Source organism: Xenopus tropicalis, chromosome 5 (genome assembly GCF_000004195.4).
Source record: "Xenopus tropicalis strain Nigerian chromosome 5, UCB_Xtro_10.0, whole genome shotgun sequence".
Taxonomy (NCBI): domain Eukaryota; kingdom Metazoa; phylum Chordata; class Amphibia; order Anura; family Pipidae; genus Xenopus; species Xenopus tropicalis.
Window position 1 is genome coordinate 152072752 of NC_030681.2, and position 124324 is coordinate 152197075.

At 45.1% G+C, this 124324-nt stretch overlaps 2 protein-coding genes across 4 annotated transcripts; one reads left to right on the forward strand and one right to left on the reverse strand.

Moving 5' to 3' along the window:
• Window positions 1–39134: 39134 nt before the first annotated feature.
• fzd3 (frizzled class receptor 3) lies at window positions 39135–91260 on the reverse strand (the record flags this gene model as incomplete). The annotated part of the gene is given in 8 exon segments (NM_001129910.1): window positions 39135–40149; window positions 40150–40780; window positions 40862–41095; window positions 43702–43850; window positions 58972–59989; window positions 62269–62465; window positions 82199–82658; window positions 91134–91260. Coding segments are annotated over 6 exon segments (1995 nt in total).
• A 206-nt stretch (window positions 91261–91466) lies between these two features.
• Window positions 91467–121011, forward strand: fbxo16 (F-box protein 16). Of its 3 annotated transcripts, none has more exons than XM_031903094.1 (10): window positions 91467–91702; window positions 97589–97719; window positions 102659–102694; window positions 109833–110039; window positions 110277–110441; window positions 110651–110871; window positions 115637–115724; window positions 116537–116572; window positions 119775–119991; window positions 120407–121011. In XM_031903094.1, the coding sequence occupies exons 2-10, from the start codon at window positions 97624–97626 to the stop codon at window positions 120469–120471; spliced, it is 1131 nt and encodes a 376-aa protein (XP_031758954.1). In that variant the 5' UTR covers window positions 91467–91702; window positions 97589–97623; the 3' UTR covers window positions 120472–121011. The 3 variants fall into 3 exon arrangements, with proteins under 3 accessions (XP_031758954.1, XP_031758953.1, XP_031758955.1); XM_031903093.1 differs by having other exon boundaries at window positions 91471–91702; window positions 120404–121011; XM_031903095.1 differs by lacking the exon at window positions 116537–116572 and having other exon boundaries at window positions 91480–91702; window positions 120404–121011.
• The last annotated feature ends 3313 nt before the right edge of the window (window positions 121012–124324 follow it).

Here is a 124324-nt window from a genome sequence, read left to right on the forward strand (position 1 = left end):
AACCTGCCAACATCAGGGGACTGGCAATGGGGCTTGGAAATAACTCTGTTCTTTAAACAAAACGCCTTTATGACTTTCAGTTCTGTGATATTTCTTTTTCATGACATTAATTGGTTCTTTATTGATCGTTTAACTCATTGTTCTACGCGAGGGGCATCGGCTGGGTTAGTAGGAAACCATCTGCCCCAAGCAATAACCTGCACTTGTGTCGTCGGCTTATAAAGGGGCCCGAAGGGGATATTAGCGCTCAGGCTCCAGATGGGGCTGCAGGATCGGTTCATTGCGGAGGTTAATATAAATTGCTGAAGGGTGAAATTATGCAGAGGAACAATGGGCCTCAGCCTACAAACATGTAATATATTGCAATTAAACAGATTGTATGGCTTGTTAGGGAAGCCCAGGGCCATTATTTATAGTGCTGATTGCATATCAGGCACCTCAGATATGGAGTTCCCCCCAGAATTCCTAGTGGGTGCTGGGTAGTGGGCTAGTCATTGGGTGCAAGTGTGTGTGTATGGGCAAAGGGAACCCTACAAGTTCCATCTCATCAAACCCACTGTTACCAGGGTTCCTTTACATTAGTGGCATCAGAGCAGATTGGACACAGAAATGGGATTATACAGTATGTAAGGGGTCATTGTGTGTGCGTAATTAATAAATTCCCCCTCCCAATGTCCCCTGCGTAACCAATAGAGTGAGGATGGGGGAACTGTTTTGCTTTCTGTGCATAAATAATAATATTTCTCTTGGGTCGGGCCCAGCTGGTGTTCTAATACAGAGACAGAACAATGGGTGTCTGCTCAGTAACACACTGCAAGGGGCGGTGGGCGCCATTTAACATGGTTTGTTATTGCTTAACTAGATTTCCCTGGGGTGGCACGGGCTCACCACTCCTTGTAATCGCCCAGTTGCTAAATACTTATAGGAAAATTACTACCAATATGGCAAATGTCATTTGTAGATTGTTTTGCAATTTGTCCTATAATAGAATAGAATATACTGTATGACTTAAGGTTATCCCCCCCTTATAGGTATACGGTATAGTCACCCACTCGTTCATGTAGCGTGCTGTTAATGTGCATACGTGACCAGCCTCGGGTCCAACAGCACCCAGCGGGGGTTTATTGCCTCTGTTGCAAACAATGTAATGGGAAGGAGCCCAAGGAGCCAATGTCTGACAGACTGTCCTATTAACAACTGGGCAATGAGAGAGGAGGGATTGTTGCTGATGATAATATAGTGATTTTACACGCTAATGTGTGTTTGGACACAAGCTTTCTGGAGTGGCAGTTTCAATCAGGCCCAATGCACGTCCGATAAATACCCCATTACCAGCAGCTCACCAAGTGGCAATCAGATGGCCGTGTTGCTGTAACTAATACATGTACTGATCTATGCTGCTAAATTAGGTTTCCTTCCTCACCCATTATCCAGCTTTTCCATATCGACCCAAGAGCGTCTGATCTCAGCGGCGAAAAATGTATTTATGTCACCTTTAATATAGAATTTTCCCGGGGGTCTGTGGACAGCGAGAAATGTAAAGATACAATAATTGGACACTGTAGCAGAGTGAGTGCAATGGGCTGACCGGCTGGGTCTGACTGGCCTGAGGTAGCTGATCAGTAGTCCTTAAACCCTGGCTGGTCAGTCTCACAGGTGTGATATAGCCTGGGAACTCGACGCATAGAAGTCTATGTGCCTGACCACACACACCTATCTGGGCCAAGGTCTGTAACACTGCTGTTACTGTGTTATTTCTGATTTCCTATTCCTGCTGGAAGCTATTTTGTTGTTCTGTGTATTGCTACTGGCTGAATAAAAGCTATCTTTCTTTAACAGACTTTTTTTTGCTGTCCTGGCATTTACTTGACCCTGCCACAGCCCCCACAGACTCCATCTGGCGCTGTACAGGGGATAGGGTTGCCACCTGTCCGGTTTTCAGTAGGGCTGTACGGGTCAAAACTACCTTCCCGGCTTTCCCAATTTGGAAGGATTCTCTAAGATTGACATGGCGATTGGCCAATCGCCGATCACTGTATCATAGCCCCACCCCTGTGATAGTGCAGCCTGCCCCCGTGATGTCACACCCTGCCACGTGACGTCCCGTCTCCATGCCCGGAGGTGGGGCAGCATCATTAAAGCCACCTAGGCAGCGTTTAAGCTAGAATCACCTATGCTCTCTGAGGCTACGAAATGTTTTATTATTTATTTTTCTATTCAGGTCCTTGCCTATAAATTTATCAGTCTTTCATTCACACCACTTCCTGGTTGCTAAGGCCATTTGGACCCTAGCAACCAGATAGCTGCCGAAATTCCAAACTGGAGAGTTGCTGAACAAAAAGGGACAAAATTAAAAATAACACACAATAATAAAAAATGAATACCAATTGCAAACTGTTTCAATATTAGACTCTACATCACGGATCCACAACCTTTTATACCCGTGAGCCACATTCAAATGGAAAAAGGTTTTGGGGAGCAACACAAGCATGAAAAAAGTTCCTGGGGGTGCCAATGAGTCCTATAATTGGCTATTTGGTAGCCCCTATGTCAGGGGTCCCCAACCTTTTATACCCGTGAGCCACATTCAAATGGAAAAAGGGTTGGAGAGCAACACAAGCATGAAAAAGGTTCCTGGTGGTGCCAATAAGAGCAATAATTGGCAATTTAATAGGCCCCATGTGGACTGGCAGCCTACAGGAGGTTCTGTTTGGCATTATATTGGGTTTTTATGCAACCAAAACTTGCCTCCAAGCCAAGAATTCAACAATGAGCACCTGCTTTGAGGCCACTCGGAGCAACATCCAAGGGCTTGGGGAGCAACATGTTGCTCACGAGCCACTGGTTGGGGATCACTGCCCTATGTGGTCTGGCAGCCTACAGAAGGCTCTGTTTGGCTTTACACGGATTTTTATGCAACCAAAACTTGCCTTGCTTTGAGGCCACTGGGAGCAACATCCAAGGGGTTGGGGATCACTGCCCAAAGTATTGCAGTAAAATACACCAAAGTTTAGGAATAAAATAGCTTTGAGCAGTAGCATGGGCAGAGATTTGGGCGAGTAACCCATAATAACATACAACAGTCCAGTCTTAATTGGCCAAACATAGAGTCAATAACCTCATCATTTTATGACCCCCAGGAAAATAAAAATAAAATATAAAATCATACTGCATTGTAGTACATTGTACTCGGAGAAGAAGGAAAAACCCTGAAAATAGTTGGGGCTATTTGTGGGGGGTCACTGTGAGAACATAGGGAAACTGACCAATGGTAGAGCTGTTAACCACCAGATTTCGGTGGCTCTCCCCCCGGGACCCCCATACCCCCAGCAGCATTCTCATGATTTTACTGAAACCCCCCTGAAGTCTTGCGGGGACTACGCTTTGTAGGTTGGCAGCTCTGCAATAGTAAGCAGCTCCATTGTCATGTTGTTGAGCCTGGCTTAGCGAACTGCCCCTGGGAAGCAAATTCATTAAAAAATAGAAAAATTGTAAAAAAATAAAAATAAATGCATTGAAAGTAACTATAATAAATTGAAAGTAAGCCGTGATTTTATTGTACTGCTGGTGAGTATGTTAAATTAAAAAAATGTTTGGCAGGAGAAGAAACAGGTTTGCAACTTCCAGGGCAACGCAAATTACAGCAGGACAACAAAATACTGCATTGGCATGAAAATAATAAATAAAAAAAGAAATGTTTGAAGTCATTCTACCGGCTCCGAATCTACTGTTAACAGCTGTGAAATCATCCAGAAAAGCTAAATGAGAAAGGAAAGCAGCTGGAGCCTTTGTAACTGCTGAGATAAAAACAAGAAGTAATAAAAACCCAGAATCAAAAGAAGCAGATAAGCACCATATATTCATTTGTGCATCCAACCCTCCTGTATAATATGTGAATGCAGCCTGCAGCCTTTATATGGTCCCAGAACCCCTCAGTGACTTGTAATATCCTTATCATTTACAGTAGAGGGTACATTATCCCTTATAATACATGAGTGATACTCAGAGTTCCCTGTATAACTCAGCCTGCAGCCTTGTGCCTTTATATGGGCACAGAACCCCTAAGTGACTGCTAATATCCTTATCATTTACAGTAGGGGGTACATTATCCCTTATAATACATGAGTGATACTCAGAGTTCCCTGTATAACTCAGCCTGCAGACTTGTGCCTTTATATGGGCACAGAACCCCTCAGTGACTGCTAATATCCTTATCATTTACAGTAGGGGGTACATTATCCCTTATAATACATGAGTGATACTCAGAGTTCCCTGTATAACTCAGCCTGCAGCCTTGTGCCTTTATATGGGCACAGAACCCCTCAGTGACTGGTAATATCCTTATAATAATAAGGTTTTTTGGGGGGGGTTGTCGCTTGGCCTGGCACCCTGTTGTTACACTGCTGCTTGATACCAATGTTGTTAATAGGGAAGAAAGATAAAAGTATTGGAAGGTCGGTATTTTTTCTAGAAGAGTAAGGCAACTCCAAGCGGTGCCAAGTTTCCATTCGGGGACTGGAAAGGGACTGGCACAATGTAAAAAGCTTTAAAAACAAACTCTGCTCTATGCAGCCATTTTTCTTGCCTTTCCCAGGCATCCCTAGCAAGGAATAACCCTCACACATGTGCAGTAGAGTCAAATTGGAAAAAGGGAAAATTATAGTGGAGGAAAAGCTTAGTTGTAAGAAGTAATGAAGGGAAAAGCTGCACCTTAGTAGCATGAGTGAAACCCGGCAAATTAAAGGGGAGAGACATTACTGATCCAGCATGAAAGTGAGCTCAGCGGTACCGCCAGTAAGTGGCATTGTGGGTCAGAGAAGCCGCCGGCTGGGAGATGAGTGATGTGTGGATAATTGGATTCAGATACAGAGGGATCATGGCATTCATGAACTAAAGAGACTGATAATATTCTTTGTTGCTTATAGCAGTCGTTCTTTTAGGGGAGGTCGATTCCATGGAAGCCTTGAGTTTGATGGAATCATTGGAAAGCATGTTTAGTTTGATTCATTCCTACAATTACTGCATAGCTGTGAGTACTGCCGGGTCACCCATTAATGTAAGTGAGAGTATGTGTGTTGGGTACACGTATGTTTCTAGCACGCCATCCTCCGGGAATGAGGTGAAATATTATTCAATTATCATTCACCACCAACATTAAATTCACCAAATACAATATCTTCATTTTGTTTTGCTCTATGACTGACGCCTTGAATATGTGTTACCTGAACATGCGTTATCTTCCAGTGAGGACCATGGAGTCAGGGGATTGAGCAGCTTAAAAGATAACTGTTTGGTTCTCTTCTTCTCATTCCCTGTCAGTAACAGCACCACACGTGTTGCACCCAGGAAGGCTGGCTTGAAGGCAAAACAAACTTTGCAGACTCCACTCTTATCTTTAGCACCCATAGCTATATAGAGAACAGATTTTTGTTATGTACCTGGGGATGCATTTGCATCTCTATGGTAACCTGTTTATAATTGAGTACTTCCTGTGCTTTGGTTCCTCACTTTTTGTCTATTTATGGGGAGGGGGGGGTTGAACTTGATGGATTCTGGTCTTTTTTCAACCCAATGTATATAACTATACTACACTTCCTATGTATGCTACACTTCCTGTTTATGTATGCTATATGCTACACTTCCTGTCTATGTATGCTCTATGCTACACTTCCTGTTTATGTATGTTATATGCTACACTTCCTGTTTATGTATGCTACACTTCCTGTTTATGTATGCTATATGCTACACTTCCTGTTTATGTATGCTATATGCTACACTTCCTGTTTATGTATGCTATATGCTACACTTCCTGTCTATGTATGCTATATGCTACACTTCCTGTTTATGTATGCATACCTCCCAACATTTGAAAAATGAAAAGAGGGACAAAAAGGTCAATTTTTTGACCACGCCCACTTTTGTGGTCACGCCCCAATTACCACACCCCATTTTTTAAAAAAATACTCCTTTTATACAGTTGAAATGGCGGGATCAGACGCAAATGTGCTATACCCTCATACTGTACTACCTAAGGAAAACAATATAGCAACCCCTACATTAAAATACAAATATAGAGAGATGGCAGTCAGTTATAAGTGAGTTATAACTATGTACCAGATTTGCCCAGCATACACAGGAGCCCCCCCATACACAGGAGCCCCGCCACACACAGTGTCCCCCATACACAGTACCCCCATACACAGTACCCCCATACATAGTAGCCCCCCATACACAGTAGCCCCCCCATACACAGTACCCCCTATACACAGTATCCCCCCATACACAGTAGCCCCCCCATACACAGTACCCCCTATACACAGTAGCCCCCCCATACACAGTAGCCCCCCCATACACAGTACCCCCTATACACAGTAGCCCCCCCATACACAGTACCCCCTATACACAGTAGCCCCCCCATACACAGTACCCCCTATACACAGTAGCACCCCCATACACAGTACCCCCTATACACAGTAGCCCACAATACACAGTACCCCCTATACACAGTAGCCCCCCATACACAGTACCCCCCATACACAGTACCCCCTATACACAGTAGCCCCCCCATACACAGTACCCCCTATACACAGTAGCCCCCCCATACACAGTACCCCCTATACACAGTAGCCCCCCCATACACAGTGCCCCTATACACAGTAGCCCCCCATACACAGTATCCCCCCATACACAGTAGCCCCCCATACACAGTGCCCCCATACACAGTGCCCCCCATACACAGAGCCCCCCATACACATTACCCCCCATACACAGAGCCCCCCATACACATTACCCCCCCATATACATTACCCCCCCATACACATTACCCCCACAGGAGCTCCTCCTTCGTCTGCGGCTCCTCTCCTTTTATAAGGTTGCGCCCGTGCGTAATGACGTCACACCCACAGGCGCAACCTTATAAAAGGACCTGTCGCGCTGCATAAGGAGTAAAGCCGCCGGGGAAGTCTGAACGTCCGGCTCCAGCCAGCGTATCCCGCTGTGCTGGATAGTTCAATGAATGTCCTGCAATGCGGGACATTCATGGAACTATCCGGGACAGCGGGATGCGCCATGAAAAGCGGGACTGTCCCGCGAAAAGCGGGACAGTTGGGGGTAATATGTATGTTATATGCTACACTTCCTGTCTATGTATGCTACACTTCCTGTCTTTCTCCTTTGCACTGTTTTTCTATAGTGGGATCATACAATAAACTCTGTGATGATTTATTCCCCCTGGCAGACATGAGGGGTCCATTCAGATTAGAGGAAAGGAGTTTCCATGTTTATAAGGGAAAGGCTTTATTACAGTGAGAGCTGTGAGGTTGTGGGACCCCCCCCCCCCCCCTGAATCAGTGGTACTGGCAGATACATTAGATAGGTACAAGGAAGGGGAGTTACAGGGGAAGCTGGGAAGTTGTGGGATCCCCCCCCCCTGAATCAGTGGTACTGGCAGATACATTAGATAGGTACAAGGAAGGGGAGTTACAGGGGAAGCTGGGAAGTTGTGGGATCCCCCCCCCTGAATCAGTGGTACTGGCAGATACATTAGATAGGTACAAGGAAGGGGAGTTACAGGGGAAGCTGGGAAGTTGTGGGATCCCCCCCCCCTGAATCAGTGGTACTGGCAGATACCATTAGATAGGTACAAGGAAGGGGAGTTACAGGGGGGGCTGGGAAGTTGTGGGACCCCCCCCCCCCTGAATCAGTGGTACTGGCAGATACATTAGATAGGTACAAGGAAGGGGAGTTACAGGGGAAGCTGGGAAGTTGTGGGACCCCCCCCCCCCCCTGAATCAGTGGTACTGGCAGATACATTAGATAGGTACAAGGAAGGGGAGTTACAGGGGAAGCTGGGAAGTTGTGGGATCCCCCCCCCCCTGAATCAGTGGTACTGGCAGATACATTAGATAGGTACAAGGAAGGGGAGTTACAGGGGAAGCTGGGAAGTTGTGGGATCCCCCCCCCCCTGAATCAGTGGTACTGGCAGATACATTAGATAGGTACAAGGAAGGGGAGTTACAGGGGAAGCTGGGAAGTTGTGGGATCCCCCCCCCCTGAATCAGTGGTACTGGCAGATACATTAGATAGGTACAAGGAAGGGAAGTTACAGGGGAAGCTGGGAAGTTGTGGGACCCCCCCCCCCCTGAATCAGTGGTACTGGCAGATACATTAGATAGGTACAAGGAAGGGAAGTTACAGGGGAAGCTGGGAAGTTGTGGGACCCCCCCCCCCCTGAATCAGTGGTACTGGCAGATACATTAGATAGGTACAAGGAAGGGGAGTTACAGGGGAAGCTGGGAAGTTGTGGGACCCCCCCCCCCTGAATCAGTGGTACTGGCAGATACATTAGATAGGTACAAGGAAGGGGAGTTGCAGGGGAAGCTGGGAAGTTGTGGGACCCCCCCCCCCTGAATCAGTGGTACTGGCAGATACATTAGATAGGTACAAGGAAGGGGAGTTACAGGGGAAGCTGGGAAGTTGTGGGACCCCCCCCCCCCTGAATCAGTGGTACTGGCAGATACATTAGATAGGTACAAGGAAGGGGAGTTACAGGGGAAGCTGGGAAGTTGTGGGACCCCCCCCCCCCTGAATCAGTGGTACTGGCAGATACATTAGATAGGTACAAGGAAGGGGAGTTACAGGGGAAGCTGGGAAGTTGTGGGACCCCCCCCCCCGAATCAGGCAGATACATTAGATAGGTACAAGGAAGGGGAGTTACAGGGGAAGATGGGAAGTTGTGGGACCCCCCCCCCGAATCAGTGGTACTGGCAGATACATTAGATAGGTACAAGGAAGGGAAGTTACAGGGGAAGCTGGGAAGTTGTGGGATGCCCCCCCCCCCCTCCCTCGGAGGCAAGCTGGAGAGGCTTGGGAACTTGATGGACGAGTCTGTTTTAACCTCAACTGTGATACTTTGTTGAGCTAGGAGGGCCCAGGAAGGGGTTAAGCCGGGGAGGCAGCTGGAGTTTGTGCCTGATACGGGACATAGAAGTTCCTTTCATGTGACGCCTCCATCTGTCTGTGCAAAGGAACAGAATAGGCGCTCACCTTGCTGTGCACATGTGGGTCAGGGCTGCAGCTCAGCGGGAGATTGTCAGGCCCAGTCTAATTGCCTATTGTGCATTCACTGGCTCCGCCCTCCGCCTTTTATCCACAGCCGCATTCCCCTCCATCACTTTGGTGCCCGTCATTCCCTGCCGGCCGCGGCTAATCCCACTGTTCCTATGGCTTACTGTTGTACGTACAGTATCACTTTGGTGCCTGCCATTCGATGCCGGCCACGGCTAATCCCACTGTTCCTATGGCTTACTGTTGTACATACAGTATCACTTTGGTGCCTGCCATTCCCTGCCGGCCGTGGCTAATCCCACTGTTCCTATGGCTTACTGTTGTACATACAGTATCACTTTGGTGCCCATCATTCCCTGCCGGCCGCGGCTAATCCCACTGTTCCTATGGCTTACTGTTGTACATACAGTATCACTTTGGTGCCTGTCATTCCCTGCCGGCCGCGGCTAATCCCACTGTTCCTATGGCTTACTGTTGTACATACAGTATCACTTTGGTGCCTGCCATTCCCTGCCGGCCGTGGCTAATCCCACTGTTCCTATGGTTTACTGTTGTACATACAGTATCACTTTGGTGCCCGTCATTCCCTGCCGGCCGTGGCTAATCCCACTGTTCCTATGGCTTACTGTTGTACATACAGTATCACTTTGGTGCCCGTCATTCCCTGCCGGCCGTGGCTAATCCCACTGTTCCTATGGCTTACTGTTGTACATACAGTATCACTTTGGTGCCTGCCATTCCCTGCCGGCCGTGGCTAATCCCACTGTTCCTATGGTTTACTGTTGTACATACAGTATCACTTTGGTGCCCGTCATTCCCTGCCGGCCGTGGCTAATCCCACTGTTCCTATGGCTTACTGTTGTACATACAGTATCACTTTGGTGCCCGTCATTCCCTGCCGGCCGTGGCTAATCCCACTGTTCCTATGGCTTACTGTTGTACATACAGTATCACTTTGGTGCCCGTCATTCCCTGCCGGCCGTGGCTAATCCCACTGTTCCTATGGCTTACTGTTGTACATACAGTATCACTTTGGTGCCTGTCATTCGATGCCGGCCGCGGCTAATCCCACTGTTCCTATGGCTTACTGTTGTACATACAGTATCACTTTGGTGCCCATCATTCCCTGCCGGCCGCGGCTAATCCCACTGTTCCTATGGCTTACTGTTGTACATACAGTATCACTTTGGTGCCCATCATTCCCTGCCGGCCGCGGCTAATCCCACTGTTCCTATGGCTTACTGTTGTACATACAGTATCACTTTGGTGCCTGTCATTCGATGCCGGCCGCGGCTAATCCCACTGTTCCTATGGCTTACTGTTGTACATACAGTATCACTTTGGTGCCTGTCATTCGATGCCGGCCGCGGCTAATCCCACTGTTCCTATGGCTTACTGTTGTACATACAGTATCACTTTGGTGCCTGTCATTCGATGCCGGCCGCGGCTAATCCCACTGTTCCTATGGCTTACTGTTGTACATACAGTATCACTTTGGTGCCTGTCATTCCCTGCCGGCCGCGGCTAATCCCACTGTTCCTATGGCTTACTGTTGTACATACAGTATCACTTTGGTGCCTGTCATTCCCTGCCGGCCGTGGCTAATCCCACTGTTCCTATGGCTTACTGTTGTACATACAGTATCACTTTGGTGCCCGTCATTCCCTGCCGGCCGCGGCTAATCCCACTGTTCCTATGGCTTACTGTTGTACATACAGTATCACTTTGGTGCCTGTCATTCCCTGCCGGCCGCGGCTAATCCCACTGTTCCTATGGCTTACTGTTGTACGTACAGTATCACTTTGGTGCCCATCATTCCCTGCCGGCCGCGGCTAATCCCACTGTTCCTATGGCTTACTGTTGTACATACAGTATCACTTTGGTGCCTGTCATTCCCTGCCGGCCGTGGCTAATCCCACTGTTCCTATGGCTTACTGTTGTACGTACAGTATCACTTTGGTGCCTGTCATTCCCTGCCGGCCGTGGCTAATCCCACTGTTCCTATGGCTTACTGTTGTACATATCGCTTTGCTCCCATTATTGTACCTACAGAGCCCACAGCGTGACCAACATATATATCCCATATATTGAATATGTATAGATTAGCAATTACTTTGTCCCATTGGCTGATCTCACATAGATTCCTGCCCTTAGCAAAATTCTTATTTTCTGATCCTGCTGTGATTAATGCTAGGGTTACCTCCTTTTTAACATAAATTTACCACCCAGTGGGGGGTGGAGATAAAAGGGGCAGATTGTGACATAGGAGGGGGCAGGGCTATGACATCACAGACATCCCAAGGAGGATAGGAATAGAAGAAGAAGGGCAAGTTTGGGGCGGGTTCTTGCAGACTGGGGGCCTAAGGGAGTGGCCCGGGGTCTGAACTTCAGGATATTACATATTTACCAGCAGTTACATTGCCAGTAAATTTGTAATACCAGCCCTGGAAATGGAAAGTGTTTTGTCGGCCAGGCCAGGTAAAATACACCTAATTAAAGGAAAACTGCACTTAAAGGGGAACTTTACACAAACATTCTAAGCATATTTCCAATATGCATTCAATAAAAACTTTCAGTGGTTTATAAGTTAACAAAAGCAGTTTCTGTCTTTCTCTTGGAATTCTTTCCTCTGCTTTCCCTGACTACTCACACCATTGCTACACCGTATCAGTACTCAGGCAAAACTACATCTCCCATAATGCCTTGCATGTTCCGTGAGAGGAATGAGAACCACAAAAGTGTGCAAGGAATTGTGGGAACTGGAGTCTTGGCTGAGGGAGAGCTGTTTTCTGGTACATTGTTCCTGTAGCCAGTAAAATGCTTTGGTTTTCTAACTGTTGAGATCTAATTGCTGATTGGTTGCCCTGGGCAACATCACCGGTAACGCTTCACTCCGCGTTTTACACAGCATGATAAATATACCCCAAAGTGTTTTCATTTGCAATTTTATTTAAATAACTGTTTTCATATTCTCCTCTCCCCATTCTATCATTTATAATGTCGCTGTGTGGGGGCCCCTTGGGGGGAGAGTGTAGGATAAATGGCTCAGTTTAATATTCGGGACTCGGGGCTGAAGGCAGAGAGAATGGGATTTGGGCACATGATTGACGCACACAGTTTCATTCCCAGAAAGCCCTGAATTCCCCTGCTTGTTCGTCGGGGAGACACACTGTGTTTATGAAGGCAGGAGATATTGCTTTATTCCCGCACTGGCGCTGTGCCTCATTCCTTATGCAGTCAGTCTGGCAGGGGAATGAAATCCTTCATGCACAACCCAGGGAGAAGGCAGCCACCTTATCAGCCCCTGATCTGCAAGTCATTCCACGTAGCCCCCGTCTATTCTGGGTTCTGTGCTGCGTCACTGGTGGCCTGCGTGGCTTCTGTGTGTCTCTTACAGAGCTGTAAACCCCAGATGCTCGTGTGTAGGGGGGAACCTACAGTGCGCCATACCTGGCAATACCTGGAAGTGACATCACACACATGCACATGTTTCAGGAAGTGGCTTTACACCCAGGGTCAAAATCCCGGTGGCCGCAGCCATAGTGGGCCCCGGTGGCCCTGACCCAACCCTGCCTGACTGTTCCCCCCCTGATGCGTTAAACTTACGTGCATTCAGGCGAGGACGTCGGTGGGGGACCCTGCAGGGGGTTATGGGGGCCCCTATGAGGGGGGGTTAGGGGAGGCGGCTGGCAGGGCACCTGTAGGGCCCCTGGGGCAGGAGCACCGGTGGGCCCTGCACCTCCCAGTCCGACCCTGTTTACACGCATGTGAAAATGCCACCGAATGCTTCCCGCGTATGGACAAATGCTTTCTATGGCGCCACCAAATGCTTACTGTGCATTCACACCCGCAATTTAACACGAAAATGCACAAATATTGGAAGAATGCCATTGGGTGACAGGAAACCAGGAGAAAGAAGCCAAATTCGGGTAACTCTCCCAAAAATAAAGGTGGGGGGAAAGCTCTGGTGTTGTACTGGTAGTTGCAGGGTCAAAGCTAAGGGGTCCAGGCAGGAATAAACTCACAGTGCAATAGTTGTGGGCAGGGCCACTATAAGAAATCAAGGGGCCCCATACTAATTAGTTAGCAGAGCTTTCCATCCCAGGAGTCTCCAGTTATTAGCCCTACACCCACCTAGGCCACCTGAGTGATGGGCCCTGCCAATTAGAACGGGGCCCTAATTAAAAAAATTAAAGAGCTGAATTACAACCCCAGGCATGCCCCAGATATTCTCTGGTTACACCACAAACACAGGGGTAGAACTACTGGGGGTGCGGGGGGTTATTGCACCTAGGCCTGCAACCCCTCAGGGCCAGCTGAAGGATGCTATTAGTGGTCAAACTATGGCTAAAGCAATTTTCTATCAAGTCCACAGTTCTCAGCATTCTCCATTCACCTATGCCGCACTGGGGATTCTGGGATATACAGACCAAGTTAAGAAGAGCTTGAGAGCTACAGGTTGCATGCAACAAAATAGTCTTCTATGTAGATACCAGAGCTATCTCTACCTACATTTTGTTAAATAATGGTCAAAGTCTTCTATATGGAGGAAAGACAAGGGGAAAAAACATGGCCCATACCACATCAGTCTTGCCAATGTGGATACAGAGTCCTTGTAGCTAAATTATCTCTGTTCTTTGAAAAAGTCACACTCTCGCTTTGCATGTTTTTACCATTTATACTTGAAAAATGTTTGGATATTAGACTTTGCACATAAAGCAATTAGTTCCCCATTTACTGTTGATTGGTGCTTTACACTACACTTGTAGTAGTATAGATCTTAAAAAAACTGTCTGTCCCTTCTGTAATTTTGAGTAATCTCAAAATTAAGATAGCTTAATGGGGTCCCTTTAGGGGGGTCTTTTATTAAAAAAAAAAACAATTGGTAAATGTGCCAAATTCCAAATTAACTAAAATGAAACCTATAAAAATATATATATCAAGCTGACTGTATGAACATGTCCCCATTGGCTACAAGTTAGTCTAGGCCTGTGAGTGCTCTGACGCTCTAATTGGCTACAGGTTAGTCTAGGCCTGTGAGTGCTCTGACGCTCTAATTGGCTACAGGTTAGTCTAGGCCTGTGAGTGCTCTGACGCTCTAATTGGCTACAGGTTAGTCTAGGCCTGTGAGTGCTCTGACGCTCTAATTGGCCACAGGTTAGTCTAGGCCTGTGAGTGCTCTGACGCTCTAATTGGCCACAGGTTAGTCTAGGCCTGTGAGTGCTCTGACGCTCTAATTGGCTACAGGTTAGTCTAGGCCTGTGAGTGCTCTGACGCTCTAATTGGCTACAGGTTAGTCTAGGCCTGTGAGTGCTCTGACGCTCTAATTGGCCACAGGTTAGTCTAGGCCTGTGAGTGCTCTGACGCTCTAATTGGCCACAGGTTAGTCTAGGCCTGTGAGTGCTCTGACGCTCTAATTGGCTACAGGTTAGTCTAGGCCTGTGAGTGCTCTGACGCTCTAATTGGCCACAGGTTAGTCTAGGCCTGTGAGTGCTCTGACGCTCTAATTGGCCACAGGTTAGTCTAGGCCTGTGAGTGCTCTGACGCTCTAATTGGCCACAGGTTAGTCTAGGCCTGTGAGTGCTCTGACGCTCTAATTGGCTACAGGTTAGTCTAGGCCTGTGAGTGCTCTGACGCTCTAATTGGCCACAGGTTAGTCTAGGCCTGTGAGTGCTCTGACGCTCTAATTGGCCACAGGTTAGTCTAGGCCTGTGAGTGCTCTGACGCTCTAATTGGCTACAGGTTAGTCTAGGCCTGTGAGTGCTCTGACGCTCTAATTGGCCACAGGTTAGTCTAGGCCTGTGAGTGTTCTAACGCTCTAATTGGCCACAGGTTAGTCTAGGCCTGTGAGTGTTCTAACGCTCTAATTGGCTACAGGTTAGTCTAGGCCTGTGAGTGCTCTAAAGCTCTAATTGGCTACAGGTTAGTCTAGGCCTGTGAGTGTTCTAACGCTCTAATTGGCTACAGGTTAGTCTAGGCCTGTGAGTGTTCTGACGCTCTAATTGGCTACAGGTTAGTCTAGGCCTGTGAGTGTTCTAACGCTCTAATTGGCTACAGGTTAGTCTAGGCCTGTGAGTGTTCTGACGCTCTAATTGGCTACAGGTTAGTCTAGGCCTGTGAGTGTTCTAACGCTCTAATTGGCTACAGGTTAGTCTAGGCCTGTGAGTGTTCTGACGCTCTAATTGGCTACAGGTTAGTCTAGGCCTGTGAGTGTTCTGACGCTCTAATTGGCTACAGGTTAGTCTAGGCCTGTGAGTGTTCTGACGCTCTAATTGGCTACAGGTTAGTCTAGGCCTGTGAGTGTTCTAATGCACTGATAGGAAGTAACAGGAAGTCTGGAGGCAAGCAGTATAGTAAGTCTTTAATCTATAATTTACATTTGTGCAGCTGCATTAGCCATGCACTGGAATTGTTAATTAGTGAGCGAATCGTTAATGGAGCTATTTCCTAATGCATTAGTAATTAAATAGAAGGCAGCTTCAGCCAATGGAAGCTCGCTGTCTGTGAGACGGGGAAACTTGTACGAGGCAATTTCTAAAAGGGCTGGATTGGCACATTTTTGGTTTTATATACAGTGGCTTGCAAAAGTATTCGGCCCCCTTGAACTTTTCCACATTTTGTCACATTACAGCCACAAACATGAATCAATTTTATTGGAATTCCACGTGAAAGACCAATACAAAGTGGGGTACACCTGAGAAGTGGAAGGAAAATCAGACATGATTCCAAACATATTTTACAAACAAATAACTTCAAAGTGGGGTGTGCGTAATTATTCAGCCCCCTTTGGTCTGAGTGCAGTCAGTTGCCCATAGACATTGCCTGATGAGTGCTAATGACTAAATAGAGTGCCCCTGTGTGTAATCTAATGTCAGTACAAATACAGCTGCTCTGTGACGGCCTCAGAGGTTGCTAAGAGAATATTGGGAGCAACAACACCATGAAGTCCAAAGAACACACCAGACAGGTCAGGGATAAAGTTATTGAGAAATTTAAAGCAGGCTTAGGCTACAAACAGATTTCCAAAGCCTTGAACATCCCACGGAGCCCTGTTCCAGCGATCATTCAGAAATGGCAGGAGTATGGCACAACTGTAACCCTACCAAGGCACGGCCGTCCCCCTAAACTCACAGGCCAAACAAGGAGAGCGCTGATCAGAAATGCAGCCAAGAGGCCCATGGTGACTCTGGGGGAGCTGCAGAGATCTACAGCTCAGGGGGGGAATCTGTCCATAGGGCAACTATTAGTCGTTCGATGCACAAAGTTGGCCTTTATGGAAGTGTGGCAAGAAGAAAGCCATTGTTAACAGAAAACCATAAGAAGTCCCGTTTGCAGTTTGCCACAAGCCATGTGGGGGGGGGGCAGCAAACATGTGGGAGAAGGGGCTCTGGTCAGATGAGACCAAAATGGAACTTTTTGGCCAAAATGCAAAACGCTATGTGTGGCGGAAAACTAACACTGCACATCACTCTGAACCCACCATCCCCACTGTCAAATATGGGGGGGCAGCATCATGCTCTGGGGGGGCTTCTCTTCAGCAGGGACAGGGAAGCTGGTCAGAGTTGATGGGAAGATGGATGGAGCCAAATACAGGGCAATCTTGGAAGAAAACCTCTTGGAGTCGGCAAAAGGCTTGAGACTGGGGCGGAGGTTCACCTTCCAGCAGGACAACGACCCTAAAGATAAAGCCAGGGCAACAATGGGTTAAACCCAAACATATCCATGTGTTAGAATGGCCCAGTCACAGCCCAGATCTAAATCCAATGGGGAATCTGTGGCAAGATCTGAAAACTGCTGTTCCCAAAGGCTGTCCATCTAATCTGACTGAGCTGGAGCTGTTTTGCAAAGAAGAATGGGCAAGGATTTCAGTCTGTAGATGGGCAAAGCGGGTAGGGACATACCCTAAAAGCCTGGCAGCTGGAATTGCAGCAAAAGGGGGTTCTACAAAGTATTGACTCAGGGGGCTGAATAATTACGCACACCCCACTTTGCACTTATTTATTTGTAAAAAATGTTTGGAATCATGTATGATTTTCCTTCCACTTCTCACGTGTACCCCACTTTGTATTGGTCTTTCACGTGGAATTCCAATAAAATTGATTCATGTTTGTGGCTGTAATGTGACAAAATGTGGAAATGTTCAAGGGGGCCGAATACTTTTGCAAGCCACTGTATACTGTGTATACATATATCCATGATGGCGACAGTAACACTTTATATTATTGGTGCCTAACCTGCAGTTTTTCATTTGAAATGTGGCTTGCTGGGAACTGAGGCTCAAGAACAGCTGAAGGGCCAGTTGGGCAGTCAAACCCACAGCAACCAATCAGTGATTAGCTACAGGGAGACGTTATATGTATATGGAACTGCTAGTTTGGCTGGATGTTTACATTCTCACTGCTGGTTCTGACTTATGAACCAATGTTGCTAGCCAGATCTAAAGAAAATCCGACTCCGTGGTGTCCATAGCAAATACAGAATAAAGACATGTCTGTCTCCCTTTATTCTTTTATCTTCTTGCTGCCCGGTTACCTCTGTTATCTCCTGTACCGATTAAACATGCAGCTTGGCAGTCGTGCCCACAGGCAGGGCCGCATCTCACAGGTGAACACAAAAAGGACTTTATTTCCCCGGAACTGACAGTTCTCAGCTGAAGCCGGCAGTGAGGGAGAGGCGGGGGGCACCGCAGGCCAGTTGCTTCATGTCAAACGGCTGCTTCAGGCCTCAGACTTTGTATGAGAAGTAAAAGGTTTGGGAGTTTGATGGGTTTCGTAGAATAGCAGCGAAGCAGTGACTCTGAGACTGGCACTGTGAAACCGGCACTGGGGGACTGGCACTGGGAAACCGGCACTGGGGGACTGGCACTGGGGGACTGGCACTGGGAAACCGGCACTGGGGGACTGGCACTGGGGGACTGGCACTGGGAGACTGGCACTGGGAAACCGGCACTGGGGGACTGGCACTGGGAGACTGGCACTGGGAAACCGGCACTGGGGGACTGGCACTGGGAAACCGGCACTGGGGGACTGGCACTGGGGGACTGGCACTGGGAAACCGGCACTGGGGGACTGGCACTGGGGGACTGGTACTGGGGGACTGGCACTGGGAGACTGGCACTGGGAAACTGGCACTCGGAAACCGGCACTGGGAAACCGGCACTGGGAGACTGGCACTGGGAAACGGGCACTGGGAAACCGGCACTGGGAGACTGGCCCTGGGGGACTGGCACTGGAAAACCAGCACTGGGGGACTGGCAGTGGGAGACTGGAACTGGTAAACTGGCACTGGGGGACTGGCACTGGAAGACTCGGTACTGGCTATAAAAAAGTATTTTAAGAACTGGTATCAGGAGTCAGAACCAGAAGTGCAGCCCAGCCAGGGTTCAGACTGGGCCACCAGGGCTCCAGAGAAAAATCCAATTGGTTCCCGGTCCTGGCACAGGATGTTCAAGGGGATTGGACAGGTGGTGGGGGCCCCTGGGGGGGGTGAAAGTCACTACAGGGGCCCATTGGGGGGTGCAGGGCAGTAGCCTTGGTGAGCCCTGCACCCCCCAGTCCGACCCTGAGCCCGGCAGATACTGGTGTCAACAACAATTAAAAATAACTTCAAAACCATTACAAAGATTTAATTAATGTATATTGAGTAGTGATTGGGACTATGTTTCATTAGGCATTAGGTATAGTTCCCCTTTAACTTCCCAACAGTTTGGAACAGAAGTAGCAGTGCTGTAACCGCAGCTTTATCTTAATGATCATGAATGGCAGAGACATAAATAAGTTTGATGGCCGTATTGGCAAGCCCCATCCTTCCAGCCAGCCCTGCGTGGGGGTCAGTGTACTAGAGCCGTAATTTAATAGCCCATCTTGCAGAATTGTCATTGCGATGGCGAGGGCCATGGGAGTAGCAGGCAGAGCGGAACAGATGCTTAGGAAGCAGAATCTGATTAAATGTTCATTCAGCTAATCACTTAATTGATGGCAGGGGAAATAAATTCTGCCATTCTGGTGCCACCTCTGATCCATCCGATGTGTCCGAGAACAGAAGCAGATCCATAAATCCATAAATGCTAATAGAACAGTGCCCTCTGCTGGTCAAAAGGTAATGCAACTAGTGGAATGCATGCTTGTATTTGTATGTATGTGTGTATGTATGTGTAACCCTTTCTTGGCTGTAACAAGCCAACAGCACGGCTAGATAGGCCTTGAGCATGGGGTACACGTGACTCAATCCTTCAGGATGGGCCTTCGCTATGTGGAAGTAACCAAACGGAGCTATGGTGTAGTGCAACTACAACCCACTGTAGCTGTGTGCAGTGCAGAATAACAAATGGGCGCCAGAAGGTTCTTGCAGTTGAACAGTAGAACTGGTTTATTGTCAGAGACAAGTAACTTGCAGGGTTATACAATATACTCACACATCAGTTAGCATAGCTCTCTCTGAGGACAGCACAGAGAGGGTGCACACCCGCTCCCCCCAACTCCCCTTGAGCCTGGGCAGGATCAGTGCCACCGGTTCAGTTGCTCACTCTGTGGAACAGGCAGCTGGGTACCCCACTCCTCAGGCCCCACGGCAACTTTGGATCAGGGTTCAATCTACCTGCCTCCTAGGTCTAAACCGTGGCCCTACACTAAGGCAACAGTGCCTGTCTGGAAGGTACTCCCACAGCTACTTTCCTCTGAGCCAAACTGCTCGTGCTCTCTTCCCTCACTATCTCACTTTCCTAGAAAGTGCTCCACAAAACTTGCTATCTAACTGCTCCTCATTCACGGGGTCCCTGTCCCCGACTTCCCCAGAGTGACTGACACACTCTGGGGCACATGGCTTTACTGGGGCCTAGTTCCTGTGCCTCCAGCACAGTGCTCCTTCCCCTGTGAGCACAGGCAGCCAAAGAGGCAGACCCACCCCCCTGCTAAACACTATATCAGAGTGCCAAGGGAGGGGTCTCCCTGTGAACCAATAATCACACATCTGAACTCAAAACTGATACAGGGGTCTTTGCCCAGTAACAGCACAAAACCAGGAAGCTGCAGGGTTTAAAGCCATAGGGACTAGTTAACCCTATGGATCCCTACATATGTATGTATGTATGTATATCTTAATTTATAAAGTGCTACTTATGTACGCAGCGCTGTACAGTAGAATACATTAATACAAACAGGGGGTTATTAAGATAACATAGCATAGCATAGTTATTAAGATATATAGCATATAACACTCACTTTATACTGTATATATAGAATATAACACTCACTATATACTGTATATATAGAATATAACACTCACTATATACTGTATATATAGCATATAACACTCACTTTATACTGTATATATAGAATATAACACTCACTATATACTGTATATATAGAATATAACACTCACTATATACTGTATATATAGAATATAACACTCACTATATACTGTATATACAGAATATAACACTCACTATATACTGTATATATAGAATATAACACTCGCTATATACTGTATATACAGAATATAACACTCGCTATATACTGTATATATAGAATATAACAGTCACTATATACTGTATATATAGCATATAACACTCACTATATACTGTATATATAGAATATAACACTCACTATATACTGTATATATAGAATATAACACTCACTATATACTGTATATACAGAATATAACACTCGCTATATACTGTATATATAGAATATAACAGTCACTATATACTGTATATATAGCATATAACACTCACTATATACTGTATATATAGAATATAACACTCGCTATATACTGTATATATAGAATATAACACTCACTATATACTGTATATACAGAATATAACACTCGCTATATACTGTATATATAGAATATAACAGTCACTATATACTGTATATATAGCATATAACACTCACTATATACTGTATATATAGAATATAACACTCACTATATTCTGTATATATATAGAATATAACACTCACTGTATACTGTATATATAGAATATAACAGTCACTATATACTGTATATATAGCATATAACACTCACTATATACTGTATATATAGAATATAACACTCACTATATACTGTATATATAGAATATAACACTCACTATATACTGTATATATAGAATATAACACTCACTATATACTGTATATATAGAATATAACACTCACTATATACTGTATATATAGCATATAACACTCACTATATGTATGTATGTATGTATATCTTTATTTATAAAGTGCTACTTATGTACGCAGCGCTGTACAGTAGAATACAAACAGGGGGTTATTATGATAATAATAGATAATTACAAAGTATAACAATAAATACAAATAAATACAAGGTACAGCTGCAATAAATTAAGAGTCAAAGACACAAGAGGATGGAGGTCCCTGCCCTATAGAGCTTACAATCTATATACACAAACTCTTGCAGGGGTGGAACTATTGGGGTGCTGTGACTGCCAGGGGGCCCTGGGGGCATAGGGAGGCCCAGTAGGATACAGAATGATAAGTCATTTCATACATTTATGATAAATGTCTTATTTATAATGATTAGGGGGGGCCCTAAAATGAATTTACACAGTGGGGCCCATTAACTTCTAGTTTACCCGCTGGCTAATTAAATGAATCAGTGATTGAAATGGAGCCCTGGATACTGCGAGCTGTAAGGAATGTGCATTGGGTGCTCCGGTTTCCATGTGTCACTCATCAGTAGGGAAATTAGATTGGAAGCTCCACGGGCTCCACTTCCTGACAGCTGCTCCTAAAATTGCCATTTAACTGGCGTTTCCTAATGCCCTTAATCTTATGCCAAGATAACGGCTGGCAGACGGGACATTATTAATAGGCAGCTTGGGGCATGGTAACACTGCGGGCAGGGTGGGCAGAATCTGGGCCACTAGCAACCCCCTAAAGATGTGCTGAGCGGTGGGTTCTGTGCTGCTTGGGCTCTCACACCTGCAATTGGGGCCCCAGGATTTATGGGCCAATAGCTGGGAACCACATGGAGTGGTAAGAGATGAACCTTCGCTAAAAACTCCCAAGCAGAGACCAACTGCTCACTACATAACTCTCTAGGCAGAGGGGCATTTTTACCACTGCTGATGTTAGCTTATGAAACAAAATTATAATCAAAATACATAAATATTATATATATTTCTGATATATACTTTCTTTCAGGCTTTGCTTAGGGTGCCCTATTTATCAGCACAGGAGCTGCCATATGGATTCCCACTGCAGAAACCAGTTAAACCCCATTCTAGAGTGACCCCTGGTGGCCAAACTATCACAATGCATTGCAGAATACATATGCTAAGTAGTTTCTTTTGAAAACAACTCCCCTAGGAGTAACAATAGGGGCAGCAGATAGCATGCCTGGTGGGGGTGGGGGTCCCGGAATATTGGGGGGCACTTTGTAGTACTGCATATGTTTGTGAAACAGACCCCCTTTTCATGGCAATTCAATTAATGGTAGACTCATCAAATGTTTGCTATACCATTAGAAGCTTATGTGTCATTCTTTATTGTAGCCATACTGCCACCTAGTGGATCTGAGCAGACGGAAAAAATCCGAGTAGAATATTAGTGTCACTGTATAATGGTAACTACCTGCTCTGCTCTCATTTCCCTACAGAAATAGGGGTTGGTAGCACTAGGTAGGTACCTAATATATAGGGGCAGAGACAGGGGAAAGTGTTGGAGGGGTTACTGCCTGCCCTGCTCTCATTTCCCTACAGAAATAGGGGTTGGTAGCACTAGGTAGGTACCTAATATATAGGGGCAGAGACAGGGGAAAGTGTTGGAGGGGTTACTGCCTGCCCTGCTCTCATTTCCCTACAGAAATAGGGGTTGGTAGCACTAGGTAGGTACCTAATATATAGGGGCAGAGACAGGGGAAAGTGTTGGAGGGGTTACTGCCTGCCTGGCTCCAAATTGCCCCCCCAGCAATGATTGTATCTGTTCTGCTTTAATGATCTTGCCATGTAACAATCTTAATAATTTTTGGAAGACATTCCCTGATTTTGCCTGGGTGAGTAGGGCAGAGGGTGGATCAGCAGGTGGCGCTATAGGGCAACAGGTGCTTTGGTTAAGTCATAGCCGGCACCGCAAGTTCAGACTCCAGATCAAATGACTGTTTTTATATTCATTATCTATTATTTATATAGCACGGATAAGCTATGCAGCCCTGGCAGTGGGTGGGTTATTGTGCACATCTATCCCTGACCCTGGTTTTCCCACCATTTTCAAGCCCCCTTTTTATATCCAAATAATATCAGGCCCCCCGTTAGCATATATTAAGTTTACAGTTATATAAAAACATTACTATTATACCCTAAATGGCCCCAAATATCACCTGAAATCTCCTTCAATAGAATTTCCAGGAGTATCTGGGACAGCCAATAGGCATTCTTCCCAAAGCTTAGCCACAAACTGGGCCCCCCGGCCATTACTCTGAGCCCCACTAGTGGGGGCACCCATACAGTTTGGGGCCCCCCTCTGTAAAGCTTACAGTCTAACTTTTCTATATAGGTATGGGACCCGTTATCCAGAATGCTCGGGACCAAGGGTATTCCAGATAAGGGGTCTTTCCATAATATGGATCTCCATACCTTAAGTCTACTAAAAAATAAAAAAAACATTAAATAAACCCAATAGGGCTGTTCTGCCCCCAATAAGGGGTAATTATATCTTAGTTGGGATCAAGTACAGGTACTGTTTTATTATTACAGAGAAAAGGGAATCATTTAACCATGAAATAAACCCAATAGGGCTGTTCTGCCCCCAATAAGGGGTAATTATATCTTAGTTGGGATCAAGTACAGGTACTGTTTTATTATTACAGAGAAAAGGGAATCATTTAACCATTAAATAAACCCAATAGGGCTGTTCTGCCCCAATAAGGGGTAATTATATCTTAGTTGGGATCAAGTACAGGTACTGTTTTATTATTACAGAGAAAAGGGAATCATTTAACCATTAAATAAACCCAATAGGGCTGTTCTGCCCCCAATAAGGGGTAATTATATCTTAGTTGGGATCAAGTACAGGTATTGTTTTATTATTACAGAGAAAAGGGAATCATTTAACCATTAAATAAACCCAATAGGGCTGTTCTGCCCCAATAAGGGGTAATTATATCTTAGTTGGGATCAAGTACAGGTACTGTTTTATTATTACAGAGAAAAGGGAATCATTTAACCATGAAATAAACCCAATAGGGCTGTTCTGCCCCAATAAGGGGTAATTATATCTTAGTTGGGATCAAGTACAGGTATTGTTTTATTATTACAGAGAAAAGGGAATCATTTAACCATTAAATAAACCCAATAGGGCTGTTCTGCCCCCAATAAGGGGTAATTATATCTTAGTTGGGATCAAGTACAGGTACTGTTTTATTATTACAGAGAAAAGGGAATCATTTAACCATGAAATAAACCCAATAGGGCTGTTCTGCCCCAATAAGGGGTAATTATATCTTAGTTGGAATCAAGTACAGGTACTGTTTTATTATTACAGAGAAAAGGGAATCATTTAACCATTAAATAAACCCAATAGGGCTGTTCTGCCCCCAATAAGGGGTAATTATATCTTAGTTGGAATCAAGTACAGGTACTGTTTTATTATTACAGAGAAAAGGGAATCATTTAACCATTAAATAAACCCAATAGGACTGTTCTGCCCCCAATAAGGGGTAATTATATCTTAGTTGGGATCAAGTACAGGTACTGTTTTATTATTACAGGGGTGTCAGTGCGCGGGGGTGTGAGTGGCCTAGGGGGGCACCACATATAAATCCCTGCCTACAGTATGGGCCTGACACAGGGCAATACTAAACCCAATTCATGTTAATAACTTTAGCCTCATCTTCTGCCCTTTAAATGCCAGTCCTGATCAAAAAAGAACCCACTTTGGGGTCCCCCTCCCCTGAAAAGATTGTGCTTTGAATTTCAGAATCAGACACCGGCCTCTTATCTCCCCTCTCCCTGTAGCCGCGAGCAGGGCTGAGCCTGGGAAAGGGGCTCCAATTAAAGGGGAAGCTGTCATCACTTTCCAATCCTTCCGTCAGGAATGTCAGATTCCTCTCTGGCTGGGAAGCAGCTGTGTGAGTGATGGGGGGGATACGGGTGTCACTAAGTGTTGGGTAGAGCAGCGCAGCGACCACACTGTCAGATATAGATTGTAAGCTCTACAGGGCAGGGACCTCCATCCTCTTGTGTCTTTGACTCTTTACTTATTGCAACTGTATCTTGTATTTATTGTTATACTTTGTATTTATCTATTATTATCTTAATAACCCCCTGTTTGTATTAATGTATTCTACTGTACAGCGCTGCGTACATAAGTAGCACTTTATAAATAAACATATACATACATACACAGATACACACATACACATACTGTATATACATACATACATACATACACATACATACATACATATATACATACACATACATACATACATACACATACATACATACATACATACACACACACACACATTCTAACCCTGTAATGGGCTGTTTGCACCAAATACACTGATCAGTTCATAATTCGGCCGTTGCAGATAATCTCCTTTCCCAGCAGGGGGCAGTATGACTCTAAACAGGTGTATTTCATTGTGTGCACAAAACATTCCTTTGCCCAAGGAGGGCGGTACTTTACTGTGAGAAAACTCAATGAAAAATAAAATGAAGGTTATGTTTTTTCAGTAATTGACTTGATTGAATCAATTCATGGAAATCTACAGCATAAAATCCATTACAAAATACCAGGTGGTTCCACCCCACCTATAAATAGTAATGAGACTTTTTCAGATGGGTCCATCCAAACTGCTCTCCGTAGGAACCCCCTAACTGGAGTGTGGTACATCCTGAATGCAGATTGGTCAGGCCACTGCGACTAACCTGGAGTCATATTTATACCCCCAGATGGGGCAGATAAAGGGGTGTGGCTGGGATCCTAGGAGCCAGATACTCACTGCTACAGGGTTTAATACATCGTGTAACAACACACAACATCAATAAACACATCTCTAAATATCTACTCCAAACTGACAATTAATTTCATGTAAAATAGCCCTTTTCCTTTTCCTAGTCACATACAAATAACCCTCTTTTTTTTCCCTATACTTTCTAATATTGTTGCTATTAGTCTTTGCATGTAAAGCAATCAGCCCCTCATTAGTTATCCTTTATGGCTTTACTGCTGCCTTTCATCATATTTTTAGGTTTCTCCTTCTTTCCTTCTGTTTCCTTCTTTAAGGTTGGACCTAGGTGCCACTATATTTCCTACATTTGCTTTCTTAGACAGGTTGGGTATCTATGGGGGCACGGATCTTCATTACCAAAGGGCAGTGATTGTCTTTGGCTGGTACAGTATTCTTCAAGTACAAAAAGAGGCCACAATCATCCATTTTTTTCACTTTGCCCACTGAGTGGGGTATTGTGCAATTTTTTTCAGATTGCATAAAAAACTAGGAAAATGCCAAACAGAGCTTTCTGTAGGCTGCCAGTCCACATAGGGGCTATTAAGTAGCCAATTATGGCTCTTATTGCCACCCCCAAGAACCTTTTTCATGTTTGTGTTGCTCCCCAACACTTATTCTATTTAAATGTGGCTTGTGGGTATAAAAGGTTGGGGATCCCTGCCCTAAGGGGTTTCATTTCTAGACTAGTAAAAGTAAAAGGCAGAACTCTGCCCATTCATTGGCTGATGGGGCCTAGCATGTATGTGTTCCTTGGCTTGTTTGTGTGCACTGTGACTCCTATGATCCCAGGGGGCGGCCCTTAGTACTTAAAATGGCAGTTTCCTATTTAGGATTACCCAATGGCACATACTGCTAAAAAAGATGAAGTAGGATTTTTTATGCAATATATTTTTGTGACACAGGAATTATAATGCTGAATTATGTATTTTTTCACATCAAAATGTCAGTCTCCCTGATCCACCAAAGTGAGTTTGGCTGGGTTTGAACATAATACCTACCCATCTGGGCATTTATAGCGCCATAGGGGCAGTTCTGAAAGACTATTCTGCAATCCTATCAATCATATTTTTGCCCCATCTTGGTTGTGCATGGGATATCAGTGGTTTCCTCTTCGCCTCTGGTTTAGAGATATCCTTATATCTTACAATAGGGGGTAAGTTATTCCCTATATATTTCCAGTATAGGGTTCCTATAAATGTAAAATAAGCAAGGAGTCTGCTTTATGGACTGTCTAATGCTGCCATAGGGAATATCATCATTTAATCACCAGTTAAAGGGGAAGTAAATCCATGTGAATATTATTAGATCAGTACATTTCATTACCTACTGTAGGTGTAAGGTTTGGATTAAAGGGGCTAGAGGGACTCCACATTACTATGGGAAGGGATATTTAGGAAAAGGCTGCTTTGGCTCACTGTTCCCTTCAGGGGAGACTTGAGAGCAACTGTAAAGGTTAATGACTGTTATTATAAGGTCACAGCTTAGCATATAGGGGCATTTGTTAACCCCCTCCCCCCGGAAAGCCAATTAACAAATGATCAAATGTGTCGGGAAGGCAAATCCTTAATCCGTATGCGGGTGTCTTTTTCATGGAGCAGCCAATTAAATGTCTAATGTTACCCTGGGACACGGTGCCCCCCAGGCTGAGCAGGGTAGCCTGGCACATACAGTAAGGATATCTACAGCAGCTGCTCATTCAGCTTGGTAAGATAAATACCTGCCAACTGTCAGGATTTCCGGGCTCGGAGAGGAGGGAGTGGGTTCCTAATGCATCATGTGCATGGCCATTGCTAACACTAATCCTATGGCACTTTGCATGAATATTCCAGAGGGGCTGTAAGGTGCCATAGACAGAAATTTGTATTTGTTATTTATTTATCCTGAGAAGATGTGGGGGATAGGGGAGTGTAAAGTGCAAGCTTTGGTGCAAATTTCCATTTGGTAGTTTGGAGTAGAACAATATATTTACCCATTTTGAATACATCAGAATGTGTACTTGCCAGTAATATATAGTTTTCTGGGGTCAACTTACTTTTAAGGTTATTCTCACCACATACATGCAATGTGTTGATTTTGCAGAAGACAAAAGTGTCAGCCATGAAAATTCATATGCACTATTTTGATTATGGGGGTCTCTATATGCTGCATACTTTAGTCACCATAGGCATATTGGGTGTCAAACTGTTCACAAGACACCTGGCTTTCATATTTATGATGTTTTATTATTGTATCAAATTACATGTGGGATATAACTTGCTTTAAATTTCAAACTCAGGATATTTTCTAAAAACCACTACCTTCAGCATATATATTTGGATTGTTTGAGCAGAGAGACCTAGTTACCCATTTTGAATTTATCCTAATGTGTTCTTTCAAAAAATATCTAGTTTTCTGTTTTCAATTAACTTTTAGGCTCTCTTGTGGCAAGCTTTGTAAACAAAGAGGGAGATTTATCAACGTTCAACTTTGATTCTTTTTTCTGAATTGAGTTTTTTTTTTGCTAAAAAAAAACCTCAAATTTGAATTATCATTTCAAAAACTTGAATGTCTGTTATTTATTAAGTGCAAAAAACTTGAATGTAAAAATTTGCCAGCTAAAAGCTTGCAAGTTTCTATAGAAGTCAATGAGAGTTGTTCTAGGCTAAGTAAAGCCATATTTTTAAACTCTAATTTTTCAAATTTTTCAAGTTTGTAAACTCGAAAAATTTGAATTATTTGAGTTTTTTATTTGAACAGGTTTTCCTTATTAATAAATAAGTGAGCATTCACTATGCAAGTTTATTTGATTTAGAAAAAAGCTCAAATTCACAAACTTGAAAATTTATAAATAAGCCCAAAAGTGTCAGCCATGAAAATTCATATGCATTATTTCAAGTTTTGGGTCCTCACACACCACATACTTTGGTCACCCTATGCATATTGGGCATCAAACTGTTCAGAAGACCCCCGGCATTCATATTTATGATGTTTTATATTTGTATCATAGGACTCGAGGTAGGCAAGATGCTGTAAACTGCAAGCTTTAAAGTGGTTTTCAGTAAACCCTTACAAAGTGCTAGCTAAGCCTTGCCGTTTGGTAGTTTGAAGAAGAAAGATTTAGTTACCCTTTCTGAAAAGTAAAAAAAACAAAACAAAAAAAACACTGGCACTGAATGCAAATAAAGTGCAACATTTTTTTTAAATTTAGTTTCCTGGAAAATGATCCAGCCAAGGCAAATCAATGTGGCAACATGTGTAAGTGCAAATACATAGTGAAGGAATGTTCTAGGCGTATAACAGGCTGTGCCCTATTCTGTAATCATAGGGAGAAATGCCCTCCATCCCCTTCAGTTCTGGCTTCCAATAAATAAACTCGTTTCACTGCTCTGTGATACGATATACGTTTCCAGTGAGACGGAAGCAATCGGAGCCAACAAGGCTCTAATCTCCGTAACATGTGCGTGCAGCGGTTACAATGCATTGTTGATGTTGGCACCATAATGGGGTTGATGGAGAAGCATGTCAGCCAGTGTTTTTGCTGGGGATTCTGGTTCTCTGGTCCCAGTAATGTAACAACAGCACATTCCTTAGTCGCTTAAATTGCAACCATTTCCGGCATTTAATCCTTACCTGGATCAAAAGCTCTAGAGCAAGTGAAGCGCCACTAATATTTCTTGACACTTCCAATGTGCTTAATATATCAGGTCTGCAGCCCTTCGATTTATTGCCCTCGCCAGCACCACTGCCGCCATGTTGCACAACTACGCACTGGGCACTTACTTACTGATCCCCTGCTGGTTCTCTCTCTCTCTGAATTGCACCCCCTTCCCACTTGTGTTCTAGGTAGGTGCCTATCCTGACCAGACACGGAACTAGGGGCAGGCAGAAGAGACACCTGCCTTGGGCGCAATGATGAGGGGCAACTTTGTGAAGGAGGCTGGCCTAGGTCGGCTGGGCCTGCCCCTGACCCTGGATATACCTAGTTCTGGCCCTGGTACACTCTGATTGGCCAACTGTAATTTAATAAATAGCATAATGCTTGCTGAGCTGCAGATGTAGTAAAGGTCCCCATACACAGGCCGATTGTAGCTGCTGATATGGGTCCCTTGGACTGATTCAGCAGCTTATCAGCCCATGTAGGGGCAGAAACGAGGGGCCTGGCCGACCGATATCTGGCCTGAAATTGGCCAGATATCGATCGGGCAGGTTAGAAAATTCAGTCGGATCGGGGACCGCATCGGCTCATTCATGCTGTCCCTGAACCGACTGCCCCATTGCCATCAATATAATTCGATCTTTTGGCCCCCAGGCCAAACGATCGAATTAGCCTACACGCTCCCAGATATCACCCACCTGTAGGTGTATGGGGACCTTTAGTCTGCCACTGACAGCTCAAAAGTTTCATCCAATCACATGTCCAAGTGCTACTTTTAGATGGGCCACCACAAAAATATCCTTAGGTGTGTGCAGCTATATGTTGTGGTAAGTTGGCCCCAAAAGGGTCTGGTATGAACGAGTCAACAGCTTATTGGTCTGTGTATGGGGCCCACCAATGGGCCAGCCTCACCCATATCTGGAGGAAAATCAACCAGATATCTATGGGGCAGGTTTGACATTTCTACTGGATGAGGACTGTATAGACCCATTGATGTGGCTCTTGGGCAATGGGTCTCCATAGCCCATGTTGTATGATCAGATTGATGGCCCATTGTGTGTATGGCCAAATCAGGCTGAGATCTTCTCATCTGGTGAATATGCCGAATAAGTGGATCTTCCTGTATGCGGCTTTACAGTTTTTCTTCAAGTTATTAACTGTTTAGTAAACGTCAGTGCAGAAGTGTATATAAGGGGTCTGGGCCCCCCACCCCACGAAAAAGTTCCCTCCATGGAATTATGAGTGCATGACCTGCAACATTGCAGTTAACCCACTATGTACCCCCCACTCCGTCTCATTCCCCCAAGGTTGCTGTTCTAGGGTCTGTGGGTTATGCCGCTGCTTTAGCGACTTCTACTTGATTCAGGAGTCAGAACCAGGAATGGCAGGGAGGCATTTTGACCTGCAGGGAGGGGACCTAGCACTTTGAAGAGCTCATTGTTGTCAGTGGAAGAAAGGAGGTTTCATTATGAGTGAGGGGGAGTCATTCATCGAGTTCCCAGACAAATAGGGCCGCCATGTTTACAAGAACAAAATACCCAGAGGTAAATAGGTAATTTGGCACATTTGCCCCCAGTCTGCCAACCTGGAATTTGCAATTGTCCCATATGTCATTGCCCTCAGTCTAATGAACACTGTGTGGAGAGGTGATTGTCAGGGGGCAGTTCCAAGCATGTTATGGGGGGAGTGAGCCGGGAGCGGTTTGTTTGCCGTGGCCTTTAGGGGGCAGCACAATGCGAGCCGTGTCACCTATCAGTCAGCAGGGGGTTAAGCACGGAATTCTGCTCATGTGAGTGCCTTGATGGCTGACAGAAAGGGATAAAAGCCTTGGCCTTGGATATTTTTACAGTCATAATGAGAACTTTTTTGGGGTGGAAAGTTGTTATTTTAGGGATTTATTACTCCTCTTTAGCTGTCCGACCTCTGAACTATTTGTCATTCAGCAGCTCAAGCTGCTCTGCTCCCGGGGGCCCCGATGTTGCCTGGAGCCCTCAGCCTGTGAATGATCCGTGTTCATACAATACACACACACACTGTACATTACAGGTCTATCCAGATCTCTCCCTACAATAGGCTGCTTACATACTGGGTCACCTCTTTGTCACCCCCTGGTTTGTTTATGCAGGAGATTCCTCTATATAGAATGATGCAAAATAGACTCTCCCACTGCACCATGATGGTTTGTTCATATAGTCCCATATGTATTCATATAGTCCTGTATGTATTGATATAGTCCCGTATGTATTCATATAGTCCCGTATGTATTCATATAGTCCCGTATGTATTCATATAGTCCCGTATGTATTCATATAGTCCCGTATGTATTGATATAGTCCCGTATGTATTCATATAGTCCCGTATGTATTCATATAGTCCCGTATGTATTCATATAGTCCCGTATGTATTCATAAAGTCCCGTATGTATTCATAAAGTCCCGTATGTATTCATATAGTCCCGTATGTATTCATATAGTCCCGTATGTATTCATATAGTCCCGTATATATTCATATAGTCCTGTATATATTCATATAGCCCTGTATATATTCATTTATTCCCATATATATTCATATAGCCCAGTATATATTAATATAGTGCTGTGTATATTTATATAGCGCTCTATATATTCCTATAGTCAAGTATTAGTCTAGTAGACATTCATATAGTCTTGTATATATTCATATAGTCCAATATATATTCATGCATATAGTCATATTTTCCATTATATATTATATAGCACTGTATATATTCATTTATTCCCATATATATCTTTATATAGCCCAGTTTTATAGCCCAGTATACATTCATATAGCCCAATATATAATCCTATAGTCCTATATACAGAGTATAAAGAGCTTTAATACAGTTCTGCAGGCAGGCCGCTGGAATGAATACCCCATACAGGGCCCAGCACTGACTCCCATTACACAATATTTCCATGTACCAACAAGGCCCCTTGTGCTGTAATGATGACAAACAACTGACAGAGGAATTCTCCCTGGCTGTGCGGCTGGGGGGGTTATCTCCCAAACTTCTCTTTCATCTGCTCCCAGTGTGGAAGATTTATGGCAGTTTCCAACTGATTTTCATTGCAGCCCAACTCAGGTGAGCTCCTAACTGCCTGGGTCAGCTCCTTCTAATAAGGGGTATCACTCATGTATTATAAGGGATAATGTACCCCCTACTGTAAATGATAAGGATATTAGCAGTCACTGAGGGGTTCTGTGCCCATATAAAGGCACAAGGCTGCAGGCTGAGTTATACAGGGAACTCTGAGTATCACTCATGTATTATAATGGATAATGTACCCCCTACTGTAAATGATAAGGATATTAGCAGTCACTGAGGGGTTCTGTGCCCATATAAAGGCACAAGGCTGCAGGCTGAGTTATACAGGGAACTCTGAGTATCACTCATGTATTATAAGGGATAATGTACCCCCTACTGTAAATGATAAGGATATTAGCAGTCACTGAGGGGTTCTGTGCCCATATAAAGGCACAAGGCTGCAGGCTGAGTTATACAGGGAACTCTGAGTATCACTCATGTATTATAAGGGATAATGTACCCCCTACTGTAAATGATAAGGATATTAGCAGTCACTGAGGGGTTCTGTGCCCATATAAAGGCACAAGGCTGCAGGCTGAGTTATACAGGGAACTCTGAGTATCACTCATGTATTATAAGGGATAATGTACCCCCTACTGTAAATGATAAGGATATTAGCAGTCACTGAGGGGTTCTGATGATGAGACGTTGCTCTCACTTGGGTACCAGGGCCCTTACTGTGTCGCTGTGGAACGTTCCATAAGGAGAATGGAATAACTGAGCAATGGAGGCTGAGTACTGACTCCCAGAGGGCAATTTGTCCAACTTTTATTGCAGATTTCCTCGTACTGTAATTGCCACTGTAAAGTAACCCTTCGAGTTGCACCTTGACACACACGGAGTATCCAGGAGGAGATCCTTCTAATTTGGGGCAAAAACCTCTAAGTGCTTTCACTCTCACCTGCCCCCGGTTTATCACATGACCTGTAACCCTTGAAGGTGCCTGGGGGGAAACTTCATGGAGATAATTACAAGTTCTTGCTAATACTTGCCGAGCCTCACAAGCCTCTGAGAGACCTTATTGGGGGAAATATCTCTGAGTGCAATGCATGGTGGGTACTGCCATTCCTCTCTGGGGATTTATCTGTAGGACTCTATGGTCTATGGACCAGGGGGTCAGTGCATAGCCACTATCCTGCATCAATTCCTCAGGGGGTCTTCTCCCATAGGAGATACATTCTGTGAAGCTGACACTTTGGTCCAACCCAAGCCAACAGAATGTCAACTGGGTCCCCAGTCAATTTCTGACTGCGGTCATAGGATTTCCACTAGAAATATCCTTAGGGCTCCATTAATGGACCATGGCGTGGTGGCAAAGCTTCTATAAAACTGCCCATACACGGAATGGACCTGGTTTGGGGGTAGATACTAATTACCTGGATCACAGGGGGTCAGTGCATAGCCACTATCCTGCATCAATTCCTCAGGGGGTCTTCTCCCATAGGATTTTCACCAGATACATAGTAAAACGGATGCTTTGGTCCAACCCAAGCCAACAGAATGCCAACTGGGTCCCCAGGCAGTGTCTGACTGCGGCCATAGAATTTCCACTAGAAATATCCTTAGGGCTCCATTAATGGACCATGGAGTGGTGGCAAAGCTTCTATAAAACTGCCCATACATGGAATGGACCTTGTTCGGTGGTAGATACTCCAATTACCTGGATCACAGGGGGTCAGTGCATAGCCACCAACCACAGACTATGTTAGTTGCCTGAGGGGGTCTTCTCCCATAGGAGATACATTCTGTGAAGCTGACACTTTGGTCCAACCCAAGCCAACAGAATGCCAACTGGGTCTCCAGTCAGTTTCTGACTGTGCCTCAACACCCTAAAGGCCAAAGATGAGGAATATTTTTCTGTAATGGGTTGGGTACCTGTGGGCATTTGATAGGTAGCAGGTTGGCGAATGGAGATGTAGGTAGGAGGGCCTTCTGCCGTTCCACCTTCTGCCTGCCCTTGGGCAATGTCACTTGTGGTTTTATGGTAATGCCACTTCTTTATGGTGGCGGGTAGGTAGCACGTAGGGTTGGGTCAGGCCACTAATTATTAGTTCTTTCTGGTCTGATTGGTTGGCTGCTATTGATTCAGCACTAAGGTTGAATGAATGTTCCTACACAACCCCCCCCCCACATTCCCTGTGGCCCCCTACCCCCACTCTGCTCTACAAGTGGAAATGTCCATCAGGAACATAAAACACAGTAGGTGATTGGGTGTTTGCCCAGTGCCGCGCCCCTAGGGATTCCTCCATACAGCGGGTTCCGCTTGTACTACAAATACTCACAACTCGGCCGATGGAAACAACCTGTCACATCCCACACGTTACACACCAGCGAGTGTTTGCTATGGGATTACTGGGGGGGTCCCAGCTGGCACAGAATGGAACAATACCAGGGAGGGGGAGGGGAACCGACAGTCATTCCATTCTGACATTTGGGGGAATTGAATATCAGTGGATTTCTCCCTATTTCATTTTATTCTGTCACTTGTGATCTGTCAGTGGATAACAGAACATTATTGGGATGAGTTTGTTATGGGATCAGTCCCGGCATTGTGCTTTATTCTATGTATTATGTTTATTCTATAGTAAAACCATTGCAGGTGTTATGTGTGGGGCTTCCTTGTATCTGAGTTCTAATCTGGCACCACTGGAGCCCAAAACTGCCCCCCCCAGACTCACTCTCACTGCCCCCCCCCCCAGACTCACTCTTACTGCCCCCCCCCAGACTCACTCTTACTGCCCCCCCCAGACTCACTCTTACTGCCCCCCCCAGACTCACTCTTACTGCCCCCCCCAGACTCACTCTTACTGCCCCCCCAGACTCACTCTTACTGGCCCCCCCATACTCACTCTCACTGCCCCCCCCATACTCACTCTCACTGCCCCCCCCCAGACTCACTCTCACTGCCCCCCCCCAGACTCACTCTCACTGCCCCCCCCCCAGACTCACTCTTACTGCCCCCCCCCAGACTCACTCTTACTGCCCCCCCCCCAGACTCACTCTTACTGCCCCCCCCAGACTCACTGTCACTGCCCCCCCCAGACTCACTGTCACTGCCCCCCCATACTCACTCTCACTGCCCCCCCCATACTCACTCTCACTGCCCCCCATACTCACTGTTACTGCCCCCCATACTCACTGTTACTGCCCCCATACTCACTGTTACTGCCCCCCATACTCACTGTTACTGCCCCCCATACTCACTGTTACTGCCCCCCCAGACTCACTGTTACTGCCCCCCCCAGACTCACTCTTACTGCCCCCCCCCAGACTCACTCTTACTGCCCCCCCCCAGACTCACTCTTACTGCCCCCCCCCCAGACTCACTCTTACTGCCCCCCCCCCCAGACTCACTCTTACTGCCCCCCCCCCCCAGACTCACTCTTACTGCCCCCCCAGACTCACTCTTACTGCCCCCCCCAGACTCACTCTTACTGCCCCCCCCAGACTCACTCTTACTGCCCCCCCCAGACTCACTGTCACTGCCCCCCCCAGACTCACTGTCACTGCCCCCCCCATACTCACTGTCACTGCCCCCCATACTCACTGTTACTGCCCCCCATACTCACTGTTACTGCCCCCCATACTCACTGTTACTGCCCCCCATACTCACTGTTACTGCCCCCCAGACTCACTGTTACTGCCCCCCATACTCAAGGTGAGGCCTTACCAGGGACCTATAAAGGGGCACAAATATGTTCTCATCCCTTGAGTCAATGCCCTGTTTATACAAGACAGCACTTTATTTGCTTTAGTAGCCACAGAATGACACTGCCTGGCATTAGACAACTTGTTATCTACAAAAACCCCCAGATCCTTCTCCATTAAGGATCCCCCCAACACACTACCATTCAGTAGATAGTTTGCGTTTATATTATTTCTACCAAAGAGCATAACTTTGCACTTATCAACATTGAACCTCATTTCCCAGTTTGCTGCCCAGTTTTCCAATAATCCCACTAACAACACTGGCCCAATTAGAAACTGTTCCTTCAGCCAGTTCTCTATGCAAGTACAGATATTATGTTCTAGGCCAATATTCCTCAATTTTATCATTAACTTTCTGTGCGGTACTGTATCAAATGTAACAGGCAACTACTGTTGTATTTTTTTTTTTGAATCTCAATTAAATAAATAACACGGAGCTGACAGTTAGAATAGAGGAGCCGTGTGGAAGTGGAGCTACAGGGGGCAGGTACGTGGGTGCTGCAGGGCGGCCCCTAGGGGATCAGTGGGGCAGTGCACCCTGCAGTAGTTCTGGGCTCAGCGTGGGAGGCAGCAGCTCAGTAAGGATTAGGGGATAAGCACCACTTACAGGATTTATGTATTAATGGGAAGTGGCTGCTCAGGGAATATTAACTGCACCGAGTTACTGATAAACCAACCCGTGTGTGAGAGAGAAGCCGCCCTGCCTGCCACTGGGCTGGGGACTCACTGATTGGATGTGTGTGTGTATGGGGCTGGGCTGCCCAATCAGGAGAGAATACTGAGCCCAATGTATTGCTGTGATAGGGTGAGAGAGAGGCGCCCCCACCGGGGCGGGAGTATATTTACACAATAAATTTAATAACAGTCCAAAACCAGCAGATAATTTCATATATTTTCCATTTTATTAAAAAAAACAAGCCAAGTTCAGCCTCTCTCTACAATGAAATGTCCTTCTACTGATCTACTCCTCTCTTTCCACTCATTGTTACAGTAAAGTGCTACCCAAGGCGTTATTATTGTACAGACAGAGAGGCTGCCTTACTGCGTTACAGTACAAATCCCTTTATGCACCGCCGGGCAAAATGGCCGCCGAGCCTCCGGGGCACAGTCACAAACTGCATGGAGCTGCCGTATGATTCCCAGTGTAAAGCAGCTCCATACAGAAGCCATGAATATACACGTGTATGTTCCGTACATGTATGTGCTGCTCTGTAACTGCCCCTTTCACTATGGGGGACAAAATACAAAGAAGACGCAGTAAAAAATAAAGCAAATACAAAATCAACGCAATGTAAACAAGTCAATATGTTCAATTGTTCCAGTGTTTCAAAATAAAGTACAGACCCCCCTCTAATGTAACAGCAACACGGGGGGGGGGGCTCAATGGGCTACAGAGCAGCACAGACATTCAGTAGTTAATAGTGGGTTAAAGGGACGGTGGGTTAAAGGGACGGTGCTCCTTAATAAGAAACTAGAATTGGAAAATGTAAAATACACATTTCCTAGGGGTAAGTTGACCTTTGAGTTAATTTTCAGAGTGTTCTAGAACAGCCAATTCTAAGCACATTATTAATTGGTCTTCATTTTTTATTTTGAATCGTTTTTGAGCTACTTGCTTTCATCTCCTGACACTTTAAATGGGGGTCGCTGACCCCGGCAGCCAAAAACATCTGCTCCCTGTGGCTACAATTATATTGTTACTTTATTACTTATCTTTCTATTCAGGCCCTCTCTTGTTCATGTTCCAGTGCCTCATTCAAACCACCGGTTGCTAAGGTAATTTAGAGCCTAGCAACCAGAAAATGTGCTGAATTTCCAAAAAGTGCTGCTGAACAGAAAGTAAATAGTTCACATTAACAAATAAAGAAATGAAGACCAATTGCAAATTGTCTCAGAATATCACTCTCCGCATCAGGCAAATTACAGTCCTTAGGATGTTGCAGAACTACAGTAGGAAGGGCAATAGCCAGTGTTGGACTGGGCCCACCGGGGCTGCCGCTTGGGGGCCTCCCACCTCAGTCATGAGTCCCTGTTCCCCCTTCCACCCCCGCTGTGTACCACCCCCCCCACAAACCGTTTCGGGCTGGGGGGGGTGCTGGCACATATAGTGGGGGTGGGAGGAACGGGCGGGGGCCCACTAGGGCTTGAGTCCTGCCGGCCCAGTCTGACCCTGACAATAACAAAAATACAGCAATCCAGTTGGACAGTTCCTCTATGAACAGTAACCTCTTCAAAGCTATATATTATATATATATATATATATATATATATATATATATATATATATATATATATATATATATATATATGAAACAAATCATTCAATGCTGCTTCCTGCTAGTGGACTGAACCCTGCCCACTGTCTGCTTAGGGGGAATTGTAGCCCAATGCTACAATATACAGTGCACTGGATGGGAGAATTAATCTGTTGGATTTCCCACGGGCCCTTAGGAGGCTGAATAAAATAAGCCCAAAGCCTCCAAGTAAGCGGAAGAGCCCATTATTAGGCCACGGAGCCTCATTCCCTTCTGCCTGTGCTCAGTGAGTGAATGAAACCCCCAGTACAATACAGTAAGTTGCCAGCAGTCGGGGTAGTACATATTTGTGGGTATAATATCCAGTGTATAATTCCTTATATACAAACCAGTGTGCTGTCAGACTATTTACTACACATTTACTCCTGTACAGAACCATCATCAGGTCATATTTACCAAGCAGGGCTATTCCATAGGAATTATCGGCCGCTGCTATTGAAAACGTTACATTCCAGTCCATATAATAATACAGTGTTGCTAGAGACCTGGTCCTCTGACCAATTCCCGGGCAAAGTCTTTGGGCTGCCAGTTCCTATGGCAACGGAATAGAATGGTTGGGGGGGTCTAAAGATGAAGAAAAGCTTCTATGAACAATATTGGTGCCCCTGTATTTGCTGCTGGTCCCCGGATCCATATTACAGGCCACACTGGGACATCCGTAGCCTCTAAACCGAGATTATTTGTTCTTCAGGAAGAAATTGGCCTTTTATCCCTCCTTGGCTCCAGGGAATGAGAGGGGAAAGTGCAGGATCAATGCTAGTTAAGAGCTTACAAGACTCACGCTAATTGAATGTGAGAGGCTTTTAGGCTTGCCCCGCCCCCTCCGGGGTGGAGAGTACAGTATATATGCACAGGGGGCATTTCTAAAATATGTTCCTTCTGCTGCTATTGAACTAAACCCCAGTCGAGGAATGCTGGGAGTTGTAGTTTGACGGCAGCTGGGAGGAAGCCGATTGGCCGTACCTGCTCTGGAGAGCGAATGAAAGTAGATTCTGTAGATCACAGAGTTGCTCTGTGTATTTAGAAATGGGAAATGGGGACCAAGCACTAAATAAATCCATTGTGGGAACCGGGGCTGAGGGCTTCAGTATGTTGGCCCTGCTCTTTCCCCCAGCCGTATTCCTGGGCCATGAGAATAGGGTGCTGGGTCGTTTCACCCAGCCGTATTCCTGGACCATGAGAATAGGGTGCTGGGTCGTTTCACCCAACCGTATTCCTGGGCCATGAGAATAGGGTGCTGGGTCGTTTCACCCAACCGTATTCCTGGGCCATGAGAATAGGGTGCTGGGTCGTTTCACCCAACCGTATTCCTGGGCCATGAGAATAGGGTGCTGGGTCGTTTCACCCAACCGTATTCCTGGGCCATGAGAATAGGGTGCTGGGTCGTTTCACCCAACCGTATTCCTGGGCCATGAGAATAGGGTGCTGGGTCGTTTCACCCAACCGTATTCCTGGGCCATGAGAATAGGGTGCTGGGTCGTTTCACCCAGCCGTATTCCTGGCCATGAGAATAGGGTGCTGGGTCGTTTCACCCAACCGTATTCCTGGGCCATGAGAATAGGGTGCTGGGTCGTTTCACCCAACCGTATTCCTGGCCATGAGAATAGGGTGCTGGGTCGTTTCACCCCACCCATGAGAATAGGGTGCTGGGTTATAAACTCAGTAGAATGTTCATATTCTGGGATCCCAGTCATCAAGGGCTGGAACCGTCCAACCAGATAAGCCCAACATTAAGTATCGGCTCTTCTAAAGCTCTACACTCCGTCCCATCAGGCGCTGGCTCCGTCCTCCTCGATGACCCGATTCATGCTGGTTCCGTGGGAAATGTGAGCCAGGGGATTGCTCAGGTCTCTAATGCTGCCCTGGCGAGACTGCTCGTTGAGTCTGTGAGTGCTGCTGTGCCGCGAGTGGTCAGTAAGGTGGGACAGGCTGCCGTGGGGGAGGCGCTCCTCCATCCCTCTGTAGCTACACGGGGTGTACCTGGGGGCACAAAGGCTATGAGCATCACCAGCATATACGCAAAAGAGGAATAAGGGGTTAACGCTAACGGCTGAATCTTACCGTCCGTCCCGCGAGCGGTGCAGGCTGCCATGATAGCTGCTCACTTTACTGTGGACGCTGCCCGCCTTGCTCCTCTGGTCGTCTAACATGGCCAGCTGAGTGGAGGAAGCGTGGGTAGAGGTTCCCTGAGTGGACGTCCCTCGAGATTTCCTGACGATGGGGGTATTGGGATCCCGGAGGAGCGACTGGGCGAAATCAGGCTCTTGGAGCACTTGGCGACTCTCGTTCACGCCGCTAGAAGTATAAATAGAATAACGACGTGCAGATGAGGCTCATATTCTTCAAGAGACACATGTTACAAAGGGCATTAGCACTGGCGTTAGGTACAGAACAGCCATACACACGGGGGGGGTTCTCTCTGGTACGGATTCCTCACCCCTCTCCAGCTATCCCTACTACTAAGCCAAACCCCTCCCCAGCTATCCCTACTACTAAGCCAAACCCCTCCCCAGCTATCCCTACTACTAAGCCAAACCCCTCCCCAGCTATCCCTACTACTAAGCCAAACCCCTCCCCAGCTATCCCTACTACTAAGCCAAACCACTCTCCCGCTATCCCTACTACTAAGCCAAACCCCTCCCCAGCTATCCCTACTACTAAGCCAAACCACTCTCCCGCTATCCCTACTACTAAGCCAAACCCCTCCCCAGCTATCCCTACTACTAAGCCAAACCACTCTCCAGCTATCCCTACTACTAAGCCAAACCACTCCCCAGCTATCCCTACTACTAAGCCAAACCACTCTCCAGCTATTCCTGCTACTAAACCAAACCACTCTCCAGCTATCCCTACTACTAAGCCAAACCACTCTCCAGCTATTCCTACTACTAAACCAAACCACTCCCCAGCTATCCCTACTACTAAGCCAAACCACTCTCCAGCTATCCCTACTACTAAGCCAAACCACTCCCCAGCTATCCCTACTACTAAGCCAAACCACTCCCCAGCTATCCCTACTACTAAGCCAAACCACTCTCCAGCTATTCCTACTACTAAACCAAACCACTCTCCAGCTATTCCTACTACTAAGCCAAACCACTCCCCAGCTATCCCTACTACTAAGCCAAACCCCTCTCCAGCTATCCCTACTACTAAGCCAAACCACTCTCCAGCTATCCCTACTACTAAGCCAAACCACTCCCCAGCTATCCCTACTACTAAGCCAAACCACTCCCCAGCTATCCCTACTACTAAGCCAAACCACTCCCCAGCTATCCCTACTACTAAGCCAAACCCCTCTCCAGCTATCCCTACTACTAAGCCAAAACACTCCCCAGCTATCCCTACTACTAAGCCAAACCACTCTCCAGCTATCCCTACTACTAAGCCAAACCCCTCCCCAGCTATCCCTACTACTAAGCCAAACCACTCTCCAGCTATCCCTACTACTAAGCCAAACCCCTCCCCAGCTATCCCTACTACTAAGCCAAACCACTCTCCAGCTATCCCTACTACTAAGCCAAACCACTCCCCAGCTATCCCTACTACTAAGCCAAACCACTCCCCAGCTATCCCTACTACTAAGCCAAACCCCTCTCCAGCTATCCCTACTACTAAGCCAAAACACTCCCCAGCTATCCCTACTACTAAGCCAAACCACTCTCCAGCTATCCCTACTACTAAGCCAAACCCCTCCCCAGCTATCCCTACTACTAAGCCAAACCACTCTCCAGCTATTCCTACTACTAAGCCAAACCCCTCCCCAGCTATCCCTACTACTAAGCCAAACCACTCTCCAGCTATCCCTACTACTAAGCCAAACCCCTCCCCAGCTATCCCTACTACTAAGCCAAACCACTCTCCAGCTATTCCTACTACTAAGCCAAACCCCTCCCCAGCTATCCCTACTACTAAGCCAAACCACTCTCCAGCTATTCCTACTACTAAACCAAACTAGTCCCCGGTAACACTCTACCACCACATTGGCTAATTTTACCAATACAGTCCCACCCCTGTCTTTCCCTAACTAGAGTCTCCCAGCTGCCTTAGCCAATGCCCACTCACACTGCCCCCCAACAGCACCACATACAGCCTGTCCTTCTCTTTACAAAAAAAAACAGCTCTGCTCATTGGCTGGATTTGCTACCCAGTTACAGGCTAGCTTTCTCCAAACCTACAGTTTATCTCAAATTTGAAGCTGCTACAGATATCATTTTACTTTAGACTGATGTCCCACAGAGCATGTTAAGGCTGCCATACACGGGCCGATTGTAGCTGCCGATATGGGTCCCTTAGACAGATTCGGCAGCTAATCGGCCCGTGTATGGGCACCAACGGCGGGGGCTTGTCCGACCAAAATTGGTTGGGCAGGTTAAAAAATCTAGTCGGATCGGGGACCCCCATAGGCTCATTGATGCCGTCCCCGAACTGACTGCGCCTGTTATCTAGTTAGATCGTTTGGCCCCAGGACCAAATTAGCCTGAATTCCCCCGATATCGCCCACCCGTAGGTGGGGATATCGGGAGAAGATCCGCTCGCTTGGCGACCTCGTGTGTAATGTATATGGGGACCTTTAGTTGCCCGTGATTAATCTCTGCTATTGCTGGCGATTATCCGCTCCAAAATGCCTTTCCACGGGCACAATTAGGAATCGCTGGTGGAAAGGCCGTCTCATCTTTGGTTTTCCAAAGTGGTGCAAAGATTCCTCCTGCAGGCAACTTCCTGCGACCTTGGAAAACTGAAGCGACGCGAAGGGCTTTCTACCGGTGACACTCCATGGAACATCAGCCTTATGTACAGGATAATACTGTAATAAAGGGTCAGACCAAATACTAAACCCCAAAGGGGAACCTAAGCCACACATCTCCGTATATAGCGATAGGCTAAACGCTTGCACTTACGCTTTTTTCTTGCGGCCGTGGAAGAAGCTGGCCCATTCGAAACAGGTCTTCTTGCTCCCGACCCAGAACACAGACGGGATCCCCACCACCAGCGCCATGAGGTATTTCATCAGGAAGAGGATCAGGTCCGGTCGGCTTGTTTGTGTCACCTGCGCAAAATAGAAATATCCGTCACATTCTCTCATCCAAGCAGAGCTCCGAGGCCTCTGTGCCCCTAATGCAGTGCTTTCCCTTCTGGGGATTAGGGGGGGCTGCACGACTGGATCCCTTCCTGGGGATTAGGGGGGGGCTGCATGACTGGATCCCTTCCTGGGGATTGGGGGGGGGGGGTCTGCATGACTAGATCCCTTCCTGGGGATTGGGGGGGCTGCATGACTGGATCCCTTCCTGGGGATTGGGGGGGCTGCATGACTGGATCCCTTCCTGGGGATTGGGGGGGGGGGTCTGCATGACTGGATCCCTTCCTGGGGATTGGGGGGGCTGCATGACTGCAGGGTAAGTGGGCTGGAAAGGACAAAGTACACACACACAGCTTAGCGCATCCTTTATAAATGTGTCTCACTCACACTGCTGCTTGGTTGCTAGGGTAATGTGAACCCTAGCAACCGGATAGCTGCTAAAATTCCAAACTGGAGAGCTGGTGAACAAAAAGCAAAAGAAGTAAAAAAACACCCATAGACCAATTGAAGATTGTTTCAGAATATCACACTGTCAGTCGGGCAGGGGGAGGGCCAGGTCCGGGCTGCTGGGGTCCACTAGGGCTGGGGCCCACCAGGATTTGTCCTGGTGGCCCAGTCTGACCCTGCTTTCCAGATTCTTCCCCGACAGATATCTGGCTGGAAATAGCAGGATATCAATAAGTGTATTTATCTGTGTATGGGCAGATAAGGACTGTGTTTAAATCACAATACAGATGAGTATATGTTACATTATGGCTTCACAAGCTCTAGTACAGGAATCCCCACACTGTGGGGCTGACCCTCATCCCCAGATACAGATGGGCGGGGGGAGTCTAAGGTTGCAGATCTTTGTAAATACAGACAGGTGGTTTCAACCATGTTTTCCTAGATCTTATAACACCATTATAAGCCAAGGGGGAGCCCAACCAATGGGCAATGGCCCATAAAATGACTCCACTTACATCACTGCAGTTTATGGCTGAAATGAGCCCCCTAGTAGTGCAAACTGCTGCCGCGTGACTTGGAAGAACCAGTAAAATAAAAACCTTTTCAGATACTGATACAATCCCAGGGGTGTTCACGTGCCCACCCAACTGTCAGTGCTGGCAGCTGATTGGCTGATTTGCTATAACAGCTGGTACAATTACAGTTTTATGATGTTTGCTGAAGAACCAAATGGACTATTATGGTTCCTTTTCCCATCTGAAGTTACCACTATTTTATTTACCCAACGAGTTCATTTTAGTTTACACTCTCCCCCTTTGTACGTTTATCACCCAATAAATACACTTGCCCCTTTCTTCTTGCCCTTACAGAATGCCCAATTAAAGGGAAACTAAGGGCAACTTACTGGGCAGTATGTGTCTTTTCATATGGATTTTTTTTTTGCCTAGTGCACTGTTATTAAGGCAAAGCTTTGTATTCCCCCAAAATTGTATGCATTGCCCTCTAGGTGATATCTAGGAAGTGCTGAATGGAAAGTGAAAGTAATTATAGTTAAAAATCTGAGCTGTCAATCATATATTGCCTGCCCCGCCTCTGTGCCGCAGGCATAGAAGCGGGGCAGGCAATATATGATTGACAGCTCAGATTTTTAAATACATTTATAACAGGTATGGGTGATTTCATTAAAAAAGAATTTGGGTTTATCTTTGAACTTATACTGTCACATAAACATTGCCCTTGAATATAAATAGAGCCTGAGATTCCCTCTGCGGAGCCGCTGGGGACGTTACTCTTGGTTAATAGGAATTATTCCTAAGTACTCAGCATAGTGTTTGGTAACCTATTGTGCACTTACTGGTACAGCCATACAAACCTGTAAACACAAGGTGCTTAATTACTGTTGGGTATTAGATTTAATCCTTAATGCAAACGCCTAAATAAAACTATTTAATGTGCTGCCAAGAATAGACTTGTATCAGCCATGTAACCTGAATCATCTCCTCCTTCTGCCCCACCATTCCCTCCATACATATCTACTCCTGCACACTCACCCCAAATCTCCCCCTAACTGGCCTTCAGGCTGGGCCCCCTTAGCCCATAACAAGGTTACAGATATATAGAAACATTGGGGTAACAGTCACCCTGCTATAGTTCCAGGGGTACCCAGGGCACAAATAAGCACTCACCCCAAATCCCCCCTAACTGACCTTCAGGCTGGGCCCCCTTAGCCCATAACAAGGTTACAGATATATAGAAACATTGGGGTAACAGTCACCCTGCTATAGTTCCAGGGGTACCCAGGGCACAAATAAGCACTCACCCCAAATCCCCCCCTAACTGGCCTTCAGGCTGGGCCCCCTTAGCCCATAACAAGGTTACAGATATATAGAAACATTGGGGTAACAGTCACCCTGCTATAGTTCCAGGGGTACCCAGGGCACAAATAAGCACTCACCCCAAATCTCCCCCTAACTGGCCTTCAGGCTGGGCCCCCTTAGCCCATAACAAGGTTACAGATATATAGAAACATTGGGGTAACAGTCACCCTGCTATAGTTCCAGGGGTACCCAGGGCACAAATAAGCACTCACCCCAAATCCCCCCTAACTGGCCTTCAGGCTGGGCCCCCTTAGCCCATAACAAGGTTACAGATATATAGAAACATTGGGGTAACAGTCACCCTGCTATAGTTCCAGGGGTACACAGGGCACAAATAAGCACTCACCCCAAATCCCCCCCTAACTGGCCTTCAGGCTGGGCCCCCTTAGCCCATAACAAGGTTACAGATATATAGAAACATTGGGGTAACAGTCACCCTGCTATAGTTCCAGGGGTACACAGGGCACAAATAAGCACTCACCCCAAATCCCCCCCTAACTGGCCTTCAGGCTGGGCCCCCTTAGCCCATAACAAGGTTACAGATATATAGAAACATTGGGGTAACAGTCACCCCGCTATAGTTCCAGGGGTACCCAGGGCACAAATAAGCACTCACCCCAAATCCCCCCCTAACTGGCCTTCAGGCTGGGCCCCCTTAGCCCATAACAAGGTTACAGATATATAGAAACATTGGGGTAACAGTCACCCTGCTATAGTTCCAGGGGTACCCAGGGCACAAATAAGCACTCACCCCAAATCCCCCCCTAACTGGCCTTCAGGCTGGGCCCCCTTAGCCCATAACAAGGTTACAGATATATAGAAACATTGGGGTAACAGTCACCCCGCTATAGTTCCAGGGGTACCCAGGGCACAAATAAGCACTCACCCCAAATCCCCCCCTAACTGGCCTTCAGGCTGGGCCCCCTTAGCCCATAACAAGGTTACAGATATATAGAAACATTGGGGTAACAGTCACCCTGCTATAGTTCCAGGGGTACCCAGGGCACAAATATCCACTCACCCCAAATCCCCCCCTAACTGGCCTTCAGGCTGGGCCCCCTTAGCCCATAACAAGGTTACAGATATATAGAAACATTGGGGTAACAGTCACCCCGCTATAGTTCCAGGGGAACCCGGGGCAGATACCTACATGGGATGAATGTTTGCCAGTGAGTACATATGGCTCGGCCAATAGAAATGATCAGATGAAATGAAAGAGAATACTTGCCAATCAAGGACTTGTTACAGCTACACTCAGATTTATATAAAAGAATTGCCTTTATGTAATATTTGAGCAAACAGAAAGTGATATTTAAGTGTTATTTGACTAAAAAGCAAACAGCTGAGGTAATGCCAGTAGGGCTGCCCTGGCACCGCTACACACACTGGCACAGCGGCACTGGCACAGCGGCACTGGCACACTATAGTAATGTTACTCCTACTCAGTGAGGGAATCTACAGGCACCGGCGATAGTGCTGTACCCCAGTAATGCTACTATACCCCAGTAATGGTACTGTACCCCAGCAATGGTACTATAACCCAGTGACAGTGCTGTACCCCAGTAATGGTACCTTTCACAATACTGCCCCCTGTGGGACACAGATTGGGCTTCAGGGGACTCATGTGTCCAAATTAAAGGGGGAACTGCAGCTTCTGAACCAAAATCTGTTAAAGAGCCCCACACAGCACAGAAACCCCCAATATACCTGTAATCTGAATAAATCCCATTTATATGCTGAAATCCAGCTGCAAAACTGTTCTTCTCTTTCTGCATCATTTGAAATCCTGGCAGGGGAGGAGGGACTAAAACACTGATGTTACCAATTGTAACAACTTCCCCACAGCTTACAGACAGCATGCAGGAACTACATACCCACAATGCATTGCACTGGGATGTTCCTTTCCTTACCGACATCACGTGTGCAGCAGGGGATTGTGGGATTGGGAGGAGGCAGGCTGGGGACAGGCGACTACTGTTACATTTTATTTGAGTCTGATAACAAGGGAATAGGAAGCCAAGTGCCCAGACATGGCGGCCACCCAACCCCACCGCGCAGCTCATACAAACACAAAACAGCAGGGATATGAGCTCCTTTAATGATCGTTGTCTGAAGATGAATGGAAGAAGATATTTCCGTACAAGGGGGGGGTACCCCCTCCCATTAAGCCAAGCTGGTTCCATGCAATCGGAGCGACGCATTTCCATTATTTGCAATCAAGCAAAGTGACCTGGCTGTGAACTGCGCTCTGAGCTGGGGAGACGGAGAAAGGCGCCATTGTCCCCCCCACGCTGGAGACAGTGATGGATTAAATGTTATATCTATGGGGGGCACCGGGGGGAGGGCTTCCCAAGCACAGGGTCATTTGTAACCAAACCCCTTGGGAGAGACGCCATGTATAGGGTTGCTAAGTCTCCCACCTATACAAACCATTAGGTGCTCTGAGTAAGCGCTCTGAGTAAGCGCTCTGAGTAAATGCTTCAGGTAAGCGCCCTGAGTAAGGGCCCTGAGTAAGGGCCCTGAGTAAGGGCCCTGAGTAAGGGCCCTGAGTAAGGGCCCTGAGTAAGCACTTGGGGTAAATGCCCTGAGTAAGCTTTCGGGGTAAGCACTCTGAGTAAGTGCTCCAGGTAAGCGCTCAGGGTAAGCGCCCTGATAGTGGGTGAGACGGGCCGAGGGCCTCACGTAAAACAAGTTGTTGAGGGAAACTAATCCGCGGCTATCGTGTTGCAGGGAGCGCTATCTGGAGGGGAAATGCTCTGCAGGAATGAATGGAACAGGAATTACAGGTTTGGGGCTGACCTCGGAGTCACCTAAACACAAGCCGAGATCCTGCACCGAACAGATATTTCTTGATTCCGAGCGGATTCCTGCCCTGGCCAGACACATGGTGGCATATTGTGGGGTTGCCCCCAGACTAGCTGACTAGCCAACTCCTCACTGCCACAAAGGCCTTGTATCTGTTTGTATTGGATTTGTCTTGGAGTGACGCGGGGCTCAACCCTCCCCTGTCCTTTCCCAATCCCAATCCACCATCCTCACTTAAATACCCCTACCCAACTATGGATACATGAGTAGAGGGCACAGGGCAACAGGCCTGAGTATAAAGGAACATATGAAAGACAATTGGCCGGAGGATAGGGCATGCTGATGTTGTAGGTGCTGAGCTCCATGAGTCAGGCTCACCACTAGCCTAAATAGAATTGCACTGGCCTGAACTTGCGAGCGGATCTTCTCCTGATATTCCCACCTACGGGTGGGCGATATCGGTAAAATCCAGGATAATTCAGGGCCAAACGATCGAATTATAACTACGGGTATAGGAAAAGTTGGTCCAGCAACCGCATCAACGAGCCAATGCGGTCCCCGATCCGACTAGATTTTCCAACCTGCCTTATCGATATCTGGCCGATTTCAGGCCAGATATCGGTTGGGCTGGCCCGTTGGTAGTGCCCATACACGGGCTGATTAGCTGCCGAATCAGTCCAAGGGACCCATATCGGCAGCTACTATTGGCCCGTGTATGGGGACCTTTACAAACTAATTTTTAGTTTGGTGCTTTTTTAATACACAATCCTGTTGGCCCTGCACCAACCCCCACCGGTCGGACAGGACAGTTGTTCCTGCCCCTACAGGGCCGATAAACTGCTGAGTCGGTCTAAGGGACCCATATCAGCAGCTACAATCGGCCCGTGTATGGGGACCTTAATGCAGTGATCCCCAACCAGTGGCTCACCAACCCCATGGATGTTGCTCAAAGCAGGTGGTTACTTTTGAATTCTAGGCTTGGAGGCAATTTTTAGTTGCATAAAAACCAGGTGAACTGACAAAAGAAAGTTCGGGGACCCCTGGTGTAGAGTATCTGCTACATAACGTACATTGAGTCAGACTGGGATAGTCTGGGCTGACAATCAAGGTGGGCTCTAGAAAGTATCTCTGCAGAAGATATTGAAAGAGACAGAAACATGGTAGAGACCTGTGGAGGAAAGAGAAGAGGGCTGGTGGAATGGTAACGTTAGCCAGAAAAAAAAGTTCTGCCCAGCTGGCATGTAGTGGTCCAAACTGGGGCAATTTAGTTCTTTGGCACTTGGGCTAACGATCAGATTACATTCAGGGAAGGGCACACTTACTGCTCACAATCCACATGCACCAATATTATCTACAATAATCAGTAAGTGTACGGAGGAAGACAAGGCGGTCGATATTGGCAAAGGCCTTGGAAATTGGTCATCCGGTCAATTGGGAGCATTTGAAGGAGCCCAAGCACCGGCAAACGTTTAGTACTGAATCATCAGATACGGGTAGACTATTGGTCGAGGGAAATAGGGGTAGACTATTGGTCGCAGGAAAGATCATAAATGTAAAGTGTATGCCCACCATTAGCCAATGGGATGTTCTAAACTACTTAATATTAGAAAGAGTCCCAACCAGATATCAATCGGACAGGGGTTAGTTGTGTTCCTATATGGGCTACAGAAGGACAAGCTACATGGTACTGCTACCAAATATCAGAGGAGCACGTACCCAAGAGCTTCAGCATGGGAACCATAACCCAGTATAGGAGCCTTTTTGTAAGTACCTTATTGTGTGAAACGCGTGAGGCTATTTGTATTGTGTTCCTGTACAGTCTACATTTTATTTACACGCCTCCTATACTGGGAGCACTGGTATTGTGGTACAGTCAGTCCATCTGTGCTGTAGCAGTGAGCATGTCTGTGAAACATCTACTCCCAGGGCTTCTCAGGGTTCTAGAGTTGTGCGTCTGTACAAAAATGAAAATATTTATTTGTATACAGACCAAAACAAACAACCACGTGACCGAGACATTTATGGGGAAAAATGTGAATAAAGCATTCCAGTCCCACAGGGCTTGGTTCTCCTTTGCTGGCGTATAACAAAGCCGACTGAAAATGGTGACGTGCGCGGCGTCGAAGAATTTGAGCAAGAAATAAAATAATAACTTAAAAAATGGAAGATATTTCAAGCATGACACTCGATTGTTGAATTCATCACGGTAAAAAACTAAAATGCACTGATGGGGGCGCTGCCATATTGGTGGGGGGGGGGGGGGGTGGTTGGTGCAGGGCCAACAGGATTGTGTATTAAAGAAGCACCGAACTAAAAATTTACCATTAGTTTGTAAAGGTCCCCATACACGGGCCGATTGTAGCTGCTGATATGGGTCCCTTAGACTGATTCGACAGCTTATCGGCCCGTGTATGGGCACTAACGACGGGCCTGCCGACTATCTATCTGGTCTGAAATCGGCCAGATATTGATCGGGCAGGTTAGAAAATCTAGTCGGATCGGGGACCGCATCGGCTCATTGATGTGGTCCCCGAACCGACTTTACCTATACCCATCATCATAATTCGATTGTTTGGCCCCAGGGCCTGGATTCTCCCAATATCGGCCAGCCGTAGGTGGGGCTATCGGGAGAAGATCCGCTCGCTTGGCGACATGATCTACCAGTGTATGGGGGCCTTTAATCAGATTTAGTTCAGCCAAAAGTGCTTGATTTGGGCAAATCTTGGGCAAACGGAATCCTCACGTACTAAGTACACATGTAGGAATGGGAAGGACGAGTATTTAGTTGAAAGGCAATCACTCTCCCGAGCGACGTGGCCCGTCTCCAGATGAAATGACAACACAGAAGGGGGTTGAGATGATTCTCATTCTCTAAAGACAAATTTGTTTTCCTCGGGGGGGAACAAAAGGGATTCATTAATCAGTGCTGAAAGCCATTGTAACTCTTGGAAGGGAGTGTCCGGCTGGAAATCAATACTTGGCTTCTAAAGGTTTCCGGTCAAGAAATAAATATTATATTTTGGGTAACCCCCCCCCTTCCCAAAATATGCATCATGCTAAATACGTTATGAATGTGAATAAACTCTTCATTCTGATCAATGTGAAGCCAAAGATCGGAGCTACATGTAAGGGAATAATGTTAATAAAATGGCTGCTCCCCAGTCGCACCCAAAGGAGATGTATCTCATCATCGCAGCATCTGTCACTTTGTGTTGGAGAAGGTCTTCAGGTTACAGAACAGTAATGGGGCTTTATGGGAAGCGGCCGCAGCACAGACAATGGGCATATTCACTAAACATACAATGTTTAATAAATATTTCATTACTCTTGGTCAGAAGCAAACCACAAGCTTGTACCAAAGCTCATGTTTCAGTAGGACAATGATACACGGCCAACAAATCAATGGAGAGGATCAAGAACAATAAAAGGTCAATGTCTGAAAATATCCCAATCACAGCCCTGATATCAGTCATATTAAGCACCATCCCAAGATTGCTCGGGACTTGGGGACCAGTCAAAGGAACTAAAGCACCATCCCAAGATTGCTCGGGACTTGGGGACCAGTCAAAGGAACTAAAGCACCATCCCAAGATTGCTCGGGACTTGGGGACCAGTCAAAGGAACTAAAGCACCATCCCAAGATTGCTCGGGACTTGGGGACCAGTCAAAGGAACTAAAGCACCATCCCAAGATTGCTCGGGACTGGGGGGCCAGTCAAAGGAACTAAAGAGGAGTCAAAATTCCTCTTCACTTTCTGCTGCCACCAGTCCAAACAATGGAACAATAGAACGGAGTCCATACAGAATGTGGCTACTTGTATCTGTTCATTTTGCAAATGGTTTGAATACTTTTGAAAAAGTCGGGCTGTTTTATTATTACAGAGAAAAGGGAATCATTTAACCATTAAATAAACCCAATAGGGCTGTTCTGCCCCCAATAAGGGGTAATTATATCTTAGTTGGGATCAAGTACAGGTACTGTTTTATTATTACAGAGAAAAGGGAATCATTTAACCATGAAATAAACCCAATAGGGCTGTTCTGCCCCAATAAGGGGTAATTATATGTTAGTTGGGATCAAGTACAGGTACTGTTTTATTATTACAGAGAAAAGGGAATCATTTAACCATGAAATAAACCCAATAGGGCTGTTCTGCCCCAATAAGGGGTAATTATATCTTAGTTGGGATCAAGTACAGGTACTGTTTTATTATTACAGAGAAAAGGGAATCATTTAACCATGAAATAAACCCAATAGGGCTGTTCTGCCCCAATAAGGGGTAATTATATCTTAGTTGGGATCAAGTACAGGTACTGTTTTATTATTACAGAGAAAAGGGAATCATTTAACCATGAAATAAACCCAATAGGGCTGTTCTGCCCCAATAAGGGGTAATTATATGTTAGTTGGGATCAAGAACAAGGGACTGTTTTATAATTACAGTAACAATCCCCAAATTGTCACCAGAAGTATTTTTTTTCCTTAATGGAAACGTTTATGAGATCCATACAAAAGCAGTGCATCTCTGGCACTTGGAATGATTTAATGGATTATTATACAGGATTAATGTACATTCTTATCTTGCCATCAAAGGATCAGATCAGCTCTGCACAACCCCCTGGGCTGGCTGCTGTCCAAACTCATTAAAATTACACCGGCCTAAGGACAACAGACTCCCTAATAACTGCTCTGTCTGCCGCCCCCTCTCCCCAACTGAAAGGCTCTCATTTTCTCTCAAACACACACACACACACAGGGACTCACACAGACTCTCTCAGCCACTCAGTCTGCCCATCTTGTCTCCACCATCTGAAAGACTCTCCTTTGCTCTCACACACACACACACACAACATGATCACACACATATGGCCCTTCATTTGTACCCAGAAGCCATCTTTTTCTCTAACCACTTTCACTCATACACGGACTATTACACATCACTTATCCACACACAATTACACACCACTCACCCTCGAACAACCCAACTCTCATCCATTAACATCATCCACAGACTCACACACTGCCTTTCCAAGCAGCCAATCAGATCTAAAGAACATACATACCCAAGGCTGGATTTTAAAGTAATGCACCCCTAGACCCCTGCGCACTGACTCCCCCCTACACTTGCCTGTCCCATTGCCCCTCCCGGTCGCACTACCTCCCTTACTGGTTGGCGGCACTGGGGACTGGACGGGTGGGAGATTCAAACAGTCAAAACCTTCAGACCAGTCCCCAGTGCAGACAAGGTCAGCGGGTGGCTTGCCACCCTAGGCCTGGGCCTTTGTAGCCTGCCCAAATATACCTGGGCCTGTACATACCGCCTCTCATACATTAACATCATTCACAGACTCACACACCAGAGATCAGCCAACCAGATCTAAAGAACATACATACCACTCACTCACCTCTCATACATAAACATCACTCACAGACTCTACACAACAATACACTTCCAGCCAGCCAATCAGATCTAGAGATATACCCCTCACTCACCTCTCATGAATAACCATCACTGACATCCCTACACACTACCTTTACAACTAGATCTAATGGACCAGGACCAAAGGTCATGTTTTCCCCTTCTCAGGTCTGTTATACACCCATTCATCTGAAAATTTATGGCAGGCTTAACTGTGGGGGTGTGATATTGGTCACTGAAGGAGTTTATGGAAGACCCCAGGTACCACCCAGAAATTCCAGGGAACCAGACATGGACACACATGAAATAACAGATGAGATGACCAACAAAAAAAGGGATACAGGAATAGCTTTAGGCCGTTAGACGTTTTAGGGCCATGTAGAGCCTATACAAGAGTGTCAAAAAGTAGCCAAGTGAAATCTACCTGCAGACTGGCTGCTATGGGCTGATGGAACATTTTCCAAATGTATGTTGGTGACTTTCTCTTCACATCAAATTCCAGCATCAACAAAAATGACAGTGTGTCTACGGTGTTCCACCATCTTTTACCTTTTGTCCAAACAGAGCTCCACCCAGTCTACTGGGTTCAGTGGCAAATTCAATAATTCTTATTCTTAACCTTCCCAACTACAAATACTTGGCGAGGTCGCCAAGTGAGCGGATCTTCTCCAGATATCCCCACCTATGGGTGGGTGATATCGGCAAATTTAGGCTAATTCGGTAGTTTGGCCCTGGGGCCAAAAGATCGAATTAAAACAACAGTAATGGGCACAGTTGGTTCAGGGACTGCATCAACGAGCCGATGCAACCCCCGATCCGACTACATTTTTTAACCTGCCCGATTTCAGACCAGACGTTGGTCGGGCAGGCCTGTCGTTTGTGCCTCTACACGGGCCGATAAGCTGCCGAATTGGTCTAAGGGATCGGCAGCTAGAATCAGTCCCTGTATGGTCACCTTTACTCAAATGAATGTCTGGAGGGAACGGACTGACCAATGGCTACAAGCCTTTCCAAAACAGAAGAACCCAGAAAGCCTCCAAGACACAGTGCTTGGAATTGCCCCCTTTGGTGAGAACATAGGAAACTTTAAAATGTCTACAAAATGTGTTTTTGTCTATTTGTCCCTATTCCGTATTATCGGCCATTATGGTAAAAGTAAAGCTGCTGCACAGAATTGGATCAATGTCTCCATGTACTGCTCCTGGCTTGGTGCTTATGATGTTACCCGCGTCAGAGACGAGCCCATAATTACACGCCAGCTCATTCCGGAACCGCCAGATATTTCTCCTTAATTCAGCATTAGTCTAATGCTTCTCATTACAGTATAATTAAATAAGATCCCTTCCAATACACAAGATACTAACGGCATTCTCTCACTATACATCTGCTCCCATCTTTGGAATATTCTTCAGAAAAAAAAACCCAAAAGAGCTGCCTGGATTTCCATAAACCCCAATGGCCGTGACTGGCCTGGAATATTCCCACACAGAGGGAAGTCGCACGTACGCACCAATATCTGCTCACAGGGTGCTTTGGCCTTTACTCTCTATTGGAAGAGAAGTTTAGTTAGAAACTGTATCCCCATTATATTTACCCACTTAATCCGCAGACAGTATTGTGAAATCGTGCCAGAGAAACGTGTTGAAAGAGTAGCAGAGATTTAGTAACAGATATTGACATAAACGTAGGATTAGGGTATGTGTGGCATCTATGGTGGTTATAACTTTATCTGAGGCGGTATCCCACTGCCGGGAATGGGGAGTCACTGGCACATTTAATTTCCTAGTCACTCTCATTTGGGAAATCGTATGCCCCAATGTTTCCCACCTAATACCCAATCAGTCCAACGGGCTCTCTCTTCTACAACAATCAAGATGGAGGGTTATAATGCTCAATACCCAATCAGTCCAACGGGCTCTCTCTTCTATAACAATCAAGATGGAGGGTTATAATGCTCAATACCCAATCAGTCCAACGGGCTCTCTCTTCTATAACAATCAAGATGGAGGGTTATAATGCTCAATACCCAATCAGTCCAACGGGCTCTCTCTTCTACAACAATCAAGATGGAGGGTTATAATGCTCAATACCCAATCAGTCCAACGGGCTCTCTCTTCTATAACAATCAAGATGGAGGGTTATAATGCTCAATACCCAATCAGTCCAACGGGCTCTCTCTTCTATAACAATCAAGATGGAGGGTTATAATGCTCAATACCCAATCAGTCCAACGGGCTCTCTCTTCTACAACAATCAAGATGGAGGGTTATAACGCTCAATACCCAATCAGTCCAACGGGCTCTCTCTTCTACAACAATCAAGATGGAGGATTATAACGCTCAATACCCAATCAGTCCAACGGGCTCTCTCTTCTACAACAATCAAGATGGAGGGTTATAATGCTCAATACCCAATCAGTCCAACGGGCTCTCTCTTCTATAACAATCAAGATGGAGGGTTATAATGCTCAATACCCAATCAGTCCAACGGGCTCTCTCTTCTATAACAATCAAGATGGAGGATTATAATGCTCAATACCCAATCAGTCCAACGGGCTCTCTCTTCTACAACAATCAAGATGGAAGGTTATAATGCTCAATACCCAATCAGTCCAACGGGCTCTCTCTTCTATAACAATCAAGATGGAGGATTATAATGCTCAATACCCAATCAGTCCAACGGGCTCTCTCTTCTACAACAATCAAGATGGAAGGTTACAATGCTTTGGATAAATCGATGTAAGAGTCAAAATAAACTGCATTTGTTTCTCAGGGATAGATTTACTGTTCAATATTGGGAAACTTTGAAGCACTGGCCATGGCCAAGGACACGCCGGCCACATCTTAAACATTATAAAAATAAAAGGCTCTCTCTCTCTGATGTTCCTGGCTCCCCGGCTCCCATGAGTCTATGATCGCCTCATTAATATGTTATGAGAAGCGACATTTTGCCCAACCCGCCCCCTCCGACTGTGTCTCTGCTCTAACCATCTCTCCAGTTTCTATGTTCTACCCGTCTCCACAGGACCAATTGATCTCATCTATTAGTTCCACCAACCCAATAGGGTGTCTTCTCCTACATCTCCAACACAAGGATCTCTCCCATCAGGCTATACATTTACAGAATATAAAAAGGTGCCTGCACCACTTGGCAACAAAGCACAGTTTAATTAATAAAAGAGATGTTTAATTGTTTAATATCAGCTTTGGTCAGTTAAAGACTAACGAAGGAAAGTATGGGAAAGCAAGTCTTACTGCCATCCTACTGTAAATCATAAGACTCTGCAATGCGAAGATATGAAATCCAAGATGGATCAATCCAACCAGATGGACAATCTAAATCAAGCTGTCTGTAGATATTGATCTAGACCAACCTTTGTCTATAGAGGGGGTTTTTATAGTTTAGCGACACCTCTAGGTCACTTGTCCATGTTCTAGGCAGTGAAATAAATGGCTTACTGGCTTCAGAAGGCTGAACAAACACTGGGTGGCATAATTTTGAGAGACCATGGTGTGCCGGGGGATTACTAGAAGTTCCATAGAGGGTAAGCAGAGGGTGAGAGTAAGATACTATAGCCTGGTTACAGAGCTCTTAATTAATTCATAAGTGTCTTAAAACGACGGACAATAATTTGCCAAAAAAAAAGTAACATTATTTTTAAAGGGGAAGTTATCCTTACAATCTTAGCAGCACACAATGGTTATGAATGGTGGAATGGCTCGGCTCAATGACATCACGTTCAGGTAGATTTCTCCTGGAATATCTGCACGCTGCTGGGGGGGGGGGGGGGGGTGTTTAATCTCTCTCTGGTTCAGTTACACTGCTCTCTGCCAAGTCCTTTTAAACAAAATACCATCCAGCAACTGGGCACGGAAAACAATTCTTCCTTTCTACTTGCTTTACCTCCTCGGTGCAGGGAGCCGGCCAAATCTATTAAGAGCCGGTTGGGTATTTTGTTACGCGGCTGCAAGATCTCTGTCTCATTAAAAGTTAGTGGAAGGCTGAGGAGGTTATTTGATGAGGGAAACAAGTGATTTGTAGGAGGTACAAACCACTCAGACTCAGTTAGACCTTGTGACACATATAAACAGAATGATGGGTAAACTGGTGAAGCCTGTAACCATGGATCCCATGGCAGAGGCGGGCCCTAAGATGCAAAAGATTGATTTATGGGTCCATAATAGGATGTGGCTTACAGGGAGTGAATACAGGTTGGTAGACTATGGGCAGAGATTTCAAACAATAAGGTTTAGTTGGGCGAAATAGAAGTATTATCATGTATGACCATTTATTCTTATTGGGGCCCTATTCTACTTATTGCCATGTCCTCCACCCAGGGGGACCAAATAGCCTAAGGCCGTGGGGGTGAAGGGCCCTGCTAATTTACATGTATAGGACCCCAAGATTACTGAAGGCTGCCTTATACGAGATATTCTTGTAGCCCTGAATAGGCTATACATATCCAGATGGTTGGGCAAACCACTCATCCCTGTTGATAAAGAGTGGATAAAATGGTTATTGGGTAAAAAAAGAAAAGACTCACCTTATACGGACACGGAATGTGATATTCTTTGCAACGTTCTTGCACCCAAGTTGTCTCCCACACCCCTCGGTAGGCTTGCTCATAGAAATAGCAGCCAATCACCACCAGGAGTGGCACAAGATAAAGAATGCTAAATACTCCAATGCGGATCATGAATTTCACTAGTTTGTCTTGGTTTTCCTTCTCCAAGGGGATTTCGATCCGGACTCGGTTCAAGGAAATAATCCCGGCGAGCAAAAGGGAAACGCCGACAACAACATCCAGGCAGAGGGGGGCAAGGACGAAGTACCTCAGGGCTTGGACATCATAGAGGCCAACAAAGCATACGCCGCTTATGTTGTCGCCTTCAATTTTGTTCATAGCGAGCAAGATGATCGTTAGGGTCCCAGGAATGCCCCACGCACTAGCATGGAACAGTAGTGCTTTCTTCTCAATGGCTTCGCTCCCCCATTTTGGAACTGCTGCCAGGAACCAAGTAATGGTGAGAATAACCCACCACACGCTGCCAGCCATGGTAAAGAAATACAGCACCATAAAGAGCATCGTACAGGCTTTGTTATGGGACCCCTGGGTTACCGTGGCAGCCTTGTACTGGCTCGGGTTTGCACCATTGCACGCCACTTTGTCCTCCAGTAAAAACCCAATGAAGAAAATCAAGGACACCATCATGTAACAGACAGCATAAAATATAATGGGCCGCTCTGGGTAACGGAATCTTGTGACATCGATAAGAAATGTTAGGAAAGTAAATAAGGTGGCTGAGAGGCAAACTATGGAAATAACGCCGATGAAGTATCTGGCAAAGGAGAGTTCTTCCCTGCGGAAGTACATGTGCGGACAGGGTGGAGAGCAGTCTCGTACTCCCAGGAAGGAATAGCCTAAATCAGGGTCAATTTTGAGTTCCCTGGGGCACCAGAAGCCATAGTCTCTTTGAACTGCCAAAGGGGTTTCTTCGGTCACATCTCCGGACAAGCTGATATCCACCATTCGGGGGTATGGCTCATCGCAGTCTGGAAACCTGTTTGAAAGGATAAAAATACGAACTGTAAACCTTTATCCAAACATCTGTACACAAATTACATTCAATCACACCAACGCTCATAGGATGGCCAAACCAAGCAAATATTGGCTGTCGGGTCTGTAGCTCGACAGTCGGCATCTTCCTAGGCAATGTAGGAAGCTAAAACCATCACGCCCAAATCAACATAAGATTAAGGGAGGTTAAGATATTTATCAGGAAGGCTGGAAGGCTCTCTTGGCCATGACTGCATCGAGCCATAGATGGTGACCAATGCACAGGTGACTGAACGATCGGATTAAGGTGGCCATACACGGGCCGATTGTAGCTGCCGATATGGGTCCCTTAGACCGATTCGGCAGCTTATCGGCTTGTGTAGGGGCAGCAACGACTGGCATGCCCAACCAATATCTGGCCTGAAATTGGGCAGGTTAAAAGATTTAGTTGGTTCGGGGACCGCATCGGCTTGTTGACGGAGTCCCCGAACCATTGTTTGGCCCTGGTCGAATTAGCCTAAATTTGCCCAATCTGTAGGTGAGGGATATCGGGGGAAGATCTGCCAAGCGAGCGGATCTTAACGTGTATGGCCACCTTTAGTCTACTTTGAACCATCTTGGATGGCCAAGTTGGTTTATATATTTTACTGTGGATTTGAATCCTCTGCTTTTATGTCCGTACGGTTTCCTTGTCCTAAACCCCCTCCAGGCTGCAGCAATATAAACAAATGCCAGTGATCCCGAACCAGTGGCTTGCCAACCCCTTGGATGTTGCTCCCACAAAGAAAACAAAGTGCTTATTTTTGAATTCCCATCCTGGGGGCAAGTTTGGTTGCATATAAACCAGGTGTACGGCCAAACAGAGCCTCCTATAGGCTGACAGTCCAAACAGGGGCTACCAAATAGCCAATCACAGCCCTTATTTGGCACCCCCAGAAATATATCATGCTTGTGTTGCTCCCCAAATCTTTTTACGTTTGAATGTGGCTCATTGGTAAAAAAAAAAAAAAAAAGTTGGCGATTCCTGCTCTATGTTACTGAATTAATTATGTTGGGGGCCAAAGATAAAACTACCGCACAACGGGCCATAAACATGGATACCTGCATTTTACTGTTCCGTTCTTTTGGACTGAAAGAAGCCGCAGAACTATCACTTATTACTTATTGGGGCATCAGTTCAAATCCAAACTAAGTAACTACAAATGCCTCCCAACCCCACCCCAGAAACATACAAATACAACTAAAAGGATTTAACTTGTGAATACAAATACTTGCAGAACTTAAAAATATCTCCATGAGGTAATGCTCTGCAAGTCTAGATGCAAGTAACATAAGAAACCAACTGACAAGTTAGAACAGGGGCATTTTTAACTTAATTAAAGTTAATTGTTTTCTGCTCTTCACCTTTCCAGATATACATTTTTTCCACTTCCATTTATAACCAATTATACATGTAACAATCTGCTGTACATTTGTGGGATAAGGAGGCACTAATGAAAATACTTAAACAAGGCACATGAATGTGGGTGTGACAGGTTTGCTTACTGCTGTTCTGACCTGTTGGCATACACAATAGCAACTGCTCTGTTTGGCCCATGGGATGATCATTGGAGATCCATTTGGTTCCCCTACTACAGAGATCCCCAACCTTTTTTACCCATGAGCAACATTTCAATGAAAAAAAAAGGTGGGGAGCAACACAAGCACAAACACTTTCCTAGTAGGTGACCAATAAGGACTTAGATTGGTTAGTTAGTAGCCTAATGTAGACGGCAGACTACTAGAGGCTCTGTGTATGCCTCCAAGTCAGAAATGTTGGGAGCAACATCCAAGGGGTTGGTGAGCAACATGTTGCCCCTGATCCACTGGCTGGGGATCACTGCCGTAGTATATGGGCACCTTAAGGTTGGGTAATAGGGGCAAGATTGGTTTCCTTGGTCTGAAAGCCAAAGAGATAGCTCTTTGGCCATTCTGGTTACGTTACAATACTGTAAAGCAGGGATCTCAAACCTTTTTTACTCATACACTGAGATGTAAAAGGTGTTGGAGAGCTACACAAGCATGAAAAAAAGTTATTTAGGGGTGCCCAGTAAGGACTGTGATTGGCTATTTGGTAGCCCCATCTGGCCTGTTGGCCTCCAGGAGGCTTTGCTTGGAGTAAAACAGTCTTTTTGCTTCCAGAACTTGCCTCCAAGTCAGAAATGTAGAAATGGGCACCTACTTTGAGGCCACTGGGAGCAAAATCAAAGGGGACGTTGGCTGTTGGGGTAAACGGCAACTCACCGGCTACATTCCATCTCTTCTGGCCACGGCACACCAAACATCTCCATGAGTTTGAAGCACTCATTATAGGCTCTCTGGCATAACTTGCGGCAGGGCAGCGTCACGCGTCCGTATTCCATGCACACCGGCGCATAAAGAGCGCACAGGAATGGGCGGAAATCCCGGGAACATTCCAGGTTTACCATGGGGTGAAAAGGCTGCAATAACAAATGAGAAAAAGCAACCCCCGGTCAATATTTATATATAAACAACAAAGAGCAATTTGTCTCTCCAGCTATAAAATACAGTTTCAGAAAGGTTAGAATAAATAATAACTCCAACCCCAAAGATAAATAATAGGACTCAGTGCTGAAGTGCTGATATGAGTGGCCTAAGGGGATCATTCAGAAACGTACAGCGTGAGTAATTAATGTAATGAAACAATGTAAATCAAACAGTATCGCAATAATAACTTATGGGGGGGGGGATCATGTCAATGCAAAGGCTGAGCCCATTTATTCTTACTATACACACATTCTTCTTGGTGTATGAACTGGAGCAATGTCACACGTGAAACACAAAGCAAAGGGAGAATTCATAGAGGGGAAACTGCCTGCACTGTAAATCATATTTCCTAGAGATCTCTCCTGTGTTTGAGTGGGACATCTTGGAGGGACGGTTACGAGGTTGGGCAGAAAATGACGGCCGCAGACTAAACTGCTTTCTGAGATGACAGAGGAATGCGGAGCCTCATATTAACGGCTGACATGCGGGTGCTGACAGAGGTGAGAAGGTTACACACCATGTGGCCCTATTCAACTTGTGTTGACAAACAAGGAAGTGGGAAACGCTTTCTGGCCGGACCTGAAATATTCATGATGTAACCAGTTTTGTATGTGCCGGGGCCCAAACGCACGGCCTGCAAGGCTTTCTGCCAGATATTTGTACAGATACACACCTTGGGGTCAGGCATTGTAAGCTTATTAGCAAGGGAATGGGGGTACCGGGCTGCTTTTAGGGGTTCCATACAACATTGACTGGTCAGGGTTCTGCATATTTACTCTAGGGAGGAAAACTGTTGGTACAGTAGTGGGGCAAGGTTGCTACAGTGTTGCCCAACCTGCATCCGTCATCAACCAAATGAGTAATCAGTAGTAACGAGGTCTCATAGTAGTAAGTAAGGGGCCCCAACTATTAGCCCACTAGTCACTAGGGCCTCCTGGGTGGTGGGCCTTGCCAACAAATAAAATGGAGCTCCAATTAAAAAAAAAAAACAACCCCTTTGCATGTATGGCCATGCCATTGGTCTGCCCCAACAACTCCCCAATTATGACAAAACCCCACTCAAGCCCCACCCACTCCCTGTAGGTCCCATCTCAGGGCCCCCTATGGCACGGGCCCCTGACTGCTGTATTTCCCCAATGGAAGCCCTGCCCATGGGTTGGAAAGTCCTATATCAAGTGAATAATGTGGCCCTGCATAATATATTTATTTTCAGTTACTGCTAAGAGCAATGCGTGCAGTCAAGTGGGTCTCACGTGAAAGAGGCCCACATGACTACAATCCCACGCCACTGGTCCCTTGCAACACTCCAATTATAACAAAAACCCCACCCATAATCCACCCGCTCACTGTAGGTTCCAGACCCACAAATCATGATTTTCCATCTCAGGGCCCCCCTTAGGCATTGGGCATCTCACCGCTGTACCCCACTAATAAAAGCCCCGCCCACAGGTTGGACAGTCCTACACCATGTGCATAATGTGGCACGACTAAGGGAGGCCCCACGTGTGCCTTTGGAATAGACACGCACCTTTCTTTGTTCTTGTGCTTATCCCATAGCAAATACATGCTCTGCCAACCAAAATACTTTTATTTTCAGTTTAATACTAAGAGCAATGCTTTCAGTCAAGTGGGTCTCACGCGAAAGGGTATTAAGGCGCTCGCAGATAGGTATGTAAAACGTGCCCAGAACCTGATCCAATAAAAGATATAAATCACTGATTGAGCTCCTTTAGAGAGCAGTTAAACAGCTCGTTCCAGTAGGGGGGCACCCTAACAAAAGGGGAATTCTGAAGGGGCATACGGCAAAAAACACACCTACAGGTGTGGCATCCATTATCCGGAAACCCATTATCCTGAAAGTTCCAAATTACGGAAGGCCGTCTCCCATAGACTCCATTTTAAACAAATGATTCTAGTTTTTAGAAACTATTTCCCTTTTCTCTGTAATAATAAAACAGTACCTGTACTTGATCTCAACTAAGATATAATTACCCCTTATTGGGGCAGAACAGCCCTATTGGGTTTATTTAATGGTTAAATGATTCCCTTTTCTCTGTAATAATAAAACAGTACCTGTACTTGATCCCAACTAAGATATAATTACCCCTTATTGGGGCAGAACAGCCCTATTGGGTTTATTTAATGGTTAAATGATTCCCTTTTCTCTGTAATAATAAAACAGTACCTGTACTTGATCCCAACTAAGATATAATTACCCCTTATTGGGGGCAGAACAGCCCTATTGGGTTTATTTCATGTTTAAATGATTTTTTAGAAAACTTAAAGCATGGAAATCCAAACTACGGAAAGATCCCTTATCTGGAAGACCCCAGGTCCCGGGCATTCTGGATAACAGATCCTATACCTGTACTATGTGCCACCTCGAGGGCAGCCATCGGAGATGGACAGATGGGGAGCCCTTGACTATATCAAGCCTATAGCTCTATCAACTACAACTCCCAGCATCCCCAATTGGAATGGACAGCTAGAAGTACACAGGTTGGACTTTTTCTTTCCCGATACCCGGGTTCTTAAAGAAACACTCCCCTTTCGGCTCTCTCACACAAGCAAAGGGTAAATATTGGCACAGAATATAAAACAAGCCTTGGGCCATTCTAATAGGAATAAAGGGGAAGGCAAAATCAGTAGCCGCCAAGCATAACTGGGCTGACAGCTGGGATTTACTCAAGGACAATAAGGGGAAAAAAATGACTTGTATGAAAATGTGCGCTTGTTTTCGGACGCCTTAATCTTGTCAACTTTTGTCCGTTAGCGGAAAGAGCGGCCATTGCTAAAACAAGCTCAGCTAATTTTCCACTCTCAAATTTTTGGTTCCACAGGGGGACGTGGAGCCGGCGCTGGGAGTGTTCAAATTCAAATTAACGGGGGCCTTTGTTCCTCCACTTGCATCCTCCTCCTCTTACATTTCCATCTTGGTAACCATGGAAACTACCCCCCCCCCCTGCTGACACCCCTTCAAGCGTTGCGGCAGGCCAAGCTTAGCAAAGGGTGTGAAAAGGGTACCAAGTCAAAAGGGCAGATTTGGCTCCTGAGAATCCAAATGGCAGCCTTTGTCCGGCCACAAAAGGCTCGGTAACCATGGTAACCCCTTTCTGTCGGGGGCCAGAAAAGATTCGTGGCACAAAAGGATTCCACCCTTTACAACTCGCCGGGGGGCTCAGCTGCTTTTGTCTCATCTGGAAGCTCAAATGGGAAATCAAATGAAGGCGGCGGATTTCCATTTGGGAATATACAGAATTAGATGGTTTTATATCCCACGGAAATAAGCTTTACTCTGCATTTCCCTACAAACATTCCGGGCAGATGATTAGAACTGGGATATTAAAGATTTCATGGCAATAAGTTAATAAAACGTGTATAAATCATGGAGGAGTGGGGAGACCCCATGCAAAATACATGAGCTGAATGGCTAGTTAAAGGGGAAGCGCTACTTAATGTATGTATGGCTAGCCTATACTCATCTCCATGGGAGACAAGGCCTATGTTATAGGCAGCAATTTTCCCAGCTCAAAAACCCTTAAACTACTTTGATAATACAGGTGTCGGACCCCTTATCCGGAAAACCATTATCCAGAAAGCTCCGAATTACGGAAAGCCTGTCTCCCATAGACTCCATTTTAATCAAATAATTCAGAATTTTAAAACTGATTTCCTTTTCTCTGTAAAAATAAAACTGTACCTGTACTTGATCCCAACTAAGATATAATTACCCCTTATTGGGGCAGAACAGCCCTATTGGGTTTATTTAATGGTTAAATGATTCCCTTTTCTCTGTAATAATAAAACAGTACCTGTACTTGATCCCAACTAAGATATAATTACCCCTTATTGGGGCAGAACAGCCCTATTGGGTTTATTTAATGGTTAAATGATTCCCTTTTCTCTGTAATAATAAAACAGTACCTGTACTTGATCCCAACTAAGATATAATTACCCCTTATTGGGGCAGAACAGCCCTATTGGGTTTATTTCATGGTTAAATGATTCCCTTTTCTCTGTAATAATAAAACAGTACCTGTACTTGATCCCAACTAAGATATAATTACCCCTTATTGGGGGCAGAACAGCCCTATTGGGTTTATTTAATGGTTAAATGATTCCCTTTTCTCTGTAATAATAAAACAGTACCTGTACTTGATCCCAACTAAGATATAATTACCCCTTATTGGGGCAGAACAGCCCTATTGGGTTTATTTAATGGTTAAATGATTCCCTTTTCTCTGTAATAATAAAACAGTACCTGTACTTGATCCCAACTAAGATATAATTACCCCTTATTGGGGCAGAACAGCCCTATTGGGTTTAATTAATGGTTAAATGATTCCCTTTTCTCTGTACAGGTATAGGACCCGTTATCCAGAATGCCCGGGACCAACGGTATTCCGGATAAGGGGTCTTTCCGTAATTTGGATCTTCATACCTTAAGTCTATTAAAAAATCCATAAAACATTAAACTCAATAAGATTATTTTGCATCCAGTAAGGATTAATTATATCTTAGTTGGGATCAAATACAAAGCACTGTTTTATTTTTACAGAGAAAAAGGAAATCAATTTTTAAAATCTGAATTATTTGCTTATAATGGAGTCTATGGGAGACAGGCTTTCCGTAATTCTGAGCTTTCTGGATATCGGGTTTCCGGATAAGGGATCCCATACCTGTAATAATAAAACAGTACCTGTATTTGATCCCAACTAAGATGTAATTACCCATTATTGGGGCAGAACAGCCCTATTGGGTTTATTTCATGGTTAAATGATTCCCTTTTCTCTGTAATAATAAAACAGTACCTGTACTTGATCCCAACTAAGATATAATTACCCCTTATTGGGGCAGAACAGCCCTATTGGGTTTATTTCATGGTTAAATGATTCCCTTTTCTCTGTAATAATAAAACAGTACCTGTACTTGATCCCAACTAAGATATAATTACCCCTTATTGGGGGCAGAACAGCCCTATTGGGTTTATTTAATGGTTAAATGATTCCCTTTTCTCTGTAATAATAAAACAGTACCTGTACTTGATCCCAACTAAGATGTAATTAATCCTTATAGGATGCAAAATAATCCTATTGGGTTTAATTAATGTTTTATTGGTTTTTCAGTGGACTTAAGGTATGAAGATCCAAATTACGGAAAGACCCCTTAACCGGAATACCCTTGGTCCCGAGCATTCTGGATAATGGGTCCCATACCTGTACATATTTCATGAACGGTCTGCAAGTGAACACTATGCACATTTTTACACTGGGTTTTCGATATTCTGGTGTTACTGTCCCTTTAAGACTGAAGTTACCCCTTTTGCTAGAGCACAAAAAGCTCTATTTATTCAATGTTCAAGGTTAATATTTACACAGCAAATGGCCATGCAAATAATCCTTTCAAATATATCTGAATAGGTTAAAAACACTAAGTTTCGGGTTTCAGTTCAATGTATTTGCCCCCCATGTGCTTGGCCTAATTGTGCTGACTCGATAGTTCTGGCCCCGGACCTGTTAAGAAAGGACCAAGCGGCCAAGGAGATTCTTGATCACTGAGATTTTCCATACTGACTGAGAAAAATAGCACCCCAGGCTAGAGTCCTATTTTTGTGACCTGGACCTAATCCGGACCTGCATTTTTACTTGGTCCAACCTGCAACTGCCTTATCTGCAACCGCACCATTAAACAGGAAGTGCTGTTCCTGCAAACTGGAAGTGACATCAGCAGAAGTGGGTGGGGGTAGAAGAAAAAAAGTTTAAAAAAATGTTTAAAGTAGGGGTTCAGAATCCATGCTTTTTTTTTTTTTTAGTTTTAGTTTAAAGGGGTAAAATATAGATCAGGGGTCCCCAACCTTTCTTACTCGTGAGCCACAGTCAGATGTAAAAAGGCTCGGCGGGGAGCAACACAAGCCCCATAAAAGTTCATGGAGGAGCCAAATAAGGGCTGTGATTGGCTATTAGGGGCCTCTATGCACCCTATCAGCTTACAGGGGCTTTATTTGGTAGGAAATCTTGTTTATATTCAACCAAAACTTGCCCCCAAGTCAGGAATTCAAAAATAACTCCCTGGTTTGGGGGCACTGAGAGCAACATCCAAGGGGTTGGGGAGCAACATGTTCCCCCCGAGCCACTGGTTGGGGATCACTGCTATAGATTATATATTAATATAGGTAAAATAATATATGATACGTAATATGGATAAGACCCGCACCTATACCTGCAGGTAAGTCACGGGTACCCAAGCCGCTGCAGGAAACTACCCCAGGCTGGAGCATTTTCTGAAGAAGCAGAGGACCCGGCGTCTGATCTACAATCACTGTGGGGGTCATTCTTCCTTTCTTTGATCTTTAAAATACTCTTTAATTGATACAGATAAAAGTGTTCCTTCTCCAGCCAGGGAACAGGTTTGGGTAGGTTCCCACCCGTAGACACACGGGGCAGCCGTACCCTGTCTGGGGAAGGTGGGCGTCAATCTCCGGCGTTGTCACTGCCCATGTTGTAATGATATCAACATACACAATGGTTGCCCTGGGCAAAGCCCTTTGCTATACACAGCCCTGAGTCGGTTCCATGGCCTATACCTGTGATCATTGGCAGGTGTATGGGAGGGGGGCAAACAAGGTGTCCGACAGGTACACAAATACAGCTTTGGTTTATTGGCTGTGGTAGAACAAGGTAATAAATCTAACGGAATATTCAAAGTACTGAGTCAGTACACACACTCCGGGGCGTACACAAAGCAACATCAATGGGGCCTTTCCTTTCATGCATGTAGCGCTACTTGTCTGTAACTGTCCTCTCTGTCTCCAACCATCTGCTTATATACAATATACAACAGAGAGGTTTCTTTAGCAGAAAACACAACTGATATAGTGCTATGTTCATTGGAGGAAGAGGGAATTTCTTTTCCAAATAATTGCACAGGTATGGGACCTATTATCCAGAACGCTTGGGACCTGGGGTTTTCCGGATAAGGGATCTTTCTGTAATTTGTATCTCCATAATTTAAGTCTGCTAAAAACCCAATAGGGCTGTTCTGCCCCAATAAGGGGTAATTATATCTTAGTTGGGATCAAGTACAGGTACTGTTTTATTATTACAGAGAAAAGGGAATCATTTAACCATTAAATAAACCCAATAGGGCTGTTCTGCCCCCAATAAGGGGTAATTATATCTTAGTTGGGATCAAGTACAGGTACTGTTTTATTATTACAGAGAAAAGGGAATCATTTAACCATGAAATAAACCCAATAGGGCTGTTCTGCCCCAATAAGGGGTAATTATATCTTAGTTGGGATCAAGTACAGGTACTGTTTTATTATTACAGAGAAAAGGGAATCATTTAACCATTAAATAAACCCAATAGGGCTGTTCTGCCCCAATAAGGGGTAATTATATCTTAGTTGGGATCAAGTACAGGTACTGTTTTATTATTACAGAGAAAAGGGAATCATTTAACCATTAAATAAACCCAATAGGGCTGTTCTGCCCCCAATAAGGGGTAATTATATCTGAGTTGGGATCAAGTACAGGTACTGTTTTATTATTACAGAGAAAAGGGAATCATTTAACCATTAAATAAACCCAATAGGGCTGTTCTGCCCCCAATAAGGGGTAATTATATCTGAGTTGGGATCAAGTACAGGTACTGTTTTATTATTACAGAGAAAAGGGAATCATTTAACCATTAAATAAACCCAATAGGGCTGTTCTGCCCCCAATAAGGGGTAATTATATCTTAGTTGGGATCAAGTACAGGTACTGTTTTATTATTACAGAGAAAGGAAATCATGTTGAAAAACCAGAATTATTTGCTTATAATGGAGTTTATGGGATATGGCCTTTCCGTAATTCAGAACTTTCTGGATAATGGGTTTCCGTATAAGGGGTCCGATACCTGTACAAAAAGAACGTAAAGAAAAGTAGTCAAGAGACCCTCTCTCTACGATTTGTGCACCTGATGTCTGTACCTTCCAGACGATGTAGTTTCTGCTTCCATTTAACATGTTTCAGGGCGGTACAACAGATTTCAGATAAGGGGGGGGGGGACTCAGAATGTCTATTTACATAATAATGGGTGAACAAGCTGGGTCGAAGAAAGAAGGAAGTCTGTCATTGATAGAGAGGGAGAAGTGGCAAGATGGAGAGCTGGGGGTCTCTGGCTGAACCCATACTGTGACGCTAGTATACAAGCTGCCAATACACATTCAGATTTATAAAAGATCTTTTTGTTATCGTAGGACCACGCTGGGAAACTGCCAACAGCAAATTTCATTGCTAACGACGAAAAGTTGTGTCGGATCGCAATGAAATTGGTTGTTACTAGGGATTCACCAAATACAGGGGGATACAGTCGGGGATTTTTTTTTTGGGTGTAACCCCAAAATCTTGTGTATGAGCCATCTAGGTGACATGTAGGAAGTGCTGAATGGACAGTGAAAGTAATTGTGACTAAAAATCTGATCTGTCAGTCATATATGCCTGCCCTGCCTCTAGCAGGCAATATATGACTGACAGATTAGATTTTAAAACACATTTATTACAGATATGGATGATTTAATATAAAAAAAGAATTAGGGTTGCATGTTTAATTTGCAAATGACTTTTGTTATTCAGTTTTTTATGTCCGAGTGCAAGGTCTCCTCTAAAATCATGTGATGTTTGCCACATAAACACGGAAGTTGAACATTTTTCACCACACGCAAAGCCTAAAATGGTGGATTTGGTTCATCCCTTGTCGTTATGGAAGAAAATTGGATGTTGAATATATTCCACCACACGTGATGCCTATAATGGTGGATTTGGTTCATCCCTAGTCATTATGGAAGGAGAATTGATGTTGAATATATTCCACCACACGTGAAGCCTATAATGGTGGATTTGGTTCATCCCTAGTCATTATGGAAGGAGAATTGATGCTGAATATATTCCACCACACGTGAAGCCTAAAATGGTGGATTTGGTTCATCCCTAGTCGTTATGGAAGGAAAATTGATGCTGAATATATTCCACCACACGTGAAGCCTAAAATGGTGGATTTGGTTCATCCCTAGTCGTTATGGAAGGAGAATTGATGCAGAATATATTCCACCACACGTGAAGCCTAAAATGGTGGATTTGGTTCATCCCTAGTCATTATGGAAGGAGAATTGATGCTGAATATTTTTTTCACCAGACGCTAAGCATAAAATTGTGGATTTGGTTCATCCCTTGTCGTTATGGAAGGAGAAGTGATGTTGAATATATTTCACCACACGCAAAGCCTAAAATGGTGGATTTGGTTCATGCCTGACGAAGGGGTACGCCCCCGAAACGTTGCTTTTTGAATAAACACGCAGGGGCTAAACCCTGCTTGCACTTTACTTGTTGTGCTGGCTGAAATATTTTGACCAGATTTGGTTCATCCCTAGTCGTTATGGAAGGAAAGTTGTTACGTGTATGGCCAGCTTTAGTCCTTGAACAGACCTAGGAAGTAAGGAACTGTTTGGGCCCACACACAAGCCATTAAGCCAATAAGGTGGTCAAGATTACAGAGTGGCTGATAACTTCAACAAAATCTTTATAGGTCATACTCCACATCAGGCAAACTGTATGCAAGATCATCTATTTATCTTTAGCTTTTTATGTGACAGGTGGTCTGCCTGGACCCATCTTAGTGCAAGTCACAGAAGTGCACAAAGGTCACCACAGAGCGTGCACTCACACAATCAAGCCTTTGCCGAGCAGAAGCTTCCCCACATTGGGAGTGGGGGCTTGACCTACATTTCTGACGGGGGGGGGGGCAGCCCCAGTACTCCATAAAGTACATTCCCCAGCCAGATGGGTAGGAATAAAGGAACAGTAGAAAGATGCTAAGTCGTAGTGGGCAGATTACAATAGTACAGGATCCTTTAGTTGCCCTTTAATATCTTCTACCTAAATGCAAAGGTTTCAAAATAAAAAACCCAGTTGAAAACCGCAAAACAGCCATCGGAATATATTATTTACTTTTAAAAGCAAATGCCAGGGTGAGAGATTTACAAGGTACTAAACAGGTAATTCATGTTTTCAGAAAGATTACCTGTTTGAATTGCTTTATGGCTCTATCCAAATGTAGTAGAAAATAGTTTTATTGCTTTGCTGGAAGTAATTGAACAGGACGGGCTGCATGCAAACGGCACGGAGATAAGGAAAAAAATAACATGTTTGTGTGCAGCGGCAGCGGAGGCGATGGTCGCGTTCATTATGGGATGTATTGCCTTACAAACTTGTTGTACTCGTAGGGCAGATACAAAGGAAACGGCGAACATTTCTGGGGAATATTTACATTGTCATTAGGCTTTGATGTGAGACAATTCCCTCGGTGTGGTACTGAGACATGATGGGTGGGGAATCATTACTGAGCAGCTGTATAGGCAATAAGGCCCAATATTGGGTTTGTGAGGATTCCTTGCTCAGGAATTAAGGTGGCCATACGCGAGGTCGCCAAGCGAGCGGATCTTCTCCCGATATTCCCACCTACGGGTGGGCGTTATCGGATGAATTTAGGCTAATTTGGTCATTTGGCCCTGGGGCCAAATGATTGAATTATAACGACGGTAATAGGCGCAGTCGGTTCGAGGACCGCATCAACAAGCCGATGCGGCCCCCTATCAGACTAGATTTTTTAACCTGCCTGATCGATATCTGGGCGATTTCAAGCCAAATGTCGAGCTGACCCGTTGTTGCTGCCTCTACACGGGCCGATAAGCTGCTGAATCAGTCTAAGGGACCCATATCGGCAGCTAGAATCGGCCCGTGTATGGGCACCTTTAGTTATTTAATAAAGGGAAATATTTATTGTTTATTATTTGGCATAATCATTACCTTTTCATTAGTTGTGCAGCTAGAGGTAAAACAGAATGAGATAGAAGATAGGCACCTTGGCATATTATGGGATACATCTCCCATCTCTGGTGTCTCTGTTGGACAGCACTTTCCTTTTCTACACAAGGGGTATTGAATCTGAACAAAAGAGTGACTTATTTAACCAAGGAATGCTCTGGATACAAAGCCTTATTCTCCCACCTAAAAAGTCATGAATCCTCGCTCCGGCTGAAAGAGAGACCCCTGACTAGGCACAGCAGGACCGCTCAAATCTGTCCACCCTGTGGGGAGGAAAGGGGACAACAAAAGCCTTCCTCGGAGCACTCTCTCTGCACAACGGGCCTTTCACTAGAGACGGAGGAGTCTTGCTTTGTACAAGTCTAAATTCCACTAGAATAAAGGCACCAGACCTTAATAAACCCATTGTTGTCCTATGAAAATCCAACGCAGAAGGAACCTGCTTTATCTGCCTGATTCATTCTTTTCAATGGCACATCCCGATTTCTGGTAGAAGGAAACAGATTCCCTACTGTAAACTATAAACAATAAAACGATAAAACCCCTCTCGCTATATCTATGTGCCAATTGCTTGACATACACTGTAAGATTTGCTCATTTGGAGAGGTCGCCAAGTGAGCGGATCCAGGGTCAGACTGGCGGGTGCAGGGCCTACCACGGCTCGCGCACCCCCAAAGGTAAGCATCCCCTGCAAGGGCCCCCGCCGCAGACCCCTAACCCCCCCCCGCTGGACATCCTCCCATGAATGCGGAGGGGAAGAGATCGGCGGCAAGGGAAGCGCCAACAGGGTTGGGTCTGGGCGGTGTCCCGGCGGCCCAGTCCGACCCTGAGTGGATCTTTGGGCATAGACGCTGTTGGATCAGGGACCGCACCAACGAGCCGAAACAGTCCCCGATCCGGCAGAAAAATCAAGATCAAGCCAAATGTCAATCGAGGAGGCCTGTCGTTGTGCCCATACACGGGCAGATAAGTAGCCAATCAGTCTAAAGGACTGATATTGGCAGCTGAAATCGACCCATGTATGGTCACCTTTACTTTCCCTTTAAAACAGTTCTCTGTATCCAAAGCCAGACCAGGCCTACAGAACAACAATGTTGAATTGTTAGTAGAATGTACTCCGTTATTATAAGACCCAGCATGTAATGGCATTTGGCGCATCTGCCAGACACAGATTATTGAAATATTTGTGGTGAGTGATAAACATGTGCATTGAATTGGATAAATACCTTTTCTTTTTTTAAAAAAAAAAAAAAGTATCTTCCCAAATTTCCTGTTGCGAGTCTGTGCCAAACACTGTCAGATAACAGAAATGCTCTATTTCCTGTGGGTTTTAAAGCCATGAAGAGAAAACAGTAGGACAGACAATGGGGAAATGGAGCTCTAATAAGGAACAATGCAATTAGTTATTAGGGAGAGTAATGGGCAAATGGGCCACACATGCAGGGAACAGTTATCCAATTAACTGATTTGCAGCCCCTTGTTCTGTATGGGCCCCCAGGCAAATGCTTTTTAAACCATCATCTACTGGTCCAAATGAACCGCCGTTGCTCCATTGATGAGAAAGGGCTAAAAATCTGACTCCAAAGAGTATGTGTGTGTACAGTATCAACAGCCAACAGGAATCATTATTATTTTTATTTATATAGTGCTTTATAGACATTATCTTAGTCTCTGCACCAGTGAAGCTTACGATCTAAGCACCCTATCACATTTACACTTACTCATTATAGAATGGAATCCACTCAAGGGGAGTGAAGCAAGTTGTACATCCAACCCAAGTTGGCCTTGTGTATGGTTAACTTTAAAGGAGAAGGAAAGGTTAAATCACTGGGGGGGGGGGGGGGGGGGGGGGGGGGGGGGGGGAGCGAAATGTTACGCACATCTCAGTGATTTTAATCTGACCTGATACCCCATGTTAGCTGAAAACCGCACCGGCCCAGGGTACTCCTGAGCAAATACAAGCTCCGAACTCGGTCCATCCAGTCCGAGCTGGCAGCTTACAGACTTGTTTCCAAGAAAGGGCTGTGATTGGCTATTAGGTAGCCCCTATATGGACTGGCAGCCTACAGGAGGTTTTGTTTGGCAGTACACATGGTCTTTATGCCTTCAAACCAAGAATTCAAAAATAAACACCTGCTTTGGGGCCTCTGGGAGCAACATCCAAGGGGTTGGGGAGCAACTGGTCTATGGTTTTATAAATGGCCGAGTGCCTATATAGGAAAGAGAGGGATGTTCCTACGAACATAGAGAAAAATACGAAGAGAAATTTGCTTTATAATGGGTAATTAGCTGCCACATCACAGCTGCCATTCTTAGGAGATACCAATCAGGCAGGTTAAAAGATTTAGTCGGATCGGGGACCGCATCGGCTCGTTGAAATCGTTTGGCCCTGGGGTGAGTGTATACATCTAACCGTACCGACCAGTAGCGCCAAGAGTGAAAATGTTATTTAATGTAAGAATAAAACTGTTGTAATTGGAAAATCATGATCAAACCATTGATATTCAGTATTGTTCTTATTTGCTAGGGAATTCCCACCCAGAGCATTCAGGATCATGTGAATAAGGAAACCTCCTATTGTTCCTGCACTTTAAATCCTACTTTTGTCAGCTGGTCCCCCTGTAGCCCCAGTGCAAGGAAGCCTCTATTGTTTCTTAACTGGAAGTAAAACGGAGCAAGCTTGGGCAGCTTTTCAGGCTAAAAAAAAAGTCAAGAGCTCAGCAAAAATGATAAAATAATTCATCCAAATCTGTTTGAAGGATAAACATTTACCAAGATGGCAATTCCAATCTCTGTGATAAATCACCTGCAGAAATTCCATTTGCTGAAAGTTCTCCTTCACACGACAGCGCGAGAAAGGCAAAAAAAGTGCGATTAATTATGTTTAATGTGGTTACAATCCGCATTGTCACGGTTCGCTGGAGCAGTAAAAAGAGAAAAACCCCCCTCTTTTCAAACAGTCATGTAAGAATAAGCCCGGGATGTGGGAAAAAAAAAGTAGGGGGGGTTTAGTCATTTATAATAAATTAGCCAATTTCCTTCGTGGTAAACACACGGCAGCGCAGGGGAGAGATTACGGGGGGGATCTTCAACTTCAAATAAAGTCATTCAACTCTTATCATTGCAGTAAGGTTTTATTTTAAAAAAAATACATATTTTTTCATATAAATACCTTTAAAACTAGGTCCCTATTCTCGCAGGGCAGCTATACACGGGCCAATAAAAGCTGCCCTTCCAATTCGGCAGCCATGTTTGGGCCTTCCCTACCATTATCTGATGAGAATTGACCAGATATCCATTGGGAAGGCTAGAAAATTGTGTTAGACAGTTGGTGCATCGACGTAGTCCTCTCCCAACGAGTCTCCCTAGGGCCCCGTAATGATTTAGTTGTTGGTCCAGGGCCGAACAATGGATTGTTCCAACTTGGGTGAGCACTTTGGGGTAAATATCCACTCGTTGATGGCTTTAAAGGCCACGCATACATCTTTTTTTGAAGGGCACGTAATGCCTACACTACTCTCAAAGATATGATGCTATAATACAGGGGTCCCCAACCACCAGGCCCAGGAACGGTGCCTGGCTGTGGTAAACTGGGCCACCTCTGGTCCCAATTAGCTGTGATCCCAACTCCATGACAACAGCTATGCGAAGCCCAGGAAGCTTTCTACGGATTGAGAAAAGGACCAAAGTACTTAAAGCTCCATACTAAGCGTCAGGGGATGTCACCACTTAGGTGGGAGTAAGTAGGGCAAGGGGGCTGGGCACATCTAGTTTCAGGGAAACAAGCTCAGGTCTCCCACTGATTTTGTATTATGATGAGCTGTATTATACCCACCATCCCTGGTCCTTGGAAAAATTGTCTTGCTTGGAACCGGACCATGGTGCAAAAAAGGTTGGAGAGCACCGCTATAATAAGTAATATTGCTTAAAAAACTAGGGGGATGGGACTTCGTTCAGAAAGGGAGAGTGTAGAGTCAATAAAATCAATCAAAGATCATGCGCGGCATGTCTGGTAGTGAAACTAGATTGTAAGTTCTTCTGGCATAGGCACCGATATATTAGCAACTAGACACCCTAGGCAGATTTTGCCAATAAGCAGAACTTTTTTTTCTCTAAGGGGCAACTGACTGGAGGTTGATATCATGCTGGCTAACGTCCTTAGAGGCAACTAGTGACCCAGAACCGGCCACCCCTGACTCTTTGATGTTCCCAGGCAGTGGAATATGCTCTTTACTCTTCAGTGCATATTACACCTGCATAATAATATCCTACCGGCTTCCACCTCCCTGTTACTCCGGTCCAGTGGGGATTCAGTGCTCCCTATTGTGATGAGCCACTCGCGGGCTGTTTCTGCTTGACCACACCCAGCTCAGCCTTCCCACAATCACAGGTGCAGGGATGCTCCGGTTTCCATTAGCCTGGTTTCCCCTCCCATGGGAACAATACCTATAATACTGCCCAAACAGAATCCCTCTGTCCCTGAATAACATGAATAATACTTAATACCTAAATTATCACATATTAAAGTTCTTTGTAAATCAAAGTGCTACTGTCTTTGCATTGCTGGTTCTGAATTAGCAGATGCTAATTAACGGACCTCTTTGGACCTATATTATTTAAAAGAACCCTAAATAATATACCACTAGTAACTTATAGACTGAACTGATCCGAGCACCTTTGCACTTGGTCTACACATTTTTGGAATGATTTGCCTTTCTATTCTGATACTCACCACCAATACAGTATAAAATATTCCTGAATGTTAACATAAGAGACTAAAGAAAACTGTCATCATTTTCATGTGGATTTATTTTTTGTGGTTGTTTAGATTTTTGTTCAGCAGCTCTCCATTTGGTATTTTAGCAGCTCTCTGGTTGCTAGGGTCTTATTTACCCTAGCGACCAGGCAGTGGTTTAAACGAAAGATGGGAATATGAATAGTAGAGGGCCTGCATAGTATGTTTTCATTAACCGAAGTCCCAGTTTTCAAGATTTATGTCATTTTGATATAACAAACATCAAAATGACTTGTGGTTATATCTATCCAATAATAATTGGCTATCTTAGTTTTGGGACTTGGATATTTTGTTACTAGAAAATTTATTTCAGTCTTTCAAGATGTCACCTGAGTTGGCTTGAGACCAAAAAGAATGCTGGGATTGGAGAAAATTAATAAAAACTTTGATTATATATCTATTCTACTATAATAATAATAAAATCTGATGAACTGGCATTTCTCAAAGGAACAGTTCAGTGTAAAAGTGAAACTGGGTAAAATAGATAGGGCAAAATAAAATATATTTCTAATATAGTTAGTTAGTTAGGCAAAAATGGAATCTATAAAGGCTGGAGTGGGCAGATGTCTGACATAATAGCCAGAACACTACTTCTTCCTTTACAGCTGTCTAAGCGGTTAGCAGTCAGTAACCAATCAGTGACTTGAGGGGGGCCATATGGGACATAACTGCTCAGTTAGTTTGCTTTTGAATCTGACTGCGTGCTGGTTATTATGTTAGACATCTGCCCACTCCAGCCTTTATAGATTCCATTTTTGCCTAACTAACTATATTAGAAATATATTTTATTTTGCACAGTCTGTCTATTTTACCCAGTTTCATTTTTACACTGAACTGAATTTTACACTGAATCTCAGATTCGCTCAGATTTGAGCGAATCTGAGAATACTTTATCAATCAGAACAAGGGAAGACCTGAGATTATGCAAGACAATTCACCGTGACTACATGACAAAATAGGCAATAGCAGCACAATTCCGCCCCGAGGCCACAGCAAGAGGCAGCATCAATATGACACAAACAAGGCATCCGTTTGTAAAACGTGGAACATGTTGAACCCAAACAAATAAGACGCCTTTCTCAGGCCATAATAGAAATAGATATTTACATGAACGTCCAGCTTCAAAAGGACAGACGCCCTGATGCCGGTTTCGCTAACGGTCCGACAATCAGCAGCAGACTGGCTTCAAAGGCGGGAATGTCACCTGACTGGTTCCATTAACACTTCGATGGCCAGAGGGGATAGAGAACCCGGCGGAGATACTTAACCCCGCAAAAGCTTCTTAGACTCACAAATATAAATAAATAAATAAATAAAGAGTCATATCTTGGAACTTCTGTTAATTGGTGCCTCCGGGCTCCAAAGCCAGTCTGGTGAAATGGAAAAGCTTTTCAATATTGTGCTTAGCGTAAGCAAGGGCTAAATGGAAATACGAAGGTATGGGTAATATGCTATTACCCTATAGCAAGGACAAAGTCACCAAATGGGCAGATCTTTCAATATACCCACCCAAGGGGGCCAAACAATCAAATCACAACAATGAGAAAAGGAGCCGTTGGAGCAAGGACTGGATCAACAAGCCAATGTGGTCCCTGATCCAACTGGAAAATCAAACCAGAGAGATTGAAATCTGCCCAATTTTCAGTCAGAAATGGGTCGGGTAGACCCGTCAGAGGGCCCCACACACGGGCAGATTGGGGACCCCACACACGGGCAGATAGGCTGCCAAATTGGTCTGAAGCTTAAAAGGAACAGTTCAGTGTAAAAATTAAACTGGGTAAAATAGACAGACTGAGCAAGATAAAAAATATTTGTAATATAGTTAGTTAGGCAAAAATGTAATCTATAAAGGCTGGAGTGGGCAGATGTCTAACATAATAGCCAGACCACTACTTCCTGCTTAGAGCTCTCTAACCTCTTAGTTAGTCAGTGACTTTAGGGGGCGCCATATGGGACATAACGGTCAGTTAGTTTGTGAGCACGCAGGTTCGATTCGATAGCAAACTAACTGAACAGTTATGTCCCATATGGCCCTCCATCAAGTCACTGATTGGTTACTGACTGCTAACAGCTTAGAGAGCTGAAAGCAGGAAGTAGTGCTCTGGCTATTATGTTAGACATCTGCTCATTCCAGCCTTTATAGATTACATTTTTGCCTGACTACCTACCGTATATACTCGAGTATAAGCCGATGGTGACTTTTTCAGCACATTCAGCTGAAACACTTGGCTTATACTCGAGTATATACGGTTACGGTATATTGAAAACATGTTTTATTTTGCCCAGTCTGTCTATTTTACCCAGTTTAATTTTTACACTGAACCATTCCTTTAAATCTGCCCGTGTATGGCCACCTTTATCAGCCAAATTGCCCAGCGAACTTACCCACACACAGCGAGTGCTGCTTGTTCAAGGGGTAATGTAATGACTGGTATGAATGTTGCTTCATGTCCAGCAACCAACCAGCAGGCAGTATTTAAAGCTCTGTGACTGGTTGTTATAATTACTAGATATGGGACAAAATTTACAAACTATAAAACTAAACTAATATCGATTAATAATAACTACTAGTCAGTGCTGAGTATGTCACTGGTCCTGTATATGATAACTTTCCCTTTATTTTACCTTCCTGCCTCATAAAAACTTCTATCTTTTCGTTTGTTATATATAAATAAAAAAATGTCCAGTACAAAAGCTCAAACCGGCTGGAGTCTAATCTTGAGGAGAAACACGTTATCTGCCAAGGTGCAGGATAGAGCACGATTGTCTGCACACTGGTAAATGATACCGGGTTACATTGGGCCAACATTCATTTGCAATAGATGGAGTTTCAGGATGTGCCGTCCCCTCCTTCAAGCCTAGAGCAACACATGAAATTAAATCTGATGATTTTCTAAACACAATTCACTTTGGTTCTCAAAGACGACAGAGATCCGACAAGATAAAAATGTATCCTAAATTTATATATAATTCCGATTATCCGTGTCGCTGTTGGCTATTCGTACAGCACCCTCATTTGAGAAATAATGTGCTTTGGTGTACTCAGGTGAATGTAAACATAATTAAGCTGAAAGAGAATCGGAATACAGGTATGGGATACCTTATCTGGAAACCTGTTATGCAGAAAGCTCCGAATTACGGAAAGCCTGTCCCCCATAGTCTCCATTTTAATCAAATAATTCAGAATTTTAAAAAATGTTTTCCTGTTTTCTCTGTAATAATAAAACCGTACCTGTACTTGATCCCAACTAAGATATAATTACCCCTTATTGGGGCAGAACAGCCCTATTGGGTTTATTTAATGGTTAAATGATTCCCTTTTCTCTGTAATAATAAAACAGTACCTGTACTTGATCCCAACTAAGATATAATTACCCCTTATTGGGGCAGAACAGCCCTATTGGGTTTATTTAATGGTTAAATGATTCCCTTTTCTCTGTAATAATAAAACAGTACCTGTACTTGATCCCAACTAAGATATAATTACTCCTTATTGGGGCAGAACAGCCCTATTGGGTGTATTTAATGGTTAAATGATTCCCTTTTCTCTGTAATAATAAAACAGTACCTGTACTTGATCCCAACTAAGATATAATTACCCCTTATTGGGGCAGAACAGCCCTATTGGGTGTATTTAATGGTTAAATGATTCCCTTTTCTCTGTAATAATAAAACAGTACCTGTACTTGATCCCAACTAAGATATAATTACCCCTTATTGGGGCAGAACAGCCCTATTGGGTTTATTTAATGGTTAAATGATTCCCTTTTCTCTGTAATAATAAAACAGTACCTGTACTTGATCCCAACTAAGATATAATTACCCCTTGGATGCAAAACAATCCTATTAGGTTTAATTAATGTTTTATTGATTTTTTAGTGGACTGTAGGTATGGAGATCCAAATTACGGAAAGACCCCTTATCCGGAATACCCTTGGTCCCGAGCATTCTGGATAATGGGTCCTATACCTGTATATGAGAATTATTAGAAAGGACGGTCACTTACCTCCATTGCCAGAGCCGCAGTTTGTTGGTCGTAATGATTCAGAAGGTTCGGCATGAAGGTGGAATTATAAGGAAGGTCCTGACACATCCTTAGTGTGATTGGCTCACAGGCAAACAGACTGTGCCCCATGCTTTTCTGGGCAAGTACCACCGATAACCAAAGACAGGAAATCACGTAGGCAGCCATGATGGGAGAATGCAAAGCCACATGTGCCCTTTAAGTGCCAATGTCCTACGTCCGAAGGTTTCCAAGTTTCATTGACTACGGAAATTTCAGTAACCCCCGTGCAGGAGAACAGACATTAGGAATAAACATATTTCTTCTGTCTTCCTCTTCGCTACAACGGACTTCATCTTGTTGCTATATGGTATCCAAGGATGGAATGTAAGCTCTGTTGCCCGTTCTTTTAACCGTACTCCCAAACAACTGTCTCCATTTTAAGGTCCAAAAGCCCAATAACCTACAAAAAAGCAAAAGATAACCATTTATTAAATGATATTACTAAGCTACAATAACAACAATTTAATCTGTGTTACGTAAAATACATTAAGGTCCATTTGTTGAGCTTTATCTCCCTTTAAAAGGGTTGTTCGCCTTTAGGGTGAAGACACACAGAGCTACTGGTAGCAGCTACTTGTCGTGGCTACTAAAACAGACAATGCTGATCATTTACTGATAATTGTCTCTACGTGTGTTTTAGCAGAGGCTATTCTCAGTACTGTCTATGGCAGGGGATTTTTTGGCATAGTAGCCGTGAAAAAGTAGCTGCTACTAAGCAGCTGTGTGTGTCTTCACTCTTGAATTAACTTTTAGTATGATGAAGAGAATGTTATGCTAAAACATTTTGCAATTGGTCTTCATTATTTATTATTTACAGCAGCTCTCTAGTTTGGAATTTTGGCAATTATCTGGTTGCTAGGGTCCAATTTAACTTAGCGACCGGGCAGTGATTTGAAAGAGGCAGGAATATGATTATGGAAGGGCTTGAATAATAACATAAGTAACAATGGCAATAAAAATAGTTTTTTGGGCTGCCGGGGTCAGGGACCCCCATTTCAAGGCTGAAGGGAAAGGCAAAAGGGGTTATGAAATAAAAGGCACTAAGTTTGCCCAGGAGCAGTAACCCATAGCAACCAATCAGTAGGTAGAATTTTTTGGTCACTTGTTTAAAATAAAACTTCTTATTGGTTGATATGAGTTATTGCTCTTTGGCAAACTTAGTGCCTTTCATTACATATGTGGGAAAGAATTCAAAAACTACAAAAAATTAAGACCAATGTAAAAGCTGCTAAGAATAGGCCAATCTATAACATAATAAAAGTTAACCTGAAGGTTACGTTTCATAGACAATGGTGTGGACCCTCTGTAGTTCGATTGTCAGCTCTGTAGATTCTACTATCTCTCTTATACCCCTCTGGCTTCCAGATGAACACGAATGTACCCAAAAAGTGACCCTGTAATATAAACCCCATTGGCTAAGTTTTCACCAATGAGTGACACGGGGTCACTCTGTAATGTGAGCGTTATGCAGACGCAACTGACCACACCTGGTGTAGGCCTTAGGCTCACCTGTCCGTTTAAATGATAAGTGGCATATCTGTATTACGGGATACCTGGGGCCCAACTGTCTGTTAATAATAGGCTGCATATCTGAATAACTGCTCCCCTCAGGCTCCCTTGTGGGTGTCTCAGTCCCTGCACCCAATGACAGAGAACCAGCACCCTTGTGCCCTTGGACTGGACAGATTGTAATGGTCCTCAATACATGGGAGCATAATCATTTGGATATCTATGTTTTGTTCTTGCGTTGGATGGAAACTACTGCACATAAACCAAAAAAATTTGCTTTTTTGCAGACTTGTACATACACGCCACAAAAAGATGTGGTTTGGAAGCAGAGCAACAAAGGGTGAAAGATGATTAATATACGTCCATGAAAAAATCTATTTCAGTGCCAGAGGGCAGCGTAAAGGAATGTGACGACCATGTAAAGTGCGAATGGAGTAAGGGTTCCCATGTCTGTCCATAAGGGATAAGTATGGGGATTGTATGATGATATAGAAGCAGCAGAACCTTCAGGCGCTCTGCCCACTCTTCAACGGTTGAAAACAGGATTCCCATTAAATAGCGCCAAATTCACGCAGGGGGTCACTGTGCCAAATTCACGCTGGGGGTCACTGTGCCAATTTGATGCTGGGGGTCACTGTGCCAATTTGATGCTGGGGGTCACTGTGCCAATTTGATGCTGGGGGTCACTGTGCCAATTTGACGCTGGGGGTCACTGTGCCAATTTGACGCTGGGGGTCACTGTGCCAATTTGACGCTGGGGGTCACTGTGCCAATTTCACACTAAGGGTCACTGTGCCAATTTCACATTAAGGGTCACTGTGCCAATTTCACACTAAGGGTCACTGTGCCAATTTCACACTAAGGGTCACTGTGCCAATTTCACACTAAGGGTCACTGAGCTTCAACTATTCATATTGTTACCAGCGTTTTAAAGGCAGCCATACATGTTACAACCATCGGTTGCAGGAAAGATGGCTAGTACCCTCAACTAATGTTCAGGGCTAAATCGTTAGATATGGAGGTAGAAATAATAGGAATTTTACCCCTATCTGATGATTCATCCCTAAACGCTTGCTTTTGCTTGGTCGCCTTCAACGGCACCCTATCAAAACTTTCTGTCCCGTCCAATAAACAACACAACCAGTAGCCAAGGCTTTTGCGATATTGGTCTCGTCAGTCACCATACATGCACCGAATATCATACAAAATCTTGTTTCATTCGATAATAATGGTGAGTATGGCCAGCTGTACAGATCCATTATGTCTTTGGCACTTATTGGACTCTATGTATTTGTTGTGCCTATAGAAAAGGGCAGCTGGCAAAACAAGAAAAAACTTGACCAAAGTGCCGTTTTGACTCCAAAGACGAAGCCCATCACAGGCCGAGATGACAGCTGGCATAGAGAAGTCTGAGATTACAAAAGACACATCAGAAAGTCATTTGTAGTGTATATAATTTTTGTCTGCATGTACGTTGCTGGTAATTGCACACTACAGCCCTGCTTGAATATGTAAGGAAAAGCTATACCTCGGTATGAGTCCTTGTCGAAGAGCCAAGGGCTACAATTCCACTCGTCTAAGGTTACATGTGTTCTTTCAAACCATAAAAGCTGACACAGTGTACAAATGGCCCTCTCCAGGCAACATACTGTGTGTACTGCCCTAGCCGCAACAGCAGATCGAGAAATGCACGTTTCTCATTGACTAAAAAAAAAAAACAAGAGCTATTGGAAAAATGTGTTCCAAGAGCTTGCAATCCATCCTATTTTTTCATGCTGTTTATTGGCAGATACATTTAGACTATAGATCACAGTCCCTAGTTGCCAATGCCTCTTACCCCTCCTGCAGATAAAGGATAATAACCTACTCGCTGACAGCTACACCCTGGGATCATGGTCATCACATGACAGGATAAGACCCCTATTTTACAGAACAATTGGTGTAAGGATCACAGGTCAATGAGGTCTATAGAAGTCAGGCCTTACTTTGTCATGACACCTGTAACTTGGGGGTGAATATGAAGACACTGGTTATTGACCTTTACATAGTCATGATATGTGTAGTAAATCCCAAAAACTAAATTCCTCCTAGCACACACATACATACATACATATGGACAGACTTTTTTTTTTTAATGGTGGTAACTATACAGTTTTTATACCAGGAACAAACACACCCACATACAGATATAAATTCTTGCATTGGTTACACTAAACAAATTGCACCAAATGACTAAAAAACATATGGTTATACGACTTCGACTCATCAGCACACTGGTAATGGCGGTCATCTGGAAGTTTAACTGGGACGCTACAGGGCCTCAAGTCGCCAAGAACCTGGTCAAACTGGCCAGATCTGATCATTCAGCCCTCAAGCTGATGGCCAAGGTCTTAGAGGACCTACGCGGTTGGGCAGTCAGCTGACCGTGCACACAAATTAACCATCAACTAGTCCAGTTGCAAACCACTGCATTAGACAAACACATCATAGAGTGAAAAAGGGGAGACTGATAAAAGGTAAGTAATTAAGCTGAGAACACAGCGGCATGGGTGGCAGACTTAAAAAGACTACAGTCATTATATTATATACCAAAAAATCACTTTAAAGGGGAACTCTGGCTTCCAAAATAGCAAAAGAGCACAACACAACACAGAAAACCCTAATATCCCTATCACTGTAATCTTATCCTTCAAACATTAGTAAGAAATACCATTTTATATGCTGAAATCCAGCTGCAAAACAGTTCTTCTCTTTCTGCATCATTTGAAATTTTGGCAGGGGAGGAGGGACTAAAACTCTGATGTTACAAATTTTAACAACTTCCCCACAGTTTACAGGCAGCATGCAGGAACTACATAACCCACAATGCATTGCACCTTTCCTTATTGACATCTTGTGAGCAGGGAATTGTGGGATTGGGAGGAGGCAGGCTGAAGGCAGGCTGGGGACAGGCGACGACTGTTAAAGTTTATTTGAGTCACAAAGTAGTCAGCCAGATCAGCAGGGGAACCGGGGGCGGGGCTTAGGGAACGGTTCCAAACCATATTATTACATTAAACATCATGAAAAGGCTGCATATTCTTTAATATTGCCAAGCTGCTTGAAATGTGTGTTACTTTTTATAAAGCTTGTGTTTGGGTTGAGTTCCCCTTTAACAATATTCCTTGTATAGTAAGGACTGGATCAACAACTCCCCCCCCCCCCCCCCCAACTACAGCCCACCAAATTCTTTTTTTTTTTTTACCTCTAGCAATGATGGAATTTGCAGAAGCAAAATATTAAGCAAAGCATAAAAAATAAAGTCAGTGAGTCGTGCAAGGATAACATAACAGGAGGCTTGGCTGCCAACACTTTATCCTTTTGCAGTTTAAATAAATGTAGAGTTGATATGATGCAAGGCACTTAGTCGGCGGGGCCCTCTGATCCCACAATCCAATCACTCAGACTCCAATAAACACAGTAGCAGGATATGCACACAACACGGGCCGGAGAAAGCATTCTGTTCCTCTGGTGAAAGAAAGGCATCAGGCACGTTGCATACAATGCTCGTTACACATACATTTCTGTACATACCGTGGCCTGTTCTGCTTAAAGGGGAAGTTCACCTTAGCAACTCTTCAATTGAGTTTCATTTTTTATTTTGTATAGTTTTTGAATTATTTGCTTTTCTCCTCAAGCTCTTTCCAGCTTTCAAATGGGGGTCACTGACCCCGGCAGCCAAACACTATTGCTCTGCGAGGCTCCCGTTTTATTGTTACTTTTATTGCTTATCTTTTGATTCAGTCCCTACTCTATTCATTCCCCAGCTTATCTTCCCAACTCCTGCCAGGTTGCTAGGTTAAATTGGACCCTACAACTAGATAACTGCTGAAATTGCAAACTGGAGAGCTGCTCAACAAAAACCTAATGAATTCAAAAACTTCAAAAAATAAAAAAGGAAGACCAATTGCAAATTGTCTCAAAATAACACTCAACATCATACTTTTAATATGTTATAGAATGCCCTATTCCTAGCAACTGGTTTTCATTATTTGTTTTTTTGGAATTATTTGCCTTCCTCTTCTGCCTCTTTCCAGCTTTCAAATGGGGGTCGCTGACCCCCAGCAGCCACAAACTATTGCTCTGTGAGGCTCCAGTTTTATTGTTATTGTTACTTCTTGTTACTTATCTTTCTATGCTGGCCCTCTACTATTCATATTCCCACCTCTCATTTAAACTACTGCCGGTAGCTAGGGTAAATAAGACCCTAGCAACTAGAGAGCTGCTAAAATACCAAATGGAGGGCTGCTAAACAAAAATCCAAACAACTGAAAAACCATAAAAAATGAAGACCAATTGCAAATTCTCTCGGTATATCAATGTCTACATCATCAATTAAAAGTTAAGTTAAAGGTGAACTACCCCTTTAACTACATACATACTATATAACTACAAATATATACATAACAGTGCCCCCCCTTCCCCATGCAATGTGCATTTATATATCCAGCAGCCACATCCATATAGTGTCACTTGCCCTTAGATCTCATCCATTAAGACAGAATGGGAGCAATTAAAAAGACACTATGGTTAAACTACGCCAGGGTGAGTAAGGGGCAGACATTGAAATCATCATCATTTATTTATATAGTGCCAGCAAATTACATTCATTTATAACGTACATGGATTTACAATAATTTAACAAGCAAGTGGTAGCAATGTATTACACAGAGCTCACATGCAAGTATATCGGTTATATCTGTCCCATAAGGCATCGCTGTTATCGCTGGACATGGAGTTAGTATCAGGACACACAGTGCTAGTGGATTCTGCCTGCTTCACACTGATAGAAATACTCTCTATATGAAAATACCCCTACCCAGCAATCCCATGGCATTATACACTGGCTGCCAATACAGCTACTAGCTGGGCTAATACACACTGCTCATTAACTCATTTCAATGCAACTGCCTACTGCCATAATGCCACACGCCATTCCCCACGGCCACTACATGCCACACGCCATTCCCCACGGCCACTACATGCCACACGCCATTCCCCATGGCAACTAATGCCACACGCCATTCCCCACGGCCACTACATGCCACACGCCATTCCCCACAGCCACTACATGCCACTCCCCACGGCCACTACATGCCACACGCCATTCCCCACAGCCACTACATGCCACTCCCCACGGCCACTAATGCCACACGCAATTCCCAAGGCCACTAATGCCACACACAATACCAATACCCTATGTTACACACACCTCCAAAACCAGTAATGCCCCAATCAGTTCCAACTTCACCAATGCCACATGCTATCCAAATAAATTATAGCCAGTAATGCCAAGTGCGGATGCAAATGCCTAATGTTACTACACAAACTCCAGTGGCCACTAATGCCAAATACTGTGCCAAAGCCCAATAATGCCCAATGCAGCCCCAATGCTCACAAATGCCCAATGCAATTCCAATGCCCAATAATGCCAAATATAATGCCAATTCCAATAATGGTACATACAATAAGAAAAGAAGAGTGTCAGGCTGCCCCCGAGTTACATTGCCCGCAGTGCCCCGTTACATTGCCCGCACTGCCCCGTTACATTACCCACAGTGCCCCGTTACATTACCCGCACTGCCCCGTTACATTACCCACAGTGCCCCGTTACATTGCCCGCACTGCCCCGTTACATTGCCCGCACTGCCCCGTTACATTGCCCGCACTGCCCCGTTACATTACCCGCACTGCCCCGTTACATTACCCGCACTGCCCCGTTACATTACCCGCACTGCCCCGTTACATTACCCGCACTGCCCCGTTACATTACCCGCACTGCCCCGTTACATTACCCGCACTGCCCCGTTACATTACCCGCACTGCCCCGTTACATTACCCGCACTGCCCCGTTACATTACCCGCACTGCCCCGTTACATTACCCGCACTGCCCCGTTACATTACCCGCACTGCCCCGTTACATTACCCGCACTGCCCCGTTACATTACCCGCACTGCCCCGTTACATTACCCGCACTGCCCCGTTACATTACCCGCACTGCCCCGTTACATTACCCGCACTGCCCCGTTACATTACCCGCACTGCCCCGTTACATTACCCGCACTGCCCCGTTACATTACCCGCAGTGCCCCGTTACATTACCCGCAGTGCCCCGTTACATTACCCGCAGTGCCCCGTTACATTACCCGCAGTGCCCCGTTACATTACCCGCAGTGCCCCGTTACATTACCCGCAGTGCCCCGTTACATTACCCGCAGTGCCCCGTTACATTACCCGCAGTGCCCCGTTACATTACCCGCACTGCCCCGTTACATTACCCGCACTGCCCCGTTACATTACCCGCACTGCCCCGTTACATTACCCGCACTGCCCCGTTACATTACCCGCACTGCCCCGTTACATTACCCGCACTGCCCCGTTACATTACCCGCACTGCCCCGTTACATTACCCGCACTGCCCCGTTACATTACCCGCACTGCCCCGTTACATTACCCGCACTGCCCCGTTACATTACCCGCACTGCCCCGTTACATTACCCGCACTGCCCCGTTACATTACCCGCACTGCCCCGTTACATTACCCGCACTGCCCCGTTACATTACCCACAGTGCCCCGTTACATTACCCACAGTGCCCCGTTACATTACCCGCACTGCCCCGTTACATTACCCACAGTGCCCCGTTACATTACCCGCACTGCCCCGTTACATTACCCGCACTGCCCCGTTACATTACCCGCACTGCCCCGTTACATTACCCGCACTGCCCCGTTACATTACCCGCAGTGCCCCGTTACATTACCCGCACTGCCCCGTTACATTACCCGCACTGCCCCGTTACATTACCCGCACTGCCCCGTTACATTACCCGCACTGCCCCGTTACATTACCCGCACTGCCCCGTTACATTACCCACAGTGCCCCGTTACATTACCCACAGTGCCCCGTTACATTACCCACACTGCCCCGTTACATTACCCGCACTGCCCCGTTACATTACCCACACTGCCCCGTTACATTACCCACAGTGCCCCGTTACATTACCCACAGTGCCCCGTTACATTACCCACAGTGCCCCGGTGCTGCCGGCCCGGTACCGTATAATACTGAGCAGAAATATAGAACGTTCGGTTTTGGCTGAGGGAAGGTCTTTCTGTACCACGGAAATCTCGATATAATCGGAAGGGGTCGGGCTTTATCCCCTCACAGCCCCCCCACACTAAATCCATATATTACCCAGGCAATTACGGAGCAGCTGCCATGACGCCTGCAGCCCCCTCACCCACACAGCGGCGCCTCTCCATTCATTCCTCCCTCGGCTGCGCTATCCCTGCGCCTCCCCTGGGCCCGGTATGGCCGCACTTACCGTTCGCTCCTTCCTCCCCTTATGGCTGACAGGTTTCCCCTCTCACACGGAGCAATGGGAGCACCACACGCACCGGCCGCGGACACTCTCCCTACTGGCATTCATCGTCCCTCCCACTCCCAGCACGGCCCCCGCCCCGCCCACACAAGGGGCGTTACCCTCTTATTCCCAGCACGCCCACCACTACGACCCGCCCCCCTGCGATTCCATTCACAAAATGCAGAGGGGAAGCCGAGTAACCCTCCACCCCTTTCGCTTTTTTTAATACAACACCCCGTCTGTTTTATCTCCGCTCTGATTAACTCTTCCAACTACATTAACTCTCAGGCAATGAGAGAGATGGGCACAACCTCTATGGATAAAGAAAAGAAAGGCTATAGATATGGGGCAGGTGCATGCGAGCTGACCAATCAGGATTTAGGATAGGGGTTGCCGCGGCAACTGCGAAATGCTAGTAAACATGGAGCTAAGGCGTGTGGTGATTGGCTGGGAGGCTGTGACGGGAGGGATAGTACAGTTTCTATAGCGACGCGCTGTGCCGCTCTGAGGCTGTGAGGCCCCTGTGGAAGGTAATTATCCTGCAGTGTGGGGTGGGGGCGTTATCATTGTGTATTGTATATGCAATAATATTCTGTATGATATACTTCTTATATCTGCCCTTTACATTATCCGTATTGCACATAGAGATATCTAGTGTAAGCGCAGCTGGGCTGCCTGCACCCCTGGCATCTGGGGCCCATTGGCACCATTTCAACATTCCCCCCACCCTATCATTATGAGTTTTCCCATTATGTGTCCATGCTCTGAGCCTTAAGCAGCCATTGTGCCTCAGCTAGGCGTCACCTCTGCCTTTATATGGGAATCCCACTATGCAGGTGTGTGTATGCTGCAGACTGTGCTGGGTATCAAGCAGCCATTGTGCCTCAGCTAGGCGTCACCTCTGCCTTTATATGGGAATCCCACTATGCAGGTGTGTGTATGCTGCAGACTGTGCTGGGTATCAAGCAGCCATTGTGCCTCAGCTAGGCATCACCTCTGCCTTTATATGGGAATCCCACTATGCAGGTGTGTGTATGCTGCAGACTGTGCTGGGTATCAAGCAGCCATTGTGCCTCAGCTAGGCGTCACCTCTGCCTTTATATGGGAATCCCACTATGCAGGTGTGTGTATGCTGCAGACTGTGCTGGGTATCAAGCAGCCATTGTGCCTCAGCTAGGCATCACCTCTGCCTTTATATGGGAATCCCACTATGCAGGTGTGTGTATGCTGCAGACTGTGCTGGGTATCAAGCAGCCATTGTGCCTCAGCTAGGCGTCACCTCTACCTTTATATGGGAATCCCACTATGCAGGTGTGTGTATGCTGCAGACTGTGCTGAGTATCAAGCAGCCATGCACACACATCAGGCCTGGGACTGGCAATCTGTGGGTTAAGCCAAATACCAGGGGGCTGCTGTAAGGTGCCATAAGGTGCAGGGGCGAGGTGGCCGGCTGGGTTGCCTAGGGTGCCCTGTCGGCTTGGCTTGAAATGCCAGGGCCTATTTTGAATCCCAGCGTGGGCCTGATTCCCATTAATCAGAGGGATTTGATTTGCCCTACATGTTGGCAGCAGTACCTCCGGGTTGAGCTGTGACTCCCACATTCTACCAGCAGCCTTAGCTCAGGGTGTGTAACCAGTGTGGGTGCCAATATGGGTGCCCCAGGCTGCACGTCTGGCTTGCACCTTATTCACAAACAGTAATACAAAGATACCATACAGGTGACTGTAGGACAGGCCATATTGGGCTTCACATTCACAAGCTGCAAGGTAAGCTGTACCTGACGTTTTACAATTCAAGTATTATTTAATTCCATGGGTTTCCCCGGTATAAGTGCTTCTAAACCTCTTTGAGACTTGTAAAAATGACATAACTCTCCATATACCACACCTAAAGGAGCCCTTAATTGTATTTAGTCATGTGGGGTTGATGTTGTTAAAGGTATTTCACAATGCACCTTTTGTTAAGCCCAGCACTACAGTACCCCCTTTATGGCAGCCCTGGTATCTAGCATCATTTTTACAGCCCCCCCCCCCCCCCATAAGGCGCAACCCTATGCCCAGATGGTATGATCCTTGATACCAGTATAATTAATAGAAAGTAGAGATAACAGAAAAAGGTGGAAACATATATGCAGCCTTTTCATGATATTTAATGTAATAATCTGGTTTGGAACAGTTCCCTAAGCTCTGTCCCCTGTTCATCTGGCGACTACTTTGTAACAGTAGTCGCCTGTCCTCAGCCTGCATCCTCCCAATCCCACAATTCCCTGCTGCACATGTGACGTCAATAAGGATAGGAACATCCCAGTGCAATGCATTGTGGGTTATGTAGTTCCTGCATGCTGTCTGTAAACTGTGGAGAAGTTGTTACAATTTGTAACATCAATGTTTTAGTCCCTCCTCCCCTGCCAGGATTTTAAATGATGCAGAATGAGAAGTTTTTTTGCAGCTGGATTTCAGCATATAAAAATTGTATTTATTTTTTGAAGGAACAATTTAAAATGCTAGCTATATTAGGGGATTCTGCGTTTTGTGGGTTGGGGCTCTTTAACATATCTTGGTCCGGAAGCCAGAGTTGCCTTTAACTCACCCTGGCCAGTTTATTTTATATTAAATATATACTCAACCTAGGGTGAAAGGTTAGCAATTTTGGTCACAGGGGTGTCTACTAGCACCCCAGTATTTTTTACATGTCTAAGCATTCTATCAGTATCTATCACAGTTAACAATTGTACCATCACCCCATCTTCCCAGGCCTTGGGGTTACCCTGGATTCTGCCCTGTCCTTCACCCCTCATATCCAATCACTTATCAAATCATGTCACTTTCACCTAAGAAATATCTCCAAAATACGATCATTTATCACCCAAGATGCTGCCAAAATTCTTATTCACTCTCTTATCATATCTCACTCTGCCAGTCCCTCTGCCGTGCCACTCTGCCAGTCCCTCTGCCGTGCCACTCTGCCGTGCCACTCTGCCAGTCCCTCTGCCGTGCCACTCTGTCAGTCCCTCTGCCGTGCCACTCTGCCAGTCCCTCTGCCGTGCCACTCTGCCAGTCCCTCTGCCGTGCCACTCTGCCAGTCCCTCTGCCAGTCCCTCTGCCGTGCCACTCTGCCAGTCCCTCTGCCGTGCCACTCTGCCAGTCCCTCTGTCAGTCCCTCTGCCGTGCCACTCTGCCAGTCCCTCTGCCGTGCCACTCTGCCAGTCCCTCTGTCAGTCCCTCTGCCGTGCCACTCTGCCAGTCCCTCTGTCAGTCCCTCTGCCGTGCCACTCTGCCAGTCCCTCTGTCAGTCCCTCTGCCGTGCCACTCTGCCAGTCCCTCTGTCAGTCCCTCTGCCGTGCCACTCTGCCAGTCCCTCTGTCAGTCCCTCTGCCGTGCCACTCTGCCAGTCCCTCTGTCAGTCCCTCTGCCGTGCCACTCTGCCAGTCCCTCTGTCAGTCCCTCTGCCGTGCCACTCTGTCAGTCCCTCTGTCAGTCCCTCTGCCGTGCCACTCTGCCAGTCCCTCTGTCAGTCCCTCTGCCGTGCCACTCTGTCAGTCCCTCTGCCGTGCCACTCTGTCAGTCCCTCTGCTGTGCCACTCTGCCAGTCCCTCTGCCGTGCCACTCTGCCAGTCCCTCTGTCAGTCCCTCTGCCGTGCCACTCTGCCAGTCCCTCTGTCAGTCTCTCTGCCGTGCCACTCTGCCAGTCCCTGCCCTGGCTTTAGCCACCACCCAGAATAAGAATCAAACTTATAACCCTCACAGTTTAAGCAGTTCATAACTCTGCCCCCCCCCCATATCTCTGATTTCATCTCTAGATACCAACCAACCCGCTTGTTACCCCCCTACTGACCTGCTCCACAACTCCTCTCTCATTCCCTTCTCACACAAACACATTCAAGACTTTGCAAGGGCTGCCCCCCTTCTCTGGAATTCGCTCCCACAATCTGTCAGACTTTCTCCCAATCTCTCTCCCTTCAAAAGATCTCCAAAACTTACCTTCATTAAGTTCAGCACAACGTCAGTAGGCTGCTAAAAGCTATACCCTGTGTTACATCTCTTCCATTTCTTAATTCTGATCTTGCCCATTCCCACACCTTGTGTCTCAACCCCCTATCCCCCCTGTAAGCTCTTTTGGGCAGGGCCCTCTGCACCTCTTGTATTGGTTATTGGTTGCTTTGTATATATGTCCAATGTATCAACTAGGGATGCACCAAATCCAGGATTCGGTTCGGCATTCAGCCAATATTAGGCCTTTCTCGTCAGGATTCGTCCAAATCCATGCTCCTGGCCGAACCGAATCTAAACCGAATCTAAACACGGATGTTGGAAATTTAACCCTTTCAAAACCTACCTAGCATATGCTACTTTGGATTCGGTTTGGTTTTCGGCTGAATACTTTACAAAGGATTTGGGGTTCGACCGAATCCGAAAAAAGTGGATTTGGTGCTTCCCTACTATAAACCCACTTACTGTACAGCGCTGAGGAATATGTTAGCGCTTTATAAATACATGTTAATAATAATGAGAATAAGGAGATTCCTATTGACCCTAATGAGAAGCAACTTTCCCCAAACCTGCACTTCTTTCCCCGGGATGCACACAAATCAGAACTTGCGACACTGCCCTAAAGGCTAAAAGGCACTTCAGAAATTTTCAGGAAATTCTTTGCAGAATTTGACATGAAGTGTTTTTTTTGCATGAAAGCTTTGCCGCTGTACGGATGCGGGGGGTGTAAATCTTGCACTTGTCCTGAGCGGACAATGAAGCTGACGCTCACTTTATCTCCTGTGCAGCCTGCGTTTCACTTTGAAGTCCACTTCAAAACCTGTGTTTTCTTTGATGTCAAGGTCTTGCTGGGGTTTCGGCATATTTGTACTCCTAATGCTCCCGGGCAGGTCACTGTAACTTAAATGTGATTAATCAGCTCTTTCCTGTGGGGATCAAATATTCTGGAATTTATACAAAAATGCCTTTCTGTTATAATAGATTCCCTATGGTAAATAAGTAATACAAGTGCATAAAAAGGAGCAATTTCCTTCTAAATGATTTAACGGTATTTCAGCGCACAAACAAAAAAATGCTCTGTGGCCCTAGGACAGGGGTGGGCAAACTACGGCCCGCGGGCCACATCGGGCCCCTTGGCCTTTTTAATCCGGCCCGCCGACGACGCCAAGTCTCATCACGCGAGACTTGGTGTCATTGGCAGGCCGGAATTAAACAGACGAAGGGGGCGTAACGCTGGCCTGGCCCTGCCCGCCCTGGCCCGGTCTGGCCCGGGGGTAAGTAAATGTGGCCCGTGAGCCAAAAAGTTTGCCCCCCCCTGCCCTAGGAACTATAAACAGAATTGTATAGCAGCCAGTGGAACATACAGTATACATGGGGGCTGCCATACTGTGAATGATAAGGATATTAGAAGTCACTGAGGGGTTCTGTGCCCATATAAAGGCACAAGGCTGCAGGCTGAGTTATACAGGGAACTCTGAGTATCACTCATGTATTATAAGGGATAATGTACCCCCTACTGTAAATGATAAGGATATTAGCAGTCACTGAGGGGTTCTGTGCCCATATAAAGGCACAAGGCTGCAGGCTGAGTTATACAGGGAACTCTGAGTATCACTCATGTATTATAAGGGATAATGTACCCCCTACTGTAAATGATAAGGATATTAGCAGTCACTGAGGGGTTCTGTGCCCATATAAAGGCACAAGGCTGCAGGCTGAGTTAAACAGAAAACTCTGAGTATCACTCATGTATTATAAGGGATAATGTACCCCCTGCTGTAAATGATAAGGATATTAGAAGCCTGTATGGCTTTATATGAGTCTTATATAAACCTTTTAATTTTGAAAGAATATAGTTTCTATTGTTCCTATTCTTGTGTCATTTGTTGACTACATAATAGTGAAGCTACGTAACCTCAGTCCATAAAATGTCTCGCATGTCATACTTTGTGCAAACATGTCATCCATGATGGGTTAAAGCATCTGTTTGACAAGTCAGACATGCTGTAATTACAGTATGGAATGAGGCAGTGAGATTCTGTTTGTGTCTGTTCAGATCTAAAACAAACAGTAGACTGGATGGATTTTAAGGCCTACAGGCAGGGCTGCCATTAGAATTCAAGAGACCCTGTTGTACTTAGCATTGCCCACATTCAGGGCCCGATTGGGGGTGGCACATGAGATTGGGGGTGGCACTTCTGATTGGGGGTGGCACTTCTGATTGGGGGTGGCCACTTCTGATTGGGGGTGGCACTAGAGATTGGAGGTGGCACTTCTGATTGGGGGTGGTACTTCTGATTGGGGGTGGCACTAGAGATTGGGGGTGGCACTAGAGATTGGGGGTGGCACTTGAGATTGGGGGGTGGCATTGCAGAACAGTGGCTTTTCTATTAAATCTCTATTTATTATATCTCCATTTATTTTCAGATAACTCCAGCCAACCTGTATGCCATTAAGGAATCATGGCTTTCGCAGCTCCTAAGCACATGGAGGGCCCCAAATTACAAACCAAAATGAGTACATGGACCCCATTAAACCACCAGCTCATGAATGACAAGGTAATTTTATTCAGCCTTCAGGCGACAGAGGATTGTGGGAGTTGTAGTTCAAAAGGAGTAGTAGTTTAAAGGAGAAGGAAAGGTAAAAACTAAGCGAGCTTTATCAGAAAGGTCTATATAAATACAGCCATAAGCACTCACAGAAACGCTGCACTGAGTCCTCTATCAAAAGAAACACAGGATTTCTTGTCTTCCTTTGTGTAAACATGTTCTTCGGTAGCTGACTTCCTTCATTCGCGGGGTCACCTCCCATAAGAATTCACACCCCCTCCCATCAAAATGTGTGATCTATGCAACCAACAGCTAGAGCTTCTAGGGCTATTTTTGGAGTTTAAGGCAGCTATCTGGTTGCTAGGGTCCAAATTATCTTGGAGACTAGAAAGTTATTTGAATGAGAGAAAGGAATATGAATAGGGGAGGGGCTGAATAGAAAATAAAGTTACCAAAAGTAACAATAAAACTGGAGCCTCACAGAGCAATAGGTTTTTGGCTGCCGGGGTCAGTGACCCCCATTTGAAAGCTGCAAAGAGAAATAACAAGAATGGAAAAGTTGCTTAGAAATGGCCATTCTATAACACACTAACAGTTAACTTAAAGGTGAACCGCCCCTTTAATACATAGGAAGTAAAAGAAGTAATTACTTAAGTGCCAAGAATTAGTTTCCGTATGGGTTCCTGCCCAAAGAGCTTACAATCTGTGATAGACAGGAAACCCACAGAACCACAACAGGAAGGTTGAAGTTGATTACACCTTAGACCAAACACATATATATCCCATATAATTTGTTCTCATTAAATGACATCCCAGCAGGAATCCATTTGCCTCTTGGCACAACAACATTTTGAACAAATTGATTTCTATTCATAGGTCGTTTAAGGCACAAATGTATTTGGATGAGACTGTATTAAGTAGAGACAGCAGCAACTGGGGTCACTGATCCTCTACACCCACTGCCCGTAGGGCATTTACAGCTACAATTAGCCCAGTGGAGCTGCCACCTGGTTTGTACTCTTTGTGCTACCCATAATGCATTGTGCAACATCTGTCACCACTAATGGAGGCCCACACTGCTGCCTTGGCCTCTCATTAGCTGTTTATGGGGCCAGAGTTGCTCAGATATCAGTAATGTCCCACACGTGGTACGGGTGTTGGCCCAAGGGCGCGATTTAGGTGACTAAATTTAGCAACGATCCTATTGGCTCCAGGCACATTTTATGGCCCCGAAATCGGTAAAAGCCTTGTTAAGGCAACATTTATTACTAGAAAAGGCACTGCCGGTTGGGCAATCATGGATTTTGCCTGCTGCCACCCAATGAATGCATCTTTACCACAGAGTCGATGTGCTCTTAGGTTTAATATATGTAAGTACAGGTATGGGATCCCTAATCCAGAAACCCATTATCCAGAAAGCTCTGAATTATGGAAAGTCCGTCTCCCATAGACTCCATTTTAATCAAATAATTCATAATTTTAAAACTGATTTCCTTTTTCTCTTTAGTAATAAAACAGTACCTGTACTTGATCCCAACTAAGATATAATTACCCCTTATTGGGGGCAGAACAGCTCTATTGGGTTTATTTAATGGTTAAATGATTCCCTTTTCTCTGTAATAATAAAACAGTACCTGTACTTGGTCCCAACTAAGATATAATTACCCCTTATTGGGGGCAGAACAGTCCTATATGGTTTATTTAATGGTTAAATGATTCCCTTTTCTCTGTAATAATAAAACAGTACCTGTACTTGATCCCAACTAAGATATAATTACCCCTTATTGGGACAGAACAGTCCTATATGGTTTATTTAATGGTTAAATGATTCCCTTTTCTCTGTAATAATAAAACAGTACCTGTACTTGATCCCAACTAAGATATAATTACCCCTTATTGGGGCAGAACAGCCCTATTGGGTTTATTTAATGGTTAAATGATTCCCTTTTCTCTGTAATAATAAAACAGTACCTGTACTTGATCCCAACTAAGATATAATTACCCCTTATTGGGGCAGAACAGCCCTATTGGGTTTATTTAATGGTTAAATGATTCCCTTTTCTCTGTAATAATAAAACAGTACCTGTACTTGATCTCAACTAAGATATAATTACCCCTTATTGGGGCAGAACAGCCCTATTGGGTTTATTTAATGGTTAAATGATTCCCTTTTCTCTGTAATAATAAAACAGTACCTGCACTTGATCCCAACTAAGATATAATTACCCCTTATTGGGGCAGAACAGCCCTATTGGGTTTATTTAATGGTTAAATGATTCCCTTTTCTCTGTAATAATAAAACAGTACCTGTACTTGATCCCAACTAAGATATAATTACCCCTTATTGGGGCAGAACAGCCCTATTGGGTTTATTTCATGGTTAAATGATTCCCTTTTCTCTGTAATAATAAAACAGTACCTGTACTTGATCCCAACTAAGATATAATTTCCCCTTATTGGGACAGAACAGTCCTATATGGTTTATTTAATGGTTAAATGATTCCCTTTTCTCTGTAATAATAAAACAGTACCTTGTAATTGATCCCCAGTAAGATAAAAAAAAATCCTAATTGGATGCAAAATATTTTTTTAGTAGACTTAAGGTATGGAGATGCAAATTACCGAAAGATCCCTTATCCGGAATACCCTTGGTCCCGAGAATTCTGGATAACGGGTCCTATACCTGTATAATCAAGGATACGTATAATCAAAGGAAACTCTGCCTCCTAGTGGCAGCAGCCTAAACAGTAATGGCATTATTTTAGGCACTTTACTAATTCTAAAGAGAAACTACACTTTATCAGTAATATTTTCCAATGATCCATTCTAAACTATACTAATCTCTTCTAATTTACACAGAGTGTGGTGCCAGTATGGAATATGAAGCTGTGCCCCTTCTTTAGGTTCTTTAGGCTGATGCCACACAGGGAACACTATCAATGTTTCTTCATGCATTCAGTGTGTATTCGAACTGACTTCCATGTGTATGAGCCTTTAAAGGGACACTGCCATGATATTTATGGGGCACTTTTTATTTCTAAATGACACTTTAAATGACACTGTTACACAGCAAATAATTCCCTCTGCCATTTAACCTTTTATTCTTGAACCAACAAATGTATTTGTAGCTGTAATATTGGTGTGTAGGCGCCATCTCAGTGCCTTGTGCCTGAGTCTGAGCTTTCAGCCAGCGCTACACATTAGAACTGCTTTCAGCTAACCTATTGTTTCTCCTACTCCCATGTAACTGGAGGAGTCCCAAGCCGGACTTGGATTTCTTACTATTGAGTGCTATTCTGATACCTACTGGGAGCTGCTATCTTGCTCCCTTCCCATTGTTCTGCTGATCGGCTGCTGGGGGTGAGGGGGGGGGGGGATATCACTCCAACTTGCAGCGCAGCAGTAAAGTGTGCCTGAGTCTGAGCTTTCAGCCAGCGCTACACATTAGAACTGCTTTCAGCTAACCTATTGTTTCTCCTACTCCCATGTAACTGGAGGAGTCCCAAGCCGGACTTGGATTTCTTACTATTGAGTGCTATTCTGATACCTACTGGGAGCTGCTATCTTGCTCCCTTCCCATTGTTCTGCTGATCGGCTGCTGGGGGTGAGGGGGGGGGGGATATCACTCCAACTTGCAGCGCAGCAGTAAAGTGTGCCTGAGTCTGAGCTTTCAGCCAGCGCTACACATTAGAACTGCTTTCAGCTAACCTATTGTTTCTCCTACTCCCATGTAACTGGAGGAGTCCCAAGCCGGACTTGGATTTCTTACTATTGAGTGCTATTCTGATACCTACTGGGAGCTGCTATCTTGCTCCCTTCCCATTGTTCTGCTGATCAGCTGCTGGGGGTGAGGGGGGGGGATATCACTCCAACTTGCAGCGCAGCAGTAAAGTGTGCCTGAGTCTGAGCTTTCAGCCAGCGCTACACATTAGAACTGCTTTCAGCTAACCTATTGTTTCTCCTACTCCCATGTAACTGGAGGAGTCCCAAGCCGGACTTGGATTTCTTACTATTGAGTGCTATTCTGATACCTACTGGGAGCTGCTATCTTGCTCCCTTCCTATTGTTCTGCTGATCGGCTGCTGGGGGTGAGGGGGAGGGGGGATATCACTCCAACTTGCAGCGCAGCAGTAAAGTGTGAGTGAAGTTTATCAGAGCGCAGGTCACATGGCTGTGGCACCCTGGGAAATGAAGAATATGGCTAGCCCCATGGGAAAAACAGATTACAATGCAGGATTCTGCTGGAGAAGCTCTATTAACTGATGGGTTTTCCCATGACAGTATTTCTTTAAGTGGTAGTTCACCTTTTAAATTAAGGTTTAGTATGACATAAACAGTAATAACTTTTTATTTTTTTGTGGTTTTTCAGTTTTTTTGCTTCTTGTTCAGCAGCAGCTCTCCAGTTTGTTTTTTCAGCAGCTATCTGGTTTCTAGGGTCTTGTTTACCGCAGCAACCAGGCAGTGGTTTTAATGAGAGACTTGACTATAAATAGGGAAGGGACTGAATAGAAAAAGATAAGGAAAGAAAAATATGTGGACAGTGAACCCCATTTGAAAGATGGAAACATGTAGAAGATAAAGGCAAAAGTAAAAGTCACGAAGGCCAATTGCAAAGTTGCTAGGAATAGGACATTCTATAACATACTAAAAGTTAACTTAAAGATGAACCAGGATGCTTGCTGAATACCCTAGTTTTGACCTCCCCAAAAAAACACCATCAATATACCGCCACTCGCCTGCAGTAGCCAACCATTGCATGGGAATCTGGATAGTCGCTGACAATTTCACACTGACTGTCGGCTGAGAGAGCGCAGGTGTGCATTTTTCAATAGAGAGTCACCGTGTGAAATTGCCAAACAACTGTGCGTAACGTAATACCCAAGTGCTTCAAATGTCCCTATTGTCCAACGAACAGAAAATCTGATTAACGCTCTTTGTATTTCTGTAGGTGTTTGAAGAAAGATGTGCGCTGTTGGGGAAATGGGTAAGTTCTGACACGGTTACTCTCAGCTCTACAGATCTGCCCAACCGCCAGTCATAAAGAACCAAATACTGTACTGAATAAATACTAGATTTTATATATTGAACTTACTGTACCAGCCCAAAGCTTCAGCAGCCCTATGATCTAGGCCTTCACAGTGGTTTCCAGCAGCTCCTCATCCTCTGATCTTGTTAGGCCACGTTTTGCGTGTCAGTGGCACTGCACGTGCTCAGTGGGCTCTGCTGGGAAGCTAAGTTTGAGGGCTTGGGAAATCATCAGAACAGTAGCAGAAGGTTAGGTTACATCGGTCATAGAAGCTGAATATGAATTCTAATTCCGACAGAATGCACTGGTTTCTATGTTGCCATGTAGTGTGAATCTTAATTACTAATCAGCCTTGTATTGTAGTTTATTTTTAATATTGTATATACACAGTATATAGTGAGTGTTATATTCTATATATACAGTATATAGTGACTGTTATATTCTATATATACAGTATATAGTGACTGTTATATTCTATATATACAGTATATAGTGACTGTTATATTCTATATATATACAGTATATAGTGACTGTTATATTCTATATATATACAGTATATAGTGACTGTTATATTCTATATACACAGTATATAGTGAGTGTTATATTCTATATATACAGTATATAGTGACTGACTGTTATATTCTATATATACAGTATATAGTGAGTGTTATATTCTATATACACAGTATATAGTGAGTGTTATATTCTATATATACAGTATATAGTGAGTGTTATATTCTATAAATACAGTATATAGTGACTGTTATATTCTATATACACAGTATATAGTGAGTGTTATATTCTATATATACAGTATATAGTGACTGACTGTTATATTCTATATATACAGTATATAGTGACTGTTATATTCTATATATACAGTATATAGTGACTGTTATATTCTATATATACAGTATATAGTGACTGTTATATTCTATATATACAGTATATAGTGACTGTTATATTCTATATATATATACAGTATATAGTGACTGTTATATTCTATATATATATATATACAGTATATAGTGACTGTTATATTCTATATATACAGTATATAGTGACTGTTATATTCTATATATATACAGTATATAGTGACTGTTATATTCTATATATACAGTATATAGTGACTGTTATATTCTATATATACAGTATATAGTGACTGTTATATTCTATATATACAGTATATAGAGTGGGTCCCTAAGCTCAGGTAAGTGCCAGCAGCCCAGAGTATGTGCTGGGAATCATCAGAAAAGCAGATGGGGGGGCTAATGGGGCATCTTTAGGGGCACAGATCTTCCCTGCTAAAGGGCTGTAGGGGCCTTGGGCCACAACATTAGGGGTATGTTTATAATGCGGTGATGTTTCCCTGGGCAACCAATCAGCAATTAGATTTCAACAGTTAGAAAAGCAAAGCATCTGATTGGCTGCTACTATTTTACTCCACTTTTTACCCAGCATGATGAATATACCCCTAGGTGTAGCCTCTCTACTGTAACCATTTGTTAAAGTTTTAGTTCCCTTTAATGGTGGAGGGGGGGGGGGGGGGCGGTCCTGGGGCAAAATACTATTGTGCTTGTGTGAGATTATTTATACTAAATACCTTCATTAAGTGCAACTCCCAGCATCACTCATCTGCGTCTAAATGAAGAAACTTTTTAATGTGCCACTTTTTACTATACTGGTATATTATCCACTTAGTGACGGACACAAAGTAAATCCCTTAAATGTTCTCTCCATTGTCTCATTCAGATCTGTATCTCACTGTTAAATAGTAGAAAAAAACCATTTCTAGACAACCTTCCCCTTATGACTTTGGGCTCCCATTGTTGGCTGCTGTGTGCCGGTTGCCGGCGGCCCCGAGTCTGGCCCCAGAGATGATATCACTGAGCTGGCAGCACCAGGGCTGTATCATATATATAAATATATAAATATATATACTGTATATTTCTACACGTGATAATATTCAGTCAACTCTTCCTGAGGAATCTCACTTTGCAGTTTCTGTTGCTCAGATAGCGCCCCCAGCAGGCCGGGCATCTGGCCGGCAAAGGATTTCCGTAAACTGATTCCAGAGGGAGAGCAGTAAATTGAGCTGCAGATGATCGTTCTTTTTAAAGAAACGGTACAGATTTTTTAACCAAAGTATATTGCAAATCTACTTCTTGTTAGTTGGAGAAGCATGAAGTGCAATATTATTTTTGATTTTACATTCCCTTTAACCCGCAAAATGTTGCCATTGTTGGACCTGCACCCCAGCTGTACCTGCATCTTTCCGCTCTATAACCTAGCTCTGTGTGTGCCTAAAGGTGCCCATACACGCTAAGATCCGCTCCCTTGGTGAGGTCACCAAGCAAGTGGATCTTCTCCCAATATCCCCTCCTACAGGTGGGCGATATCGGGCTAATTCAGGCTAATTCAGTCGTTTGGTTCTGGGGCCAAACGATCGAATTAGAATGACGGGTATAGGTGCAGTCGGTTCGGGGACAGCATGAACAAGCCAATTCGGTCCCCAATCCGACTTAAACCTGCCGGATCGAGATCTAGACAATTTCAGGCCAGATATCGGTCGGACAGGCCATTGTTTGTGCCCATACACGGGCTGATAAGCTGCTGAATCAGTCTAAGGGACCCATACGGTAACTAGAATCGGCCCGTGTATGGCCACCTTTAGGTTGCAAAACAAGGAAACTTTGGGGAAAAAAGCATGAGTGTACGTTCCCTGTCTGACCTGCACCCAATTTAAACTCCCAATGGTCGCCAAAATTTGAACCCTAACATGCCTGACCTAAGGGTAAACTCGCAGGTCACTAAATGGCAGGGACCTACATTGTCTGCAAAAAGAGTTCACTAACATGATCACTAAAGCAGTGGGGTCCCACCAGTGGTGCAGCCAAAGCTGGGTCAGTGCCAGAGCTCTATAAGTATTATGGTGCAGCTGGAGCTGGATCAGTCCATTTTTACTTTGTTGAATCATTCTGGATCAGCATATTGAGGGATTCCTAGTCTGTGGTCCTCATGCTACTGTTGGGCTACAATGCCCAGCAACCTCCATATAGTATTTGGGTGTATATAGTCATATAATATACAGTTGGGTCATTTCCCTATGGGACCAAACTGTACATTATATCCTTATCCTGTAGTAAAATATTTTACAATAGGGGGTACTTTATTCACTATATATTATAAGGAACTCCTCTGGGACTTACAATATCCCTATATATTACAATAGGGGGCACTTTATTCACTATATATTATAAGGAACTCCTCGGGGGCTTATAATATCCCTATATGTTACAATAGGGGGCACTTTATTCACTATATATTATAAGGAACTCCTCGGGGGCTTATAATATCCCTATATATTACAATAGGGGGCACTTTATTCACTATATATTATAAGGAACTCCTCGGGGGCTTATAATATCCCTATATGTTACAATAGGGGGCACTTTATTCACTATATATTATAAGGAACTCCTCGGGGGCTTATAATATCCCTATATGTTACAATAGGGGGCACTTTATTCACTATATATTATAAGGAACTCCTCGGGGGCTTATAATATCCCTATATGTTACAATAGGGGGCACTTTATTCACTATATATTATAAGGAACTCCTCGGGGGCTTATAATATCCCTATATGTTACAATAGGGGACACTTTATTCACTATATATTATAAGGAACTCCTCGGGGGCTTATAATATCCCTATATGTTACAATAGGGGGTACTTTATTCACTATATATTATAAGGAACCCCTCGGGGGCTTATAATATCCCTATATGTTACAATAGGGGGCACTTTATTCACTATATATTTGACCCTTTTTGTCTTTATTTAGAACTGCTTTCCTGTAAAACCATAGGAAGCCCCTGCGGCATGGAAAGTAAATAGCCATATAGCCTTACCCAGAGCCTCCATTGCGGGGTAAGTTTATGTACTATTTGCCTCTAACCCCGGACACAGCTAGTCAGGTTCTGCCCTGGTTGAGGTACATGTCAGATATTCCCAGATGGATTGTTTGCCTGCAGCTTTATTAAGAGAGGCAAACATTTGCCCAGTAAGCTTATCCAGGTCTTTTAACTGGAAAGGTGAAAGGTGCCCTTTATGTCCCGCCGCAGGTGTCTTTCTGGCCTTTGTAAATGAGCTCTTAATTATATGATTGTCCCTATGGCTTACAGGTCACTTTGTCTTCATTTTTCTTCTAGTGTTCCTTTCTACGTGTACAGAAAGGATTAATTTGGCTGCTACCCAGGGACTGATATGGATGGGTAGTGTAATGGAGAGGGGTGCAGCATGCTGGACACCATAGCAACTATGTGATGTACGAATTGGGATGTACATAGAATTTTGTTTAATCTTTAAAAAAGTTATAGTCAGTATTGTACTTGCATTGACAATCAGATGGTTAAACCACCCTGCCCTGCTTTATGGCTGAGATTCTAGCTATCTGTATAACAGAGCATTCTGTCACAGTGGCACAGATCCTATCTGATCCCCCCATTGTAAGCAGCAGTCCTGCCCTGCTTTATGGCTGAGATTCTAGCTATCTGTATAACAGAGCATTCTGTCACAGTGGCACAGATCCTATCTGATCCCCCCATTGTAAGCAGCAGTCCTGCCCTGCTTTATGGCTGAGATTCTAGCTATCTGTATAACAGAGCATTCTGTCACAGTGGCACAGATCCTATCTGATCCCCCAATTGTAAGCAGCAGTCCTGCCCTGCTTTATGGCTGAGATTCTAGCTATCTGTATAACAGAGCATTCTGTCACAGTGGCACAGATCCTATCTGATCCCCCCCATTGTAAGCAGCAGTCCTGCCCTGCTTTACGGCTGAGATTCTAGCTATCTGTATAACAGAGCATTCTGTCACAGTGGCACAGATCCTATCTGATCCCCCCATTGTAAGCAGCAGTCCTGCCCTGCTTTATGGCTGAGATTCTAGCTATCTGTATAACAGAGCATTCTGTCACAGTGGCACAGATTCTATCTGATCCCCCCATTGTAAGCAGCAGTCCTGCCCTGCTTTATGGCTGAGATTCTAGCTATCTGTATAACAGAGCATTCTGTCACAGTGGCACAGATCCTATCTGATCCCCCCATTGTAAGCAGCAGTCCTGCCCTGCTTTATGGCTGAGATTCTAGCTATCTGTATAACAGAGCATTCTGTCACAGTGGCACAGATCCTATCTGATCCCCCCATTGTAAGCAGCAGTCCTGCCCTGCTTTACGGCTGAGATTCTAGCTATCTGTATAACAGAGCATTCTGTCACAGTGGCACAGATCCTATCTGATCCCCCCATTGTAAGCAGCAGTCCTGCCCTGCTTTATGGCTGAGATTCTAGCTATCTGTATAACAGAGCATTCTGTCACAGTGGCACAGATCCTATCTGATCCCCCCATTGTAAGCAGCAGTCCTGCCCTGCTTTATGGCTGAGATTCTAGCTATCTGTATAACAGAGCATTCTGTCACAGTGGCACAGATCCTATCTGATCCCCCCATTGTAAGCAGCAGTCCTGCCCTGCTTTATGGCTGAGATTCTAGCTATCTGTATAACAGAGCATTCTGTCACAGTGGCACAGATCCTATCTGATCCCCCCATTGTAAGCAGCAGTCCTGCCCTGCTTTATGGCTGAGATTCTAGCTATCTGTATAACAGAGCATTCTGTCACAGTGGCACAGATCCTATCTGATCCCCCCCATTGTAAGCAGCAGTCCTGCCCTGCTTTATGGCTGAGATTCTAGCTATCTGTATAACAGAGCATTCTGTCACAGTGGCACAGATCCTATCTGATCCCCCCATTGTAAGCAGCAGTCCTGCCCTGCTTTATGGCTGAGATTCTAGCTATCTGTATAACAGAGCATTCTGTCACAGTGGCACAGATCCTATCTGATCCCCCCCCATTGTAAGCAGCAGTCCTGCCCTGCTTTATGGCTGAGATTCTAGCTATCTGTATAACAGAGCATTCTGTCACAGTGGCACAGATCCTATCTGATCCCCCCCCATTGTAAGCAGCAGTCCTGCCCTGCTTTATGGCTGAGATTCTAGCTATCTGTATAACAGAGCATTCAGTCACAGTGGCACAGATCCTATCTCTAGTGGTGGCGACTAATTTTCTCAGAATGCTTTCCTACCGGCAGTAATGTAAATTGCCAGTAGCGATGGCAACTAATTTCCCCCTGTGTCATTGCCCTTAGGGCAGGTGAGAGGCTGCTCTGTGCAGTTGCCCTGGATATTTGCTGACACGTAAAGCTAAAATTACTAATTAGGGGTATTTATGAGCAGAGATATGCTCCAGCACTGCTAATTGCTCCAGCCGTAGGCCACTGTATTATCTTCACACAGGTGAAGCATCTTGAAACCAAACTCATTTGCTGCAAATTTTTCTGTAATTACTGCAGATTTTTCTGTAATTGCTGCCAATTTTTCTCTTTGTCCCCTGAGGTGTCGGGGGGAAGGGATTCTGGGAGATGTAGTTCTAGAAGAGCTAGAGTAGTAACACTTATTTACCTTTACAGCTGCCCTGACTATAGAAATACACATTGGCATAAGGGGCAGCTCCTATTAAACTGATGGAGGAGGTGATTATAGGATCCCAGTGTGGGGAATATGTTCATGTCTAAGCAAGTATTTCATCAAGGTTCTAAAATAAATATAATATATATATATATATGTCATACTGAGCAGCTTTATGCTGAGACATTCACCTGTGCATACACTGCTCTGAGCACCCTAAGCACACAGTTTGGGGTATGGGTGGGGGCGCTGATGTAATATTGCACAGATAAAGGCTTTACTTTGCCTTACGTCACACATATTACTGAAATTCCTTGCTTTCTACTAAATACACACTGCTTAGGAATGTCATGTCTTTAGGAACAATGGACTGTATGAAACTGCCCAATTACAGGCCAATTACAGTCAGTTCCCTACAGGTACTGTAGGATATTAGTGTGTGTATTGGCTTGGTAGCTGCTACTAGTAGCTCCGTGTGTCTTCACCCTTTCAGTCAGTACAGATATGCAATGTCATTTAATGCTAATAAATAGCAGGTACAGGATTCATTAGAAATCTTTGTTATTGCAGTTTGACAAGTGGTCGGATGCCCAGAGGCGCAGGATATTGACTGACCTGTTGGAGAGATGTTCCCTATCCCAGCTAAAGTTCTGTAACAGCCATTTGCAAGAAAAGGTGCCGAGGGAGGCCCTGGATTTCACCAGCATCCTTCCCAGAGTTCTGTCCCTCTACATCTTCTCTTTCCTGGATCCGCGGAGCCTCTGCCGCTGCGCTCAGGTTTGTGCCATTGGGAGACCGTGCAGGCCCGGGACTGGCAATCTGTGGGTACTGGCTAATGCCAGAGGTGCCAATCACAATTGGATTGATTCCACTTGACTTATCAATTTCAGGTCCATATAAACGTCTCCCAGTTCAATAAATAACGACCCAATTGTTTATCTTTAGCTCCTCAGTAGCACAGAACAAACAGTGACATTGCCAGAGCAGGACTGATGCCCCTGGGTTATGTTTCAGGTTAGCTGGCACTGGAAGAGCCTGACAGAACTAGACCAGCTGTGGATGCCCAAGTGCCTGCGCTTCGGCTGGTACATCAACTTCTCGCCCACTCCTTTCGAGCAGCGAATATGGAAGAGGCAGTACATAGAGATGGTGAAGGAGCTGCACATCACCAGGCCAAAGGTAACCAGAGGCTTCCTTCTGGGAGAGGGGGTCGTCTCCCACCTGAAATACATTCCTAGATTGCCTTCAGTTCCATGTATCTCTATGTGGCCCCCATCATCAGAATAAAGAGATCTGCCATTATTTTAGGCCGTTGTGCTGGGAATAGTCAACATCTATTTAGTCATTTATGTTCCCCATGCTTCTAAGCTTCATCATTTTGTTTTTAGACTCCGCCAAAGGACGAGTTTGTGGTTATTGATGTTCAGCCAATTGCCAAAGAAGCAGCAGATACCAAGTTCTCCCCCACATACACCTACTATCCCAAGTCCAGCAAATCACAAGGAAAGAAGGACCTTCCCCCGTGGCGTTCCTCTGACAAGCACCCAACTGACACCGTGCGATTCAACTACTTGGATAATTACGACCCTATCGAGCAAGGCCGGCTGGTGTAAGTAAGAGATCCTCCATTAATAAATGTTATTTATTTTGCAGGAGCTGCTTACAGCTTAAGGGATTTTTTGGTCGGAATGATACAAAATGAATGTATGGGTTGTAGGCTTCACCAACCATGGTTACCCGGTATGGCTGTAAGCTAGAAAGTGCCTTCTACTGGTATCAGGTACAAGTACATTGGGCTAATAGTTGTGATGCTGTGGCCAACCCTTCATCCCATTTAAAGGAACAGTAACACCAAAAAATGAAAGAGCTTTAAAGTAATAAAAATATAATGTACTGTTGCCCTGCCCTGGTAAAACTGGTGTGTTTGCTACAGTAACACTACTATAATTTATATAATAAGCTGCTGTGTAGCCATGGGGGCAGCCATTCAAGCTGGAAAAAAGGAGAAAAGGCACAGGTTACATAGCAGATAACAGACAAGTTCTGTAGAATACAATAGTGTTTTATCTGTTATTTGCTAAGTGCCTGTGCCTTTTCTCCTTTGAATGGCTGCCTCCATGGCTACATAGCAGCTTATTTATATAAATTATAGTAGGGTTTCTGAAGTAAACACACAACTTTTACCAGTGCAGGGCAGCAGCACATTATATTTTAGTTACTTTTATACACTTTCATTTTTTGGTGTTACTGTTCCTTTAAATTATAACATACTTATTTGATCACTATGCTACCACATCACCCGTTTGCTTATTACAGCAGGGTTTAGATCAGGGATCCCCAACCTTTCTTACTCGTGAGCCACAGTCAAATGGAAAAAGACTTGGGGAGCAAAATAAGCACCATAAAAGTTCATGGAGGAGCCAAATAAGGGCTGTGATTGGCTATTAGGGGCCTCTATGCACCCTAGGAAATTTTGGTTTTATTCAACCAAAACTTGCCCCCAAGTCAGGAATTCAAAAATAACTCCCTGGTTTGGGGGCACTGAGAGCAACACCCAAGGGGTTGGGGATCACTGGTTTAAAACAATCAGAAGGCAATGGGTTATAAGACAGGCTTGGGCCATCTAGCTGAAGACAGTGTCAGATAAACTGCAGTTTGTGCCAATAACACGGGCAAATAATGTGGTCATCAGACCGATACAAGGGGAGAATAAAAATGAAGATAGAGTGGTCCATTAAACTTATTAGCCAATGAGAAGCGCTATGCACCTGACATTAAATCAGGCCATACATAGGTTGATAAAAGCTGGTAACTTAATCCCTCTAGAGTGAGTCAGACCTTATTGGCTTGTGTATGATGGGGGGGGGGGGAATCATGCACAAGCCAGTAAGCTTCTGACTCCCGCTCCCCCATCAATCTGCACATCCAATAACTGACAAAGTTAGAAAATCTATTTATATTCATACCACATGGTGGTATTAATATGCTCCTTTTCTGATGGGCATTCATAGGCCCCAAGATTGTTCATACTTACTTGGCCCAGCATGTTGTTGGCCAAATTGGATACAGATCGGCTCCTTTGGCAAGCTTGCCACGGGACAGTGTTTCTCACCATCTGCTGACAAACCTAAAATGGACCCCTCTCTCCCATCCATCCATACGTCTCAGCTTTCTACCTTACACAAACCAACACTGGCCTCTGCCACTCCACATTGATTCTAAAGCTTACAGATATGTGTAGGTCCCTTAAGGTGGCCATACACACTACAATTACTATCTTACCCATGACCACTAGTTGTAGGAAAGACCATTTGTCCACTCTACTAATGTTAAGAGCTGAATCATCAGATATGGCGGTAAAAATAAAGGAACTCTATACCACTATTTGACAATTCAGCATTTGACGTTACAAACACCTTTGAAGGCGACCAGTTAAAATGTTTAGTCCTGTCTGATCAGTGAGCCGATACCCATGGGCTTTTACCGGTACTGGTCAGCTTGTCTCCCACCATACATGCACCGATTATTGTATGAAACTTTGTTTTTTCCCGACAATATCGGTGTGTGTATGGCCACCTTAATGTGATCCGATAGTTGGTATAGGTGCCAAACGATTGGATCAGCCCAATTTGGTCCACCAGCGAAATGGCAGGATTAGGCTACGGGCTGGTGTGCCTGTGTATGGGTAGCGCTCTGTCCCAGCACCGCAGCCTGATGGTCTGTTTGCTCATCAAAGTGGGGGAGATAAAAAAGCAAACAAACACATGTAATTATAGTATCCCTTTACTTTATCTGCTCTTCCCATGCTTAGCCATAATTACTGCTTCAGATAAGGCTCAGTGACCCTTCCGTGTGTGCTATACAGGCAGGGGGATTAGTGGCCTGCAGTTACATATCTGCTACCATGTGCGGCTAATCTCCCCGAAATGCTTTCCCTCCAGCAATAAAGTGAATCACCAGTGGGAAGGCAGGCGCGCCAAATCGTTTTCCAAAATTGCCCAAGGTTTCCTGCAATGGAAAAAGTCTGTCAAGTTCAACCATTCCCAATAACCCCATATATACACACACATATATACATATACCTGTATACACACGCCTATACAGACCTATCACATATATACTGGATAAACTGTAGATCTTAAGCAAACATTATATATCCTTATTCAACATGAGCTAAATGAATAGGGCACATACTTTTTGCCTCTTGTTTTAATTAAGAAATATCTATGATTGCTGTTAATTCCAGCATTAAACAAGAATATGAAGCCACTTTCTGTCCCTAATCTAGCAGAACCTCAACTGAGCTAATAGAACCAATTACCGGTCAACTGAGAAGCCCTTGATAATGAGCAACTCAAAGGCTGCTGCTTTAAAAAGGGAGGGATTTGTTTGTTCAGTGGCTAGATAGCTCTGTCCAAATTGCCCTGTTTAGTGCTTTATAATAGCAAATAAAATATATATATATATTTTTTTTAAATTAAAACCATAGAATCTAATTTCAACAGATCATTGTGTAACATTCAGATGTACTGATTTATGGGAGTTATCAAGCTGGGCTAGAAATAGCTAAACACATTGTGCTGGTCCAAAGCAGCTCAGTGTGCTCCTCACTGTTCCTATACTGTAAGTGTAATGTAGTGAGTGCTATTCTAAAACAATTTGCAATTGGTCTTCATTTTTTATTATTTCCGTTTTTTTATTATTTTGCTTTGCTAGGGCCCAGTTAAACCTAGCAACCAGGCAGTGGTTTGAAAGAGAGACAAGGATATGAATGGAGGAGGGCCTAAACAGAAAAAGAAGTAATACGAAGTAACAATAACACAGAGCAATAGTTTGTTGGCTGCTGGAGAATGTACCTAAACATATTATGGGATGTCCCATGGGGCCATTAGTCAGGCTGCTGTACGCGGGTAGGAAAGCAGCAGCTATGATGGCTCTCATACATGCCCTGAGGCCATTGGTTACCGTACCGGCCTATCAGCAGCCTCCCATACATCCCATGTGTATCTATGTGTTTGTACAGCGCTACTTGTATAAACAGCTCTCTGCCCGTAATGGGCCGTGCTGTGTGTGTGATTATAGCACCTTCAGAGCAGCACCGGAACTCATTAAAGGGGAAGTTCACTCTTAACTGTTTGTTATATAGGGGATCATGTTCTAAGCAGCTTTTCTGTGTGTCCGGCTACAGCTTAAAGGTTCACTGAGAAGTAACAGAGATCCCAACTAATCCTGTCATTAGGCTGATACTGATCCTTCCCTAATTCCTCTTCTCGTTAAATGGCACCATCATTATTACCCTAATGACATGGGATTAGTTGAAATTTCTACAGTACCGGGGCATACCTACTGTATGCTGCCATAGTTATATGTACTGGCTATGAGAAAACTTAGGGGGCTGTTCCTGCTGAATTGTGCTTAGTACAGGGGAATCCCTATGCTGCCATAGTTTTATGGTATCTCTCTGTACAGGCTATGGGCAAACTTAGGGACTGTTCCTGCTGAATTGTGCTTAGTACAGGGGAATCCCTATGTGCCATAGTTTTATGGTATCTCTCTGTACAGGCTATGAGCAAACTTAGGGGGCTGTTCCTGCTGAATTGTGCTTAGTACAGGGGAATCCCTATGCTGCCATAGTTTTATGGTATCTCTCTGTACAGGCTATGAGCAAACTTAGGGGGCTGTTCCTGCTGAATTGTGCTTAGTACAGGGGAATCCCTATGTGCCATAGTTTTATGGTATCTCTCTGTACAGGCTATGAGCAAACTTAGGGGGCTGTTCCTGCTGAATTGTGCTTAGTACAGGGGAATCCCTATGTGCCATAGTTTTATGGTATCTCTCTGTACAGGCTATGAGCAAACTTAGGGGGCTGTTCCTGCTGAATTGTGCTTAGTACAGGGGAATCCCTATGCTGCCATAGTTTTATGGTATCTCTCTGTACAGGCTATGAGCAAACTTAGGGGGCTGTTCCTGCTGAATTGTGCTTAGTACAGGGGAATCCCTATGTGCCATAGTTTTATGGTATCTCTCTGTACAGGCTATGAGCAAACTTAGGGGGCTGTTCCTGCTGAATTGTGCTTAGTACAGGGGAATCCCTATGTGCCATAGTTTTATGGTATCTCTCTGTACAGGCTATGAGCAAACTTAGGGGGCTGTTCCTGCTGAATTGTGCTTAGTACAGGGGAATCCCTATGTGCCATAGTTTTATGGTATCTCTCTGTACAGGCTATGTGCAAACTTAGGGGGCTGTTCCTGCTGAATTGTGCTTAGTACAGGGGAATCCCTATGCTGCCATAGTTTTATGGTATCTCTCTGTACAGGCTATGAGCAAATTCCAGCCGTAACACTGTTCCATTTATCTTGTTTCCAACCGACAGACGCAAGGTGACAGTCGGCCAGCAGAACTCGGAGAGAAAGCGGAGACCCACATCAGCGTCGTACAAACTGCGCAAAGCCAAATCCCTGGTAAATTCTCTCTTTCTCATAAAAAGACACAGAATCGAAATTATTTTGTAGCACAGACACCAGATATAAAGTGCAGGGAGGGGTTAAACTTTTGGCGCAGCATTAGATTATATTCACAATCCCCATTCCTTAACCCTTTCCTGCCCATGAACATAGAGCAAAGTGAAACCCAGAAATGTAGAATCTGTGGGACTGGTAGGCTGGTACTTTGTACTGGAGATTTTATCACTTTACCAATGATGTCAGACAGGGAATGACAGAGAGGGAACAACATCATCGATGATATCAGACAGGGAATGGCATCACCAATGATGTCAGACAGGGAATGATAGACATGGAATTACATCACTGATGATGTCAGACAGGGAACGACATCACCAATGATGAAGAGAGTCTGGGGCAGATTATATGGCATGTCGGCAACTTTCCGTGGGTTGAGTAATGGATTCAGGGCTGCTCTGCACCATACAGGGTTGGGCACTGGGATGTGAGTAATCAGGCAGCGAATAGTAGCAGTTTGGGGCGCCCAGTGGCACCGAGCTGGTAGCTGTAAGTAACATGAGGAGAGAAATACACTGGCACACATGGCTCCGCCCTCACTGTATCCCCCCCTGCTGTGTCATTAACCCCTCTATAGCGGGGCCAGACCTCAATGTGATTAAGTAGATGGGGGGGGGGGGGGGGTAAGAAGAAGAGCAAACAAACCGTTTCATTAGTCAGAATATCCGGGCTCCTATTTAACAGGAAACAACACTGGTGGGATAATAATGAGCATTTAATTAATGCACTTGTTTCTCTTCTTTCTTAATTAGTCGAAAGGTTTCCCGGGGAGGGACGGTAACCTGCAGGTACAGTGAGATACAGGCGCGTGTTTCCCCCCCCATCCCGCTCATTGGCGCATTCCGTGTAATATGGAGACAATGGCCCCTGTGTCCCCCGCGCACCTGTTAGTAAGGATTAAGCCTGTCACACTCACACACCTCTGTTACCCGCACTGAATGGGCCGCTCATATCCAACGCCACATTCTTCTCCCTCTGCAAACACAACAACTATGGGGCAAAGGGCCTGTGGGTTTATTTAATCATCACATTATAAATCACCAGAGGGCTGGGCAGGGGGTTCAGAACTCATTTGGGCTTGAGGGCTTCAATATGTAGGGCTATGACACACAGAGCTACTTAGTAGCAGCTACTAAACGCCAGAAAATCCCCTGCCATAGACAGTACTGAGAATTCCCTCTGCTAAACACACATAGAGACAATTATCAGTAAATGATCAGCATTGTCTGTTTCTGTAGCTGCTACTAGTAGCTCCGTGTGTCACCCTTAGGGTGAAGACACACAGAGCTACTTAGTAGCAGCTACTAAACGCCAGAAAATACCCTGCCATAGACAGTACTGAGAATTGCCTCTGCTAAACACACGTAGAGACAATTATCAGTAAATGATCAGCATTGTCTGTTTCTGTAGCTGCTACTAGTAGCTCCATGTGTCACCCTTAGGGTGAAGACACACAGAGCTACTTAGTAGCAGCTACTAAACCCCAGAAAATACCCTGCCATAGACAATACTGAGAATTCCCTCTGCTAAACACACGTAGAGACAGTTATCAGTAAATGAGCAGCATTGTCTGTTTCTGTAGCTGTGAGTAGTTGCTTCTAGTAGCTCCATGTGTCACCCTTAGGGTGAAGACACACTGAACTACTTAGTAGCAACTACTTGTCATGGCTACTGAACGCCAGAAAATCCCCTGCCATAGACAATACTGAGAATTGCCTCTGCTAAACACACGTAGAGACAATTATCTGTATATGATCAGCATTGTCTGTTTTAGTAGCCATGACAAGTAGCTGCTACTAGTAGCTCAGTGTGCCACCTTAGGGCAAGACCCCACAGAGCAACTTACTCGCCGGAATAGATTGCTGCTGTCAGGGGCGAGTACCCACTCCACAAAGGGTTTCCACTGGCAACAACAAGAGTCCCCTTGTACCACGATGTGGGTTACAAGGGTGAGATTACAGCCCACAACTCCCACAATGCATAGCAGTTCCCATATAAACTTCAGACAGGTCAGCTGATACGCCAGTTAAAGGCTGAATGGGCCGTTCCTGCAGGAACCATGACATCACCGGCATGGCACTCACCCCATTCACTGACACGGGCAGAATGACAGCACAAGAGGATTATGTGCCTTTATTTTCCAAATATGGAACATAATAATATATAATATTTGCTTTACCCACCCCCCGGCCGGTCTCAGTGCAAATACAGGTGATACAACCGGCTGGGCCAGCAGTTCCCTTGTATAAAGCATTGTTCCCTGGGATTGGTGTAGCCACATTGTACTTACCCAGTACAGAGAGAAGCCATTGCCCTTTGCTTTGCTTTCCCTACATCCTGCCAACATTCAGCTGAGTGTTTAACATTGCCCGGGCCTCCGTTACTTAAGGCTGGCTGGCCGGCCACATGCTTCCATAGCCCTCCTGTTATGTTATATTAGTCTTCTAACAAAGAGATACCATAAAACTATGACAGCATAGGGATTCTCCTGTACTAAGCACAATTCAGCAGGAACAGCCCCCTAAGTTTGCTCATAGCCTGTATAGAGAGATACCATAAAACTATGGCATATAGGGATTCCCCTGTACTAAGCACAATTCAGCAGGAACAGCCCCCTAAGCTTGCTCATAGCCTGTACAGAAAGATACCATAAAACTATGGCAGCATGGGGTTTCACCTGTACTAAGCACAATTCAGCAGGAACAGCCCCCTAAGTTTGCTCATAGCCTGTACAGAGAGATACCATAAAACTATGGCACATAGGGATTCCCCTGTACTAAGCACAATTCAGCAGGAACAGCCCCCTAAGTTTGCTCATAGCCTGTACAGAAAGATACCATAAAACTATGGCACATAGGGATTCCCCTGTACTAAGCACAATTCAGCAGGAACAGCCCCCTAAGTTTGCTCATAGCCTGTACAGAGAGATACCATAAAACTATGGCACATAGGGATTCCCCTGTACTAAGCACAATTCAGCAGGAACAGCCCCCTAAGTTTGCTCATAGCCTGTACAGAGAGATACCATAAAACTATGGCACATAGGGATTCCCCTGTACTAAGCACAATTCAGCAGGAACAGCCCCCTAAGTTTGCTCATAGCCTGTACAGAGAGATACCATAAAACTATGGCAGCATAGGGATTCCCCTGTACTAAGCACAATTCAGCAGGAACAGCCCCCTAAGTTTGCTCATAGCCTGTACAGAGAGATACCATAAAACTATGGCACATAGGGATTCCCCTGTACTAAGCACAATTCAGCAGGAACAGCCCCCTAAGTTTGCTCATAGCCTGTACAGAGAGATACCATAAAACTATGGCACATAGGGATTCCCCTGTACTAAGCACAATTCAGCAGGAACAGCCCCCTAAGTTTGCTCATAGCCTGTACAGAAAGATACCATAAAACTATGGCAGCATAGGGATTCCCCTGTACTAAGCACAATTCAGCAGGAACAGCCCCCTAAGTTTGCTCATAGCCTGTACAGAGAGATACCATAAAACTATGGCACATAGGGATTCCCCTGTACTAAGCACAATTCAGCAGGAACAGCCCCCTAAGTTTGCTCATAGCCTGTACAGAGAGATACCATAAAACTATGGCACATAGGGATTCCCCTGTACTAAGCACAATTCAGCAGGAACAGCCCCCTAAGTTTGCCCATAGCCTATACAGAGAGATACCATAAAACTATGGCACATAGGGATTCCCCTGTACTAAGCACAATTCAGCAGGAACAGCCCCCTAAGTTTGCCCATAGCCTGTACAGAGAGATACCAGGATACAGGATCCAGTTGGACCCTAGAGGCACCTGTTTTATAACAGATATAATATAGAGCATTTTATATCAAAATCCATTCTATCATCCATCCTCCCTCTCAGTGGCTCTGTGTGTATGTACATATCTCCCATCTCTCTCTGTACAGATGTAACCGGCCGGCATTGTGCTTATTTCTATTTCACCATTTCTATCCATGTGTTCCCTTAGATTTCCCTTTCTGCCGAGCTTTGCAACAGGCCAAAATCCGCACCGAGGCCGAGCTGGGCGGCCAATCAGTTGGCAGAGTACCCCGCGACTAAGGCCACAGCCAAGATCCTGGCACAGAGCACAGAGTGGAACGCGGGGATACGCCCTTGCCCAGTGCGCCCACCAATGCCCAAGATGGCGGAACGTGGAAAGAAAGCTATTTCACAAACCCCCCCGAGTAAGTGCACCCACAAACAGCCTAACTACACCCCTCTTATTAATACTCTAGCCTTCCCTTTATTTGCTAACCTAAAGTCCAACTAGTAAATGAGGAATTCTGTTTTCCCAGAATTCTGCTGTAGAGCATTCTGGGAAAATAGAATTTCCTTCCTTTACAGCGTTCAGCCTCAGAATGGAACAAAATGGCTGCACTGCTGAAACTGAAGTTTTCATCCCAAATGGTTTATAAATCAACCAGAATGCCAGTGTGGAAAATATTCCTTTTTTCTGTCAAAATTGTACAAAAAATGGCAGCTGTTCCCATGTCCCTGCTCGGCACAAGAGCTTGCATTCTATAGAAGCAGCGTTGATAATATAAAGGATTTGGGATTTAGGAGCCGAACTCTAATGCTTTTCATGTGGCTTTGCAGCAGTGCCGCAGTTTGAGAGCCAGCCCTGGCAGGTACCGTCGTCCAATCACGGGTCGGATGAGGAGTAGGCGGGTCTGGCAGAGCTCACTGGCCAATGAGAGTCGGGTTTGTTGCACCTACAGCAGGAAGCTCAGCGGATTAATCAGCCCCAAGATCCATTTTCCTTTGTTCAGACTTCTTCCTCCCTTTGTGGTGCCCAGTGCCTTATACCAATTCCCTCTCTGGATTTCTTCCCCCCCCCCCACGTACATGGTTTGTCCCTCCCTGAATGATCACATGACATCACTGTGCCTTAGCGCAAAGGAAGATACCATCAGGCGGACACAGTAGGGGCCACAATCCTGCTGCTCTGACTGCGTGATCCAATCTGATTCTGTGTCATTTGGTCCCTTACTGGTCCTTTAACCTGAGGCTCACACACACTTGTGCCTCTTCCCCAAGGAACATGTATCAGGGAATAATGGTTCCTACTCTGCGCTCAGTGCATGGGATGGAGCATTAGGAGTATCTGACCCACACGTGGCACCGGCGCCAAGTGCCTCATAGTTACTGTATCTGATTGAGCATTTAGATTTAGTAGCATTTAATATGATGTGCCCCCCCCCATATACAGGTCCTTTTAAAAAAATTAGCATATTGTGATAAAGTTCATTATTTTCTGTAATGTACTGATAAACATTAGACTTTCATATATTTTAGATTCATTACACACAACTGAAGTAGTTCAAGCCTTTTCTTGTTTTTAATATTGATGATTGTGGCATACAGCTCATGAAAACCCAAAATTCCTATCTCAAAAAATTAGCATATTTCATCCGCCCAATAAAAGAAAAGTGTTTTTAATACAAAAAAAGTCAACCTTCAAATAATTATGTTCAGTTATGCACTCAATACTTGGTCGGGAATCCTTTTGCAGAAATGACTGCTTCAATGTGGCGTGGCATGGAGGCAATCAGCCTGTGGCACTGCTCAGGTGTTATGGAGGCCCAGGATGCTTCAATAGCGGCCTTAAGCTCATCCAGAGTGTTGGCTCTTGTGTCTCTCAACTTTCTCTTCACAATATCCCACAGATTCTCTATGGGGTTCAGGTCAGGAGAGTTGGCAGGCCAATTGAGCACAGTAATACCATGGTCAGTAAACCATTTACCAGTGGTTTTGGCACTGTGAGCAGGTGCCAGGTCGTGCTGAAAAATGAAATCTTCATCTCCATAAAGCTTTTCAGCAGATGGAAGCATGAAGTGCTCCAAAATCTCCTGATAGCTAGCTGCATTGACCCTGCCCTTGATAAAACACAGTGGACCAACACCAGCAGCTGACATGGCACCCCAGACCATCACTGACTGTGGGTACTTGACACTGGACTTCAGGCATTTTGGCATTTCCCTCTCCCCAGTCTTCCTCCAGACTCTGGCACCTTGATTTCCGAATGACATACTTTGGACCACTGAGCAACAGTCCAGTGCTGCTTCTCTGTAGCCCAGGTCAGGCGCTTCTGCCGCTGTTTCTGGTTCAAAAGTGGCTTGACCTGGGGAATGCAGCACCTGTAGCCCATTTCCTGCACGCGCCTGTACACGGTGGCTCTGGATGTTTCTACTCCAGACTCAGTCCACTGCTTCCGCAGGTCCCCCAAGGTCAGGAATCGCTCCTTCTCCACAATCTTCCTCAGGGCCCAGTCACCTCTTCTCGTTGTGCAGCGTTTTCTGCCACACTTTTTCCTTCCCACAGACTTCCCACTGAGGTGCCTTGATACAGCACTCTGGGAACAGCCTATTTGTTCAGAAATTTCTTTTTGTGTCTTACCCTCTTGCTTGAGGGTGTCAATGATGGCCTTCTGGGCAGCAGTCAGGTCGGCAGTCTTACCCATGATTGCGGTTTTGAGTAATGAACCAGGCTGGGAGTTTTTAAAAGCCTCAGGAATCTTTTGCAGGTTTTTAGAGTTAATTAGTTGATTCAGATGATTAGGTTAATAGCTCGTTTAGAGAACCTTTTCATGATATGCTAATTTTTTGAGATAGGAATTTTGGGTTTTCATGAGCTGTATGCCACAATCATCAATATTAAAACAAGAAAAGGCTTGAACTACTTCAGTTGTGTGTAATGAATCTAAAATATATGAAAGTCTAATGTTTATCAGTACATTACAGAAAATAATGAACTTTATCACAATATGATAATTTTTTGAAAAGGACCTGTATGTAGCTGGCAACTCCCAGAACTGGGCCAAACCAACCATCTTGCAATCAAGTAGTTAAAAATCCTTATTAACTTGCCCGGGGCAAGTATCACAGGCACAAGTCAGGGGGTTTGGTGTAGTTCTACTGGCACGCACCATTGGGTGAATGTAATTAGGAGCTCACCCCCCCCCCCCGACCAAAAGGGTCTCATCCCAGTGCAACCAGTATATGGATTGGTTCTCATTGACTGGGCACCATACATGGGCCAACCAAGCACTGGTTTGTCCAACAGGGCAGAATCGGCAACCAGTACCCGACTTTGTATCCTGACCCTTCAGATGAACTACAGGCCGACTGGCTAAGGATGCTGGGAGATTTTGGTTGGTAGAGCTGCGGAGGGGGTTGTTACATAGCATCGGGCAGAACTTGCCTCCCTGAGCGACTGCCATTCATCCTATAGGAGTGTGTTGGCCGATACGTGTATATATATATATATATATATATATATATATAGTGTGGGATTTCTGTGTATTTGGTTCAATTAAATCCTTTATATTGTCACTTCTCTGTCACTATTTTATGATTTGTATTGAGGTTGGAGACTGCTCCAATCTCCCCACTCACTGGCCAATGGTACCTGCCATGTATGGGGGCAAAACAACTGCCCGACCAATATCTGCTCAGAGCTTGGGCAGATGTCCCTTTGGCTGACTGGGGAATCCCATCAGGGTAGGACTGCATCAATCCAATGGGCCCAGAACTTCTCTCGAGTTCCTGCCACAAGTACAGTAAGTAGGTGGGCACCACGGGGAATGGGGAGGGGCAGGGCCCCCCTGTACTTACCTCCCTGGGATAGGAAAGGGCACCACATGCACCCCTATAATTTGGCCCAGTTGTGCCCCCCGTACACTGAATCCTATACTGTAACTGAGCAACTTCTACTGCCCCGGGGTCTCCTACCCCCCCCACCCCCATCCCATGTGATGCATCTGTCAGTCCCGTGTCACCGGCCGCCATATTCCCTGTCCGGCACTGTCAGACGGATATAATGAGGCAGCCAGACTGACAAGGTGCCACTGTTTGTGTATTTGATTCAGTGCCCCCCGGGGGGGGGGGAAACACTCATTATTCACTCACTGTCACAGCACCGACAGATACAGAGCTGACATAGCTGCTTAGGGCTCAGGCTTGATACCGCGCCCCCCCCTGCAATTTCCCTGGGTCAAATGGGAGGAAATGCAACGTTATCTGCCCCCACACACTAACACTTGCCCTTACCCTGCCTGTAACCTGCCCCCTATAATGAACTGCCCACACTTTCCCTTTGTTATAATGAGACTGGCCAGGGCCTTAGCCCATAACAAGGTTACAGATATATAGAAACATTGGGGTAACAGTCACCCCGCTATAGTTCCAGGGGTACCCAGGGCACAAATAAGCACTCACCCCAAATCCCCCCCTAACTGGCCTTCAGGCTGGGCCCCCTTAGCCCATAACAAGGTTACAGATATATAGAAACATTGGGGTAACAGTCACCCTGCTATAGTTCCAGGGGTACCCAGGGCACAAATAAGCACTCACCCCAAATCCCCCCCTAACTGGCCTTCAGGCTGGGCCCCCTTAGCCCATAACAAGGTTACAGATATATAGAAACATTGGGGTAACAGTCACCCTGCTATAGTTCCAGGGGTACCCAGGGCACAAATAAGCACTCACCCCAAATCCCCCCTAACTGGCCTTCAGGCTG

Bases quoted from the DNA above. Each gene is read 5' to 3' on its own strand.
- fbxo16 (XM_031903093.1), top strand. From the start codon at position 97,624: ATGGCTTTCGCAGCTCCTAAGCACATGGAGGGCCCCAAATTACAAACC. The intron at 102,695-109,832 runs GTAAGTTCTGAC...TTGTTATTGCAG, and splicing joins GTGCGCTGTTGGGGAAATGG to TTTGACAAGTGGTCGGATGC. The intron at 119,992-120,403 runs GTAAGTGCACCC...GTGGCTTTGCAG, and splicing joins TATTTCACAAACCCCCCCGA to CAGTGCCGCAGTTTGAGAGC.